This window comes from Myotis daubentonii, chromosome 10 (assembly GCF_963259705.1).
Source record: "Myotis daubentonii chromosome 10, mMyoDau2.1, whole genome shotgun sequence".
NCBI lineage: Eukaryota > Metazoa > Chordata > Mammalia > Chiroptera > Vespertilionidae > Myotis > Myotis daubentonii.
In genome coordinates, this window is record NC_081849.1 from 2115516 (window position 1) to 2253165 (window position 137650).

Consider the following 137650-nt stretch of genomic DNA (forward strand, 5'->3'; position numbering starts at 1 on the left):
AACTGCAATTCTCTGAACTGTAAGCACTACTAGAATGTAGGTATTGTTACAGCATAGCAGGTATTGTTATAGACCTTCCACCACAGTGCAGGCAGTCAGCCTGTCAACATGAAATGCTCTTTGGGTCACCCCCAGTGTTTACCATGTTTCCTGACTTTCTGCTGATCTTGGGACGAAGATGACTCACAAGCCCTTACATAGACAGTATCTTCAAACAAGTCTGTGTTTTGCAAAAAATGCTCTGGGTTCTTAAGGCCAATTTCTAAGTCACCTGAGCACTCCTGGAAGTTTTCACTCTACACACAGTATTTACCATGCCAACTGAACAAGGGGGGTCAACAAGTGAATGAATTCCTTCTCCCATCAGAGTATTCCATTTAGGCTCCTCAGAGACCCAGTGAAGTAGGAAAAAGTTTGCAGGTATGTGAGAGAAGTGTAGAAGAATCCAGACTGAGATTCTGTGACAAATCTTCATCCTTCATCTGAGAAACTTTCCAAAGGATTCAGACATAAAGATCTGTTCAAAAGGTGAGACTCAACCTTCTGGTGGTGGTCTGACTTCAGTAAATACTCCCAATCCCGAGAAGAAGAAACAGATGTTGATTTTTTAAATCATGCCTCCTTGTAATTAGGGGGGTGGGAGTGATCAAGGAGGGGTCGATGGGGGGAAAAGGAGACATATGTAATACTTTAAACCAGTGTTAAACTCAAACTTCCTAATGCTGCGACCCTTTAATATAGTTCCTTATGTTATGTTGACCCCCAATTTCACTGTTACAAATTAAACATAATTAAAGCATAGTGACTAATCACAAAAACAATATGTAATAATATATGTGTTTTCCCATGGTATTAGGCGACCCCTGTGAAAGGATCATTCGACCACTAAAGGGCTCACGATCTACAGGTTGAGAACTGCTGCTTTAAACAATAAGAAAAATTCATTTAAAGCAATTCAAGGGAGCAAATGGAGTGAGCAGCTGAAACTAATAAAACCCACCCCGAATTGGCGAAAATTCTCAGCTGGTGAGACCGTTTGCAGCCGGGAAGGGCAGAACTCGCCTGGAAAGGTAAAAAAAACACAGGGATTTGGGCAGGAAAGTTTGCCAGACCTCTGAGCCCAGAGGGTCGGAGGGAGATAGTGTGGAAGACAGCCGCGTCCCTTGGGACAGGCACAGCCCCTGACTGGGGAAAGGAGATCCGAGGGATTCCTGGCGCAGCCGGGGGATTTGAGAGCTGGGTTCTGTGATCACGGAGGACTGAGCCTAAAGGGGGCAGCCTGAAGAGCTGACCAGACCATGCCATGCCGGTAAGAAAAGAGCTTACAGAAACCAAGCCTTCCCCGTTTCCGCAGCCAGCGTTTGTTTGTTTGTTTTCACTGAATCCTGTTCATAAGATATTTCGGATACAGACACTCACCTGTGCTGAAGAGAGGGAGAGGGTGCGGAGGAGTGGAATCTGGGGAGAGACTGAGGAGAGAAGGGGAGCCGGGAGAGGTGGCAGCGAATTGAGTGCTGAGATACCCCTGAGCCCAGGACTGGGGCAGCCATTCTCTCTGAAGAGTGAGACTCCTCCCCCCAGCCCCCAGGCAAGGAGCACAGCCACACCCAGATTCCACCCTGAATGAGATTAAGGATTAAAATAATCTGATCAGTCCCTGGGAGTTAACAGCGTCTGGCCTATAGAGGGATTTTCAATCCCAGCAAGAACACAGAGCAGATAACTATTAAGGAACCAGCTCTGGATAGTTGACCTATCCAAATCAGTTTTAAATGCGATAGAGAAGCCTTATAGCCTCAGAGGCCAACCCCAGAACACTGCCACCCAGAGGCTAAGCCAAAAACTGAGTCTTTGCTAAACACAAAATAAGGCAGTCTGGGAAACAAATACGGCCTGCTTTAAAATAAGGACTGTGGTTTACAACACAGAGGAACAGTGTATCGCAGGGAAACTCAACACACTCCTGAATACCTGGCAGGACTAAAGGCGAGCCAGACTGAAGAAGAGAAGAACCGAAGGACTTTCACTACTGCAAATTTTTTTTTTCTTTTTTCACCTTTTAACTAAGAAACCATTTTTTCTTTTTTTTCTTCTTTTTCCATCACCTGATTTTACCCTTTTAATTACTACCTTCTCATTTTTAACCAGTATTATTACTGCTACTATTTTACCATTTTTTAAAGTGCCATTTTATTTTTTCTTTATTTTATTTTGGGATTAGTGTCCTCCATTCTATTTTCATCGTTATATTATCAGTTGTTTCTAGTTTGCATCCATCTCCAGGGAGCTGTTGCTGGAATTTGTTGGGATTAGTGGCGGTTCTATAGGAGTATTCTCCTCATATAAAAAGTCTCTTCCCCTCTTCCACTTCATTCTCTCTTTTCGCTCTTTTTTTTTCTATTCTTTTCTCACTTTTATTTTCCCCCCTCCTTTTTCCCAATTTCATTTTTGAACTCCTTTTTTTGGTCCCTACTTTTCTTTTCTTTTTTCTCTTTTATCTTTTTCTCTTCCTTCTTCCTTATCCCCTAATTCTCTTAATTCGGGTGGTCACCTTTATTTGGGGTTATTAATATCGTGAATATATTTGTGTTTAGTGCCTGGTACGTGGTGCCTTGTTGTGTTGTATTTTGTGCCTTTAAATCAACGCAGCAGATCCAAGCAACAGCAGCCTCCTGAGCACCACACAATCTTCTGAGGAACAGCAGCTGTACGTGAAGCCTCCCCCCACCATCCAGAAGAGCCACCACAGCTGTAAACAGCACCCACCAGAGGAGCTGCTGCCAACTGAGGAGCAGCTGCTACCGCAACCGCCCGAAGAGCAACCACAGACCAAGGAGTCACTGCCACACAGGGAGCAGCCACTGAACGACTCAACGTCTAGATATGTCAGTGAGATCAAACATGGGTAGACAAAGGAACCCCCAAAGGAAAGAGAAGGACTCTCCTGAAAAGCAGCTAAGTAATACAGAGGCATGCAACATGACAGAAAAAGAATTCAGAATAAGGGTCCTTGAGTGCATAAACTGGATGGCAGAAAAAATCAACAACTTCTACAAGAAGCAAGAAGAAACAGATGAAAAAGTCAACTACCTATGCAAGAAGCAAGAAGAAACAGATGAAAAAATCAATAACATATGGAAAAAGCTAGAAGAAACAGATGAAAAAATCAACAACTTAAGTAAGACCCAAGAAGAAATGAAGAGCGATATAGCTGCAATAAAAAACACCATTGAAAGTATCAACAGTAGACTAGGAGAAGCGGAGGACCGAATTAGTGAATTAGAAGACAAGGAAGCAAAGCACACCCAAAATGTTTTGCAATTGGAGAAAAAAATTAAAAGACAGGAGGTGAGCCTAAGGGAGCTTTGGGACAACATGAAACGATACAACATACGAATAATAGGAGTACCAGAACAACAGAAAGATGAACAAGGATTAGAAAACCTATTTGAAGAAATAATATCAGAAAACTTCCTTGAGCTGGGGAAGAAAAAAGTCACACAAGCCCATAGAGTCCCAAACAAGGTGAACCCGAAGAGACCCACACCAAGACACATCATAATTACCATGGCAAATGTTCAGGACAAAGAGAGAATCTTACAGGCTGCAAGAGAGAGACAGAAAGTCACATACAAGGGATCTCCCATTAGATTGTCAAATGATTTCTCAACAGAAACACATCAGGCCAAAAAGAATGGACAGAAATTTACAAAGTGATGCAAAGCAAAGGACTGAATCCAAGAATACTCTATCCAGCAAGGCTATCATTCAAACTTGAAGGGGAAATAAGAAGCTTCACAGACAAAATAAGGCTAAGGGAGTTTCTCACCACCAAGCCAGCAATGCAAGGAATGCTAAAGGGACTGGTATAAAAAGAAGAACTAAAAAGCTCAGAAAGAAAACAGCCACCCCAAAAAAGAAATGGCCACAAACAAGTACCTTTCAATAATAAATTTAAATGTAAACGGACTAAATGCTCCAACCAAAAGACATCAAGTGGCTGAATGGATAAAAAAACATGACCCATACATCTGCTGTCTACAAGAAACCCACTTCATTGGAAGAGACTCACACAGACTGAAAGTGAAAGGATGGAAAAATATCTTTCAGGCAAATGGAAAGGAAAAGAAAGCTGGGATAGCAATACTTATATCGGAAAAAAGAGACCTCAAAGTGAAGGCCATAACAAGAGATAAGGAAGGCCACTTCATAATACTAAAGGGATCAATACAACAAGAAGATATTACCCTGCTAAACATATATGCACCCAATGCAGGAGCACCAAAATTCATAAAAAAACTCCTGGAAGATATCAAAGGAGAGATCAACAACAATTCAATCATAGTAGGGGACTTTAATACACCACTGACAGCACTGGATAAGTCCTCTAGACAAACAATCAGCAAAGATACAGCAATCCTAAATGACTCACTAGATCAGATGGACTTAATAGACATCTTCAGAACACTTCACCCCAAAGCCTGGGAATATACATTCTACTCATGTGCTCATAAGACATATTCAAAAATAGACCATATATTGGGTCACAAGCAAAGTATCCCCAAATTCAAGAAGATTGAAATCATAAAAAGCATCTTCGCAGACCACAAAGGCATAATATTAGAAATAAACTACAATAAAAACAACCGAAAATACTCAAACACTTGGAAGCTGAATAGCATGTTATTAAATATTGACTGGGTTACCAATGATATCAAAGAAGAAATTACAAACATCCTGGAAACTAATGACAATGAAAACACAACAATCCAAAACCTATGGGACACAATGAAAGCAGTCCTGAGAGGGAACTTTATAGCTCTACAGGCCTATCTCAAAAAACAAGAAAAAATGGTAGTAAATCATCTAACTCTACACCTCAAAGAATTAGAAAGAGAGCAACAAGAAAACCCCAGAGTGAGCAGAAGGAAGGAGATAATAAAGATTAGAGCATAAGTATATGACATAGAGACCAAAAAAACAATACAGAAAATCAACAAAACCAAGAGCTGGTTCCTTGAAAGGATCAACAAGATTGACAAACCTCTAGCCAGACTCACCAAGAAGCAAAGAGAGAGGACCCAAATAAACAAAATCAGAAACGATAGAGGCGAAATAACAACAGACCCCACAGAAATTCAAATGATTGTTAAAAAATACTATGGACAGCTCTACTCCAACAAACTAGACAACCTGGAGGAAATGGACAAATTCCTAGAAAAATACAACATTCCAAAACTCAATCAGGAGAATCTAAAAATCTCAATAGGCCAATAACTATGGAAGAAATTGAAGCAGTCATCAAAAAGCTTCCAGCAAACAAAAGCCCAGGACCAGACGGCTTCACAGGGGAGTTTTACCAAACATTCAAGGAAGAACTAAAACCTATCCTCCTCAGACTACTACAGAAAAATCAAGAGGAAGGAACACTTCCAAGCTCATTCTATGAAGCCAGCATCACCCTAATACCAAAACCAGGTAAAGACAACACGATGAAAGAGAATTACAGGCCAATATCCCTCATGAACATAGATGCCAAAATCTTAGCGCATCGGATCCAGCAGAACATCAGAAAGATCATACACCAGGACCAAGTAGGATTTATCCCAGGAAAGCAAGGATGGTACAATATCCTCAAATTAATAAACACATAAACAAATTGAAAGAAAAAAAACCACATGGTCATATCAATTGATGCAGAAAAAGCATTTGACAAAATTCAACACCCATTTTTGATAAAAACTCTCAGTAAAGGCGGGAGTAGAAGGATCATTCCTCAACATAATAAAAGCCATATATGACAGGCCCACAGCGAACATCATACTCAATGGACAAAAACTAACACCATTTCCCCTAAGAACAGGAACAAGACAGGGATGCCCCCTCTCTCCACTCCTGTTCAACATAGTACTGGAAGTGTTAGCCATTGTAATTAGGCAAGAAGAAATAAAAGGCATCAAAATTGGTAAAGAGGAAGTAAAACTGTCCTTATTTGCAGACGACATGATATTATACATACAAAACCCTAGAGACTCTATCAAAAAGATACTAGACTTAATACACGAATTTGGCAATGTAGCAGGATACAAAATTAAACCCAAGAAATCTGAGGCATTTCTATACACCAATAGTGAACTTTCAGAAAGAGAGATTATAAAAACAATCCCGTTTACCATCGCACCAAAAAAATTAAGCTACCTAGGAATAAACTTAACTAAAGAGGTAAAAGACCTCTACTCAGAAAACTACAGGACGTTGAAAAAAGATATAGAGGAAGACATAAACAGATGGAAGAACATACCGTGTTCATGGATTGGTAGAATCAACATCATTAAAATGTCCATACTACCCAAAGCAATCTATAAATTCGACGCACTTCCCATTAAAATACCAACGGCATACTTCATAGATCTAGATCGAACTCTCCAAAAATTCACCTGGAACAAAGAAAGACCCTGAATAGCTGCAGCAATCCTGAAAAAGAACAAGTAGGTGGGATCTCAATACCAGACATCAAGATGTATTACAAAGCCACTGTTCGCAAAACTGCCTGGTACTGGCACAAGAATAGGCATATAGATCAATGGAATAGAATAGAGAGCCCAGAAATTGGCCCGTACCAATATGCTCAATTAATATTTGACAAAGGAGGCAAGAACATACAATGGAGCCAAGATAGTCTCTTCAATAAATGGTGTTGGGAAAATTGGACAGATATATGCAAGAAAATGAAACTAGACCACCAACTTACACCATACACAAAAATAAACTCAAAATGGATAAAGGACTTAAATGTACGACAGGAAACCATAAAAATTCTAGAAGAATCCAAAGGCAACAAAATCTCAGACATATGCCGAAGCAATTTCTTCTCTGATACAGCTCCTAAGGCACTTGAAACTAAAGAGAAAATGAACAAATGGGACTACATCAAAATAAAAAGCTTCTGCACAGAAAAAGAAACCATCAACAAAACAATGAGAAAACCCACTGTGTGGGAAAACATATTTGCCAATGTCATATCTGATAAGGGCCTAATCTCCAAAATTTATAGGGAACTCATACAACTTAACAAAAGGAAGGTAAACAATCCAATCAAAAAATGGGCAAATGACCTAAATAGACACCTTTCAAAAGAGGACATTCAGAAAGCCAAGAGACATATGAAAACATGCTCAAGGTCACTAATCATCCGAGAGATGCAAATCAAAAAAACAATGAGGTACCATCTCACACCTGTCAGACTGGCTATCATCAACAAATCAACAAACGACAAGTGCTGGAGAGGATGTGGAGAAAAAGGAACACTTGTGCACTGCTGGTGGGAATGCAGACTGGTGCAGCCACTATGGAAGACACTATGGAGTTTCCTCAAAAAACTGAAAATGGAACTCCCATTTGACCCTGTGATCCCACTTCTAGGAATATATCCCAAGAAACCAGAAACAACAATCAGAAAGGATATATGCACCGCTCTGTTCATAGCAGCACAATTCACCATAGCTAAGATCTGGAAACAGCCTAAGTGCCCATCAGTAGATGAATGGATTAGAAAACTGTGGTACATCTACACAATGGAATACTATGCTGCTGTAAAAAGGAAGTTACTCTTACCATTTGCAACGGCATGGATGGAACTGGAGAGCATTATGCTAAGTGAAATAAGCCAGTCAATGAAGGAAAAATACCACATGATCTCACTCATTCATGGATAATAGAGACCATTATAAACTTTTGAACAATAATAGATACAGAGGCAGAGCTGCCTCAAACAGATTGTCAAACTGCAGCGGGAAGGCCGGGGAGGGTTGGGGGACAGGAGGCAGGGGGGTAAGAGATCAACCAAAGGACTTGTATGCATGCATATAAGCATAATCAATGGACATAAGACACTGGGGGATAGGGGAGGCTAGGGGACTGTCTAGGGCGGGGGGCAAAAAATGGACACATATGTAATACCCTTTGTATTAATTTAAGCAATAAAAAAAAAGGATCAGATATTATGAATGAGAGAGGAAACTTTAAGATCCTCCAGTCCAGAGTCCTCATTTTAACCTGTTATCTTCTCTGAGTCCAGGTATAATGCCCTTTTATTAAAAATACTGCTAAATACTACAAAATAAAAATCATGTCCTACACTGTGGGCTCCTTGACGTCAAGGGCAGTATATAAAAAAAAATAAAGCAATTCAAGTTCCATTTTCACATTAAGTTGATCTAAGAATATGAAAAAAAAAATCACAATGCTGGCCCAGCAGGTGTGGCTAAGTGGTTGAGCATCAATCCATGAACCAAGAGGTCATGGTTCAATTCCTGACCAGGGCACATGCCCAGGTTTCTGGTTTTATTCCCAGGAGGGAGTGTGCAGGAGGCAGCCAACTGATGATTCTCTCTCATCAAGGATATTTCTATCTCTCTCCCTCCCCCTTCCTGTCCCTAAAATCAATTAAAACATTTTAAAAATTAAGTAATCACAATGCTGGAAAATGAAAGGAATATCAAAACACCTAAATGACTTTAGTGATCTTCTAAATCCTCTGTTGTCATTTCCAGTCTCCAAAGCACTTTCTCCATGAGATTTGAGGCTCTTTATTGTCATTTCCACAGTCTCCACAGCACCTTCTCCAGAAAGAGATGTGGGACTCTTCCTTTAATGAATAATATAAAAATGCTTAGACAAAACCACAATTATTCATTTTGTTTTGAATAACAAAAAAAGAGGTATACATTTGGAATCAAAAAGTTCAATAAAATTCCAAAAAGAAACTTATTGTAGGCTTTTTCTCACTTACCCTGTGATATGATAAATGCCTAAAATTAAAACAAAATGCTTATCTAAGAATTGCATCTAAATAATAGCCTATTAACAAATAATATCTAAATAAGAATTGTGGTGAGCTAGAAGGGGACAATAAAAAAGGGGGGACATCTATAATACTTTCGAAAGGAATGATTTTAAAAATAAATAAATAATTATGACATATAGCTATATACTATCTTCTCACCAGCTCAACACATGCACCATGGGAACTAAAAACGGTAAAATAAAATTAAACAAATTAATGATAAATATTATAAGAAAAGAAAAACTATGTGTGTAAATAAATTTTAAGAAAAAAGTAGACAAAAATTTAAAAATCTACTAGGTAGAAGCCTTGCCACAAAAGTGACCTCAAACCGTGGCTCAACCTGTATTGACCTTATGTCCTTTATAAAACTAGAGATTACCAGAAGAGCTATTCATAACCTACAGGTTTCTTAATGATCTTATCATTCTTAGACAGTCAGAAAAAAATCTTTAGAAAAACTAAACTTTCCCTTTCATCTTGCAAAACATAAACTAGGAAATGCCATTCAACTTTCACTAGCATGCCTAACAATCACTTGAAATTATTTAATGGTATTTTATGGGTTTTTTAATTGTGGTTAAATATACATAATATAAAATTTACCATTTTAACCATTTTGTGGTGTACAAATTCAGTACCATTAAATACATTCATTCATAAAGTTGTGTAACCTCAATGCTATGCATTTTCAGAACTTTTCCATTATCCCAAACAGAAACTGCCAATTCAACAACTCCCCCTTTCTCCCTCCCTCAGCTTCTATTATATTTTCTGTCCTTATGAATTTACCTAATCAAAGAAAAGTACCCCATGAAGGTGGAATTATACAGTATTTATGTTATGTTGGGTATAACATCCTCAAGGTTCATCCATGTTGTAGCACATCTCAGAATTTCCTTCATTTTAAAGGCTAAATATTTCATTGTAGGCATATACCACATATTGTATATCCAGTCATCTCTCCATACACACTGGGGTTGTTTCCAAATTCAACTATTGTGAATAATGCTGCTATGAACACTGGTGTTCGACTGAGTCCCTGCTTTCAAATCTTTTCATTTCAACATTTTTTATTAAGCTATTACATATGTCCTTATCCCCCCATTGCCCCCCAACCCACTCCCGTTCATGACCTCACTCCCCTGGGTCTGTGTCCATTGGTTATGCTTATATGCATGTATACAAGTCCTTTGGTTGACCTCTATCCCTTACCCCCACCCTCCCCTATGTTCCCTCTGAGGGTTGAGCATCTGATCGATGCTTCTGTCTTTTGTGTATATATACTCAAAAGGGAAATTGTTGGATCATATGGTAATTCTAGGTTTAACTCCCCCCCCCCGCTAATTTATCTTGAAATTTATTGTTGCAATTATTATAGATGTCCCTTTCTATCCCCCATTGATCCCCTCCACCGTGCCTAGGTTTAATATTTTGAGAAACAGCAAATGGTTTCCCGTAGTGGCATTTTTTTTTACTTTTCCACCAGTAATCACAGGGTTCCAGTTTCAACATCCGCACTTATTTTTTTCATTGTTTAATATATCAGTCATCTCAGTAGGTATGACATGGTATCTCACTGTGGTTTTGATTTGCATTTGCCTAATGATTAAACATGCTGAGCACTGTTTCATGTGCTCATTGGCCATTTAGAGAAATGTCCGTTCAAGCCCTCTGTCCAGTTTTAAATTGAATTGTCTGATCTGTGGTTGTTGAATTTAGGAAAAACCGGCATTAGAGCTGCACTCCCACCTGAAATGTCCCAAATCTACGCTGTACCTATTATTGACTCAGCTTCCTTTTATGAAATCCCATCCTCCTAGTCTCTAAAAGCAGATAGTATTTTATTTTTATTTTTTAAATCTATATTGTTGAAAGTATTACATAGGTCCTCCTTTCCCAGCATTAATCTCTTCCGGGCCACTCCCATCCCCACCCCAATAGTATTTTCATACTCTCCCTTACTCCTGATGTCTCAGGACTTGCACATTCCCTCAGCTCTGTCTCTCATCTCTGTCTTCTCTCTTCAGAGCCAATCTTTTTCCCCTGAACTATCATAGAACAGTATCCTTGACAACATTCTCTCTACTCTCCAGCCAATCCTACACATCCTATACATTGCCACCAAAGTCATATCTTCTCAAAATACAGAACTGAAGATGTACTTTCCATTTTAACATCCTTGACAGGCTCCTTCTGTATACAGTTTAAATTTCAAGTTCCCAGGTACAAACAAGGCCCTTCAGTTTGGATCCACTCAGCACCTGCAAGCATCTCTCCACACCCAAACCCTGTGTACATCCATTCTGAACTTAGAAAATATCATGTTTTTCCATAAATCATTTGGCTGATTCGCTCTGCCTAGAATGCCCTTCTTTTCCCAACTTCCAGTTCAAACAGCACTTCTTTGAGAAATCCTTCCTTCAGAGCCAGTCCCCTGACTCTCACCACACTGTGGACACACAGGTATTATATGGCATTTTAATTTATCTGCATACAGCATTTTAGTTATCTGTTTATTTGTTCAACTAAATCTGAGTTACATACACCTGGTATTGATTCCTAACCAAAATATAAAATATCTTCCCCCATATAGTAGGAAGATTAAAGAACAATATGTTTTCCAGACCAGAAGACTGAAATTAAAAATCTTATCATTCTATTTACAAGCAATCTTAAGATAACGGAGACAAAAGAGACAATTCATCTAATTGCACATCCATGGAATCTAGTAAACATGCAATCATCCTTTGGAGAATTTAAGATGGAAACATAGAAGCAAAGAATTAGTTTGAGCCTGGCCTGCATGGCTCTGTGGTTAAGCATCGACCAATGAACAAGGAGGTCACAGTTTGATTCCAGGTCAGGGCATATGTTTGAGATGCAGCCTCGATCCGCAGGAGGCAGCCAATCAATGATTCTCTCTCATCATTGATGTTTCTATCTCTCTCTCCCTCTCCCTTCCTCTCTGAAATATAAAAATACATATTTTAAAAAAAACAAACACTTGTTGGATATCGTCATGCCACTTTCACAACTACACTAACCATATGGTTACATGGGGTGGGGGTGGGGGGTGGAAATATCATCAAAATGGTCACTGGTGTCCTAGCTGGTTTGGCTCAGTGGATAGAGCCTGAGCTTGTAGACTGAAGGGTCCCAGGTTCGATTCCAGTCCAGGGCACATGCCCGGGTTGCGGGCTCAATCCCCAGTAGGGGGCGTGCAGGAGGCAGCCGATCAATGATTCTCTCTCATCATTGATGTTTCTATCTTTCTATCCCTCTCCCTTCCTCTCTGAAATCAATAAAAATATATTTAAAAAAAATGGTCACTGGCTTCAACACTCCTGGACAGAAATACTTTTACACATGCCCTCAAGTTTAGGAATAATTCAGTTTATCGATCCCAGTATATTGTCAGAAGGATACAATGTTCATCAGGAAACAGTTAATGGGGGAACACACAAAAAAGCAATATCCAGGTACCAAGATTGCAGTGCTTACCACTAAGGAATTTAACATTAGTCAAAAAGTCTTGAAATCTCTTGTCAATAGCCCAACAATTAATTCAACTGCTATAAATATATTCTCCCCCGCCCCAAAACTTTTTATTCTGAAAATATTCAGTAAGAAAAGTTGAAATAATACAGTGAACACCTGTTTCATCTAAATCTAACAGTTGTTAAGGCCTAGCCAGTTTGGCTCAGTGGATAGAGCATCGGCCTGCGGACTGGTCCTGGGTTTGATTCCAGTCAAGGGCACATACCCAGGTTGCGGGCTCAATCCCCAGTAGTGGGCATGCAGGAGGCAGCCGATCAATGCTTCTCTTCTTACCATTGATGTTACTGATGTCTCTCTCTCTCTCTCTCTCTCCCTCTCCCTTCCTCACTAAAATAAATAAAAAATGTTTTAAAAATAAACAAATAAATCTAACAGTGGTTACCATTCTGCCAAATCTGCTTATGTGCATGTGAGGGATTTGAGTGGGGGGTGCTGACTACCTGAAAATCCCCCACATCATGACTTCCTCATGCATTTCCCCATAATAAATATTCTCTCCTATACACCACAAAACCATCATCTTGCCTAAGAAAAAATTTTTCTAACATCACCTAATATTCTGTCCATTTGCGACTTTTTCAAATTTTCCCCAAAATGTTTTTCTAAGACAATTTTCTAGAACCAGGACTCAATCAAACTTCATTCAAAATGGTGCAAAAAACATTGCATTTGGTGATGTCCTTTAGTCTCTTTTAACCTAGAGTAGGCCCCACCTTTTTTCCCCCTCCATGACTTTTTTTTTTTTTTGCTTTTAACTACTTTTCTTTTTTTTCTTTTTTTATTAATTAAATCATTATGTTCAGATTATTACATTTGTTCCTCTTTTTACCCCCCATAACTCCCCTCCACCCAGTTCCCACCCCACCCTCCTCCCTCACTCCCCATCCACTGTCCTCATCCATAGGTGCGCGATTTTTGTCCAGTCTCTTCCTGCATTCCCCTCACCCCTTTGCCCCCCAAGAATAGCTAGTCCACTCCCTTTCTATGCCCCCTGATTCTATTACAATCACCAGTTCATACTGTTCATCAGATTGTTTACTTGATTTTCAGATTCACTTGTTGATAGATGTGTATTTGGTGTTCATAATTTGTATCTTTACCTTTTTCTTCTTCTTCCTCTTCTTAAAGGATACCTTTCAGCATTTCATATAATATTGGTTTGGTGGTGAACTCCTTTAGCTTTTTCTTATCTGTGAAGCTCTTTATCTGACCTTCAATTCTGAATGATAGCTTTGCTGCATAAAGTAATGATGGTTGTAGGTTCTTGGCATTCATCACTTTGAATATTTCTTGCCACTCCCTTCTGGCCTGCAAAGTTTCTGTTGAGAAATCAGCTGACAGTCGTATGGGTACTCCCTTGTAGGTAACTGACTTTCTTTCTCTTGACGCTTTCAAGATTCTCTCTTTGTCTTTTGCTCTTGGCATTTTAATTATGATGTGTCTTGGTGTGGTCCTCTTTGGATTCCTTTTGTTTGGGATTCTCTGCGCTTCCTGGACTGGTAAGTCTATTTCTTTCACCAGGTAGAGGAAGTTTTCTGTCATTATTTATTCAAATAGGTTTTCAATATCTTGCTCTCTCTCTTCTTCTGGCACCCCTATAATTAAGATGTTGGTATGCTTGAAGCTGTTCTAGAGGCTCCTTACAATATCTTCGTATTTTTGGATTCTTTTTTCATTTTGCTTTTCTGGTTGGGTGTTTATTGCTTCTTCGTATTTCAAATCGTTGACTTGATTATTGCAATCCTCTAGTCTGCTGTTGGGAGTCTGTATACTATTCTTTATTTCACTCAGTGTATGCTTAATTTCTAGTTGGCCCTTTATCACAACCTCGAGGGTCTCATTATATTTCTTGTAGATCTCATTAAGTTTATTGGCAGTTTCTGGAAAATTCCTGAAAAACCTTAAAAGTGTGGTTTTGAACTCTATATCCAGTAGTTTGCTTTCCTCCATTTCTGTCATTTGTGTCCTTTTTCTTTGTCTCTGCATTTTTTATGCTTCCCTGTGTTGATAAAGTGGTTTTCTGTGCTGAGTGTCCACTAGGGCCCACTGGTTCAGCCTCCTCAATTACCTGAGGAGGACACTCTTGGTGCACCCCCTTGTGGTCTTTGTGCACAGTCTTGTAGTTAAGCCTTGATTGTTGTAGTTATCACTGGGAGGAATTGACCTCCAGGCCAATTGGCTGTGAGAATCAGCTGTGTCTGCAGAGGGAGAACTTCTGTGCTGGACACACCCCTCTGGGGAAGACTTGCTTCAATGGGGCTTTGGTGCTCACTGAGTCTGCCCCCTGAGTGTGTCTGTTATGGTTCCACGGAGCTGCAAACTGGATGGTCCCATTCTGACCTCTGGGTTTCCTGGCTCCTGGATCTCTAGGGAGGTGCTAATCTAGCCTTTGCCTGAGGCTATCCAGCAAAAGCCTCCCTGCAGGACTTGGGCAGGGTGGGTCCCACAGGATCAACAGGGCGGAGCTAGCAGTTATGGCTACTCTCAGTCCAGCCCTCAGAGGCTCTGCTTCTCAATGTCCCGGTAATCACTGCAAGCCCCTCAGAGAGAAAGCTACCCTCTAGTTCTGACCTATGCCAGACAGTCCCACTTCTCCTGTATGAGTCTGGGTCCCTAGAGACTCGCCTGGAACTGGAGCTCAGAGCCTGAGACTCCCTCCTGATTGAAAACGACAACCGCACCCTCAGCCGCTAGTCCGCTCTGCATGCACCTCCGCACCATAGTATTTTACTGCCATACTGCGTCTCCTCTGAGTCTCGGTATGCTTTTCTCTTTCCTTCTCCCTTCTAGTTGTAGAATTTCCACTCAGCCAACCTTCCTGTGGTTCTGGATGATGTCTGTTCCGTCTTTTAGTTGTATTTTTGAAGTGGTTGTTCGAGGCAGCAAACTCCAGTATTTACCTATGCCGCCATCTTGGTTTCTCTCCATGACTAACTCTTTAAGGAGACCAGAATGTAGACTATCCCATATTCTGGATTTGTCTAATTGTATCTCATAGTGTTTTTTTCTTTAAGTCTTTATGATAGAAAATTTCAAATATATACAAAGTAAACAGAGTAACACAATAAATCTCCAACAGCCAGCTTCAATAATTCTCAATTTCTGGTGGTTCTTGTTTCATCTATACCTCCACCCATTCCTCATCTCATTTTACAAACTGATCCTCTAGCCCCCATACTTCCTATAACTGGAAGTTAGGTCTACATTCATGTCAAATATTTTGGGGAAGAAAACTGAGTAGATGACATCATGTCTCCATGCCTCATTATAGCTGTAGGTATAAAAGAGTCCTCTGTCCCCTATCAGTGATGGTAAACCCACCAGGTTGTGGAGGTGGAGAACAACATGCAGCTTCAAAGTAGAGATGCATTTGTTTTTTCACTTTGGGTGACACCTTGGTGCCATGCTAACACCTTTCACGCAATGGCATTACTATCCCATTTACAATCCTTGTCTGAATCAGAGGTTACACTGGAGTAAGAGTTTACACAGAATAGCGATTTTCAAATTCTACCATTCCTTCTATAATTATTAGCTGGTATTCTTCTTTAAATAAGGGTTTTCCTTTATTAACTGGAGATGAACTGCAAGGCTTCCTAAAAAGGCAGGGCAAATGCTTAATTCTGTCCCTTTAATTACTAATTTTTCTTTGTTTCTATTCTTTTTTTTATAATCAGTTACAAATATATGTAGTTTACATATAAATAAATATACATATAAATTGATATATAAAGTTATTAAATATAAATACATATATAAATGTATTTTCATTGACTTCAGAAAGGAAGAGATAGATAGAAACATCAATGATGAGAAACGCTGATTGGCTGCCTCCTGCATGCCCCCTACTGGGGATCAAGCCAGCAACCCAACCATGTGCAATTACAGCAAATTAGATTTTTTTTTCCTTTCCCTTACTCTCTATTTTTACTATGAACCTGATTTTTATTTATTCAACACTTTGCAACCAAATATAATCATGTGCTAATATATTCTTATACCCTTAAATTTAAGTCTTATAAAATTTTTTGGCAATAACTAATTGAATTACTCAAGTGTTTAAACATTACCATGAAATTGACAAACAACAGTGCAAAAAAATGATGATACAGAAAATAAATGAAATGTTTATTTCCCTACCATTATCTTCAATACATGTTAAAACATATATCTAGCTACTGGGATCATTATATAGTTTTTTATTATTTCTGTTACATTTTAGGATAAAAGCTTTGTTTTTTAAAAAAATTACTCAATAATCAATCAAATACTAAAATTCAAATCAACTCACCTGTTGAACAGGACTATCAATTGTAAAGGCCTTGTAAAGAGCCAATGCCTGGCTTTTACTTCCTTTGTTCCAGATCACCATATTTCCAGCCACACAGAGTTCCTTGTCATAATCCACTTCTCCAATTTCACTTCCGCCTCTCCTTAACTGCCAGCTTTCCTTAAAAATTTACATACGTAAGACATGTTTAAGCGGTTTTTGTTTCTTTTGCAACATTATGGAGCAAGATTTATTAATTAAAATTGAACAGCAATCCAGATACAAGTCTCCTGCTCTGTCTGTGGAGTAAGACTCAGTCCAAGCCCAACTCTGAGGTTTGGTGCCACTGATTAACAGAGGAGGGGGTGTGGGTGTATGTTTCATACTGTATCTTACAGGATTTCAAAAATGGGAATTTACCTCAAGAATTCTCTATATTAAGTATCTTATTATTACATTACCATTGTATGCTGCCAAAAACATAAATAAACAAAAATTAGACCTTATCTATATATCCAAAAATTAAACCAACATTCTTGGGAGACTAAAGACATATTAAGCCTATGGGGGGTGAAGCAGAGGGGGCAGTGAAGTGCACATGGGACACTGGGGGAGCTTACCCGCCATGCAGACTTCCCTGCTTCACAACTGCATATACATTCACCTTCCTGCCCTTGTGCCAACCATCAAAATGAACAGGGCAGAGAAAGGTTTGCATTCCTAACTACAGACCTCCGCTCCTGGAAATTTTGGTATCCCAAAAGGGATACAGAAATGGAATTAAGATGAGAAAGATTGACTGTTTAACATGCACTTACTTCTCATTCCCCTATTTAAAAACTAGTACTGTATCTACTTATGTGGCATTTCTTTTCTCCTCTAAAAACGTGTAAGTTTTTGGCAGCAGGGACCATTGCTAACTCTACTATCTAACCATCAAATAACATGAAATCTGGTCCCACATACTAAGTGAGAAAAAGAGATTTAAATGGACCATAATCATAGTGACTCTCATTATAAATGCTGAGTTATATGTCTAAACAGCCATGACACTATAATACAATTAAGGTCATTATTTTTAGCTTGATAAAAATTACCAAATCTTAACCTATACCCTAGAAGTAGCATCATACTCATTTCTCAGTTGCTTCTGTGTAGCCTTAAATTACAAGTAGATCGAATCTCTCTACATTTCAAAAGAAAACTGAGAATCTTGATAAAACCTTCTGTTTTTCGTGGATTGTAACCTCCTGCAGGGATCCCACCAAGCCAGCAGCACCATCAGACGACCACAACTCAGAGGCTGGCTGCAGCTGCCGAAGCTGAAGGTTCAAAGCATTAGGGTGGTGTCTGCAGTGGTCTCGACCAAAAGGAACAAATTCCTGCAAATCCCCAGCTGCAATCAGTGTTGCCCTTTCTTCAGAGAAGTTCAACATGGCTTTCAGATATCAATATTATTTCTGTATGAATTCAAACACATTCTGGCCAGCTGTTGGAATGAAAATGAGAAGACAATTATCAGAAGTTTACAGAAGAGCCATTAATCCTTAGATGAGTGTCATACAATCCTATCATATTGTAGGTATACCAGTAATCATAACATAAAGGGCATTCCAGATCTGATTCTTCCAGGTAATTAGTTACCATTTCATAGTTACCTTACACTATCAGTACATAATTAACATTACAGCTACATGTTAGTTGCTGACAAAATCAACTGTAGGAAATCACTGGGCTGAGAGATAAGCACTTCTGTCTGACAATATTGATCCTACATTTCCTACGACTACTCACTAATTTCTCCACATTTCACATTTAAGGATTTAGACAAGTTTTACTTTATAGTAAATGGCTCTCAACATTTAAGGGCATTTCTGTTCAAATGCTGGAACAACATTTAAAAAGCACACCTAACAGATCACTGGCATATTGCAATGAAACAAACAAAAACAACATATCATTTCTAATTCATCAAAAGTTGAACCACTTGGTGCTTTAAGAAACTATTAAATGTCATCATTAATTTTGAGCCTCAATCCACCTAAACATATAATTGCAAGCAATTCCAATTTCTGGTGCAAACCCAAAAGACCAAGGCATGAATAAAATTACTGGCAATGGAACATTTATGCTTGTTTGCAGACTTAACAGTTCTAGCTTTGAAAGAACATAATCTACTACAGTTCAGCTTATTACTACAAAGAAGTGGATGAGCTGTGGGTGGAAAGAGCCCTCACCCATTACTTCCAGAACATTTCTACGAACAGTAACTGACAGCCAGTCAAATTTGGCCACTGTATAAGGTGGATGACAGTTCTGTCTCAGACAACTCTTATATGAAAAACGGTTTTGTGGCATAGAAGTTAAGCTGCAATCCTCAAATTTAGGAATCAAAACAAACATTCATGTCAGCACTAGACAACCTTTAAAAACAGTGTTGGAAATGGCTTTCACATCACAAACAGTTTAATTTGACATCGTTTCTCCTCTGAGGTCTTTTTGGCACCCGCAGCTTTCTTGGCTGAAATATCTGAGCCTGTGGTTCCCATGCAGCTCCTCTAGGGTTGCAGTTATGTTTTCTGTGAATTAAGTGTTATTCCTGAGATAACGGTTATGTCACATTCATGACACTTTTTCCTCCTTCTGATAAGTCAGTTTTGAGAACAGTTAAACTTGGGCCATGACTGAGATAGTGCCTGTGGGAGCCTAATCAGAGTACGCCGGATGTTCAAGGCCAATCTGAGCAGAAGAATCCTAATCAGGATGTTCAAGGCCAATCTAAGCAAGGACACAGAGATTGTACTGTACACACTGGGCAGGGGTACCTTACTATAACCCAAATACTGATGTCACTGTTGGCCAGGAAGCCTTTGTGTCTAAGTTAGTATAAACGTGTTACTAACCAGCCGGTGGGTGGCTGCTTGGTATGGCTCCTGTTTGCTACTGTATTAGCAAGGGCTGCTTGGCGCAGCCACTGTGTGAAGCTACTTTGAAGCACTGTTTTGTCTGATGGCTCCTTGTTAGCAATGGCTACATGGCCTGCAAAAGAGACTCTCCTGCCCTAACCGGTTTGGCTCAATGGATAGAGAACAGCCTGCGGACTGAAGGGTCCCAGTCCAGGGCATGTACCTTGGTTGCAGGAACATCCCCAGTAGGGGGTGTGCAGGAGGCAGCTGATTGATGTTTCTCTCTCATGATGTTTCTAACTATCCCTCTCCCTTCCTCTACGTAAAAAAATGAAAATATTTTTTTAAAAAGACTCTCCTATATGCCTCTGTCTTCTCATGTCCTCTTTGTCTACTACCCGGCGTCCACGGGGGGTACAGCCCCTGGCAGAGAAGGACTGTGCACCCCACAGTGCCTTATAAAACTTACACCAAACACCCACAAAATCCAGCCGGCCTTCCTATGTTCTAGTGAAGTCAAGGGTTTAACCAACTTATTAACTCTGAGAGGAAGCCACAGAATCGGTAATTAAAGAATCACCTGCACAGAACAATGACCACTTTGTGCTGATTAGTATTGTTATGCCCAGATTTCAAGATCCCCAAAAAACCACGCCAGGGAGCCAGTCCGATGCAAAAGCGGAGGGTCTCCTATACAAGCTCGCTTGGTCCCCCCCTTGCCTCCATTACTGGGTGCAAGAGAGAGCCCGGACTCCCAAGAGAACAAAGAATTTATAGGGCTTGGGGTCAGGGGGTGGGCACTGATTTGGCCGATTCTGGTTGGTTGAGTGAGGTGGGGGGGCTAGTGAAGCAAGGGCAGGGTGCAGCTAGGGTCTGGTTACACAAAGACAGGGGGGGTGGCCAGCATACTTTTGGCCTTGGGCTAGTTTCCCCCCGCTTTCCCATTGGTCGAGATAAGGGCAGGCCGAGTAACTGATACACCCTGCGGCTTTTTCCTGGAAGAGGGGTTAAGGACACAGCCATCAGTCCTGCTCTGTCCTTTCAGTATATTTAGTTCTTTGCAGCCCCAGCTGTGTGTGCGCTTCCCAGGGCCCTATAACAGCACCGCACTGAACTGATGCGCTGGCAGGGAGACCGCGGCCTCGCTTCCTGGGAACACGGACCTGCGGACCTGCCAAGAGCACGCGAGGCGGCTGGCGGGGACCCGAAGGCACAGGAGGCACCGGCGCCGGGTCTGGGCGGAAGGGCCGCGTCCGGGGCCTCAGGGTCTGCGAGACCCGCGGGCTGAGATGGGCCTCAGCAGCGCCTGCCGCCGGGCGGGCCCGCCCTGAGCTGAGGCCGCAGGGACACCGCGCTCAGCTGGGAAGGAGGCCGGGGCGGCGCGGGGAGGGGCAGCGCGGAGCCCAGGCCAGGCCGCCCGGGGCGGTCGGTGCGGGGTCAGGGACACGCGGCGACCAGCAGCGCCGCCGGCCGGGCCTCGCCTGAGTCACTCGGGAGCGTGAGGCGCGGGCCCCGGCTGCGCCCCCGGGGCCACAGCAGAGTCGGTCACGGGGACTCCGCCGCCGCTGAGCGTTTCCTCCCCCTCCGCCCCCCGCTCCCGAGAACCGGCGAGCGGCAGCCGAGGACCGCGGGCGTTAGCTCCCGATCCAAAACCCAAGGACGGGACCCAGCTGATTTCCCGTCCTGCTTCGCGCGGGGCCCGGGGGCGGGGCCTTGAAGCACCGGGTCTCGCGGGAGGCGCCGCAGCCCGCGGTCCGGCTCTGCTCGCCTCGGGGAGGATGCTGGGTCCGCCCGCCGGTACCGCCTGGTCCCCGGCGCCGCGTGGAGCCCGGAAGCAGGACCCGGTCAGCTGGAGTCTGAGCTGTGACCGGACCGTCCCGGCCTCTCCATCTGCGCCGGGTCCTGTCACTAGGAGCCTGAGCTGCCTCCACCGGAGCTGCCGCACTTCCAGGCCGGTTCTGCTCGCTCCCCCGTGGGACTGGGGCGGTGAGGGGCGCGCTGATTTCCTCTCTGCCGGTGCTCCTTCACCCTGTAGGGCCAGACCCTGTGAAAAGTGCAGGAAAGACACAGAGGTCCTCACAGAAACATGGCGTGCAATTTCTGAGCTTCACAGACACACTGCCAGGTGACCCCTAGACCTGGATGAAGCACCCAAGCTTTACCGGCCCTCCCTCTCCGTGGACTTAGCTGTACAATCTCACACTGATGGAAACTAGAAAACTTTCCTGAGCTCTGCTCTCCCACTGCATAGGATGTCTAGGTTAAAAATGTCAATGGAGCCCTAGCCTGCTTGGCTCAGTGGATACAGAGTCAGCCTGCGGACTGAGGGGTCCCAGGCTCCATCCAGGCCAAGGGCATATGCCTGGGTTGCAGGCTCCATCCCCAGTAGGGGGTGTGCAGAAGGCAGCTGATCAATGATTCTCTCCATCATTGATGTTTCTATCTCTCTCTCCTCCCTTCCTCTCTAAAATCAATAAAGAAATATTTTTAAATATTTTTAAAAAATATCAATGGAGCTCTGACCCGGTTGTTCAATTGGTTGAGCGTCCTCTTGTAACCAAAAAAGGTTGGGAGTTTGATTTCCAATCAGGGCACATACCTAGGTTGCAGTTTGATCCCGGGTGAGGGGCATGCAGGAGGCAATTGATTGAAGTTTCTCTCTCACATAGATGAATAAATAAATCCTCAGGTGAAAACTATATATATTTTTCAATAAACAACTTATGGCATAAGAAATCAAGTTCAAATTCTTTATCCAGAAATATAAAATTGGCTGAAACCTATGTCTGCACTAAGATCATCTCCTGAGCATCCCCAAACACACCTTGCACTTTGTGGTCTTGGGATCTGGGTACACCCTCATTTCTTTATTTGGAATGCCAGCCCTCAGGATTTAGCTCAAATGCCTCTTCTCAGAAGACTTCAATACAAGAAGGAATGTGCTGAGAGGACTGAATACTTGTGCCCCCCCCCCCGCCCCCAAATTCCCATGTGGAAACCATATGCTGTATGTGATGGTGTGTGGAGGAGGTGCTTAGGTCATGAGAGTGGAGCATTCCTGACTGGCATTCGTGCCCCTTCCACAAAGTGAGGACCCAGTGAAAGGAAGGTTGGCAATGAGCGAGAAAGCAGGCCCTCAGCAGACACTGAAACTACCAGCACCATGATCTTGGACTTCCCAGCCTGCAGAACCATGAGAAATAAATTGATGCTTATAAGCCATGCGGTTTATGGTATTTTTGTCATAGCAGCCCAAACACTAAGACAGAGTCACTCTTAGAATTTAGAGTGGCCTGCCGTTCTCTATAGTCATTTCCCTAAAAGCAAACTATCCACGTATTTCCCTGGCCTGAGGATACAGGGGGCAAAGTTTGATCTGTAGGAATAAGGCAGGAAGGAGCCAGTGAAGTCTCATTTCTTCTCTCTCAGGTGCAAGGAGATTGTCCTGTGTGACTGAGTGGGCACCACTGCCACACAGGTTCTCACCCATTGCCTTCCAAGGGCACGGGAACTTCGCTGCGGTGGCCCGCAGGGCCCTGGGCTGGGCTGCATGAACCTGGGCCTGCACCTGTGCATGGGGCAGAGGGTGGAAGTCCCTGAAGGGCCTGGTCAGGGACGGCTAGTTTGGGTGCTAGAGTGGGAGCTGGAGGAAACGCAAACCCGGAACCCACAGCTGCAGGACTCCTGCCCCCAAGAATCACAGATGCAGCCCCAGCTCTCAGGAGAACACGCCTCCTCCCTGGTGGTTCCAGGGACGGTGAAGCTGGGCTTCCAGCCAAGGCCTTTGGGGAAAAGCCCAGTTAATGCTTCCTGTCCTGGGACCCTGCTCCACTTGCTGACCATCAGGGCCTTGGGTCAGGGAATGGTCAGGCTGTGGGACACAGACACACCCAGTCAGATCATTCAATGACAATTCAGCGGCCACTTCTCTCAAGTTTCTAAGTCCACAGGCACCTCGTGCCCACACCCTCCTCACACACACACTGTCACTCAACCCCAATGGTGGCTTTTGGTAAGACACCCTGGCATCCACCCTACTGATTCTGATCCCATCCAGCCCCATCCAGGAACACATCTGAAGACAGCAGGAGAGCACATGTCCACCGTGGTGGCACCGACACATTGACGGATTCCTCACAGACTGCAGTGCCCATTCAGCTGGAGTTGCTGGCCCTTTGCTCTGTGGGCTCTGCAGCAGCAAGTGACCCACGGGTCAAGAAGCTCCCTGCGGCCTCTCGGAGCTGAGGACGCCTGCAGCCGCAGCCACAGGAGATCCACCCTCAGTCCTACACCTGCAGGAAACCGAATTCTGCCCACAACTGGGGTGAGATTGGAAGCATTTCCTTTCCTCCTGGACACTCAGGGGAGACCACAGTCTCAGCCAAAACCCTGGTCTTCTGAGCCCCAAATCAGAGGGACCGCTTACACGAGGGGTGGGCAAACTTTTTGTCTTGAGGGCCACAATGGGTTCTTAAACTGGACCGGAGGGCCGGAACAAAAGCATGGATGGAGTGTTTGTGTGAACTAATATAAATTCAAAGTAAACATCATTACATAAAAGGGTACGGTCTTTTTTGTTTGTTTTATCCATTTCAAATGGGTCGGATCTGGCCCGCGGGCCGTAGTTTGCCCATGGCTGGCTTACGCCATGCGCTGCTCCTGACTGCAGAAGCTGTCAGATAGCCAGGAATGTGTACTAGGTTAGTGATAACAGCAAGGAATATACGCCATGTCCTTTATCAAATCATGTTCTCCGTCCTCAGTTGACTTGTATAGAAGAACCTTCCTATTGGAGAGGGTGCTCATTCATAACACAATTTCCTGAATGTGAAATTACATGTTGCCTTGATGGGAGACAGTTCTCTGGGGCTCCCCCATGGTTCTGCTTGTCTTGCACAGAGCACTGTCTGCCCTTGTTCCTTGGTGTGTAGGGAACAGTTTTGGAAGAGCATGTCAGCCTCTGGAACAAAGGGCAGGCTTGCTTTCAGCCCTAGGAGATGCAGATGAGGTCTCCCTTTGAGATGTGGCTGGTCGAGGAGAATGGGCCCTGTCCATGGTGCTGATGTACACTTTGGTCAGGACACTGAAAGCAGACAAGCTCTGAAGGGGCTGTTGGGTTTTGCTTAGCTTATCCTGGTAGACATCTAACTCATAATTCAAGAAAAGTGGTGTTCTTTCATCTGAACTGGGAGTAAAATAGTTGTATCTCGGCATGGATTTCTTGGGTTTATCCTAGTTGGGGTTTGTGTAGCTTATTAAATCTGTAGCTTATGTCTTTTGCCAGATTTTGGGATTTTTCAGCCATTATTTTCTCTATTACATTCTGGCTCCAAACTCTTCTCTCCTTGGGACCTTAGAATAAATAAAATGCAGTCTCCCTTTAAACACAAGATAATAGTCAGAAGGAGTTTGTACTCCAAGAGTCCAGGTTGATAATACATATTACTTTAGGGAGAGTTTAAATAAATTCATGTGTATTAGGTGTTGAGGGAGAAGGGAACTTTCATATGTGGAAAACCACTAGGATGCCCATGAGATACTGTTAACTGCCTAGCAGTAGGGGCTTGGAGGGCAGTGGATTGAATTTGACCTAAGCTGACATGTTTGGGGTAATTTCTAATTACTTTTAAAGCTTAGTTTTAGAAGTGCTATACTAAAATACACTTGTTGAAAATAAAAATTGATTACTATTCCTTTGAAAGATGTCAATTTTGACCATAAATTTACAGAATTTGAACCCATCTCTACAGTTTTGGCCCCTTTTGTGTTTCATTGTTTTATGTATATTGTGGGGCTAAGTTCTACAGTGGCATTTTAAAAGAAATAAGTTGCAGGAAGACTATAATGTACTAGAGGCCCAGTGCACGAAATTCGTGCACTGGGAGGGGGGAGGGTCCCCTCAGCCCAGCCTGCACCCTTTTGAAGTCCAGGAGCCCTTGGGAGAAGTCAGCAGTTGGACATCCTTAGCTGCCATGGAGGCGAGAGAGGCTCCCACTCCCACCGCCGTGCTCACCAGCTGTGAGGCTGGTTTCTGGGTGAGCAGTGCTCCCCCTGTGGGAGCACACTGACGGCCAGGGGGAAGCTCCTGAATTGAGCTTCTGCCCCCAGGTGGTCAGTGGGCATCATAGCGTCCAGTTGTTCCAACATTTGATCAATTTGCATATTAGACCTTTATTATGTAGGATGGGCCTTGAGATCTTGAAGAAGATGGAAGCATGTATCTGAGCTGTTGCCTTGTCTGTCTGAGGGGCAGGTGAGGGACTACACATGAAATGCTCTGACAAGTTCACGTGTCCTAAAAGGTCATTTGTACCCGAAATTTCACTGACTTTTCTGATCAATATAGTTCAGTTCACATGTATCTCACTTAATGTAATTTATTACTAGTGCAAAGATCTGAGTCTCGGTTCATTTTATTAGTTGCTTTTCTGTTTTATAAATACGTCCTGTAAAATTTGTTTTTGTTAATCTTTTTAAAAGTGATATATGTACTTGATACTAAACGAAAAGGAATCCCAGAATTGCACAAAGAAAGAAGTGAAAGACCCTTCTCCCCTTGCCCCAGACAGCATAGTCCCTGTTAACTGTTTGGGGGTATTGAGGTTTTCTGGTGTTTCAGAGAGCTTCCTACATGCCTTAAATGAGAAAATATCATTTCTGGTTCTGAACATCATTTGTGCAGTGAGAACCACATGGCAGCCTAGAAAGCCCATGGACCTTTCTCCCCAGGTGAGTCATCTGCTGAATGAATGCAATAGAAGGTGAACTTCTCTTATCTGTCAACTGATAGGCAATTAATTTCTAAGGCGAGAATGTAAAGTGTATTTCTGAAATGGCATGGTTATGTTAGAAAATATGGGGTCAGATTCAAATCTTTATTTAATGTTCTTTGAAGATGTACATAAAAATTACTCTCGTTATTGACTCAGCAAAGTCATAATTCCTGAATCATCTCATTCAATGCATTTCAGGGTTCAAATCTAAGAAATCCCCTCTGATGAAAACAGAAAAATGACATTTAGGAGGTGTTTTTCAAAGATGAAAGCTGTGCTTTCTTCAGATAAAATCAAGGTTGACATCTAGGTCCTGGACATCACGCCCAGGGACTGTTAATACAGGGATGAAGGGACTGGAGTGACACCTGGTGGTTTCCAACCCCTGAGTCAGCACTGCGTGGCAGCAATGAAGATGAAGGTGTCGGTGCTCTTTTGATAAGATTAGTTGTCTGTGGTTTATTTCACTTTATTTTCTCTTCCCTCACATTTTCATTGCTTTAGTATTTACTTCCCTGCCACACTAGTTCCCGTGTGTCCCTGCACCCTAAGAACCTTCATTAACTCCCTCTTATGGCATCAAAAGACCTTAAAGCAGGACAGAGGTTCAGTGAGAGGGCACCAGAGGTACCCGCACCCTGTGTGCTGTGTGTGCACACGTGTCTGGAGTACAACTCCTGAAAGGCCCTGTGATCCTCTAAGCTTCCTCCTGCTGGTATTTTGGCACAACACTTCATAGTCCTGCTGTGGTGTGTCTGTGTATGTGAAATGTTTGGAGTAGAGTTTTCTAATGTTTTCTCAGACATAGAGGTGAACTGTTTGGAAGGACAAGTAGCTGGTGCAGTATGTCATAGCATTCATCTAAGGCAGCGGTTTTCAACCTGTGGGTCGCGACCCCTTTGAGAGTCGAACGACCCTTTCACAGGGGTCACCTAAATACATCCTGCATATCAGATATTTACGTTATGATTCATAACAGTAGCAAAATTACAGTTATGAAGTAGCAATGAAGATAATTTTATGGTTGGGGATCACCACAACATGAGGAACTGTATTAAAGGGTCGCGGCATTAGGATAAGTATTTCATTTAATAAAATGAAATTAAGCATCTGTGAGGTACAAGGCACTCTTCCTAGGTATTGAGGGAACTTACATGGTGTTAGGGAAGGAACCTGTGCACACATAATTAAACACCTGTGTTTATGCAGCTCTAACCATGTGCATTATCTCATGGAATCCTTAGAGCACACTACGGGGTGGGTACTGTTAGAACTGTCTCAATGGCAGAATGTAGCAGTTATGGGCCTCCTGTGCTGTAGAAGCACAGAGGAGGGAGAACTAGACCTTGAAGGATGGTGGGGTTTTATTGGCAGGAAAGAGGGATGTGGTTGTCCCAGGAGAGGGAGGAGAATGAGCAAAGGGAAATTCACAGGGCTCACATGCCAATGTGAGTATGAAGTCTTTAATTTTAGCTCTGTTCACAAGGAACTGTGGCCAGTATAAAGATCTTATATGTGCAAATGACATCCACCACACCTCTGGGCACGTAGGTGTAGTACTTGTTTTACTTAGCCTCTCTAAGGAAAGGGTAAGTGAACGTAAAGTTATTTCCCTTTAACACAAAGTTAAAGTTTTACATTTCAAATCATTAGTTCAGATGAGTCCAGTCCATCTGCTTTTTGTTTCCTGTAAGAGACCTTTACTGTGCTACAAGTCACGAAGCATTTACAAGTGAATGGAGCTGAACACTCCCTCCCCCCCACCCCCCGTTTTAATTTTTATTGATGACTTTAATTTTTTCATTATTTCAGGTTACTGGCACCTTGCCATGCTTGCTTGATGGTGATTGTTTCATCAGGCCAAATCCTTCATCTCCAGATCTTGGGATATTATTTGACCTTAGAATGTCTTATATTCCCAATGTATGTCAGTTGAAAGTTAAAGCTTTCTAATGTATTAGTTGAAAGAGAAGGTTTCAAAAAAACCTTGTATCTACCAGTAAAATAATTGATGTTTTTATTGTAGTAGAATTGTAATCCTTGAGGAATGGGGATGGCAGTGGTTTCACTTTTACATATAGTGCTGCCTATTCTGTAGCATTTAAAATCAAATTATAGGAGATGCTCAAGGTCACTAATCACAGGGAAAATGCAAATAAGAACCACAAAATGTCACCTCCCACTGCCAGAAAGACCGTTATCAAAAAGACAAGAAGGGACAAGTGGTGTGAGGAAGTGGGGAAAAGGGAACCCTTGGGCACTGTTGGTAGGATTATACATTGGAGCTCCCCCTGAACAGTGGCGCCCCTTGTGGAAAAGGTGTGGAAGTGGATCTTTCAGTCTCCAGAAGGGGTATAGCTCCCACAGGGCACCTCCCTTCCTGGCCTTAGAGATCAAGCAAACAGGAGGCATCCGAGAAGATGGCCCTGTTCTAACACAAATAGGAAATTCACGTGTTAAAAATGTTTTGCTCCATGCTGAAGTCTTGGTCACTTTATCTGAGTGCTTCTTTTCTTGCCAGCACACCTGAGACTCTCCTGAAGGAAATGAGCAAGTTTGAGGAGCCTGTCTTTGCTCCTTCTCATTGAGCACTCGGCTAAACTCATAACCAGGTTAATCCAGAGACTGTCTATCCCTTGTCCAAGGGTGTAGACGTGCAGTTGTGTTGTATCGGGCAGATTGCCCTCCAGAAATACGGAGCACCGTCCAGTATGTTCCCTGGCCAGGCCCTGCCGTGGGCAGTGGGCATGGAGAGTCAGACGGGGTGGTCCGTGCCTCCTGCAGCTCTGAGCCTGACAGCCTTGGACCTTCCCCTCACTCCTTAGGCCTCCCCACTGCTGCTGCCGGGGCTGTGCCAGGCCCTCTTCTTGGGACAGAAAGGAGTTCGGGGTCTGGCATGCAGGCGGTTGGACCTAAGGTCAGATATGCTTTTTAAAAAAATTCTTTAGGGTAATTATTTATTTTTAAAATATTTTTCAATGTATTTTTATTGATTTTAGAGAGAGAGGAAGGGAGAGATAGAAACATCGAGGAGAGAGAAACATCCATTGCCTGCACGCCTCCTGCTGGGGATGGAGCCTGAAACAGAAACATCATCCTGCACACCCCCTATTGGGGATCAAGCCCGCAACCCAGGCATGTGCCCTGACTGGGAATGGAAAGGTGACCTCCTGGTTCATGGGTTGACCCTCAAACCCTGAGCTACACTGGCCAGGCCAGATATGCTTTTTAAACTCCCCTCCCCCCAACCCTTTTTTTTTTTTTTTTTTTTTTTGTAATCTGGCAACAATGATGAAATTGCCAGGGATGGCACTGGTGCTGAAAAGACTTTGTTGTGTTATAGCAAAATACCTTGTTTTTTAATTAAAATGAAAATACTTGGTTGTGTTTTACTTAAAGTTGTGACATTTGTTAACTTTTTAAGCACATGGCAGTGTTTTCCCTCAGATGATGATGAGGAGGAGGCAGCCAGCAGCTTCTGGGAAAACTGAGGTCTTTGAACAGAGGATCGAGAGACTTGTGAAGCTGGTGCGGCTCCTGCCTGTCTGGGAGCTCAGGTCACTCAGCATGTGGGCCATCTCTGCTCCCAGCTTCCCTGCTTGTCACCTTTTGTTGGTTATTTTTTCCTCATTAACTCGTCTGCCAAAGATCGCTAAGGAAATGGAATGGTAATAAAGTTCAGATTAGCTTACTCTTCTACTTACTACTTCGCACAAAGGATAGATTTGGTCAGAAATAGTGTGGAGAACTTCTAAGTGGGCTTACCGATCCATGAGCCTATCTTCAGAGAACTTTTTTTTCTTTTTTAATCCTCACCTGAGGATATTTTTCACATTGATTTTTAGAAAGAGTGGAATGGAGGGAAGGAAGGCAGGGGAGAGAGAGAGACAGAAACACTGATGTGAGAGACACACATTGATTGGTTGCCTCCCATATATACCCCATCCAGGGCTCTGATTGAACCTCCAACCCAGGTATGTGCCCTTGACCAGGAATCAGACCCATGACCTTGGGTGCGTAGGCTGACACTGAGCACATGGGCGAAGGCAGATTATATATATATAAATTGATTTCAGACAGAAAGGGAGAGGGAAAGAGATATAAAAACTTCAATGACGAGAATCATTGATTAGCTGCCTTCTGCACGTCCCCTACTGGGGATCAAAGCCCGCAATCCAGGCATATGCCCTTGACCGGAATCGTATCCGAGACCCTTCAGTCTGCAGGCCAATGCTCTATCCACTGAGCCAAACCAGCTAGGGCCAGGTAACTTTTTAATTTTAAGTTTGTTGACTTCTGACAAACATATACAGTCATGTAACTGTCCACACAGTCTGATAGAGAATGTGTCCATCACCCAAGCAGCACCTCTGCCTCTTAGTCATCAATGCCCCAGCCCAGCCTCAGCCCCAGGCAATCACTCCTGTTTTCTTTCCCAATACTTTTGCCTTTTCCAGAATGTCTTATACATCAGATCATACAGTACGTGGCCTTGTGAGTCAAGCTTTCACTCAGCCTAATGCTTCCAAGGTTCATCCATGCCGATGCACATATTAGAAGTTTGTTCTTTTTCATTCTAAACAGTACAGGCACACCTTGGGGATACTGTGAGCTCGGTCTTTATGTCTAGGAAACAATATATATACCTTAATTTAAAGTAGGCACCTGGCTGGTGTGGCTCAGTTGGGTGGGTGTCATCCCATGCATCAAAAGGTTGCTGGTTCAATTCCCATTCAGGGCACATTGCCTGGGTTTCAGGCTTGATCCTTGTCAGCAGGAGGCATGCAGGAGGCAGCCAATCGATGTTCTGTTCTCACACCAATGTTTCTCTTTCTCTCTCCCTTTCCCTTCCTCTCTCTCTAAAAATCAATAAAAATATTAATTTAAAAATGCTTACCATTATATGAGCCTGTTGGAAAAGTGGCCAATATAATTTCTCAGTGCAGGGTTGCCACAAATCTTCAATTTTTGTAAAAAATTCAGTATCTGCGATGCACAATAAAGTGAGGTGGGCCTGTGTTCCATTGGCAGGATGCACCATAGAGTGTTTATCCATACATTAGTTGATGGACATCTGGGTTGTTTCTAAGTTTGGGCAATTATGGATAAAACTGTGCTGAGTAGTTGCGTACGAGTTTTTTTTTTTTTTAAGTTGGACATATGTTTGTATTTCTCATGGGTATAGACACCTGGGAGTGGGATTGCTGGGGCATCTGGTGTTTGTTTTTACGAAGTTACCAAACTGTTTTCCAAAATGACCGCACTATTTTACACGCTCACCAGTCGTGTATGAGCGTTCCAGTTATTCTTGACAACACTTGGGATTCTCTGGGGTTTTGGTGTTTGATTTGCATTTTCTGCAGGGAGCCTTTATACTAGAAGAATCCAGGTCTATCCATTTCTAACTCAGGAACCTCTTGGACAAGTGAAAGCACTGCCTCCCTGGGGTCTCAATGTCTATATCTTTAAAACGGGCCCAGCAGAAATATAACCCCATCCGCTATAATGAGCTTTAATGAGAAAATACACATACGACACTTAGCTACTATTTATAGTGCATGGCACCCATTAACACACTGAAAGTGTGAGCTCTAAGTATTGACTGCTGTTGTAATTATATCCTATATAATAAAGAGCTATTACGCTAATTGGAACAAACAGCAGAACAACCGTCCGGACAAACTTCCAGATAAAGCCAGGGCAGAAAGGGCCAGCCGAGGCTATGAGGGGCTGCGAGGGCCAAGCCCCTTGCACAAATTTCATGCATCGGGTCTCTAGTGTGTAAAAAAATGCAAATGTAATGACAGGTAGCTGGTGCAGTATGTCATAGCATTCATCTAAGGCAGCGGTTTTCAACCTGTGGGTCGCGACCCCTTTGAGAGTCGAACAACCCTTTCACAGGGGTCACCTAAATACATCCTGCATATCAGATATTTACGTTATGATTCATAACAGTAGCAAAATTACAGTTATGAAGTAGCAATAAAGATAATTTTATGGTTGGGGATCACCACAACATGAGGAACTGTATTAAAGGGTCGCGGCATTAGGAAGGTTGAGAACCACTGATCTAAGTGAAGATGTGTGAGGTAGCTTGTAAGACAAGGGGCATTTGAAATGGGGTTTGAAGGATTGGAGATGTGCCCTGTGAAGACGTCAGGAAAGGGCCTTTCTACAGAGGTGCACGGTGGACGGGTAGAGGGGGCACACAGCACGGGACATGACTGGGACACCCCCTGACTGTCCAGCAGGACATGCTCGCTGTGGCAGATTGTCCAGAAGTAGGGTGCCCTGGCCGGTGTGGCTCAGTTGGTTGAACGTGATCCTGTGTACCAAAATGTCACCAGTTTGATTTCGGTCAGGGCGCATGCCCGGGTTGCAGACTCCATCCCCAGTAGGGGGAGGGCTTGCACATCCATCAATGTTTCTCTCTCTCTCTCTCTCTCTCTCTCTCTCTTTCTTCCTCTCCCCTCCTCTCTCTCTAAAATCAATAAAAACACATATTTTTTTAAAGTTACAATTTAAAAAAGAAGAAGCAGAGTAATAATGAATGAGAACTTGGCCTACCTCTCTGAGTGGTTGTTTTTGTCATTCTAGAGTCTAGACCATGCTCTGAGTGGAACTTGACCTTGTTCTTAATATCCAATACTGAAATGTGTCTTGTAATTATAGTATTAACAGTTAAATCTTTCAGTCAGTGCAGGTGTTACAGAAGAGTGGAGAAAAACCAAGCAATGCTTAGAGAGATGGAGTTACATTTATTATTGCACGCAGGCCCAGAGAAAAATGACTCTAGAATTCTGGGCGAAGTCACTCAGAAAGTTTCCTGTATTTGTATCTTTTTACCCTCTTAGTCTCCCAAATATGGGGTTTTCTGGTCCCCTTTGTGAGTTCTTAGAAAGCCCCTATGTGCTGGGTCTTTGAGATCTCAACCAAAGGCTTGGCCTGGTGCCAGCACTGAAAACTTTGTCTGGGGAAGATGGATACTTCATTCCCCACTGGTTTTCTATACAGGAGTCAAATCATTGACTCTTTTGGGTCATTGTTGGGGAGGGAGTTATATTGACACCTGAGGACTATAAGCTTAATAGAATTAATTCTCTGCCAAAAAAGTCAGTGGGCTTGCTTATAAGGGCCTGGAATGAGGGCCAGGAATAATCTCTAGAGGGTCCGAAGAGTCCTGGACTCTCTATTTTCCATGGCTGTCTTAAGCCGGATGTGATGAAGACACTTCAGGATCCCGTCGACCTTGATTGCCGTGGGGGTGGTCCTTTTCATGTAGGAGTCAGTCCTTGGGTGGCAGATTTCTTTATCTAAACGGAGTCACCAGGTTGGAAGGGATGGACCAGATCAGAATTTGGTACAGGCAGAGCATCTTGGGCGTGCTTCTGGACTGCTTTCTGGGTGGACTGTAAAGCCTGCAAGAACTCGAGAAAAGATTGGTTATGGATTTCGGCTTTTCTAGATTGGGAAGGTCAGCGTCTGAAAGAGTCACTAGAATCTGTAGAGGCCCCAGTGGTTTTAGGGCAGCCTCCCAGGCCGCTTTGTCTGTGGCCCGGTTCCCTCTTGCTTCTGTGGAGTCTCCTTACCTTGTAAATAGCATTATGTACATGAGCCATTGCAAATGAGTACCTGCTATCATTATAAATTGTTACTGATTTTTCTTTTGCCCGCTGGAGAACCTGAAACTGGGTGACTCGAGCGTTTGACATCCAGCGCTCCAGTGTGTTCTGGGGTAAAGCCTTGACTGCATGTGGGCCATTAGTTCCTGCCCTCTGGTTAACTTATTTGCTTTTTTGATAAGCATCGCTGTGGCTGCTACTGCCCAGAGGCAAGTAGGTCACCCAAATGTAAAGGGGTCAAGTCTTTTGGACAAATAGGTTACTGGCCTTTTCTAGGGGCTGAGACTTTGGGTGAGTACCACTTTGGCTATGCCCCTTGTCTTACATACCCATAATGAAGTATAACATTGGCACTGCGGCCACCTCTGACAGCTAAATCTTTTGCTACTAAACATGACACATGGTAGAGCTATACAAACATCTTAGGGAGGCGACCTTCTATTTTTGACCTTCTCACACAAAGCAAAACTGTCCTTGTCTCTCTGGAGTCATGTCCATGAAGACGCAGGCATTATCAAAGTCTATTATACAGTTTCCTGGAGGCTACTGTCAGGGCTGTGTGTGGTGGCCAGTTCCTTTTTTTTCTAGCCACAAACACAGTCTGTTCAATTTCCCTAAAATGTATTCTGAGTTGTTTTGCTATACACAGGCAGCTTAACCACTATACAACTGGGCTTGGACCTCTGTCTAGAAAACTGTAGTTTATAAGTTCAATATGCAAACTCCGGTTCTCCTAACCCAATGGGGTCTCAGCCAGTCCCTCAGTCAGACTCCTCCTCTCTTGGAGAATCTCAAAGTCCTGAAGTCTCCCCAGTCCAGGGAGAGTGTCTTTCCTTTGCCCTTTGACTTTAAGCTGCCAGTCCAAAACAGCCAGAGTTGAAGTTAGAAACAGCTTTGCATATTGCAAAACACTCCTGTGGCAGTGACTTGGGTATTAGGCCCCTTGTCTTCCTACCAGTCCCCTTTGTGGCATAGCAGCAAACAGGCCTCTCCCAAGGGAGTGCACTGTAAGGGGATATCAGCCCCTCTTCTTCCAGCAGCAACAGGTACTGAACCCTTTCAGTACATTTGCAAACAGGGAGCTTTCACTAGCTGTATCTGCTGCTTTCACAGATCCTGAGCTCACTGCTCTATTCCTGGGGCTGCAGGAAGGCTAGTAACAGTCACTGGCTTCTGGTTTAACTGCTGTAGCCAGCAATCCAAAGGCCTAAGTCTTGTATTGCTTGTTGCAAAACACTCATTACTCACTAGGCGGCAGTGGGGCAGCTCTAGTATCAGGTAAATGTCTGCTGTCCTCCACTTTTCTGCAGGCAGCTCACGAATCCAGCCCCTACCCCCGCTTCTTTCACCTGGCTTTCTGGGGCTGAGTCTGCCTAGCAACCAGTTCTAAATCACCAGGGAAGCTGCGGACTTCAGCTCCATTTCTCCTCCACTTGGCTCTTGGGAATTTAGTGTGTGTGTGTGTGTGTGTGTGTGTGTCTGTGTGTGTGTGTGTGTCTGTGTGTGTTTAATGTATTAGAATTCTTTGTTTTTAGAAATGTCAATCCTTTAATGATTACCAAAAGTGAATTGTCAGCATTTTTATTTATTTTATTTTTTTAATTCTTTAAATTCTTTATTAGTTAAGGAATTACAAATGTGTCATCATCCTAGTCAGCATTTTTAGATTAATATTTATGAACTTAAAGTATATTGTATCGGTCTAATTTAGTATTCGAAGGGTTAAAAAGAATAAACTGGGGCAGAGAAAGATTAATTGTACTTGCAGAAAACTTGTGACCTTGAATCTAGTGAAGTTCTGATAAGACACCTAGTAGGCTACGGACCAGACCCTTACACCAGCAGAGTGGTCTGCAGCCAGTAAAAATCAACAAAAACCTACCTTTCCCTGCTTCATAATTAACAGCCGACACCCCCCTGGTCCCCCAGCCCAGGGCCCGTTGCTTGTCTCCCTCTCCTATTGTGAGTCAGAGGAAGACAATTCCTACAGAGGGGGGAAATAGAAACAGTGGGAGTTGTGGAGAAAACCACAGACTACCACTGTAGTAGTCCTCCCTCCTGGAGGCTGGGGTCCACCCTGTGGAGAAAAATGACTTTTAGTCAGCCTGGAAAGATAGCAGATGAGGATAAGGGTGTGTAGGGAGATCTTGCAACTGAAAGCCTGGAGGGTCTCCTGAAAGAAAAGATCTTTAATCCAGTTACAGATGTTGTCAGAATCAGGATGAAGGAGGAAGGGAAAGACCAGGTTATGTCCTCTATGAGGAGCCTAATAAGTAACTGAAAACAGCAAGTCAAACAAAAAACACAACCACGAAGACAACAGACTGCACAAGACACACAAACAAGGTTAATGGGGTCCATAGACAGTTAATAATAACTTCAGACTTAGTTCCGCCTCAGGTGGCTCATGTTGGACTATGATGTCACAGGCAGGGGCAGGGCCCTTAAATCTCTCTGCCCTGCGGAGCTGTAAGCCCTGCCCCTGGAAGTCTCTGTCCACCAAAAGAGATAAGAAAAGCCATAAATAACAAGTTTTTGTTTTTTGAAGTTTACTACTTTGTTGCAAATAGTTAACTTGAAAACACTTCTCTCTTGCTTTTCTTACAAGCAATCTCAAAACCAAGCAATCTTGGAACCTAGCTGGCCTTTGTTTAAGCCTTTAAATTTACCCCAGAACTTCAAAAATTCCTATTTAATACAGCAAATTCACAACTCAGGGAAGAGCAACCACTAGACAGAAATTTTTATTAGCTAAGTGGGCTGATTCCCTCTGTGATAGAGAGCAAACGTCTCTGAGAAAAATAATTCAGCAGCACTGCTTAAGACTTTTGCAGATTATCATGGGTTCATCCTTTAATAAATCAAACGTTTAGCCAGACGAATCAACAGAAATGTAGAATAAATCAAAGTAGCTTTCTCTTTTACACAGGCTTTCACACTTATATTTATACACCAGACAATCCGAGTTTTTTACTTTACCAGATATTTACTCAGAGTTTAAATAGTCCATCTGATTCCTGATTAATTGCCTAAGGAAGCTGTAGGCAATTAATGGCTTCCGGGGAGGTGATCAAGCTCCCCCTTCCACTCACTTGGAGTGGGCCTGACTGATAGGGGCCCCTACCTTACCAATTCTGTCGACAGGTCCAGAGGTGTCTGTCCACTCTCTCCAGATGCTGGCCAGGTCCTGGGCTGAGGTGCGGGAGTGCTCAGAGTCCCCAGGTTTAATTCTGCTAAGATCAGCAGTGTGCATGCCTCTCAGAGGCCTGTCCGACACCCCTGGGTCCCCAACCTAGTCCAATCAGCGGAGGCCAAAAGGCCAAGCATGGGTTGGTTTTCTTGGTCAGGGAACCAATAATGTTACAGAAGACCGGAGAAGAACCAAGCAATGCTTAGAGAGATGGAGTTACATTTATTATTACGTGCGGGCCCTGAATTCTAGAGACATTTTTCTCTGGGCCCACGCATAATAAAAAATGTAACTCCATCTCTCTCAGCATTGCTTGGTTCTTCTCCGGTCTTCTGTAACAGGTATCTCCTAGGTGGAGGCCACCAGGAGAAGAGGAGAGAGAAGGAGGGCATGTGAAAGGTGAGTCAGGGTTAAGACCCAGGCCACCAGACTGTGTCAGGCAGAATCAGTCTGCGGGATAGCTCAGCATCCTAGGAGACACCTCCACCTACCAACTCCCTGGCCCATGAAGACATCTGGATGCTCAACTGGCCAGAGACACAGCCTGCTGTTTCACATGCCAGTTAGGAGTCATATACCCTGGGAGTTTGTCCAGGAAGACCTGCGGTCACTAATACAATAGGTACCGTGTATCACCTGCTTCCCATGTGCCAGGCACCATGCTAGAAACTATAGGTGCAATTACAAAAGAACAACAAAAAAAAACAACACCCCCCCCCCCACTCATTCAATTATCAAAGCAATCTTGCAAGGTTGTATTAAGGTAACCTTCAACAGTGAGGCCACAGTCCAGCAGGTCTCACATCTAGAGAGTGGCAGATGGGGGTTGAACCCACAGCTGCCCGGCTCTGCAGCCGTCTTTCACACCACCCGGCCCCTCTCTGCACAGTTCTACATCTTTGACACCCACCTTCATGAGTGCACCCTCCCTGGCCACCCAGAGGACCCATCTGTGACACCCTCACCCAGCACCAAGACTCAGGGAGCGGAGGCAGGGGCACGGTTGTGAATTCCACTTCTTCAGGCCTGCTCAGGGGTGTCAGGTTAGTGGGGTGAGCACGCTGGGAAGTGGGAGCGAGGTGGCTCTCAGGAGGGAGTATAAGCTTCCACAACCAGCTCCTACAGCGAGGCTGCTTTGGTCTCACTGAGGCTGAAAAGGACCAGGTGACCTCTGGGCACTTGGTGGTGATGCAGATTCTCAGGGAGCCCCACCCCCGGCCCCTGAGCCAGAAACCCAGGGTCCGTCCTGTGTCCAGGCAGCCCAGGTGAGCGTGAGGCAGGCCGCAGTCTGAGAAGCACGCATCAGACCATGGACTTGAGGGCAGGGCTTTGGTTTCTCTCCAGCCCCGGCGCACAGTGCTTTGTAGACAGAAACAGAAATGATGGGAGGCAGAGACCATGTACATATTGCCTTCAGGACTGCCCACCTGACTAGGCACCTGGTTTACTTTGTTTTATGGGGGGAGCAGGCATCATGCGTGCTGCCTAACACAGAGTACACGCTCAGTACATATCTACTGAACAAATAGTCTGTATTCCGTGTCACCAGGCTCCACTAATGCAGGCCAGAGAATTCGCTATGTGGCCGGAGAGAGTTCCACTGTGTATGCTTAAGGGGAGGGAGACAATTACTAAAATCCTCCAAGGGTCTCAACTGTCAGGCAGTGACCTTCATCTGTGCATGGAGGCAACAGCTCAGTAACAGGTGCATGTGCAGGTTCAGGAAAGCTACATGGAGACTCGAGGGTTTCCTAAATCCGCTGGCGACCAGGGGTCAGAGCTGCAGAGCAGCGCTCAGCAAACTGGTGGTGCAGGCCGACTCCAGCTAGCCACCCTTCTTTTGCTTGTGTTAATCCTGACCCAAGGATATTTCTTTCATTGATTTTTATAGACAGTGGAAGGGGTTAAGGGAGGGGCAGAGAGAGAGAAACATCAATGTGAGAGAGACACCATGACTGGCTGCCTCCTGCACATGCCCTGACCAAGACTGGTGGATCAAGCTTGCAACTGAGGGACATGCCCTTGACTGGAATCGAACTTGAGACCCTACAGTCCACAGGCTGATGCTCTAACCACTGATCCAAGCCGGCTAGGACTTGCCACTTGTTTTTGTATGGCCTGTGAGCTAAGCAGTCTTTACATTTTTTAATGATTAAAACAAAATATTTTTAAAGAACAGACTTTTGTAAAAACTCTATAGAATTCAAAGGACAGTGTCCATAACAAAAGTGTCATTGGAGCACAGCCTTCCCGTTTATTGACAGATGGTCTAGGACCGCCTCCTGCCCAGCGGCAGCGTAGAGTAACTGCACAGAGACTGCATGGCTCGGGCCCTCTATGCTGGCCTTTCTGCCCACTCCCTGCACAGATGGAGAGAACAGCCTCCCAGGTCTGGGTGGGCTGCCAGCACAGTCACTTTCTGGCTAGTGGTTATGTTCCCCATCCAAGCCAGCTCTGCAGCCAGGTGGCGCCAGCCCCACCCCATCCCTCTCTGTGACTTTGCTGTCCAGGTCTCCCCTCTGGTCCAGGTCCATCTGAGGGGAGAGAGGAAAGAGCACTCCCAGGCCTCACACAGCATAGGGGGAGCCCGGTCAGGCTCCTCCAGGAACTCCTCCAGGGTGACGATCCTCTGCTCTGGGGGACCCAGGGCTGCCCCAAGGCCTGGGGCTGGGCCCCACCCCTCTACTGGATGCCTCCTGGTGTAGAGGCCCATCCTGGGTGGCGGGTACTCCTGGAGGCTGAGGGTAGTGTGGCCTGGGGTGCTGGCATCGCGGGGCGGGGCAAAGTGCTGTGTCCCTGCTGGGCATCAGGTCCTCACTGCTCTTGGGTTTGTGGTGGAGCCGGCCGGGTCTGAGGAACCTGGTGTCAGGGCGAGGGGACACAGAGGGACACACGTCAGTCTCTCACTCTCGCTCACCTACCTCCAGTGGGCTCTGTGCTGCCTCCGGCTCACGGAACACAGGGAGCCCCGCTGGGGAACCCAGAGCACACTTCTCCCAGGCTGGCACTGGGATGTCAAGGACATGCTGGGATTCTCTAGAAGTTCACAGTGGGGTTTAAAAGCAAAATAACGTGGGAGGGAAGCACAGGGCTCCTGCTAAAGCTGAAATTAGCAACAGCTGTGAGGCACCACTCTCCTTAGCCCTTGGGACAGCGTAGACAGACCATCTTTTGCACCATTAACAAACTTAAACGCTGTAAAGGAATCACACTCACCTGTGTCCTCTGACCACGATGGACCGGAACTCCCAGCCCTGTCCCCATCTGGAAGCTGCAGGAACCCACACTTGGAGGATGGGTGGCTCGCCCAGGTGCCCAGAGCTGGTCAGTGAGGAGAAGGGATCTGGATCCAAATCCGTGAAAACTCTCAGGTCTGAGCCTGAAACTGCATGATGTGCCCTATGGAGGCAAACGCATCATGCTGTGAAGAACTTGCGAATTGTCTTCTTTAAATCACACAAATAACATAAAGCCCAGAGCCCAGATCCAAGGGCACTGGAAAGTGCCCAGAAGGAAAGCCGACTTACCCTTCAGGCCACGAGGTGAGCTGTCACTGGACGCATCACTAGGGCTCTCCAAGATGCCTGGTCGATACCCTGAGAGGAAAGGACAATTCTTTTATTTATTTATTTATTTATTTATTTATTTATTTATTGCTTACAGTATTACAAAGGGTATTACATATGTGTCCCTTTTTTTCCCCCCGCCCTTGACAATCCCCTGGCCTCCCCTACCCCCCAGTGTCTTATGTCCATTGGTTATGCTTATATGCATGCATACAAGACCTTTGGTTGATCTCTTACCCCCCTCCCTCCTGCCCTCCAACCCTCCCGGCCTTCCCACTGCAGTTTGACAATCTGTTTGAGGCTGCTCTGCCTCTGTATCTATTATTATTCAAAAGTTTATAATGTTCTCTATTATCCATGAATGAGTGAGATCATGTGGTATTTTTCCTTCACTGACTGGCTTATTTCACTTAGCATAATGCTCTCCAGTTCCATCCATGCCGTTGCAAATGGTAAGAGTTCCTTCTTTTTTATAGCAGCATAGTATTCCATCGTGTAGATGTACCACAGTTTTCTAATCCATTCATCTACTGATGGGCACTTAGGCTGTTTCCAGATCCTAGCTATGGTGAATTGTGCTGCTATGAACATATGGGTGCATATATCCTTTCTGATTGGTGTTTCAGGTTTCTTGGGATATATTCCTAGAAGTGGGATCACAGGGACAAATGGGAGTTCCATTTTCAGTTTTTTGAGGAAACTCCATACTGTCTTCCATAGTGGCTGCACCAGTCTGCATTCCCACCAGCAGTGCACGAGTGTTCCTTTTTCTCCACATCCTCTCCAGCACTTGTCGTTTGTTGATTTGTTGATGATAGCCAGTCTGACAGGTGTGAGATGGTACCTCATTGTTGTTTTGATTTGCATCTCTCGGATGATTAGTGACTTTGAGCATGTTTTCATGTGTCTGTTGGCTTTCTGAATGTCCTCTTTTGAAAGGTGTCTATTTAGGTCCTTTGCCCATTTTTTGATTGGATTATCTTCCTTTTGTTAAGTTGTATGAGTTCCCTATAAATTTTGGAGATTAGGCCCTTATCAGATATGACATTGGCAAATATGTTTTCCCACGCAGTGGGTTTTCTTGTTGTTTTGTTGATGGTTTCTTTTTCTGTGCAGAAGCTCTTTATTTTGATGTAGTCCCATTTGTTCATTTTCTCTTTAGTTTCAAGTGCCCTAGGAGCTGTATCTGTGAAGAAATTGCTTCGGCATATGTCTGAGATTTTGTTGCCTTTGGATTCTTCTAGAATTTTTATGGTTTCCTGTCGTACATTTAAGTCCTTTATCCATTTTGAGTTTATTTTTGTGTATGGTGTAAGTTGGTGGTCTAGTTTCATTTTCTTGCATATATCTGTCCAATTTTCCCAATACCATTTATTGAAGAGTCTATCTTGGCTCCATTGTATGTTCTTGCATCCTTTGTCAAATATTAATTGAGCATATTGGTTCGGGCCGATTTCTGGGCTCTCTGTTCTATTCCATTGATCTATATGCCTGTTCTTGTGCCAGTACCAGGCAGTTTTGAGAACAGTGGCTTTGTAATACATCTTGATGTCTGGTATTGAGATCCCACCTACTTGTTCTTTTTCAGGATTGCTGCAGCTATTCAGGGTCTTTGTTCCAGGTGAATTTTTGGAGAGTTCGATCTAGATCTATGAAGTATGCCGTTGGTATTTTAATGGGAAGTGCGTTGAATTTATAGATTGCTTTGGGTAGTATGGACATTTTCATGATGTTGATTCTACCAATCCATGAACACGGTATGTTCTTCCATCTGTTTATGTCTTCCTCTATATCTTTTTTCAACGTCCTGTAGTTTTCTGAGTAGAGGTCTTTTACCTCTTTAGTTAAGTTTATTCCTAGGTAGCTTAATTTTTTTTGGTGCGATGGTAAACGGGATTGTTTTTATAATCTCTCTTTCTGAAATTTCACTATTGGTGTATAGAAATGCCTCAGATTTCTTGGGGTTAATTTTGTATCCTGCTACATTGCCAAATTCATGTATTAAGTCTAGTAGCTTTTTGATGGAGTCTCTAGGGTTTTGTATGTATAATATCATGTCGTCTGCAAATAAGGACAGTTTTACTTCCTCTTTTCCAATTTGGATGCCTTTTATTTCTTCTTCTTGCCTAATTGTGATGGCTAATACTTCCAGTACTATGTTGAACAGGAGTGGTGAGAGTGGGCATCCCTGTCTTGTTCTTGTTCTTAGGGGAAATGCTGTTAGTTTTTGTCCATTGAGTATGATGTTGGCTGTGGGTTTGTCATATATGGCTTTTATTATGTTGAGGTATGATCCTTCAATTCCCACTGTGCTGAGAGTTTTTATCAAAAATGGGTGTTGGATATTGTCAAATGCTTTTTCTGCATCAATTGATATGACCATGTGGTTTTTTTCTTTCAATTTGTTTATGTGATGTATCACGTTTATTGATTTGCGGATATTGTACCATCCTTGCATCCCTGGGGTAAATCCTACTTGGTCATGGTGTATGATCTTTCTGATGTACTGCTGGATCCGATTTGCTAAGATTTTGTTGAGGATTTTGGCATCTATGTTCATGAGGGATATTGGCCTGTAATTCTCTTTCATTCTGTTGTCTTTACCTGGTTTTGGTATTAGGGTGATGCTGGCTTCATAGAATGAGCTTGGAAGTGTTCCTTCCTCTTGAATTTTTTGTAGTAGTCTGAGGAGGATAGGTTTTAGTTCTTCCTTGAATGTTTGGTAAAACTCCCCTGTGAAGCCGTCTGGTCCTGGGCTTTTGTTTGATGGAAGCTTTTTGATGACTGCTTCAATTTCTTCCATAGTTATTGGCCTGTTGAGATTTTTAGATTCTTCCTGATTGAGTTTTGGAATGTTGTATTTTTCTAGGAATTTGTCCATTTCCTCCAGGTTGTCTAGTTTGTTGGAGTAGAGCTGTCCATAGTATTTTTTTAACAATCATTTGTATTTCTGTGGGGTCTGTTGTTATTTCGCCTCTATCGTTTCTTATTTTGTTTATTTGGGTCCTCTCTCTTTGCTTCTTGGTGAGTCTGGCTAGAGGTTTGTCAATCTTGTTTATCCTTTCAAAGAACCAGCTCTTGGTTTCATTGATTTTCTGTATTGTTTTTTTGGTCTCTATGTCATTTATTTCTGCTCTAATCTTTATTATCTCCTTCCTTCTGCTCACTCTGGGTTTTTTTTTGTTGCTGTCTTTCTAATTCTTTGAGTTGTAGAGTTAGATGATTTACTACCATTTTTTCTTGTTTTTTGAGATAGGCCTGTAGAGCTATAAACTTCCCTCTCAGGACTGCTTTTATTGTGTCCCATAGGTTTTGGATTGTTGTGTTTTCATTGTCATTAGTTTCCAGGATATTTTTGATTTCTTCTTTGATCTCATTGGTAACCCAATCAATATTTAATAACATGCTATTCAGCTTCCAAGTGTTTGAGTATTTGGGGTTGTTTTTATTGTAGTTTATTTCTAATATTATGCCATCATGGTCTGAGAAGATGCTTTTTATTATTTCAATCTTCTTGAATTTGGGGAGACTTTGCTTGTGACCCAATATGTGGTCTATGTTTGAATATGTCCCATGAGCATCAGAGTGGAATGTATATTCTGTGGCTTTGGGGTGAAGTGTTCTGAAGATGTCTATTAAGTCCATCTGATCTAGTGAGTCATTTAGGATTCCTGTTTCTTTGCTGATTGTTTGTCTAGCGGACTTATCCAGTGATGTCAGTGGTGTATTTAAGTCCCCTACTATAATTGTATTGTTGTCGATCTCTCCTTTGATATCTTCCAGGAGTTTTTTTTTTATGAATTTGGGTGCTCCTGCATTGAGTGCATATATGTTTACCAGAGTTGTATCTTCTTGTTGTATTGATCCCTTTAGTATGATGAAGTGGCCTTCCTTATCTCTTGTTATGGCCTTCACTTTGAGGTCTATTTTGTCTGATATAAGTATTGCTACCCCAGCTTTCTTTTCCTTTCCATTTGCCTGAAAGACATTTTTTCAACCCTTACTTTCAGTCCGTGTGAGTCCTTTCTAATGAGGTGTGTCTCTTGTAGACAGCAGATGTATCGGTCATGTTTTTGTATCCATTCAGCCACTCGATGTCTTTTGGTTGGAGCATTTAGTCCGTTTACATTTAAAGTTATTATTGAAAGGTACTTGTTTGTAGCCATTTCTTTTTTAGTGTGGCTGTTTTCTTTCTGAGCTTTTTATTTCTTTTTTTACACCAGTCCCTTTAGCATTTCTTGCATTGCTGGCTTGGTGGTGAGAAACTCCCTTAGCCTTTTTTTGTCTGTGAAACTTCTCATTTCCCCTTCAATTTTGAATGATAGCCTTGCTGGATAGAGTATTCTTGGATTCAGTCCTTTGCTTTGCATCACTTTGTAAATTTCAGTCCATTCTTTTCTGGCCTGATGTGTTTCTGTTGAGAAGTCATTTGATAATCTAATGGGAGATCCCTTGTATGTAACTTTCCGTCTCTCTCTTGCAGCTTGTAAGATTCTCTCTTTGTCCTGAACATTTGCCATGGTAATTATGATGTGTCTTGGTGTGGGTCTTTTTGGGTTCACCTTGTTTGGGACTCTCTGGGTTTGTGTGACTTTTTTCTTCCCTACCTCAGGGAAGTTTTCGGATATTATTTCTTCGAGTAGGTTTTCTAATCCTTGTTCCTCTTTCTGTTGTTCTGGCACCCCTATTATTCGTATGTTGTTTCGTTTTATGTTGTCCCAGAGCTCCCTTAGGCTCTCCTCCTGTCTTTTAATTTTTTTCTCCAATTGCAGTACAGTTTGGGTGTGTTTTGCTTCCTTGTCTTCTAATTCACTAATTCGGTCCTCCGCTTCTCCTAGTCTACTGTTGATACTTTCAATGGTGTTTTTTATTGCAGCTATATCGCTCTTCATTTCTTCTTGGGTCTTACTTAAGTTGTTGATTTTTCCATCTGTTTCTTCTAGCTTCTTGCATATGTTATTGATTTTTTCCTCCGTCCAGTTTATGAACTCTAGGACCCTTATTCTGAATTCTTTTTCGGTCATGTTGCATGCCTCTGTATCACTTAGCTGCTTTTCTGGCGAGACCTCTTTTTCTTTCCTTTGGGGGTTCCTTTGTCTACCCATGTTTGATCTCACTGACATATCTAGAAGTTGAGTCGTTCAGTGGCTGCTCCCTGGGTGGCAGTGACTCCTTGGTCTGTGGTTGCTCTTCGGGCAGTTGCGGTAGCAGCTGCTCCTCAGTTGGCAGCAGCTCCTCTGGTGGGTGCTGTTCACAGCTGTGGTAGTTCTTCTGGCTGGTGGGGGTAGGTTTCAGGTACAGCTGCTGTTCCTCAGACAGAGGGTGTGGTGCTCAGGAGGCTGCTGTTGTTTGGATCTGCTGCATTGATTTAAAGGCACAAAATACAACACAACAAGGCACCACGTACCAGGCACCACTCTGTGTTGTTGCTGGGATTGAAAATCCCTCTATAGGCCAGACCCTGTTAACTCCCAGGGACTGATCAGATTATTTTAATCCTTGATCTCGTTCAGGGTGGAATCTGGGTGTGGTTGTGCTCCTTGCCTGGGGGCTAGGTAGGGGAGTCCCACCCTCTGGAAAGGATGGCGGCCCTGATCCTGGGCCCAGGGCTGTCTCAGGACTCAATCCGCTGCCACCTCTCCCGGCCCCCCCTCTCTCCTCAGTCTCTCCCCAGATTGCACTCGTCTGCACCTTCTCCCTCTCTTCAGCACAGGTGAGTGTCTGTATCCGGAATGTCTTACGAACAGGATTCAGTGAAAATAAACAAGTAAACGCCAGCCGCGGAAACAGGGAAGGCTGACTTTCTACAAGCTCTTCTATTACTGGCACTGCATGCTCTGGTCAGCTCTTCAGATTGCTCCCCTGTAGGCTCAGTCCTCCGTGATCACAGAACCCAGTTCTCAAATCCCCCGGCGGCGCCAGGAATCCTGCGGATCTCCTTTCCCCAGTCAGGGGCTGTGCCTGTCCCAAGGGACGTTGCTATCTGCCACGCGGTCTCCCTCTAACCCTCTGGGCTCAGAGGTCTGGCAAATCTTCCTGCCCAGATCCCTGGTTTTTTACCTTTCCAGGGGAGCTCTGCCCTTCCCGGCTGCAAACCGTCTCACCAGCTGAGTAGTTTCGCCAATTTGGCGTGGGTGATATTAGTTTCAGCTGCTCACTCCATTTGCTCCAGGAGACGACCTGGGACCCGTCTGCCTATGTCGCCGCCATCTTGTTGAATCTCTCGGAAAGGACAATTCTTAACTGAAAGGGCCGATGACCCAGTCTAGCCCACACTAAGCCCTCCAGTCTGACAACAAGGACATAACAGAGCGATTCTGTCACAGCTCAGGGGAGCACCCCCAGGAGCACAGCTCGGATTCTGGAGACGCCCCAGGAGGGGTCCTGCCTCCCCTGAGTGCCTGGCCCCGTGCACAGTGGGCATGAGCTGTACGGGATGACAGCCTGTGTTTCTGTGTCTGTGAGGTCTGGGGCTGGGCTCAAACAATTTTGTTAACAAAGGAAATTTCACGCAGAACTCCAGTACAGGCCAAACAGGGCGGCTCTGGGAAAGCGAAGGGTTGGAGGGGTGTGGAGCCCACCATCACTACACATGGAGCTTTCTAGAACACATGGAAACACCCTGCCTAGACCAGGACAGTGGCACCTGGTGAGGGCGGGAGCCAGCACAGGGCAGAGTGTGTGCGCCACGTGTGCACAATGTAGCCTGTGCCTGCTCCAGGGCCCGCTTCCCCTCGGTGGTCCGAGGGGCGGGTGCTGGGGTCTCAGGAGGAAAGAACGTGCTGGCTTTCCATGGCTGTTTGCTGTCCTTCAGCTCCTTCTCTTTTTTGTTTCAAATTGACATCTGCCGCGAAGGGAAAAGAATCGGACCTCCCCTGTGACAAGTGTGGGGCAGCTGCCCTCCTGTCTGCGGTGTGTGCCCGCCTGAGCGTGCCTAGGGCAGCCCTCCCTGCCTCCCTAGGATCACAGGGGGAGCACCTGCTGCAGGGAGGGCGGCACCTCCCGGTCAGGGCAGGTGGTCCCTTCCAGGCCTGCAGACCTCCCCTCCTGGTCCACGCCTCCAGCACACGCAGTCCCACGGCGCAGCCCCTCCCCCCCCCCCACCCCCGCCCCCAGTATCATCAGACTGGTCCTACTGCACAGTCACAGCTGGGGACAGGGACTGTGTGCTCGTCGTCCCTGCACACAGCTGGTGTTGAGCTGAACTGCACTGATAACCAGGGACACACTAGGAGCGGATCTGCTTCCTGCCCCACCAAGCAGTCTGCTCTGGACTCACTGGGGCACAGGGCTCCCAGGTCCCCAGCCCTGGCATGCTCTCCAAATAGCAGGCACCAGAAAAAGCCTCTTAGCAGCGGGGTTTGGGGGTGAGTCAACAAGTACTTGGTTTCGGTGAAGAGCACAGAAGCAGAATGAGCCCCCTCTTTCAGAAGGAAAAACTTGAACAAAAAACCCACCTTCCTCTTGGAAAAGGATGTGTCATTGAAAGGCAACTGTGATACAGATCAGCGGCTCCCAAAGCCTCCGTCCATTCCAGCCCTGCTCTGCCCACCCCTTTGCCTCTTTCTCTTGATGAGAGAAGCTCGAGGAATCAGAACACTTAGGAAGACAATCCCTTTCCTCAGCGGATTCAGCATAAATCTGGCCCCTCGGTGACACTTCCAAGAACAGTGGCCAACTCCTCCTGTCGTGTTACCCTCCACCCAGTGTGAAGAGGGTGGGCTCCACAGTGTCACACTGCCCCCCACAGAGCCTGTCTCTGCCCATAAGTTGCAGGAGCCCATGCCAGCACCATGGAGCTTTCTAGGCAATGGGAGGGTGGGAGATAGTGCTCCTCCTGCACTTATTGTTGATACTTCAGAAGCCGAAGCCAATGTAAACGCTCTCAGTTTTTGTTTTAATTAAAAAGTTAGCTCCCCACCCTCCTAGGATTTTGTTCTTTGGAAATTATAAAGACCCGAAGCGACTGTTAATGGTCGAGAAGGCTGGTCTCATTCCCTGATTCCCTTCTGCCTCCATGAGATGGCAAGAGTTTCCACCAGTTTCTAAGATGAAATTTACCACTGGGAGCTGCTCTGGGCAACTCCAATCCAGGTGAGGAAAGTGAGACCTTCCTGCAATCAGTGCTCTCTGCCTGGGCCACTAGGCCTTCCTTCAGGAAAGGGCAGTCCAAGCCTCCAGAAGAGTGACTCCCCATCACGGAGGGATGGAAGCAGGAGCTGCATGCTTAGGCCCCTCGGGGAGACAGGGAAGGGGTGTTGAGGAACTGCGGGTCCCTATTCCCGCTTCAGCATAACACCTCCACTTTCACCTCCTTTGTGTGTGGGACTTGCACACAGGCCTTAGCTTGAAGGAAAAGCACTGCTGATGGAAACAGGTCTGAGAACACAGGCTGAAGGGCACCACGCACCGCCCACTCCCCGTGCTGCCTGTGGTGGGGAACTGGATCTCCAGGGACCGTTCACAGGGGCTGTCATCTGAATTCTAGCCCGTGGAGAACATAATGCTGGTGAGTCAGCGGACCTGGAACATCCTCGGGAAACCTGGGCCTTTTGCCAGACGGCCACCTCTGACTCTGGCCCAGCCCTGAGTCGTGGTCGTGTCCAGCTCCTGGAGGAGGGAGGGATGGGTGGACCCTGCCCTTAGGGAGTACGTGCCCTGCATGTCCTATATCTCCCCATTTCTCCTGCTGGGACAGCCTCACACTCAGGACTCTCTCTGACTTAACTTTAAATCATTCTTCCGCCTGCGCAATGACTGGGACTCCAAAGGACAGAAGTGTCCTGGCCTAAGGGCCATGCAGCAAAGGCAGCTGATACTTAGTATCCTGGGAGCACCTCCACCTCCAGGGCCAGCTGCACCCAAAGCAGGGCCCTGAGAGCAATCCCCTCCCAGGGGCCTGGGCTCTCCGGCGGGGGGCTGGGGGGGGTGTTGGAGGAAGGTAAAGGAAAGAACCACCACCTGAGGGAGGAGGCGGGTTCCCTAGAGAATGAGCCTGCACCAGCAGCTCCTCACCAGCAACGTCAGGAATCCATGGGCCACCAGTCACTGCTCTTCCCTGAGAAGGACTAGGATGCCCTGTGCCTCAGGCCTGCCAGCTGCTCTCTGACAGCAGCCCTGGGTCCCCTCCAAAGGGACACCAGGGTCTCCATTTTGCGGACAGTTCTAGGTCCCCCTGAGCGTGAGCACTGGGCTGCCAGGAATCGCCGTGGGCAGTGCTGGGCGTGCAGTATGGGGGGCCCTGGGGCAGGCTCCGCAGGCATCTGAACAGGCCTGGGCTCTGGCTCAGGGGGGATCCAGGCTGAGGCAGCCAGAGGGTTCGCCTGGAGGGCCGGGCCTAGAGCCACACAGCCTGCTGGCAGGCCCAGGGGAGGGGGTGCTCCCGGCTCCTGCTGGAGCCCAGGCAGGGCTTCCGCTCTGCAGAGCCTGGGAGACTGGGCCGACTGCTGAGTGGCCACAAGGAACACAGAGCGAGCCCGTCCCAGCTGCACAGGGCACAGCACCCTGACACCCAACAGTCACTGGCTGCCATTTCGGTGTCTGGCCAGGAGCACAGAGGGACTGCCTCCTGCCCTGTGCTCACTCACCTCACCTTCTCCCAGGGGTGCTCCTGATTTGTAAACCAGGGGCCAGGTCCTGAAGCTGAGCCAGGCAGCGTTGAGAGCCGGGGCCCTGTCTGTCTTTGCTGGGCTTGTCAAATTACAGTTATGCTTGTCATAGCTCCCAGGGTCCAGTGGGAGGTAAGATGATGAAAAATCATAACCCCTTCTCTTCTTGTCAGTTTCTAACACCTCCGGGGCGGTCATTTCCAGCTCTTCTGCTGTCCTCAGATGCTGTCATCTCTAGGTCATAAGCAGAATGTCTTTTTAAGTTTTAAGCTGTATTTCTCCCATCTGTTGCACATTTTAAATTTCCCAGTGCTCATCCCCAGATGCTCCTTTTCATAGCATCCTGCCCTGGTTGCACCGTGCAAAGTGGTTTACTCTGCTGTCATGATGAGCATTTTAAAGCTTTTGTCTCTGCCCAATGCCTGCTGACCCTGTTGCTCTCACATTGGTTTGTCTCTGGTGTTGCAGACGCTCCTCAGGTGTCCGGGAACCCTGACCTCTCATGGGCTCCCCCTGGAACATATGACCCGACTACCCTGCTGGGAGAGTCTCCCGCTAATCAGATGCCTTGAAGAGGACCATAATTTCCCATGTAAGGTGCGAGCACGCAAGGCTACTGGCATCTGGGAGGCATCCAACCTGTCAATCCTCCCTGAATCCCCTTGTTTTTCAGTCTAGGACACCTGCCCTCCTCGCCATGGACTGGCCTCCAGGGCAGGGACCCTGTCAAGTCTCCTCCCGGAGAATAAACCTCCAATGTTGCCTGAAGTTAGCCCAAACTCTGGTTCACCTCCGTTCAGGAGCCACTTGTTGCTACCAATTTCTGAGCAGTGGTGTGGGTCCCAGGGCTCAGGCCCAGCCGTCCAGATGGCTGAGTTACCCTCCCAAAGTCGCACAGCTGTAGGCGGAGCTGAGTTCTGAACCTGTGTCTGTGGGATGCCAAACCTGTCCACAGCGTCACCCACCTGCTGATCACCTCTCAGTCTGGGAGGCGCCTCCTGCCCCTGTGAGCCGGGGTCTTTGGGAAGGACCTCAGGCCGAGATGCTCATCCCTCTTGGTTCTGGAGCGACCCGTGACTCACCGTGGGTGCGGCCTGGGTGCCGGGAGGTGGAGGTGGAGCTGGAAGGAGCTGTAGTGATGGCTGAGGATGAACAGGGCCCGGAGCCCAGCTCTGATGGCCGGGGCTTGGTGGCTGGGTCAGCGGAGGCATCTCCTCGAGTGCGGTCAAGGCTGCCTCTGTGTGGGGCCACTCCCTTTGGTATTGGGTCCCCAGGGCCTGGGGCAGAGAAGGACAGTGAGAAATGAGGCTGCAAAATCCCATGCCAAGTTGGGGTGATCACCTGAGGCCTAAAAGCAGAGGCAGCAGGGCCAGGGAGCCCAGGGACAAAAATGGGGCTGTGTGCCTCACGGTCTGTGGTCTAAGGGGGGGCCCTGGCGGCAGCCTGAGTTGGAGGCCCCAGGATGCCGGCCCTGGCTCTAACCATGGCTCACAGTGTGAATCCCCAGCAGCCGGGAGGAAATAAAGGGTGAGCTCAGGAAGCTCAAAACAATGTTGGTAAAAGTCCAACACATTCACTACTGGCCCCCTGCCGTGTCCCTCAATCCCTGATCACTAGTGAGTAGACCTGGCCTGTGGCTGCTCAGGACCACTCCCGACCTGGGGCCAGGCCCTCAAGGTCCGGGATGTGCACCCTGCAAACGGGCTTCCCTTCTGATTTGAGAAAGAAGTTCACTGCCACCCTAATAGTCATCTGTTTAAGAAGTTTTCGTCTCTATGGTGACTGACTGCAAGAATGAGTTTTACCTTGTATGTTTTGCAATCTCTGAGTTTTCTACTGTGAACATATACTCTTGTCCAAGTTAAATAAAACCCCAATGAAAACAGCAACATTGGGAGCAAAAACAAACCTAAAAGACCTTGGACTACCTCGTAGTAGGAAAGGGGATGGCTCTCCAAATACAAATGAAAAACGAATGTGGTTGGAGTTCCTCAGAGCATCAGGACAAGGCTGTTTTGCACAGTGTCCTGCTCCAGGCAGCCAGAGGGCTATGGTCCCGGAGCCACGCCCACTGTGGGGATTCTGGGCTCTCCACTCTCCGAGGACCTGCTGCCCTTGCCCTTCAGCCACCCAGTGTCTGGACTCACGGGGAAGTTTTAAGCACCCAAGCCTTGCAATTGAAACCAAGGGGAGATTTGGATTCTGAAAGATAACCTTGATGAGAAGCAAGATTCAAGTCTGGTGGGATGAATCTGACAGGCGTCCACTGCGTGAAGTCAGAGTGAGCAGTAGCCGGGAGGCGGATGCGCCAGACAGCAGCCAGGGCAGAGAGCGCGCGTTTCCAACAGCATGCTGGGCAGGCAGGCAGGGGACCAGCACACGGCAGCCCAGGAATCAGAGGGATGCATGTGACAAAGTCAGTGCCACATCAACTGACAGGAGCAGTGTGAGAATCACCCGTTTACTTTTACGGTGACCTTGTGTTTATATGATAGTGGTTTTCCATTTACGGTACGGATAACAATCTTTTAAAATAAAGTGGAAACTGCAAGTCGATTCAAGGGGAAGTATGTAAGTATCACTCAGGTGAAATAGACTTTGCAAAATCATGGAGATGGTATGAGGATGGCTGAAGACAGAAAACAATGCAGTAGCTAAAGGCTTCTGTGGACCAGCGCTCCCAGCTGACGGTGACTTTGAGCTGATGTCCTGTTTGTCCACTGCTGCCCTCACAGTAGCATCCAAGACGTCAGAGGACCTCAGCACAGTCCTAAAACGTCGCTTTGGGCTGAACCCCGGCTGAGCAACATCGATCCGATTATTTGAGATGCTGAGTGGAGCAGTAAATTCTTCAAAACACAGAACACATCTAAAAATGGACTGCTCTGCAAAAGCCAAGATTCTGTGCTCTGACTCAGAAGGTGGAGACAAGGGCAGCAGATTTAAAGTTAGCGGCCCAAAAATGAGTCTGAAAAATCTCACTTGACAGGAGGTGCGCAGTTTCGGAAGCATAGCGACCGCTGATGAGTTCTGCGCTGCACAGGGGCATGGTCTACAGGCCTGCAGGTGCGAGAGAGGGGGCGGCACTGGGCCCGGGGCCTCACTTAGCACAGACACCCTGGCCATGGATACCCCAAACCTCCCCTAACACTGCGCTGCGCTGGAGTCAGGTCCAGAGTCTGAGACAACTGGTCTCCTTTAAAGTCAGAATCCAGGTTGGCTACTTTAAGCTTGGCTTGGAATTTGGGTCAGGAGGAGGGGTCCACTATGGGTCATCTGGCCTTTAGCTACTGTTTTTCTGTTTGTTTTTTGAATTTCAGACATGAAGGCAGGTACATTGTGAAGACACTGATGGATTTGAAATCCCCACTGTCTGAGAAATGGAGGGGCTAGTGAGAAGCAGGTTTGATGTCAGAGGAGGTCCAGAACCTCAGGCGTTTACAGAAAGCCGGCCGGGCTGATGAAGACTTGGCCTTGTCCTCACTTCCACTTCTGCAAAAGCGACTCTTTATGTGCCGAGTTGCTAAATTGTGATCCCCCGATAACCCAAGAGAGGAAGGAAAAACAAAACAAAACAGCAAATAAATGAAATGAATAACAAATGACTGCGTTAGCTAAATGTTCTTGGGAAATCAGAGTCCTGTCCTGCCCAGGAGAGTTGGAAACAATACCCACAGCACAATCAGAATCAGGACTCGATGAACCATTACGCTCTGACCCCACTTAATTAATTTAGTGGCATCCTTGTGCCCAGACTTTACCTAGCACGTGAGGAGGATTCTATATTGCTCTAGGAGCCAATGCCTTAGACTATTTTTCAATTTCAACGTGTTAAATTATTAAATAAGAATGTTTATTGGTTTAGGACCCAGTTTTTCTTAGTCCTCCACCCTAGTGACAAGATCCCTGGCAACTTGGCTCTCACACAACTAATTCCTGTTCCTTTTCGAACACCTTGGGACACTTCCTGGTGTGCTTCTGGCTGCTGCAATGGGACAGGCCACCTGAACTGCTCACTAATAGTCCTTGTGCATCTCAAACAGCCTCTTATGGAAGGATGAGTTTGAAATTCATCTTTTTCAGACCAAAATACTGTCAACGTCAAGAATTATTCCCATTTAGATCCCTATGCATCTTCTACTGCAAACCTACACTTCATGACCTTTAAATTATGGAGTCTCATCAGAGCAGACAATTGGCCTAACTTCCTGAACATGTCATGTACATGAGCGTAACTGACTTATCTGATTTCTGACTTAGGATTCAAGTTCATAGCAGGTCCACCGTTATTTCTCTCTCCACAGCACCACCTGGTGGCCACAGCTCACACCACAGGAGAAGGAACCCACTACCAGTGATGGTGAACCTTTTGGGCTCTGCCTGTCAGCATTTTGAAAAACCCTAACTTAACTCTGGTGCTGTGTCACATATAGAAATTTTTTTGATATTTGCAACCATAGTAAAACAAAGACTTATATTTTTGATATTTATTTTATATATTTAAATGCCATTTAACACAGAAAAATCAACCAAAAAAATGAGTTCGCGTGTCATGGTTTCGCCATCACTGCACTATGCAATGCTGGTGCCCCAGGCTTGGTCAGCACCTTCAGGGACCAAAGCAGCCTCAACTGCAGGCAGTGCTCACAGTGTTTAAGAGTTCAGGCTCTGTAATCTGTCAGGCACAGGTTCAGATGCCAGCACCACCCCTTATTCTCTGGGCAAGTGCTTAACCTTGTCAAGCCTCACTTTCCCAGCCCTGGAAAGGGGATAGGAATCGTACCTGCCTCACATGGCAGTTGGAACTAAAGGAGAGATGTAAAGTGTGAAACTAGCTAAAGGGTGCTGAGCCCAGAAAGAGCCCCCATTACATGGCTGCCGTTACTAATATCTACCACTGACCTGCTCATTCATGGATCCAAACAGTTGTTTCTTTATCTTTTTTTTAAAAAAAAATTTATTTTATTGCTTAAAGCCATGGTCGGCAAACCGAGGCTCTCGAGCCACATGCAGCTCCCTGCCCTTCCCCTCCAGCCCCCGAGTGTGCCTCCTCCACAAAACACCACGTGCGGGCATGCACATACAGTGCAATTGAGACTTTGTGGCCCATGCACAGAAGTCGGTTATTTTGTGAAAGAGCCGGTATTTTGTGGAAGAGCCACACCCAAGGGGCCAAAGAGCAACATGTGGCTCGTGAGCTGCGGCCCGCAGATCCGCAGTTTGCCGACCACTGGCTTAAAGTATTACAAAGAGTACTACATGTTTCCTTTTTTCCCCATTGACCTTCCCCTGGCCTACCCTACCCCCCAGTTTCTTGAGTCCATTGTTTATGCTTATATGCATGCATACAAGTCCTTCCGTTGATCCCTTACCTCCCCCACCAACCCTCCCCAGCCTTCCTGCTGTAGTTTGACAGTCTGTTCCATGCTGCTCTGCCTCTGTATCTATTTTTGTTCACCAGTTTATAATGCTCTTTATTATCCATAAATGAGTGAGATCATGTGGTATTTTTCTTTCATTGACTGGCTTATTTCACTTAGCATAATGCTCTCCAGGTCCATCCACACTGTTGCAAATGGTAAGAACTCCTCTTTTTTTTTTTTTTTACAGCAGCATAGTATTCCATTGTGCAGATGTACCACAGTTTTCTAATCCATTCATCTGCTGATGGGAATTTAGGCTGTTTCTAAATCTTAGCTATGGTAAATTGTGCTGCTATGAACACAGGGGTACATGTATCCTTTCTGGTTGGTGGTTTTGGTTTCTTGGGATATATTCCTAGAAGTGGGATCACTGGGTCAAATGGGAGTTCCCTTTTTAACGTTTTGAGGAAACTCCATACTGTTATCCACAGTGGCTGCACCAGTCTGCATTCCCACCAGCAGTGCACGAGTGTTCCTTTTTCTCCACATCCTCGCCAGCATTTGTCCTTTGTTGAACTGTTGATGATAGCCATTCTGACAGGTGTGAGATGATACCTCATTGTCGTTTGAATTTGCATCTCTCTGATGATTAGTGACTTGGAGCATGTTTTCATATGTCTCTTGGTTTCTGAATGTCCCCTTCTGAAAAGTGTCTATTCAGGTACTTTGTCCACTTTTTATTGGATTGTTTATCTTCCTTTTGTTAAGCTGTATGAGTTCCCTGTAGATGTTGGAGATTAAACCATTATCGGTGATAACATTGGCAAATACTTTCTCCCATGCAGTGGGCTTTCATGTTGTTCTATTGATAGTTTTGTGTGTGTGTGTGTGTGTGTGTGTGTGTGTGTGTGTGTGTGTTTGCTATGCAGAAGCTTTTTATTTTGATGTAGTCCCATTTGTTTATTTTCTCTTTAGTTTCTATTGCCCTAGGTGCTGTATCGGTAAAGATATTGCTACCACAAATGTCTGCTATTTTGCTGCCTATTGCTTCTTCTAAGATTTTTATGGTTTCCTATCTTAAAGTCCTTTATCCATTTTGAGTTTACTTTTGTGTATGGTGGAAGTTGGTGGTCTATTTTCATTTTTTTGCAAGTATCTGTCCAGTTTTCCTAACACCATTTATTGAAGGGATTCTCTTGTCTCCATTGTATGCTCTTGCCTCCTTTGTCAAACATTAATTGAGCATGCTGGCTTGTGTTGATTTCTGGGTTCTCTGTTCTGTTCCACTGGTCTTTATGTTTGTTCTGGTGCCAGTACCAGGCAGTTTTGAGAACAGTGGATTTGTAGTATAGCTTGCTATCTGGTATTGTGATCCCTCCTACATTGTTCTCTCTCAAGATCGCTGCAGCTATTTGGGGTCTTTTTTTATTCCAGATGAATTTTTGGAGAGTTTGTTCTAGATCTCTGAAGTGTGCCATTGGTATTTTAATGGTGATTGCATTGAATTTATAGATTGCTTTGGGTAGTAGGGGCATTTTAATGATGTTGATTCTACCAATCCATGAACATGGTATATTCTTCCATTTGTTCATATCTTCCTCTATCTCTTTTTTTCAATGTTGTGTTGTTTTCTGAGTACAGGTCTTTTATGTCCTCAGTTAAGTTTATTCCTAAGTATCTTAATTTTTTTTTTTTTGGTGAAATGGTAAATGGGATTGTTTTTTTTTTTTTCGCTTCTCTTTCTGTGAGTTCATTATTAGTGTATAAAAAGGCCATAGATTTCTGGGTGTTAACTTTATATCCTGCTACTTTATCAACTTCACTTATTAGGTCCAGTAGTTTTTTAATGGAGTCTTTGGGGTTTTTTATATATAGTAATATGTCATCTGCTAATAAGGACAGTTTTACTTCTTCTTTTCCAATTGGATGCCTTTTATTTCCTTTTCTTGTCTGATCACTATGGCTAGCACTTCCAGTACTATTTCAAACAGGAGTGGTGAGAGTGGGCATCCCTGTCTTCTTCCCATTTGTAGGGGAAATGAGTTTAGTTTTTGCCCATTGAGTTTGATGTTGGCTGCAGGTTTGTCATTTAAGGCTTTTATTATGTTGAGGTATGGTCCCTTTATTCCCACTTTGCTGAGAGCTTTTATCAAGAAAGGGTGTTGGATTTTCGCAAATGCTTTTTCTGCATTGATTGATATGATTATGTGATTTTTGTCTCTCAGTTTGTTTATGTGATGTATCACATTTATTTATTTGTGGATATTGTACCATCCTTGCATCCTCGGAATAAATCCAACTTCGTCATGGTGTATGATCTTTATAATGTAATGCTCAATTCGATTTGCTAGAATTTTGTTGAGGATTTTTGCATCTATGTTCATCAAGGATATTGGCCTGTAGTTCTCTTTTTTGTGGTGTCTTTATCAGGTTTTGGAATTAGGGTAATGCTTGCTTCATAGGAAGAGCTTGGAAGTGTGCCTTCCTCTTGAATTTTTTGAAATAGTCTGTGGAAGACAGGTTGAAGTTCTTTGAATGCTTGGTAGAACACCCCTGTAAAGCCATCTTGACCAGGGCTTTTGTTTGCTGGAAGATTTTTGCTCACTGCTTCAATTTATTCAGGAGTCATTGGCCTATTCAGGTTTTTTGATTCTTCTTGATTGAGTTTTGGGAGCTTGTATTTTTCAAAGAATATGTCTATTTCATCTAGGTAGTCCACTTTGTTGGAATAGAGTTGTTCAAAGTACTTTTTCATAATCATTTGTATTTCTGTGGGATTGGTTGTTACCTCATTTCTTTCATTTCTAATTTTATTTGGGCTCTCTCTCTTATCTTCTTGGTGAGCCCGGCTAGAGGTTCATCAATCTTGTTTATCCTTTCAAAGAACTAGCTTTTGGTTTTGTTGAACTTTATTATTGTTTTTTTGGTCTCTATGTCACTTATCTCCATGCTGATCTTTATTATTAGCTTCTTTCTGCTTACACTGGGATTTTCTTGTTGCTCTCCATCTAATTCTTTGAGTTGTAGGGTTAGATAATTTATTACCATTTTTTCTTGTTTTTTTGAGATAGGCCTGCAAAGCTATGAACGTCCCCCTCAAGACTGCTTTCACTGTGTCCTATAGATTTTGGATGTTGTGTTTTCATTGTCATTTGTTGCCATGATGCTTTTTACTTCTTCTTTGATCTCTTTGGTAACCCAATCATTACTAAAAAGCATTCTATTTAGCCTCCAGGTTTTGATTTTTTAATGTTTTTTTTTGAGTTGATTTCTACTTTTTTGCCATTGTGATCTGAGAAGATGCTTGATATGAATTCTATCTTCTTGAATTTGAAAAAAAACTTTACCTGTGCCCCAATATGTGGTCTACCTTTGAAAATGACCCATGTGCACTTGAGAAGAATGTATATTCTGTGGCTTTGGGGTATAATGTTCTGAAGATGTCAATTCCATCTGATCTAGTGAGTCATTTAGGATTGCTGATTCTTTGCTGACTTTTTGTTTAGGGGATTTGTCCAGTGGTGTTAGTGGGGTACTAAAGTCCCCTACTATGACTGTATTCCTGTCAATCTCTCCCTTGATATCCTCCAGAAGTTTTGTTATGTATTTGGGTGCTCCTCTATTGAGAGCCTCTATGATTACGAGAGTTATATCTTCTTGTTGAATTGCTCCCTTTAGTATTATGAAGTGGCCTTCCTTATCTCTTGTTATGGCCTTCACTTTGAGATCTAATTTGTCTGATATAAGTATTGCTACCCCAGCTTTTTTTTTTTCATTTCCATTCGTCTGAAAAAACCTTTTCCAACCTTTCACCATCAGTCTGTGTGAGTTCTTTGTTCTAAGATGAGTTTCCTGTAGACAGGAGATATATGGGTCATGTTTTCTTATCCACTCAGCTACTCTATGTCTTTTGATTGGGGCATTTGATCCATTTACATTTAAAGGTACTTGTTTGTCACCATTTTTATTCTTTATGCCTGTGTTCCTTCTTCCCTTCCTATTTCTTCTTTTTATAGCACACCCTTTAGCATTTCTTGCATTGTTGGTTTGGGGGTAATAAACACCCTTAGTCCTTTTTTTGTCTGTAAAGATCCTGATTTCACCCTCAATTTTAATTGATAGCCTTGCTGGATACAGTATTCTTGGATTCAGACCCTTTCTTTGCATGACTTTGTATATTTCATTCCATTCCCTTCTGGCCGATGTGTTTCTGTTGGGAAATTAGTCAATAGTCTGATGGCAGATCCTTTGTAGGTAACTTTCTGTCTCTCTCTGGCAGCCTTTAAGATTCTTACTTTGTAGTTGGTGTTTGCCAATTTAATTATAATGTGTCTTGTTATCAATCTTTTGGGGTTCATCTTGTTTGGGACTGTGTGAGCTTTTTCTTACTGATATCAGGGAAGTTTTCTGTCATTATTTCTTCAAACAGATTTTCTATTCCTTGTTCAGTTTCCTCTTCTCCTGGCACCCCTATTACGCGAATGTTGTTTCTTTTTGTGTTGTCCCAAAGTTCCCTTAGGCTCTCATCCTGTTTTTTAAGTTTCTTGTATAGATGCTGCTCTGCTTGGGTATTTTTCCTATCTTGTCTTCTAGCACACTGATGTGGTCCTCCGCTTCTTCTAGTGTACTGTTGATGCTTTCTATTGAGTTCTTTATTGCAGCGATGTCATTTTTTCATTTCTTCTTGCTTCTTCTTCATTTCTTCTTGGTTCCTACACATATTGTTGAATGTGTCTTCCATCCTTTTAAGTGACCTTATGACCACTTCTCTGAATTCTTTCTCTGTCATACTGCTTGCCTTCATTTCATTTCCTTCCTTTTCTGGTTAGTCCGCCTTTCTTTTGTATGCGGGCTGTTTCTTTGTCTCCCCATGATCTCTCCTCTCAGTGCTTCTGGTTATGTAGCTCTCTGTCTCCTGCACTGACTTTCTTCAGGCAATGCCAGCTGTGTTTACTTTGCCAGTTCCAGGTGAGTGCTCTTTGATTCAGCTGTTCCTTCTGCTCTGTGACAAGGCACAGGGCTTGTCCGTGAGTTCGCACATTTGTCTCCCTCAGAGAAAACCTGCCAGGTGCCCGTGGTCGGGGAGGTTGGAGTTCTGGCATTCCTAGATTCGCAGCTGAGATAACTGGTCCCTGGAAGTCTTGGTTTTAAAGTCCCAGGAAGCATCCGAGATCTCCCCAGTTGAAGGTAAGACTGGGGTTCTGATCACAGTCCGTCTCTAATCACAGCCATCTCCCCTACAAGATGGCTTGGTCTCTACAGCAGAGCTGGCCACTCCAGAAGAGATTTCAGCTGCTGTAGAGTCTGCCCAATCATGGGCGGCCAGTCCGCCAGTCCCAACAGTCCCTTGGAGTATAGCTGTCCCTCACTCACAAATACTGATACTCCATGCACTCTCCTTTCGTTCTCTCACTCTCACACTATCTAGAAGCCTGCAGTCCTGTCAACAGCCATCTTACTTCTCCTATTTTTTTGTTTTGTTAATCCTCACCTGAGGATATTTTTTTCAGAGAGTGGAAGGGAGGCACAGAGTCGGAGAGAAAAACATCTTTGTGAGAGAGACACATTGATTGGGTGCCACCCACACACCTTGACCGGGCCAGGCATTGAGCTTGAAACCCAGGTACTTGCCCTTGAACAGAATCGAACCCTGGACTCTGTGATATGAGAGATGATGCTCTAACCACTGAGAAAAACCAGCCTGGGCAGTCAAGCATCTTTTCTCTGAAAGGGTTGCTAAGTCAATTCGGCTGATTATCATTAATTAACTCAACTTAGACAATAACACAAGGGGAGGTGTGAGTGTGAAAAAAATTATGTATCCTGTATGAAAACCAGAGGCAACAGATACCTCTAGATAAATGTTAATAAGTTTGTTATCATTTCCCTGCATGTGAGGATTTTACCTAATTCACCTCCTGTAAAGACTTGGAATGCAAGCATTAGTCCCCAAACACTAGTATGGATGCATGTACACATTGTGTTTTTTGAGTTTCGAGGGACACACCAGGTCCCGAAGTGGTGAATGTCACCCAGAAAGGCGTGTGCACAGGTCACACTCAAGAGGCGGCTTGTCAGGGGCCCTGGTGCTGTCACAGCTGCCCCTGAAAGGGCATGAGTCTCAGGCCTGGGTTGGTCTTCAGGAAGTCCTGGTGTCCTTCATAAAATTTAAATGCTCAGGGTGCACGTTTGGCAGGTTTATAGGTAAGTCATGTAGAACATGATATTTAAAAGTAAATTGAAAACTAAGCCATGTTTAAGGCAAGTAAGATGCACTTTCCCCCTCTCCCAAACCTTAACATCTCTGAAATCAGGATGCAGCTTCGAGCCTGTCTCACAGTCACTGTCGACCAGGTGGCAACTGTGACAAAATCGTCACTGCCACAACCCATTTATCTTCTTCTTATGTGAGCACCCTTGTCTGACAGCCTCTTAGATTCGATGAAATACATACAGCACATGCAAGTAGGAATCCACTTCAAAAGCTCTGGAAATTCCACATGACAACCCTGAATGATGAGGTGCAGTGCACACCGTGGTGGCAGGACTCAAGGACAGATCAAGTCAGAGAAGAAAACTGGACCCGCTTGTCACAGTGACAGGAAGATCAGAGCCACAGGAGGCCTCGCTGAAGACCTTGCAGCTGTCCATCACGTGTTAAATGCACCGGGGATCTCCCTACAGAAGTGGCCTGGAGGAAACATCCGCTGTGGAGCTATCTCTGCAGGAACTGTGTGGAGATCAGTTCTGGATATTCGAGTCCCTACCACAGTGTCCATGATTTGTGAGGCTCCTCATGCTGAAGGACCTGAATTGTTCTGGGAGAACATGCAGCCACACTGACAGGGGTTTATATTTCCTACTTGGGTGTTCACATACCAAAGGAGACAGATGTGGTGTGTGTAGCATGCCCCCTTCAGGCTCCTACACACACACACACACACACACACACACACACACACACACACATGCACGCATGTACACACCTAGCACGCAGTCTCCTTGGTTCTCCCATCCCTGAGGGAGACCTGAGATCCTCCCCCCTTCACTTCCCGCCTGCAGCCAGGTAAGCCCTTCCTACCTTTTCCCCTGGGCCCCCTGCAGGTGTCTTGCTCTTCTGTCACCTTTGAGCAGCATGGGGTGGCCTCGAGGGGTTCCAGCTGCGATTGAAGAGGCTGAGAAGTACTGGGCGAGGCCTGGTCTGAGGACCCCAGCGGCCAGGGAGGCCTCTGTGGGGTTGACTTTGGTCGTTCTCTGGATCCCCCTTTCTTTAGTTTGATGAGTTTGACTAAGACTTTGGCTCCAATCCAGTGCTTTTTCCTGTAAGAAGTAGGTTTTTAGGACACAACCAAGCCTCACTGCCCCTCTAGCAGGTGTCTGGGTGCCCTACTCGAGCTGGGATTTCCATCACCAGCCTGAGAAGGTGGCGCTTAATCTGGTTCAGAATGAGGGTGCTCGTTTCCATCACCATGCTCATCCCCCCTGGGCTCAGGAGGTGGCACACAATGTGCAGTTAATCTGCACAGACCCAGGGGTGGTGGAGGCCTTCAAATGGCAGGAACCCACACTAGCCCCTCGGGAAAACAGAACTTCACACCCAGCTCTCAGCTCTTGATTACTGTGCCAAGTGCAGGAAGTGGTGCCGTGCTGACCTAATCATGCTGGTTGGCAAAATTCCACCAAAACGCCATTTTCAGAAAGAGTCAGGGACCTCCTCATTTTCTGCTAGGTGTAATAATACATGAAATTGGCTGGCATTCTCTGCCCATTCTCGTCATTGAGGAATCTGGGTGAGGGGAAGAGGGTAGGAGAGTGGGCCGTTTGAATTAAAAACAGTGAGCCCTGGGTGGTGTTGCCTGGTGGTTGAGCGTCGGCCTGAGCACTGATGGGTGGTGGGTTTGATCCCCCAACAAGGGCACATACCTGGGTTGCAGGTTTGATCCCCGGCCCCGGTCAAGGTGTATGAAGATGGACACCAATTGATGTGTCTCTCTCACATAGATGTCTCTCTCTCTCTCCTTCTCTCTCTCTATCTCTCTCTCTCTCTCTCTCCCTCCCTCCCTCCTACCCTGTCTCCCTCTCTCATTTCCCCTTTCCCTTCCTCCCACCCCTACTCTCTCTAAATCTCAATGGGAAATATATCCTCGGGTGAGGATAGGAAAAATAACTAAATAAATGAAAATAGTGAATGTAAAAGGTAATTCACTGCAGCTAACAGGAAATGAAGCATTCTAATGTAACAAGGACCACAGCTGGGTTCTGGTCCTGGCTCTGCCATGAAACAGCACTGTGCTTACACAAGCCACTCAATTTCCTCATCGGTGCCTCAATTTCCCTGTCGACAGAAGGGTCAGGCGGAGGTTCTGAAATTTTGTGATTTCTACAGAGAGGCCATGCGGGACTCATGGTGATTTGACCTCAAGCCTGGGCTGGGACAGGACAATGGGAAGGCCCTGCTTCTGGGCTCAGGCCCGGGCCCAGGGGGAAGCCCTGCTGGATGGAGGCTGGCAGTCTTGGGGGTCAAATCGGCCCACCACCGGGCTGCTGCTCTCCGGGGAAGGGAATGTGTTTGTGAACCTGCCCTGGGGGGGTCCAGTGAACCCAGAGGAATGGAGGGCAGAACAAAAGGTTCCTGTGCTTGAAGACAGGGGTGCTGGTCCAGGTATCCGCCCCAAGCTTCCTTCCCAAAACAGAAGCATGATTTTCTAGGTCCGGCAATCTTGAGACAAAAGCTGATATGCCTGCTTTAGTGGCTCTAAAAGCACAGACTCTGCCCTTAAACAGGCTCCTGGCCAGCAGCATTCACCATCCCTCATAGGATAACCCTGAGAACTGAGGGCGGGACTGAAAGAAACTCTAAATTCTTTCCATGCTGGGATGGACCTGCACACAGGGACCTGCCATACAGCGGAAGGTACGGGCCCAACAAACTGGCCGCTGCTCTAGGTGCTACAGCTTCCCCCACTCGTGAAAAAGCAAGCTTTCTGTCCTGGGTGTAAGCTACTGACGCTTAAATCAACTCACTTCTTTGGCGCTGGATCATGGAACTTGTGCTGAGCCATGCTTTTTTCTTCCAGTTTTTCATTTTGTCTCTGTAAGGCATTGAATTTGTCTCTAACAGAGGAGAGAGAAAAACAGTCTGTTTTTTAAAATAAAACACATAAATTGACGCATCACCCTGCCTGGGACCTGGCCCAGAAGGAGCCAGTGTGTTTCTGGGACTCAGACATCACGGTGCTCATGACCACCATGACCCCTGAGTTGGGAATACGGGGATGGAAGCATGTGACGTGGGTCCAGGAGCCTAACACGTCGAGGAGACAGCTGAACACCTAGGGTCAGGCTGGACATCACCTCAGGAGAGAGACCCCGAACCATCTGACACTCAAGCTAGGAAACCCCGAGGGTTCCTGCCATGTCAGCTCAGGACGTTGGGCACTCGGGTCAGACCCAGGGCTAGGCTAGCTCCTGCGGGTGCAGCCCAACGATACCTTTAGTGTGGAGAGGCGTCTGCCCTCGGTGACTTAGACGCACATCAGATTAAAAAGGTCAGTTTAGCAAAGTCAGACCTCCGACCTGGGCCCACTCCAATGTTGGGCTTCTGCTAACACTTCTAGTGAAGCAAACTCAAAGCCTTTTGGGAGCCAGACAGAGAAGATCAGGAGCAAAGCGGCCTGGGAGGACCTGAGGGTGGAGTGGGGGCTATGGCGAGGCTGAGCGCTTGGTGCCACCTGGGACCTAACGCGGGGCCTGCAAACGAAGCGCCGCTCTCCATGTGGTGGAGCTTCTGACTGCTTTTCCCGAAGGATCCAGAAGCCCCAGCTCTGAAGCACAATCTCTTAATTCCTAAACGTGGGAAGTCAGTTCACATTTTTAAAAACACAGAAAGGACCAGAGAGACACCTCTTAAACCTTGGGCTGCCAGAGGGCACCCCTGCTCCTGGGAGAGGGAGCCTGGCCTTCCTGAAGCAGAGGGCATGGCATGCTTTCCTGTTGTCTGTCTAGGACAGTGATGGCGAACCTATGACACGCGTGTCAGAGGTGACACGCGAACTCATTTTTTGGTTGATTTTTCTTTGTTAAATGGCATTCAAATATATGAAATAAATATCAAGAATATAAGTCTTTGTTTTACTATGGTTGTAAATATCAAAAAATTTCTACATGTGGGAGAACCAAGATGGCGGCATAGGTTAATGCCGGAGTTTGCTGCTTTGAACAACTACTTCAAAAGTGAAACTAAAAGACGGAACCGACATCACCCAGAACCACAGGAACGCTGGCTGAGTGGAAGTCCTACAACTAGGAGGAAAGAGAAACGCATACGGACACTCAGAGGAGGCGCAGTGCTGAAGTCAAATTCTGAGGTGCGGAGTGCGTGGAGCCCGCTGGTGGTGGAGGGCGCGGTTGTTGTTTTCAATCGGGAGGGAGTCGCAGACTCTGAGCTCCAGATACAGGCGAGTCTTTAGGGACCCAGACTCAAACGGGAGAAGCGGGACTGTCTGGCTTCAGTCAGAGCGAGTGCAGCTTTCTCTCCCAGCTTTGCAGCAGGTGCTGGGACTCAGAGAGGCAGAGCCCCTGGGGACAGGACTGAGAGCCCCCATAATTGCTCTCTCCGGCCCACCCTGTTGATCCTGTGCGACCCGCCCTGCCCAAGCCCTGCACAGAGGCATTTGCCGGATAGCCTCAGGCAAAGGCTAGATTAGCACCTCCCTAGAGGACAGAAGTTCTCTCACTGCTGACACAGCTGATTCTCATAGCCACTTGGCCTGGAGGTCAAACTCTCCCTGGTATTAGCTACAACAATCAAGGTTTAACTATAAGACTGCGAACAAAGACCACTAGGGGGTGCACCAAGGAAGCATAACAAAATGCGGAGACAAAGAAACAGGACAAAATTGTCAATGGAAGAAATAGAGTTCAGAACCACACTTTTAAGGTCTCTCAAGAACTGTTTAGAAGCCGCCGATAAACTTAATGAGATCTACAAGAAAACTAAGGAGACCCTCGATGTTATATTGGGGAATCAACTAGAAATTAAGCATACACGGACTGAAATAACGAATATTATACAGACTCCCGACAGCAGACCAGAGGAGCGCAAGAATCAAGTCAATGATTTGAAATGAGAGGAAGCAAAAAACACCCAACCGGAAAAGCAAAATGAAAAAAGAATCCAAAAATGCGAGGATAGTGTAAGGAGCCTCTGGGACAGCTTCAAGCGTACCAACATCAGAATTATAGGGGTTCCAGAAGATTAGAGAGAGCAAGATATTGAAAACCTATTTGAAGAAATAATGACAGAAAACTTCCCCTACCTGGTGAAAGAAATAGACTTACAGGTCCAAGAAGCGCGGAGAACCCCAAACAAAAGGAATCCAAAGAGACCACACCAAGACACATCATAATTAAAATGCCAAGAGCAAAAGATAAAGAGAGAATCTTAAAAACAGCAAGAGAAAGAAACTCAGTTACCTACAAGGGAATACCCATACGACTGTCAGCTGATTTCTCAACAGAAACTTTGCAGGCCAGAAGGGAGTGGCAAGAAATATTCAAAGTGATGAATACCAAGAACCTACAACCAAGATTACTTTATCCAGCAAAGCTATCATTCAGAATTGAAGGTCAGATAAAGAGCTTCACAGATAAGGAAAAGCTAAAGGAGTTCATCAGCACCAAACCAGGATTATATGAAATGCTGAAAGGTATCCTTTAAGAAGAGGAAGAGGAAGAAAAAGGTAAAGATACAAATTATGAACAACAAATATGCATCTATCAACAAGTGAATCTAAGAATCAAGTGAATAAATAATCTGATGAACAGAATGAACTGGTGATTATAATAGAATCAGGGACATAGAAAGGGAATGGACTGACTATCCTTGGGGGGGAAAGTGGTGTGGGAGATGCGGGAAGAGACTGGACAAAAATCGTGCACCTATGGATGAGGACAGTGGGTGGGGAGTGAGGGCGGAGGGTGGGGCAGGAACTGGGAGGAGGGGAGTTATGGGGGGGAAAAAGAGGAACAAATGTAATAATCTGAACAATAAAGATTTAATTAAAAAAAATTTCTACATGTGACACAGCACCAGAGTAAAGTTAGGGTTTTTCAAAATGCTGACACGCCGAGCTCTAAAGGTACGCCATCACTGGTCCAGGAGCCATGCACGCAGTGCTCGCTATACAGCGCCCCCCACTGGGCCGCCGGCGCCTGTCCAGTTCCTGCCTCTCCTCACCCATGTGGCCTTGACATCTCAGACCCCAGCTTTCCCTGCTTGAAAATGAGTCCTCGGCATCCAGGCAGCTGCTCAGGCTCCTTCAGTCAAGAAGGTGCCCAGGCCCCCTAATCCAAGGGCTTTCCCGCGAGTTCACCGCAAAGTGAGCACCCGCGAGAAGTGATCGCTTGCAAACCACTGGGTCCCTGGCCACAGACCTGCTCTGCTCCCAGCGCCCTCATTTCGGACTCTGCTCTTCTAGTCTGTGTTATTGTGTTCCCACAGCTGTCCCTTAGCCCCACAAACTCATGGCCCAGCTATCTCAGGGCTGGGGAAGACTCCCCTTGGAGCAGGCTCAGGAAGCCTGCCCACTCTCTGACCTCCTACAGACACTTTCTAATGCAAAACCGTCATCAGATCATCCCCCAGGATACCAGGTCCCTACTCTTCTAGTTTGCACCTGCCCAAGCTCTGCTGGTAATTTTTAGCTGCTGCGTTATAGAGAGCCCACTTCAGGGTACAAACTCTCACTTCTACCCCAAAAGTACAGTGAGGTTTTCCATGTCAACCATCCTTGGTAGGTGTTGAGCCCCCTGTAGATGAGCAGACGAATCCGGGAGAACAGTGAGCAGAATCGTCACCCCGGGGAGCTGGGACAGTGCCCCAGTGGTCACTGTGGCCATGTCCCTCTGTCCCACACTGGCCAGCCATTCCCGATCACAAGGAAGGACAGTCCCAGCAGCACAGCCCCGAGGGGTGAAGACCACCCTGGACCCACAAGATGCATCTCAGATGACTTGACTTCCAAACCACAAGGTTTCCAGCACCAAGGCTCTTCCTCCTGCCCTCATTTCTGGCAGCTTCCTAGGCCCTGTACACCAGCATCCCTTAATCACCCAATTCCCAGTGAATCCGACTCATTAGCCAGGCATGGAAGCCTTCCACAGCTGAGCACTGCCTCCCCCAGCCTTCCTTCTTGCCCCACCTTCTTGCCCCTATCCCCCCCACACACACACTGGCCAGCCTTCTTCCCATCCATGTCAGCAGCAGAACCCCAACTCCTACCACTATGCTTCCTTCTACCTCCATGGTGCTCCTCAACGTCTGTGTGCACATAGCTCTGCTCACATCCCATCACTCCTACTGGTTCATGGAGACCAGGTAACTGGTTCTGTGCACTTTGCAGGGCCAGGCCTGTTGTCAAACACAATGTCCGCAGAGGGAGGACAGCCACTGCGCACCAACAACCCACTCTGCAGCCCATTAAGGGAAAAACCGACGCAGAAAGGACTCAGCCTGTGATCTGAAGTCCTTCCCTAGGAGCCTCTCTTCATCACTGTTGTATTTTTCAACGTGAACTTGATCCCAAAAGAAGATTAAGAAGTGTCTGGCATGGGGCAGTGTCTCTGAAAAGCCAACAAAGCCAACCACCCCTATGTGCAGAAATCTAGAACCATTCCCGGGAAAACGAGAGAAGGATGTGCTGGTAGGATGGTCCGTCCCCTTGCCTGGGACACCAATGCACCCAGGGGTTCTCTGCTGCCCAGAATGGTGCGGTCTAGTCGTGGAGCTGGAAGCCACGGCCCCTCTGTTGACGGGCGTCCGTCAGCCCACACCCCTCACACGTACTGCTGCTGCTCCTCCTGGTGCTGGTCCTTGTCCTCCACGTCCTCCTGGAGAAGCCTCTGGTTCTGCTCTTTCAGCCTTTGGATTTGGCTCTGCAGGTGACGGTTTTCTCCCTCCAAGTTGCCCTTGAGGCGGGAGACCAGCTAAAACACAGATGGACAATGTCTCAAACACCACACGCTCCCGTGATTCCACTGCTGGGAATCGACATCCAAAAGGAGAAAAAGGCCACGTGCACAAAGATAGTCATTTTGGTATGATCTACGTCAGCTGGCATGACCAATACGGCCAATGCCATGGGGATGGCCAAGCCTTCTGCCGCTGCACCGTCCAATCAGGCAGCCACTGGCCACGTGTGACTGCTGAGCACTGAAAACGCAGCCAGTCTGAGCTGAGCCATAAGTGCAAAATATATAATAGGTTCTGAGGACTTAATAACAATTAAAAATAATGTAAAGTATCTCATTAATAAGCTGCCCGGTGTGTGTGTTTCTCAGTAGGTTGAGTGTCCCATTCACTAAGAAATCACCAGTGTAATTTCTGATTTGTGGTGAGCCGGCACGGCCATGGCATACTCAGCCCCAGGCTGCCTTATGTGCCAGGCCAGCTCAGCCTGGTTCAGTGACCCTGAGAGGGGTCAGTGAAGGATTAAGAAAAGACAGCAAGAGAATGAAAGCTGGGTCTCAGTGGGATGCTGCTCCTCTGACATAGAGACAGCGCCAGCGTCCACAAGCCGTGTCTTTATTTTATAGCAGATGCCACGAGGCAAAGGAAGGGCGTGATCAAGATGTTGACAACATTCTCGTGGGTTTCAGTCCTACTCAACTACATGCACATGAACTCTATCACTCAGGCATGTGGGGCCACGTGTTCGGACCACAGGTTCAAGCTTACCACTGTAGCTGTTGGCTATAATTGTGCTGGGAAGGCTCTGCCCTCCAAGCTGGGCCTTGCACGTCGCAATGAGAGGACTGTGCCCTTTCATCAGTCCAAGGCTTGAACCTGTCCAAACACTGTAGCTGCGCCCCACACTGATCAAGGCACATGCCTGGGTTACTGGCTCCACTCCCCAGTAGAGGGCATGCAGGAGGCAGCTGATGGATGTTTCTCTCAAAAAATCAATAAAAAATCATATTATTTTAAAAAATCTCATTAATAAGCTTTTGGGGTTACATGTGATATTTTAGATATAAGGGTTAAATAAAACAGACCCCTACATTAATCCCACCTGATTCCTCTTACTTTTTGAATATGGCTACTAGAAAGTTGTCTGTACACAAACAGGCATGAAGCTGGACCTGAATTTTGGGCTGAGGCTGGCCAGCTCCTGCTCTAGAATATCATCGCGGTTGGTGTAGCAGGAAAGTCCCAAGCTTTGGCTTCAGACAAACGGGGTTCCAACTCGCTACTTCAGAGGGACAAGGATGGGAACCCCAGCTCACAAGATCATTGTGAGAATTAAATGAGATGACATAGAGAGCAGAGTGCTCAGTCGAGAGGATGGAGATGAAACGGTACTTGGATGCTTCCATGCACCTCCCCGACAAAAAGCAAAGATCAGGTGAAAGGTGTTCTGTAGCACACCCCTGCCAGTCATGGTGTTCGTCCCAGTCAACTGCCTCTGGCTTCCTCTCTGCCTCTGAGTGACATTCACACACACCCTTTGAGCAGAGATGCCAATGAGGACCCATTCCCACCTGGCTGAGCCCACGGCGTCAGCCCAGGGAACAGGCCCACCCAGGGTCCTGAGGCCCTCCAGCCCCAGGCCTCACCTGGCAGCGGTTGTCCAGCTCGGTCAGCGAGATGTCCGTGCTCTGGAGCTCCTCCCTCAGCCAGTTGCACTGGTTCTGCCAGCAGTTCACCTGCAGCTGCGTGTCGTTCAGGGAGGTTCGCAGCTTCTTGTTGTCTGTGAGCAGCTCGTCCTGCTCCCCCTTCAGCTCCTCATACCGGCCCTGCCAGCTGTTCACTTCCTGCTGCGTGTCATTCAGGGACAGTTGCAGCTCCTTGTTGTCTGTGAGCAGCTCCTTGGTGAGGGCATACAGCACCTTGGTGAGGGTGTACAGCTCCTTGTTGAAGGCGTACAGCTCCTCTTGCTCTGCCTTCAGCCCCTCATACTGGGCCTGCCAGTGGTTCACCTCCAGCTGCGTGTTGTCCAGGGAGGTTTGCAGCTTCTTGCTGTGAGTCTGCAGCTCCTCCTGCTGCCCCTTCAGCTCCTCGTACCGGGCCTGCCAGCTGTTCACTTCCCGCTGCGTGTCATTCAGGGACAGTTGCAGCTCCTTGTTGTCTGTGAGCAGCTCCTTGTATTCTGTGAGCAGCTCATTGGCGTCGGCCTGCAGCTCCTTGTTGAGAGCATACAGCTCCTCTAGCTCCACCTTCAGCCCCTCACACTGGGCCTGCCAGTGGTTCACCTCCAGCTCCCTTTCATGAAGGGAGGTTTGCAGCTCACTGGCGTGGGTCTGCAGCTCCTTGGTGAGTGTGTGCATCTCCTCTTGCTCCCCCTTCAGCCCATCATACCGGGCCTGCCAGTGGTTTACCTCCAGCTCCCCTTCATGAAGGGAGGTTTGCAGCTCACTGGCGTGGGTCTGCAGCTCCTTGGTGAGTGTGTGCATATCCTCTTGCTCCCCCTTCAGCCCATCGTACCGGGCCTGCCAGTGGTTCACCTCCAGCTCCCCTTCATGAAGGGAGGTTTGCAGCTCCTTGTTGTCTGTGAGCAGCTCCTTGTATTCTGTGAGCAGCTCATTGGCGTCGGCCTGCAGCTCCTTGTTGAGAGCATACAGCTCCTCTAGCTCCGCCTTCAGCCCCTCACACTGGGCCTGCCAGTGGTTCACCTCCAGCTCCCTTTCATGAAGGGAGGTTTGCAGCTCACTGGCGTGGGTCTGCAGCTCCTTGGTGAGTGTGTGCATCTCCTCTTGCTCCCCCTTCAGCCCATTGTACCAGGCCTGCCAGTGGTTTACCTCCAGCTGCCTTTCATGAAGGGAGGTTTGCAGCTCCTTGTTGTCTGTGAGCAGCTCTTCCTGCTCCTTCCTCAGGCAGTTGCACTGGGCCTGCCAGCAGTTCACCTGCAGCTGGGTGTTGTTCAGGGAGGTCTGCAGCTTCTTAGTGTGGGTCTGCAGCTCCTCCTGCTCCCCTTTCAGCTGCTGGTGCAGGGAATTGGCCCTAGGGGTAGAGAGACACAAGGCCAAGGGCTGAGGCGCACTCCCAGGCACTGTCCCAGTTGTGCAACCTTAATCAAAACTGCAACCTCTCTGGGCCTCAGTTGTTTTCATGTGTTAATGAAGGGTTGAACAAAATCAGCGGTTTTCAAACTCTGTTCATTGGGGTTCGAGGAGGCTACCCCAGGTGCCCCACTGCCAGCTGGGGTAGAACGACAGGCAGGCTCGGACACCACGGCAACAGAGCATCCCTGTTAAAGTCCTTTCTATCTGAGGCTTTGGCACATCTGCCTACTTGGAAAAAGGGTTCTTTGATTCAAACATTTAAACACTGAATCAGAACATTACTGCTCTAAGACTCTATGTCTATGTCCTGCTCTTCTCCCCAATTCCAAGCCCCTTTCTAATTTCAACTACTGAGATAAATAAAATAGAAGATTCTGGAGTGTTACCTATATCCACTTAAATCATCATCATCATCATCATCATCATCATCATCATTACCTGGGATTCCTTGGGGTAGATTATACTAAAAAAGATCATATGACCAGAGGCTCATGGACTCAATGTGAACACAGGTGTGTGAAGTTTGGCCCACACAACTTTTTAATTTTTTTCTAACATTTACTTATTTTATTCTATTTTATTTCATTTTAAAGTGTGTATGATTTTATTAATTGATGTCTCTCCAATAAAGACAACTAAAAAAAATAAAATAACATAAAGAAGAAACAGAACAAGATAAAAAGATTCGCCATTGTGGTCCTGTGAATACTCGCGGGTTAGGTTTAAGGGTCCCTGGCCTCAAATATGTCTCCAGGTCCTCCCATTCCTCTGTCCTGCCCAAAAAAAGCAGATTTAATAAAAAACACAAACAAAACAAAAAAATAATTACTGTATCAGCATTCCAAACTTTTAAGGTACCCATCAACATTCAGATATCTTTTAAGGTACCCATCAACATTCAGATATCTTCTTCTCAGGGAAAAAAAACTACAAAAAAACAAACAAACGAACAAAAAAAAAACAACAACAAACATACAGAAGGAAGACCTGGCAGCCCCGCCTGCCTCCCAGCTGACAGCCTCTATAGCTGGGCTGTATTCTCCACCAGGGCCTGGTCTATTGCTGACTCTCCTTCCCCACCTGCTGGACCTGCCCGGCCACTGCAGGCAGCTGAGTTTACTCAGGGCTGTAGGAAGGAAGGGTTCATATGGTCACGCCTCTGGGTTGAGGCAAGACTTGGATTCGAATCCTGCCTGTGTCACTAACTAGGAGCATTGACCTTGAACAAGTTGTTTAATCTCCCTGAGCCTGTTTCCTCCTCTGTTGCTGTGGATTTCTTAAAGGATAACAATAGCTCAGTCAATTCTTGTGATTCACAGTATAATGTTCTGCCCAACCACGTGAACCCTGAATTAGTGAGTACTGAAACTATTCCCACCGGTTCCTGGGAATCTCTGGTCACATTTTGTCAGCTCATCAAGACATAAAGACGCCTCGTGTAATACACTCAGAGCCAACAGCACCATACCTGGGCCCGAATGACCCTTGTGTGCCACTCGAATATTCCCCGTGAGGCCCAGCGCAGCCTTGCACTTGGGAACACTAGACAGCACTTCAACACTCCATTTGGGGGCCATTTCAAACAGCAAAATCGCCTCCAAAGCACACAAAATAGAACACCATGGCACTCAGTGGCCCATGAAGAGGACGCTGGTAGGTGAGAGCTGAAACAAGTCTGGGGTCAAAGGCCTTGTTCAACCTCAGCTGCAAATGTGCACATCAGGCAACTCCAGTATCTCCCACTCTGGGCACGTCCATGACAGGCCACGGGCACTATTTGGGGGTCACCAGTACATTTCAGCCAGGAGGTGAATTCACAAATGGGAATGCGTGAATGCTGAGGACCACGCCCCCTCCCTCATGGGATCGCTGGTGTGAGAGGATGCAGGTACCCCTGCCGGACAGTCATCAGCATCATAACTGTGGGAGGGGAGACTGTCCAAACCGAGACAATGCCCCATCCCAGCTGCTGAGTCCTTCCTTCCAGCCACCAGCTGGAGGCCCCTTTACCTTGTTCCCACCAGGGGCTTCCAGGGCAGGGTTGGTAAAAATGCACCATCACCAGGGGTCTCACTGAGCTCAGCTCAGCGGGTGCTGAGTGAGTGGGTCTGAATGACATCCCGGCAGAGGCACTGCAGGGGGCCTGGTGGTTACCTGTCCAGCTCTCGCTGCAGCCTCTGGTTCTCCTCGGCGGCCATGGTGCTCGTCCTCTGCTCCTGCTGCAGAGCCTCCCGCTCGGTGGTCAAGAGCGTCCCCAGCTGCTCCAGCGCCACCTTATGTTGGAGCTGGTCCTTGTATCTGTTGAAGGGAAACACACCCGCTAGGAATGGAAACCCAGGGAGACCTCAAAGCCTGGGTGAGCGGCTTCTCTCTGCAGAGCTGAGGGAGAGGGGGATCCGCGTGGGACAGGGCTGGACAGAGAGAGGGGACAGTCACTGGGCCACCTCCGGGGGTCTCCTCCAGCACAGGAGGCAAGTCCTCCCTCCTCCCACCCGACGTGTCTCCATGGTCCCTTCCAGTCCCTGTCAAAGCAGCCTCCCTCCTTCATCCCACTGGGAACAAAACCACTGTTTTATGAACTCCACGCCCTTCTCAAAGAAACCACTGCAAACACAGCAGAATTCCACCGCCCGTAACAGCTGATCCCCCTCAATGGGCCCTGGGTGAGCCCTCCGCCCCAGCTCAGGAACACGACTCTTCTTGCTCTGATCCAGGCATCTTGGGGGCCAGAGTCTTGCCTGGTGGGGCCCAAGCAGCCATCATGGGCAACTGCACACCCTCATGGCTCCTCAAGGCACCCCCAGTCCAGCCCTTGCCCTTGCTCTCCCACAGCCTCCCCCTCAGCTCGGGCTTTTATTTCCTTCCTGTCTCAGTCTGCAGAGGGTCCCACACAGCCTCTCCGGAGGGCAGCAGAGCACAAGAGGGAGCCCCTGACCAGCCCCAGGCTGTTCCTCCTCCTGCAGGAACCTTCCCTGTTCAGGTGACTCAGGGGCCTCCCCAGGTCCAAGGTGGAGACTGAGTCATCACCTTTCAATCTTCCCCAGGCAGGCAAAACCCTTTCCAGACCCCCTTCCTGAGGTGTCCACACCCAGAGACAGGCTGACAGAGTCCACCCAAGTTCCAGGCTTTCAGCCCCTGCCTGCAGCCCTCCATCCAAGCCCACCCCATATCAGCTGTACTTGTACCATCTGCCTGGAGCCAAGACTTGTGCGGACTCAGACACACACACACCTGCTTGGTCGGCTGTTGGAAGACAAACATTCCTTCCTGTGGCCTTTAGCCACAAGTGGAGGCTGCCCAGACATGGGAAATGGAAGGTGGGGGTGATGGCTCTGCTGGGCACACAGGGCGGCGATCTTTCTCATCCAGGTTTGACAAACAGGGCTATGGACCATTAGGGTCCCCACCTCCTGCTTCCCTGTTGTGTCTTGGAAAAGCACAGGATCAAGCATATCGCAACCATCAATAACCACCCTCCTGCAGGGCAGAAACTGCGAGTGCTTCTCCCCACTGAATCCCGGGTACGAGGCTTGACACCCAGTGCATGTGCACCAGGGGAAGGAAGGAGCGAGTGTCTCAGTCAAGTGTCAGGTGAAATGAATACAGAGCCCCCTGCCTGTGTTCCAGGCACCTCCACCTCTAACCTGCAGCCCTGCTGCAGACACACCAAGGGCCTCCAGGTATCTGTCCAACCAGCAAAAACCACTGAATCACACAGTAGGTCCACCAAGCAAGGAGTCATAGGCAGAGCAATGAACTCCTCCCTCAGACCAGGCAAATGCCACCTGTACAAACCTTCCCATGTTAACAGCCATAAGAATATATCCACACGGTTATCATTGAGGGTAGGGCCCGCAGCACCTGGTGAGGGGTGGGCACCACAGGAGGCTCCCATCAGTAGTCAGCTGGGTGCATTCAAACCATGTTAGACAGCACCAGGCGCCCAGTGGGTGCTCACTAAGCATCTCGTGAACACAGGATGGGTGCGGAGGAGGCAGAGATGGAGATGCCAAGAGGCAGAAGATGCTCATTCTGGCTGGAAGAAATGAGAGTCTGATAGGAGCAGACATCTTGGCACCCCCGAAGGATGGGCATCTGGGTGGAGAAAGGGGTGGAAGGCTCTGGGGAGAGTCCACAGGAAGCACTGGGTGAGTGTGTAAATGTATGTCATCTCCCCCAAGTTCATGCAGCAGCAGGCGCCCTCTGCAGGCTCTGCAGGCTCAGTGCCCTCCTGGTCCCTGTGATGCCAAATCCCTGCACCTCAGCTGCTCCCAGGGAGCCCCGGCCTTTGCCTAGCATCTTGCTGAGGCAGAGGCCTGGGAAGAACTCAGCAGGGACAACTCACAAGCACAGGAAGTGGACAGCTCCCTCCTGGGCTGCTCCAAGTGTGGGAGAGCCTCTCTTTAGCGCATCTCTCCCTCTCTCCCCCACCACATTGGAGTTCTCTGTACATCTCACTTCCCCCAGGCTCTGGGTCCCGGTGCACCTGCTGGGGTCACTGCACTCAGGGATCTGCCTGGCAGGAGCTCAGACGAAGTTGGCTGACAACATGCACACAAAGCCCTGATTTTGAAAAAGTGCAAAGTTAAGATTTATGCATTTAAGGTACATCAATTTTACCTTAAAAAGGTATATGGAGAGTCAGAGGTAAAGGTGACATGAGAATGGCAGGGTATTGGTAATGCTGCTTCAGGTGAGGGGAACACGGGGTTTTCACTATACTAGTCTGTACACATCCATATATTCAAAACTTTCCAAAATTAAAAGTAAAAAAAGAAAATCAGAAGTGCAGACTTTGAGACTTGGACAGGGAAAAGGCCTGGGGAGCTAGATAAGGCACGCCCCTGAAAATTGGCAGCTGTGGTGACTTCTCCTCCTGGTCCTTGGTTTGGAGAGGAAAGGAAGAGGGGGTAGGAATCCCCCAGGAGCTGGGACCCCAATGCTGACACCTGGTTTCCCTGAGCCGGGATTAGTGGGCACACCCTTCTCCCCTGGGGGACCCTCCTGCCCCTCAGTCTCCAGCCGCACCAACTCCACATCGCTGAGGGTGAAGGTGGATTTACTTCTCTTCACTGTGAAGCAGCGGGACCAGAGGAAACTTGAGGGGCCAGAGTGAAGGGGGGACAGGAGCCCGGGGAGCCTGTCCGTCACCCCCAGCCGCAGGCACCCACCTGTCACTGAGAGCCTTGCTCTCCAGCTTCAGGGTCCGACTCAGCAGTGTCTTCTGGCGGCGGTACTTGTCCAGAAGGGCCTCGTGCTCCCTAGTCAGGCGCTCGTGGAGCACGCCCAGGCACGCGTGTTCCTGCTGCAGGGCCTTGTGGGCTGCCGCCAGCTGCTGGTGCTGGAGCTGCGTGTTCTGCTCTGTGAGCGCAGTGAGCGAGGCGCTCTGGGAGCTCAGAGTGGAATTTTCCACCTGCTGGGAGGGAGAAGGGGATGATGCCTCACCAGGTGCAGGCCCAGGGGGACCACAGACTCCGGATCCCCACGTCCCCACACGGAGTGAGGGGCCAAGAGCAGGTCAAGTGTCGACACCAAAATAGCAGCACCCTCAGGAGAGGCAGCACCCAGCCGTGCTGAGGACAGTTCTCCCTGCACTCAAGGAGCTGCTCTGGGAAGGCCCATGGCAGAAACGGAGTGCCCCATGGGCCTCAGCTTAGTCCTGGGCCCCTCTCTGCACATGTGACCTTTCTTGGCAATTTGTGCCCTTTCTCTGGATAAGCTCCTTGGGTACCCTCTCTGGCCACTTTGAAAAGTGCATGGAAAATCACTGAGGACACAGAGAACCTGAACAGCACTACCAACCCATTTCTCCGATATTTACACAACACCCATCCAACCGCATTCAAGCCACCAGAAAGGTGACCGGGAGGAATCCGTCCTAACTCATTCTGAGGCCAGAATTACCCTGGTGTCCAGCTGCTTGTCCTGCTCCAGGCCCTCGGGCTGCAGGGTGTCCAGAGACGTCTGCAGCCTCTGGTTCTCCAGCAACAGGTCCGGGCTCTCCCGCTTGAGGGCGTGGACCTTCTGAGGGGCCGTCGTCAGGGCGCTGACCTCCATGGCCAGCTTCTCGATCTCCTCCTGCAGGCGATGCAGCTCCTGCTCCAGCTTCTGCGCCCGCACCACGTGCTCCTTCACCCGCACCTTCCTGTGCTCCAGCTCCTGTGCCTGCACCGCCTGTGCCTTCACCTGCTCCAGGTCCCGGCACAGCTGCAGCCGCTCCCACTCCATCATGGTCACTTTCCTTTTGGTGTCCGTCACCGTCTGGAGGAGCACTTTTTTCTCAGTCTTCTGGCCCTTCATGCGGGCCTTGCTGCTGGTCTGTGAACTCTCCCGCAGCGAACGCACCAGTTGTTTAAGATCCTTGAACTGCAGGAAAACACAATGGAAATGACACAGGCGTGATTTCGGTCCAAATTGGAGACCTAAAGTGTAGGCCTGGAATGCCCATTTCATCATGGACCCAAAGGACGTCCTAACATTTCCCAAAGGCCTGATATGGACAGAAGGTGAAGGCACGGAGATCCCCACCCAGACAGTTCCAGTCTAAACACTTTCACAGAAGCCAAATGACTTAGAAACAAAAAACACATCTTCTCTTAAAGCAATGAAAGTGATTTCCTTGGTGCTTTTTACCCTGGTTCAGAGTGGCTCGAGAGCTGACCGCCCACCTCTGTGGCCGCCCCTCACGCCACTCTCCCCTGCAGACATTGCACATGATCTTCCCTCTGCTGTGAATGCTCACCTGCCTCCACCCGCGGCCTCCAGCATCACTGGCTCCTTCTCATCCTCCAGGGCTCAGTGTGATTGACAGCTCCTCAGGGAAGCCCTGCACCATGATTCTAAATGTCCTCCACCTAATAAGACTCTCCCTGGACCCACGTATATTCCCTCAATAGCACACGTCTCAAGTCACCTGTCGTTCCACCTCCTAGACTGGAAGCCATATTGGGGGAGGGTAGATGCATGCCTCTTAAGTCTACACAGCACCTCCCCAAGCCCCTTTTCTGCAATACTAGAGAGGCTGAAGAACTCAAGTACCTGATACCCAGCCTCCCTTGCAGCTAGGGTTAGTCATATGTCAGGTGTGGCCAATGAGATGTCCACAGAGGATCCCGGGAGGCCTTCCCTCTGTCTCTTCACACTCCACATTCTTCCTGCCCACTTCTTGGTGAGGTACAACAGCCACTGCCAAGACTGGCAGAGCAGGAAGAGAGAAGCCTGGTTTCTGGGTGGCGTCCCTGAGCCGCTGCCCCAGCACTGGGCTGCCTACCCTAGGACTTCCTGTGGGGTGAGGCGGGTCAACCCTGGAGGTTATCCAGGGCTCTGAGTGTGAAGCTGGACATTTGAAGGGGGACCTTTGTCCTACGGGCTGTCCCATGAGCTGCAGGACATTTAGCAGCATTCTGGCCTCTCCCACCACAGCCTGGAGCACAGCCAGGAGCACCTCCCCTCTCCTCCCCCAAGTCATGACAATCATGAACAAGATGGCCAGTGATCTCCAGCCAGTGTGGGTCAATGCTTGAGCATCAACCTATGAACCAGGAGGTCACGGTTCGATTACCGGTCAGGGCACATGTTCAGGTTGCTGGTTCAATCCCAGTAGGTGGCATGCAGGAGGCAGCCGATCAATGATTCTCTCTCATCATTGATGTTTTTATCCCTCTCTCCTTCTCCCTTCCCCTCTGAAATAAATAAAAAATAGATTGAAAAAACAAAAAGATTGCCAGTGTCCCTGGGAAGCAATATCTGTCCCCCTGCTGTGGCTGGAATTGCTGGTGTGAGCTGCAGCTGAGGGAAGAGACTGGTAACCCGGGAATCACTGCTGGATTCCCAGGACAGCCTATGGTCCTGGACTCTCCCTCTTGCAGGCAGGGGCGCCAGGGGAGGCATGGCGCTGGAGGGCCTACCTCCTGGGCTTCCTCAGCCTTCAGGGTCTCGATGTCACGGAGCAGCTGTTCTCTCTCCTCCACCAGCTCCTCACAGAGAGTCGCCAGATCCCGGCTGGTCTGCTTTTCTCTTTCCATCTGGACTTGCCAGTCTTCAATCTGTGGAGCCAAAGACCCAGCCCATGTAAAAGTCCGTTTCAGGGAGTGAACTGTGTTTTAAAGCAAACCCGAAACCTGTCAGCCCCACGGAACACTTTATCAGGCCTTTTCTTAAGGGAAACCTTCTTGCCCACTTCCTGGGGAGGTACATCAGCCACTGCCAAGGCTGCAGAGCAGGAAGGGAGAAGCCTGGCTCCTGGGTGGCGTCCCTGAGCCGCTGCCCAGGTCAGGCCTAGTTGTGCAGTGAGCTCCCCATACGCTGGACCATCACCTCTCAGCCCATGGTGTACACTTCCAGCTCATGGTAGAGAAAAAGGCCATGGACACCCATCGGTCAGCTTCCCTCCCAGCTTTCCACTGCTCACTCTCAATGCTTCCGTCTTAGGCCGTGTCCACTACTGTCCTGAGGGTCAGGCCACATTCCTGGGGCCAGCAGCCACCACTGGATGTCCTACAGGGACTTCACCCAGTTGGTGACATTCCTATTCATCCAGATGCTCTGAGGGGTCCTCTGCTATCTCTCTCCCTCCTCTCCCCTCCAAGTAAATGGACCACCAAGGCCTGTCCTCATTCCCCATGTGGCTCCCCCTCCACACCCCACTGCTGCCCAGGCCAGACCAGCTCCGTCCTGCCTGGACGACTGCCCAATCAGCGGCCTGACACGAGGTCTTCTGCGGGAACCACCAGTGCCCACTCCCTGAACATGAACTGCCTGGACCCGCACGTCTCACACTCTGTGCCTGACACCTGAACACCGTGATGGATGCAGATTCAGACTCAGGGTGGGCCCTGAGGTGCGACTCCAAGGCGAGGCCCGTGCTACTGTCCCTTCCCACTGACAACAAACTCATGACCACAGGGGACGGGAAGAGGGTCATTCCCTGCTAACGATGTGACTGTGAGCAGGTGTCCTTAACTGACAGTGCCAGCAAGCAGCAGGCATTGGCGCCAGCTTCTGTCAGGGTGACATGCTCAGCTCACACCTGGCAGGGAGCAGGTACAACAAGAGCTGACCCCTCCTGAGAGCGCCAGGCCCCTCCCACCCTCAGAGCTTCTGACATGGTCATTCTAGGCTGGGGCCCAAGAGCCTGCATTTGACTTTTGACCCTGATGCTGGTTTGGGATGATGGCTCTAAAGCTAAAACAGAGGAGCCCCACGATCCAGATCAGGTGGCTCTCAGAGCTTTTAGACACCTGAGACCTCAGGCCACTGACTAGAACCTCTGGAGGCAGGACCTTCAGACACCCTGCAACCCAGTGAGCAGCAGGACCGAGAGCCGGCTCCATTCACCGGGCTGGGGGTGGCCTGGTACAGGCAGGTTGACAAACTCCTGGAAGGATCGCTGCTCTAATGCCAGCTTTGCCTACTTTTCCTGGGCCGAGGCCGCCCTGCCTTTATCTCACAGGTCTGGGCACCGTCTCCAGACTCCTAGGAAGTAGCAGGCAGGCAGCTTCTTCCCCATGAGGGGGAGGGCCAGGTACAGTGGGGCTCATATCCGTGCCCTCACAGCACCCTGTGGGCACACCCAGCTCCCTGCCCCAACATGGGGACCCGAGGACGGGGCAGCCCCACCCAGCCAGGGTCAACAGCAAAAGGCGCTGCAAGGAGCTATGTGTCTGAGTCTTTCTCACAAGTGAGAACACCTTTCTTCTCCTTCCTGATCACTGCCTCACTTCTTAGCACCAGGTCTGGGCTCAGCAGGAAGCAGGCATCTGCCCTGATGGCAGCGCCTGCTCTGGAGCTGGCCCTAAGGGGGAAGGCCCTGCACAGCTGTCAATCCCCCTCATTCAGAGAAGGACACCAGCCCAGGGAGTCCAGTGATCTGCCCAGAGCCCCACAGTGAGGATGCGGCAGAGCCGAATGCACCGCAGTGGGCCGACCCCAGGCCTGCTCTCTCAGACGGGGCCTGGGGTGTGTGCCCCCCAACCTCCTGCCTTGTTCACCCCCCTCCCTGTCTTACTGTTAATCCTTCTCCCTGCTGCCCCCCATCTGTCCCAGTGAAAGGAATGTTATGTCCAACCTTTGCATATCTGGCATGGCTGCTTCTTGTCTAAAGCTGTGATTGCCCCATGCCCCCCCCAGCACCCCCCACCCGCTGGACACCCCCATCTTTCTCTGCTTCTGTTTGCCGTGGAACTGGAACTCTCACTCCTGTCCTTCCCTGAAGGCCCTCCCTTCCCCTAGGGCAGCGGTTCTCAACCTGTGGGTCGCGCACAATGAAAATACATCCTGCATATCAGATATTTACATTACGATTCATAACAGTAGAAGAACTACAGTTATGAAGTAGCAATGAACATGATTTTATGGTTGGGGGTCACCACAACATGAGGAGCTGTATTAAAGGGTCGCGGCATTAGGAAAGTTGAGAACCACTCTGAGAGCTCACTGGGCTGAGATGATTTCCTGTCTTCCTCAAAGCACCAGGCTTGGGCCGCGGGCTCCTGTGTGGAGGCTCCAGGTCCCCAGAGCACGCGGGTGCCAGGGGCCTGCCATCAGCCTCTGTGCTGCGCTTGTGTTCCCACGATAGGCCCCAAAGGGCTGCCCTCTTCCTAAGAGGAATGCAGTCTGAGGATGTCAGTGCCAAGTGAGGGTGGGGGGCGCACCCTCTCTAAGGTCCACAGAAAGGTCATGAGTTACAGGGAAGGACGTGAACTTCGGGAACTAAGGTTTACACAGACCGAAGGGAGCCTACATCCTGGGCGACACTGGGTGGTGGGAGAGCCGAGCTGGCACCGGGGGGCCTGGGACTCCAAGCCGCCTGTCCTGGCTGAGCCTGGTCCCTTCTTCTCAGACACCTCCCAGAGGGCCACGTTGTCTGGACGTGTCCAAGATGGGCCTGTCCTGGCTCCAGGGAGGTCAATGTCAGGCCACGTCCCCTGTGGTTTTTAGCTGATGGCCCAGATGCACCATCGATCCAACATTCGGGAGGACCCATGATGCAGCCAGGCCCCAGCGGGCTGAGTAGGACAGGGAGGAGAGCAGAAGGGCCGCCTTCGCAGGGCTCCTGGCAGCAAACAAGGGACAGTGCTAGTCTGGGAACTGTGGCCCCTCCCTCCCACCAGGGGCTCAGAGCCAAGACAGGTCTCTGAGGGCTGTGGCAGGACTGCCCTGGGGTCCTACAGGGATCTGATCAGGAGAGGAAGTGGGGATGGGACCCGAGAGACAGGGCTAAGGAGTCACGTGGGGAGGCGGCAGCCACCACCTGTCCTGTGTGTGTGGAGGAGGGACCGGAGTGGACGCCGAGGGCAGGAGAAGCATCAGAGATCATTTGTCAGCCCTGCCGGGAGCTGGGCCAGAGGCTACAGTGCAGGCCTCTGCAGCTCACCCCTGAGGACCCGCCCCGTTGGAGGTTCTCATCTTTCTAAAGGTCAAGCCTTTCTATGTCGGCAGAGGTTGAGCTGCCATTTACAGAGACATTCACTGTGCCCGCCCACATGAATCTAAAACCCAGGCTGTCTGGTGGCTTTCCCTGAGCTGCGCTGCACAGAGTGACGCGGTACGAGGAGGGCCTTCCTCCGGGCCCCCAGGGAGAGGACACGCTGCTTGGCCGCTGCTCTGCTGCGAGGCGCACGGAGCCTCAAAGGACGAGAAGCGTGAGTCACGGAACCTCGGAAGCCCCACGAGAGGCCTGGAGAAACCACTGCACAGGAGGAGGGGCGGTCCCAGCCTCACCCAGAGATGAAGTTCCAGCAGAGCTGTGACCAGCGGCACCCAGGTCTCCGGTCTGCAGCCCACGTCCCTTCCATTGCCAGGGCAGCCTCAGCAAATGACGCTGGCAGGACCCCTGGGCCGGTCGGGACAGACACCAGACACCTGAAAGCACCAGTCCTGCCAGGTGGTCAGCAAGCAAGAGTGACCTTGCGCCTTCCTCACCCGGAATCCGGGCACCCGTCAAGGTGTGCTCAGAGCCCGTGACGCAGCTGTGTCACCCGTGTTGGCTACATGGACTGAGGCCCTCTGACCCAGAATGACCAGCACAGGGAGGCTGTTGCTAGCCTCTCAGGGCCCTTCTTGCCATGTGAATGGGGTCCTGGTAACTGTAGGATGAACCTGGCTGGTAAGCCTGTCTGTCCTCCCAGATGTCTGTTCTACTGTGCTACTGGGAAGACCTGGTTTGTCCAGAAAGGCAATGCAGTCCAGCCATCTCCTCTTCCTCATCCCCTCGACCGAAAGGAGAGAGTGGGCACTGTGCTCCTGTCACCAGCAGCCAAGCCCTGAAACGGCCCATCCATGGTCTCCACACGGGAGCGAGTCTTCCATCGCTGCTTCTCTCCCGGGCCCGCCTGATGGTTTCTAACAGGGCGCTGCTCTCCTTCGATGAGGCACTCACCACGGGCTGGACCCTCTGCCTGCACTAACTCACACCATCCTCACCACACCTACTGGTGGGTGCATCGCTAACCCCATTTCACAGATGAGGGCAACGAGGCACACAGAGGTCCATCGTGTGCGGTCTCACTGCTGCAGGGACTCCTCATGCTGCCTCGTGACGCCTCTCCAGGAGGCCTCCTGTCCCCCTACCATAACAGTGGCTGCACTGGACTTTGCCTGTCCCCCAACTGTGCATGCTCACCGACACCTGGGTGCTCCCCCTGGCCACTTTCATGCCTGTATGTTCTGGACACCACCCACGGGTACCTGCTTTCTGAGCTGCTGGTTCTCCTTCTTCAGCTCCCGGCGCTGGAGGCTGCTCTCCTGCATGGCCAGGGAGGCGTCGCGCAGCCCCTGGATGGTGTCCTGGAGGCTCTGCTTCTCCTTGTCCAGCTTCAGGAAGCAGCTGGAGGCTGAAGAGCAAAGTGGAGTCAGAGCCCATATTCCAGGGGCCTCAGCTTCTGCTCTCTGCCCCCAGCCCTGAGATGGCCATCACCCTGAGCCCTAGGCTTGAGGGTCTGGGATGGTCAGCTGGGTGCCCTTCCTTTTTCCCAGGGTGCTGTTGCTGTCTGCACCTGAGGGTTCCTCGGGCGGTTATGGCCCCTCTGCTGGCTCAGCTGGGTTTGTTAGGGGAGCAAGCAGAGCTTAAGAAGAAAGCAGGTGATGGTAGAGAGAAGCCAATGCAAACGTTCAAGACAGTGGAATTGCTGGCACCACTTTCTGCCACATTTTAACCTGACCGTCAAGCCAAGGATTTCAGAGACTAACGGAGATGGCAAAGAGAGTGAGCTCTCTGTGCCAGACTCAGAGTGGTGGGAATCCAGGTGGCTCAGCCGAAGGTGTAGCGGGGACACGATCATTGACCGCATGTCTGTGGGTGGAAGAGGCTATGGGGCGCATATGCCCAGTACTCGCCATCTCTGGGTAAGGTCCTTCAGTCAGAGATTTCATTTTGTACTTTCACAGTTGCATTGAAAGAGAATGAGACAGTGTATCCAAATTGCTTTTAAAATTCTAAGTGAGATGAAAACATAAGGTAGAAAAAGGCAATGTCCTCCTTTGCTTTTAAACAGCTTCAATGCGGAACAGAAAGGGAGCACAGACCTGAGAAGAATGGGAGTTCGCGGCCCCTCCCTGCCGCAGGCAGGTGCGTGACTTTGGGAACGTCCCGGGGCTTGTTCAGGAGGAAACCATGACTGTCCGAGGGGTCAGGGTTGTTCCCTCGCCTGTCTCTCCAGGCCACACACTCAGCTCTGGGAGCCTTATCACACTGTACTGCTAGTAGGGCTGCTCACGAGCACCCCAAGAAGCAGAGCAATGGGTATCTTTGGATAAGACAAGGGCGAGGAGAACATCGATCCTTTGTTGGCGCCCCGTGGGCCAGGCACAGCCTAATGCTTCACTGCCTCCTCTCACAAGATACCCATAGCAATCCTGTGAGGCAGCTTCATTACCCCCATTTTTCAGATAAGAAAACTGAGGTGCAGAAGAGGTCACCTGGCTAACACGTATAGGAGCCAGGACTTTAAACCAGGCCTTTCTGACTCAAGAAGCCACCACCCCAACCACACAAAGTACGTTCACGCTTTGTTCGTGAGCTGCCAGCTGAGCAGTAGGAGTTGGGAACACGAAGAAGAAGTCAGTCACTGACCCTAAAGGCCTCACGAGCTGCACTGAGCATCTGGATCAGGGAGGCTTTCCAACCCCATCAGCCACCTTGGTCTCTAACAAGCACATCTGGTCTGAGCCAGGCCCTGCCAGCTGGCACCACTTCTGTGTCCCACCAGGGGGCAGTGTGCTCCCCAGGAACCTGAACTCCCAGAGCCTGGGTTCCCAGGACTGGGGAGACACCAAACCACGGAAAGAACTAACTTCTCACACAGACTCGCAGTTCAGTGAACTGATTTTAGGTTTGCAGTGGATGGGACGCCTTGAAGAGAAGGAATACCCAGCTGCTTTCAACAGCCTTTCCATGACGCTGAGGAATGTTGCTCAGAATTGAAATAGCAGCCCCTCCCCAAACCAACCTAAGGCCCTCCTGGCTCTGCAGAGCTCTAAGCAAACCCTAACCTGCACTCTCAGGTGCACGTGTGCTATTATTGGACACAGGAACTGGCTTGTTGTTTGCCAGGTGCTGAGGCTCCTGCTGCACCGCCGGCCACCACACCCAGTTTCCTGGCCACCCCTCACCTCCTCTGGGGGCTGGGAGGGGGCCAACACCAGAGGGCGTGGAAGAGGCCTGGGTCCCCTGAACAGCAGCCACTGAGCAGCCCCAGCCCAGGAAGACGGAGAGCAGACCATACCCATCTGTCCGATGATGAAATCGACGGAGGAAACCATGCCCCGGGTACAACTATCATGGAGGCGAGTGACCACTGGGGACGCCTCCTGCATCCCGAGCTTCCACTCCTCCCCCGACAGATCGAAGACCCCCCTGGGCATCAGCGTGCTGTCACCTGGAAGCTCCTGGCACTGGCTGAATGGAAGCTGAGAAAACTGGCAGCACTTCCTTCGCATTTCGCGGCCTGACTCAAGGTGGCCAGGCCCTTCATGTTCTTGGGGAGAATTGCAATGACACAGTTCCAAATGGCCCTTCAATAAAACCCTATTTACTTGGGTAGAGGAAGGGCTGACACATGAGTTTCAGAGCCAAGGGCTCAGCTCCCTGGGTAAGAGAGGATCCACAGCCAGGCTGGCTCTCAGCCACCAGGGGCTGCTGCTTACCCTCTGACAGCTGCTCCAGCTCCCAGTGCAGGTGGGCGGGCTCCTCCACACTCTGCCCTTGTGCAGTCTTGAGGGCCATGATCTCTTCCCGCAGCTCCTCAAGGCATTTCTGGTCTGTGTCCCGGGCCTAGTGCAGGAAGTGGGGGTGGGGGTGAGGATGTGGACTGGGGCACGCTCTGGAAAAGCCCCGGCCCCCGTGCATCTGTCCTCATTCCCTCAGGATGAAGGGCCTCCATGCCCCTGCTCAATTCCAAAAACACAGCTGCACAGAAATGACTCCAGCACATGGCCCAGCGGTGAGACTTACAGCCACTAAAAGGTATGCTGACCCAGTGACCTAGGGGATGAAGACACCCGAGGTCTCTGAGGGGTGTCTGAACAAAGTGACGTACAGCGCAGGGCTTTAGAGCAAGTGCTATGGTGACGGCAGCTCTGTGGCCCCTTAGCAGGCCTAATGCCTTGGAAAGGCCGTAGGGACTCACATCACAGCTCAACCCACATCATAAACGCCAGGGAGACCCTTTTTTGCAACAGAGGCCCAACCCCTCCATCCTCACAGGAAAGCAACACAGCATCAGGCCTCTCTGTGTTGGAGGCTTCAGTGGTGCCCACTCAAGCCACTGAGCTTAGCAAGCGACTCTCTGCCCTCAGAGCGTCACTGTGTTGGCAGCAGCACCGACCCAGTAGCTGAACCTCAGAGAAGGGCACAACATGAACCTAAAACTGCCCCCATCTCTGCTACACGTGGTGACCACAGCTTGTCCTACCAATTGGAGGTGGTGCAGCCTCGATTTCAGCTGCACATTCTCCTCCTCCCGCTCGAATAGCTTATCAATCCAATACCAAATCCAATGGTCCTGGAGATGACTCTCAGTGTCCATGGAAAAATAATCGTCTCCAGTCGGCACCTGGTCAGCAAGAACACACATGAGAGCCATCAGGTTAAGGCCCCTGATCATGACAACAGCTCTTCCAGTCACTGGGCCCAAACCAACAACCTAGGGATGACCCTGCTGCCGCGGGAAGCTCTGTCTCCACTTTTGAGCCCCTGCCCTTCTCCATTAGGCCAGGCCAGATGGAAAAATCCCCGCAGCAAGACACTATTTAAATTCGGGAAGGGAACACTGTGAGAGTGTCTGACATGTACAGCCTCCGTGGTTGGACGCGTGCACCTCCTGACAGGTGTGGGATGTGGCTGAGCCACTTTCTTAAACAAGGAAGGGGTGGGGCTGAGAGTCTGTCCTGGCTTTGAGGGCCGAGTCTAGGCCTCTCTCAGTCACTCCACTGATCTGGGTCATGCAACAAAATTCAGAGGAGCTTTTGTTCAATAGCAGGTCCTATTTGAACATGTCACACACCTACTCTTAGAGAAACAACAGCTCTGGGCAGTTTCCCGGCAATGAGGGTCTGTAAGACACAACAAGCAAACCAGTACTATGGCCTCTGTGTGCCAGGCACATGCTGGGGGTGGAACACAATGGTGGGGCCCCTACAGGCAACCTCACGGGAGGCGTCCACTGCACTCACTCCTGTCCCAGTGCCCAGCACACACCGGGGAGCTGTTCAGCTCATCCCCCTCATCTCTGGTCCTGCCCCACCCCCACAAGCCCTCCCAGCGCCACTCAGTCTCAGGGGGACTGAGTCTCCCCTGAATGCACTCAGAGTCTGCAAGCACGCATCCACGGGGACATGCCCATTTCTCTTGGCGGGCTGTTTTCCAAGGCTTGCCCCACTCACGGGTTCTAACACCTGGGAGCGGGCCAGTAGCTCCTGCTTATCCATCACGTGTTCATTTCCCCGCACGGGCCAGAACCCCGGATTCTCGGTAGAGGGGAAACCGTGCACCTACCGTCAGTGGACACGGTTCTGGTCAAAGCCTGGCAGCTGGAAGGGTTTGGTCAGTGACTCTGGCTTAACCTCGCAGCCCCCTTCCTGCCTGTTTCTGGCCCTGCACTAGGTGCTCTCTGTCTCTGCCACATTCACTCTTCACAACAGCCCCCAGAGGGAGGCAGGGACAGTCCCTTCCTACACACGAAGAGGCTGACTTGGGTCAATTAAGGAATGAACCCCAAGTCACAAAGCCAGCCAGGGGTTAAGCTGGGCTTGTATTCAGGCAGGAGAGGTCCAGTCCTGTTTCTTCACTGCCCTCAGCAGCCTTGCACCTTATCCTTAAGGAGTCCGCGTGGGTAAGGAGCCCCAACCACTATCAGAGCTGTGAGCCAGAGCTCATGGAGGGGCTTCTACAGGAAGGAGGCCCATCTCTCACCCCTTGGCCACTGCCCCCAGAATTCTCATCTTGTGTCTACCCACCAGTACTTACCAGTCTCACCATATTCTCAGGCCCTGAAGGATCCCATAGCACAGCCTCTCAGTCATCCTTACAACCAACTCCTACTCAGCCTTCAAAACCCAGCCGGAATTGCCCACTCTGAGGACTTCAACTCCACTCTATCCCACCCACTGAGTCAGATGCTGGGCACCCAGAGTGCCCACTATGAGGCAACACTGAACTGGCCTGTGAGCCCGCCCCCCGCAAGGCTATTCCTGCAGGGCAGGACTATGCCACTCCTCTTCGCATGGGGCCCCCAGAAGTGTTCAAAGACACTTGTCAGCTGAATCATACCATGAGGGGGAGTCAGAGGTGCCATGTGAGTTGGGCCCTGAAGGACCTGGGGAAAGGCAGGATGGACAAGTGTCCAGAAGCAGAGTACAGCATGGAACGAAATGATTTACAGCTATTCTTCCAATGGGCCTCAGTTTTCTGGGGGTGTCAGCCTTCCCCATGTATCAGGCAGCAGAAACATCTAAACCTGCTTTGCACACCCCACCACCGCAGAAGTGAGAGACCAGACCCCGAGAAGCTGTGCCCAAGTCCTAAAGTGGCAAAGGCTGGGCCTGGAGGAGGCAGAGAGTGTGAGACCACCTGCCCCGGGGCCCGATCTTAAACCCAGCTCCTACCTGCCTTGCTACCACCCGCCCTGCCCCTCCCTGCACGATCGGATCCAAGGGCCCCATCTGTGGACAGAACGTCACGTTATAAGCTCACTAGAAACGTGTTCCTATCGACGCCACCCGGTGCCAGGGCACGAGGGGCTCAGAGGTGCCTCGACCACCTCTTCTGTGATGGATGGGGACAAGACTTGCTCCACACCCAGCAAGTGGAGTGAGAGCTGGGACTCCCCTGCGGAGCCTCCGCCGCCTCTGGGAGCAAGACCTGCCCAGGAAGCTCAGTGCCCATCCCTCTCTGAGGGGCAGAGACAGGCCCAGCTGGCCCTCAGCTGCTCAGGACCCTCAAGGCACCCGCACGTCTGCGCTCTGGAAGCGGGAATTTCAGCCAAGGACAAAGCATGGGACCAGCGGGACCTTCCAGGCACTCTCTCTCTGCCTCTGTCCTCCACCCCGGGCCCTGGCAGCAGAGGTGGGATGAGCGTTTGCAGACGGAAGTCAAGGATCCCCTGGTGCACCCCCACTTCCCAGCTGTGCCTAGGGGCGCCCAGGCCTGTCTCCTCAGGTTGTGGCACTGACACCCTCCCCTTTTATGTTTCTCAGTGGCGACACTGGACGGCCACCCGGGCCGTCTGTGGCTCCCCCTACACCCATAGGAGGGCCCCGAGTGGTGGGTGTCCACGTGACAGTCGTGTTTGGCTCTCTGCTCTGCTGCCCATCACACCCGACACTGTCACCGTCCGAAGGAGACAACACCTCTGATTCCTCCGTCCTTCTCCCCAGGTTGCAAGTCTTTTCATGCTGAGATGTGTTTTTACTTGGCCTGTGAGGTCACTACCAAGTGACTTGTGTGTGCCAGGCCCAGGCATGCAGTCAGACAGGCCCTGCCCCTGCCCTCAGGGGCTCGAGCTGCACACAGGAAACCTGGCCCAGCAGGGCTGACGGGAGGCTCTGCACAGCCTGCAGGGCTGTTGGCACCACTGTGATGTAAGCATGTGGGCGCAAGCTCTGTCTTCGCTGCTCCCTGGGCCCTGGAACACGGGCCTTGGAGAACAGTGTGACTCATCCTCTATGTGGCCTGGTCTCCATGGACCTCTCTATTTCTCTTGTAATTCATTTACTAATGGAAAGTGTAAGGCATTACTAGTTTCACAGCAAAATGATTAATTGACTAGAGGCCCGGTGCATGAAATTCCTGCTGGGTTGGTCCCTAGGCCTGGCTGGAGATCGAAGTGTGAGCGCCTGGTGTGGAAGGGCAGGTCACAGCTGACCTCTGGGCCCCTGGCCCCTATGCACCCCCCTCCCCCCCATACCTGAGTCATGGTGCCCAAGTCTCCATACGGAGATGTGGTGAGCAAGGCCAGACACTGTGGGCCGGAGAGCAGTGTAGGCCTCTCCCGGAGAGCAGGGAGGGCAGCACGCTCTCTCCTGGCCGGCCTTGCAGACCAGCTCCTGTTCGAACCCACCAGGAGCCCCACAGGCCCCTGTGGTCCCAGCTGCTGTGGCCTGGCTCACCTTAAAGAGGTTGTGCGGGTGCAGGGTGGGCTCCTCCTGGGCACCCAGCACCTGAGCTCAGGGGCTTCCCTGGCGGGCGAGCCCTGGCGTCCTGGGGGAGGGTTGCAGGGGGAGTGAGAACGAGCTCGCATTCTTACAGCACTTCCATCCCTGTCACCCCCGCTCCCGGTTAGCCAGCAAGAGGTCGCAGCGCATTGCCAATGCCAGCAATGTTCCACGCCGTCCCCTGGTGGTCAGCGCATGTCATAGCAAGCAGTCGGACTCCTGGCCTCCCTGTGGAACTCCCATCCAAGGGGACAATTTGCATATTAGGCTCTTATTAAATAGGATATTAAAAATTAAAAATGTTGCTGCTGTTATCCAGAGGCACGCACCTTGAGAACACGGAACAGGGGTTCCCACAGGAAACCCTGCAAAAGCCCAGAAGCTCCCCAGTGCCAGGAGTGAGTCTCGCTTTGTGTTAGATCCCCTGCTCCTGGCGCAGGGCTTAGCGCCACACAGGCCTTCAGTCACTGCGTCTGCATGACTGAGCGAGGCTGCTTGGACAGGCCCGGAAAAGACACGGAGACAGAGGCTGAGCCCTGAAACCTACCCCCATCCACAGGGCAGAGTGTTGGCTGAGATGTGGGCCTGCCTTAGGTTCCCCGTGTGCAGGAGGCTGCGGAGGCGGCAGCCTGGGGAAGCTTGCACATGACCTTCCGCAACCCTCCTACCTGTGAGTGAGGGTGCCCGTGCCCCACACCTGTCTGTGCTGCAGATTGATGCCCTTCATCACCAGTAGGGCCAGGGGACCATTTCCAGGACAAAGCCGAGAGCTGGCCTCCCACCCCCACCCGTCCTGGGCCGGGCTGCTTGGGCACAGCACCCAGGGTGCCTTCTCCCCAGGGGGCAGAGCAGTGAGCCACCAACATTCCTGCGGGAACAACCATTCCCTGAGTAGGTGGGAGGAGCAAACAAGACTGGAAGAGAGGGTCCTGAACCCACTGCTCACATGAGGCAGCTGGGTGCATGGTCAGAGCATCAGTAACCCTGCCTGGGTCTTGGTCTCCATCCCCCCTCAGCCCTGACACCCTCCCCTGAACAGGCCCATAACCTCGGGATCTGAGTAGGCTACACCACGGAGAGCTTCATATGGGACTTGCCCAAATACCAGGTATTTTACCTCTTTCATTGTATAAACCTCACAGACTAGTACAGTTATCTCTGTTTTATAGATGAGGAAATAGTCCTGGTAAGATTTAGCCATAGAGATTACAAGGAGTCTTAAAGAAAAAGATCAGTGAATAGAAAGTCATCACTATAGCATGAAGGAGGAGAAGGGAAAGTCCTAGAAGAATCAGGGCCTTTCAGCCACAATCCCAATCCTATTCCTTCCACTACCAGAGGGAGCCCAGGGGACTGGCAGACAGTCTGGGGTGCAGGGAGAGGGCCAACTGGGGAGGCATCACAGCCCCTCTCCCCTCTACCAGGAAACAAGTGCCCGCGGGCCGCCTGACCCTGCTGGGGTCACTTCCATGCGGCTGCATAGAAGTCTATGTCTTTCTCCTTCTGCCTGAGGCCCATCGCCTCCATCTCCAGCCTCTCCACGCGCCTCACCTTCTCCCTCAGGGAGTCCAGCTCAGGGAGGGGGCAGGAACAGCCTGGGCGCTGGCTGCCAACTCCATGTTCTGGGAGGTGGGCAAAGGCAGGGGACCTGGCTCAGGGCACCCTCGGGGCTGGGGAAAGGCCCAAGTCCCTGCAGCCCCAGGAGAAGCCAGGGGCGGCCAAGCTGGTCCATGTGCAGGCCCCTGTGTGGGGGCCCCACATGCTGTCACTGCAGCATGTCACCCCCCAGAGGCTCCCAGGATAGCTGGCTCTCAGGCAGCGCTGCTTTGAGCGGGAGGGAGAGGTGTCCCAGGTCACGTTCCTGGACCTGGGGTCCCGGTGACTGGGGCGTCCCAGCCCCTCACCCCCGGCCCACAGGATAGGCCTCCTGCTCACATTGCGGCGGGCCTCCTGCAGCTCCAGCACCAGCTGGTACAACTGATGCCTGGCGTCCGCCAGCTGCTTCGTCTTCTCCTCCCTGCGGGCGATGAGAACACGTGGTGAGGGCTCCTCAGAAGCACCCGGAAAGCCCACCACCTGGGAGACCACAATGGGGAAGGAGGGGGTCCTGGCTTCTAGGAGTGAGGAGGGCGTCTGCACGTGGGGCTGCAATAACGCTCTGGAGTCCAAGGTGAGCTTTAAGTTGTCACTGCAGCGCTCAGACTACACCACAGACCTGAGCTTTCCTCTGAGGTGCAGACAGGGAAGGAGCCCCCAGAGCCACTGCTCCCTCCACAGTCAGGCAGGCAGGGAGGCCCCCTGGCAGGGAGGTGAAGGGGGCAGCTTCCCAGGAAGTGGGCATGGTGCCATCACCAGCTGCAGGAAAGGGGGAGCAGGCCCACCGGACCGGATGGGAGAGACACATCCTCCCTCCAGCCAAGAGCACCCACACTGGGCCCGAGGCTGAGCGGCAGGCTGCTGCTCTGAGTCTGACAGGTCTGGACTGGCCGGAACCCTACAGGCCCAGCAGAACCCTGCTGTGCAGGCCCCGGGAGGGGAGGGAGCGGGATAGCCCAGGGCCCAACAGGGACCCAGCTCACAGCAGAGCCCCGTCACCCCAGGGCACTGTGAGAGCTGCCCCTTTTGCTGCACCGCATGGCAGTGAACCACATGTGTGAGCAACGCGGGTGACACAGGGCACAAGAGCAGAAAGACCGGGTCACTGGAGGACTCACAGCTCCTGCCTGACGCCGCGCAGCGTGGCCTTGGTGTCCGCCAGCTCCACGGCCAGGGGCTGCGTGTCCTCGCTGGGGCGGCTGCTGGTGTTCCACTCCTGGGTCAGGGTCACGACCAGCTACAGCAGGGCAGACAGAGGGGTCTCACCGGCGTGCTCCTGTGCCCGGCACAGTGCCCGCACTAGAACGTGGTGAAGAATGACCAAAAGACAGAAGAAAGTGAAAGAGAAGATGGCAGCCGAGACTGCAAAGCCAGGAGGGAGGCAGGAGAAAGTGGGGAGTTTTTAAGAAGCGAGGATATATTTAGTGAGAAAGAAGGGCCAAGGGAATAGAGCAGGCTCCCCAAGCTCAACCTCTGAGCTCACACAGTTGTCTCAGGGGACTGTGCCCTGCAGGGAAAGTGCCCACACCCTGCCCCCTCGGAAATGGGCCAGGAGGACAGACAGTGCGCAAGCTTGAGGGGAAGTCAGGATGAGGAGCGCGACCATAACTAGGGCCCCAGACCCAGGCCCCTCCCCACCGTCCCCCAGGCTGTTGAGCCACCCGCAAACGCAAACACACCTCCCTGTAACTGTCTTGCTCAATTAAGAGCCTCCTGAGGCGACAGGTCATGTTGCTGGAGAGAAACTCCAGCTCCTCCAGGGCCATGTCTGGGGCCTCCAACCTCTGCAGGTTAAGCAGGGTCTCCTGGTGGCGGGTCACCTGAGGGCACACAAGGGTAAGGTGCTGCGGAGGCCGGGCAGGGACCAGCGCTGGGGTCCCCGAGAGCACCCACCTCCCAAGGCCACGCCCCCTGGGACCTAGGCCCACTCTCCCACAGCTGACCCACCTCACTGACATTATTAACCCTCAGCCACCAAGTTCCTGTGGGGGCGGGCAGGCTCCTCAGCAAGTGCAGCCACACTCTGCAGCCCAGCTCTTTCCTCACACACCACTGCTGCTGTCACACTAGCTCGAGGAGGACACTGACTTCCCACAGACAGCACTCCTCCCAGTGTGGGAGCTCCCTCAACTGTCCCAGGGATTTCAGTCGCACACCATCCATGTGTCACACAAAGAGGGTAAGCCTGGGAGGGAGGGTCAGGAGGGATGGCATCTTATTCTGCAAATAAAATCTAACGCGAAGATGGCAAAATATCAGAGCGCTTATGTCAGAAGGTTGGGTCCATGACAATCTTATATTTTGAGGAAACCATTCATAACCTGAAATAATTCTGAGGAGAGCCTGTATCTCATCCCCACTGGCCACACAGGACCACCTGGTTCCCCTTTCTGCCGGGTGTGAGCGCAGGCCCATGGCCTCATCCTCACTGGGCAGCCTCTCCTCCACCTGCCGACATCACCTCCTTCAACCCAGGGACATGCCCTTGACGGGGAATCAAACCTGTGACCCTTTGGTCGGCAGTCCAACACTCTAAACCACTGAGCGAAACCATCTAGAGCCTGGACCCGCAGCCTAGCCCGCTGGCAGGAGCAGTGAACTCATCTCAGTCCAGGGCTGGAAGCGCCAGGGGGTCCTGCACCTGGTGCATGGGCTCCAGAGTAGGAAACCCCTCAGGTTCCCAGGCCAGGACCCCCGCCCCCAGTTTGGAAACCTGTGAAGACCCCTGAGTCCCAGGACTGCTAGGGTCCAGGAGGGTGGGGTCTGTGGAGACCCCAGGGGGGCGGGAGAGGAGCCAGGGCACCCGCAATGGGACAGGGAGGCAGGTGCACTCACCCCCGCCACCAGCGTGCTCTGCAGAAAGAGCTCCATGAGCTCTCGTACAGTAACGTCCATCCTGAGGCTGTGTCCACCGTCCATCGCTATGCACACAGGCTCTGGGCCCACCGTCTCTGAGCCCACCAGCTCTGCGCCAAGCAGTGCCAACGGCTACTCGCCCCACATTCCAAATGGCTCATCACCCCACATTCTAAACTGCTGTTTGCACCACATTCTAAACTGCTATTTGCTCCACATTCGAAAAAGGCTCTTTTCCCCAAATTCCTAACTGCTCTAGGACCCATATTCCAAAGGGCTCTAGCAGGGAACACAGCTGGGTCAGAGGCTGTGGCAGCTCCCGGCCAATGCTAAGTGCTTTGGAATACACAAAAATTATGACACACTCCCTGTGAAATTTAAAATCATTCTGGGCACATAAAATATGAGGAAATATAGAAGGTCTATGTCTACATCCTATGTACTTATAAATGTAAATTAACCACTTCAACATAATTTTGCCAATCTCCATTTTTAATTATTTTTTCCATCAGCCAAATTGCAGAAATTTGATCAGTTCCTTTGAAGTAACCATTCGTTTTATTTTGTTAAGTCTGACCTAGTAGCTCAGCTTGGGAGTTCTCTTTCCCATCACAGTGAACGGAGACCCTCCAGTTAGTAGTTCATACATTACAACACCTAAACCCACCAATTAGCTGCCTACAAAACGATTTGATAGAATATTAACTAGTAAGTAATTTAGAGGAAAGAAAAATGAACAAAATAAAGCTGCGTATTTGGGAAATATTTTAACAAAAAGAGCCTGTGCATAGCTTTCTGTGCAAGGAGCATTAAACTAGCACATGCAAGAAAGACATTTAGAGAACAGATATGCAGGTATGTCAGAACAAATTTAAACATCTAGGTTGTCAATCAATGAACTAGAAGTGTTTTAATTACTTTCTAAACTAGTAATCGTTTTATTTTGGTTAACTAAAAAATTTATTTTGATTTAAAATAAATTTAATTTTTTAAGTAAATGAAATCTTTGGACTTATGATAGAGGGGGGACAAAGTACCAGTTAGCATTTTTAGTAACTACCCAGCTCCAATAAATATTACAAATTCCCTAAAGTCAAAGAACAAAAATGAAAAAAAAAGCCCACCTACAGGTGTTATTTTTTCATACTCACCTAAATCAATTCCTCTTATAAAACCTACCAAAAGTCTAACAGCCTTCATTTGTGAGAAGCATGATGAGATTTAAAATAATGCAAAACAAAATGTGACCGAAATGGGAAACAAATTTATAAATGTAGTTACCTGAACTGAGAACACAGCACATTACATATAACTTAGAGATTCTTGATAAATTTCTTTAATGATTATGCAAATAAGGATTTGAATAACGGTTGATTATATGAGCTTATGCCAATGAGATATTAACTAAATACTAAAATTTTAAACTCTCTGCTTCCAAACTTCAGGGCCAAGGTTTCAGAGAAATGCAGCACAATTTATGGGACAAGAACTGTTTTAAAGAAAACACATAACAGTGACATAGAAAACAGGGTCAGGCAGACTGAAACCACAAGAGTGAGTGCAAGCCAGGCACAGTGATGAGCACGTTGCACACATTATAGCTCATTCAATCAACTCAACGGCCTCCAGGTGTTCCATCAGCTCCCACTGACTTAGCTGAACGTTGGACCTCAGGTATGCAAAAATTCTAGGAGTAATATAAGGTTTTCTATCCTGAAAACCGGTTCCATGCCATGGCTGCTATGGCTCAGTTGGCTGGAGCAGCATTCCATACACTGAAAGGTTGTGGGTTTGATTCCAGTCAGGCCATATACCTAGGTTGTGGGTTCAATCCCCAGTCAGGGTGTATATGGGAGGCAACCGATCAATGTTGCTCTCTTACCTAAATGATTCTCTCTCTCTCTCTCTCTCTCTCTCTCTCTGTCTCTCTCTCTCTCTCTCTCTTCCCCCTCCCCTCTAAAATCAATAAGCATATCCTCGGGTGAGGATGAAAAGAAAATGGTTCTATTAAATCTTAGAAAACTTAGAAAGTAATTTCCAAATTTTAATAGTTATAAATTCCTATCAAAATTCCCAATAGTTTCAGAGAATACCTTGACTCGAACTAAACCAACAATTCAATTATTTTATTATACAAGCAGTTTTACTGCCATCTGAGTCAGACCCTCAGAACGTTCTGCCGTTGGATTGGAAATCAATAGATACAGCTCTACAATCAGATTCCTAGTTGGGAAAAGTTGAATAATAGTCTTTAAACATACGATGAGACATTAGCAAACACCTCTACACTTAAGATATGTGGACTGTACATGTGGGATTTTGCAAGGGAATGAGGAAGAGGGGAGGTGAGAAACAAAAAAGTCAGAATCCCTTACTTGGAGAAAGTTATTAATAAAGCAAAAGTGTTAACAGCTGGACAGCCCTAACTGGTTTGGCTCAGTGGATGGAAGTCGGCCTGCGGACTAAAGGATCCCTCTCTGGTTAGTTTCCAGTCAAGGGCATATATCTTGGCCGCAGGCTCGATCCCCAGTAGGGGACGTGCAGGAGGCAGCTGGTTGATGTTTTTCTCTCGTTGATGTTTCTAACTCTCTGTCCCTTTCCCTTCCTCTTTGTAATATCCATAAAATATATACTTTTTTAAAAAGATAAAGAACTGGACAGGTGTGTACCCTTTCATTCATGAAATAAAAATATGTGACCTAGATTTTATAACATAATTACTTAGAAAGCCTCTTCCCAGCCTTCATTTTGCAAATACAAAGAAAGTGGGAAGGAAAAAATTGAGCTCTTTAGAGCAGCGGTCGCCAACCTTTTGGACCTCACGGACCACCAGTGGTCTGCGGGCCACTGGTTGGTGACTGTTGCTTTAGAGGGCTTAGGAGAACAGAGACTATCTTGGATTTTCTTTCTCCAAGGAGTGTTCCAATGATTATTTCTGTGGGAGAGATAATCAACAAAGTCTCCAGTATGTCTACAAAGTTAAAAGCACAATTGGAAATGAAAAATAGGAAAGATTCCTTTTTCAATGCCCTCTTACAAAGCAAATATCAACCTAAGGTGACACAGCCAACTATATGTCCCGTGTATTTTTCTAACAAAAATCAATAATGCCAAAAAGCGCTGTCCAAAATCATCACGCGCGACTCAGACAGGAGCAGTGGACAGTCTGCACATTCAGTGACTCCTCTGCCCTGTGCTGTGGCTCAGCTGAGTCCTAAAAGAGCAGGCCCCATGCAACAGAAAATGAATGATTTTGGTTTTATATAGAGTTACCACTGGTGCTTTGCTCAAGATACAGTTTCTTTTCATGGAGATAACGTAAAAATTACTATATGAAGAATTAGTTGCTTTTGAAGTTTCCTTTAACAAAGTGTTACTCTATAAAACAAAAGATGATCCTCAGCAGTAATCCTTGAAAAAAGGGAAATCCAGAATGTCCTAACCTTTCTATTATCTTTTCCCTCACAACCCTAGATACCATAATGTGTTCATGTATACAAAGCAAAGGAGAGAAAAGGTAAAGACAAGGCAACACCCGAAAGAGGACTCTGTTAAAAACTCTACCTAAGTTATTAGCTACGATTCTTATTATACAGTTTATAGCGATATATAAAGATGTGTCAAAAACAGAACATACCTTGTCATGTCCTGAATCTCCGCCTCTGACAGTATCTGGTGCCATGTGTTCAATAGTGCCACAGAACAAACACAACAAATCGAAAAGGTATGACAGGCAACAGTTTCTGGTGGGAGACAGGAAATTTTGTAGGTCATATTTTATGAACTACTAGAGGCCTGAGCCAGGCCTGCACCCTCTCACAGTCTGGGGCTCCCTGTGGGCAGCTGGACAGCCTTAGCTTTGCTGCAAAGGCAGGCTCCTGCCACTGCCACTGCCCCTGCACTCGCCAGCTGTGAGCCAGGCTTCTGGCTGAGCTGCTCCCCCTGTGGGAGCCCACTGACCACCAGAGAGCAGCTCCTGTGCTGAGCATTTGCCCCCTGGTGGTCAGTGCGTGTCACAGCATCATAGCTTGGTCTTTCTGCCATTAGGTCGATTTGCATATTAGCCTTTTATTAGATAGGATGATATAATAGACTAGGATAACATAGCTAAATTCTATTGTGATTACTGTTTATTGTAGCACCTAAAAAGAAATAAATGAAACACAGACCATATTTTATTTTTATTTATATATGTATATATCATAATTAAGTAGTTTTAATATACTTATTAGCATCTACCTATGACACCAGGAGGTCTCAGTTTGATTACAGTCAGGGCACATCTAAATATCCTTTTTTTTTTTTAGGAAAATCTTTATTGCTGAGAGCATTACAGATGCCTCCCTTTGCTCTCCAGGGCCCCCATCCACCCAGATCCCACCCCACGCCAGACCTTCACCACCCTATTGTCTGTGTCCTTAGGTAATGCATATATGCATATAAGATTTTTCCTGAATATCTTCCCATACCCCTCTCACTCCTTTCCTCTGAGATTTGTCAGTCTGTTCTGTTTTCATGCCTCTGATGCTATTTTATTCATCAGTTTATTTTGTTCGTAAGATTTCTTGTTCATTTATTTTGATTTTTAAATTCAGTTGCTGATAGATATGTATTTATTGCCATTTTGTTGTTCATATTTTTTCTTTTTTTCTTCTGCCTCTTCTTCTTCTTCTTTAAGAATACCCTTCAACATTTCATGTAATACTGGCTTGGTGGGGATGAATACCTTTAGCTTCTTCTTGTCTGTGAAGCTGTTTATCTGATGTTCAATTTTAAATGATAGCTTTGCTGGGTAGAGTAATCTTGGCTATAGGTTCTTGCTATTCATCTCTTTCGTTATTTCTTGCCACTCCCTTCTGGCCTGCAAAGTTTCTGTTGAGAAATCAGCTGACAGTCATATGAGTGCTCCCTTGTAGGTAACTAATTGCTTTTCTCTTGCTGCTTTTAAAACCCTCTGTTTTTCTTTAACAGTTGCCACTTTAATTATGATGTGGACCTCTTTGGATTCATCTTGTTTGGGACTTACTGAGATTCCTGAACTTGTAAGACGATTTCTTTTACCATGTGGGGGAAGTTTTCTGTCATTATTTATTCAAATAAGTTTTCAAGATCTTGCTCTCTCTTTCTTCTCCTTCTAGAAGCCCCATAATGGGAATGTTGGTACACTGGAAGTTGTCCCAGAGGCTCCTTACATTATCTCCATACCTTTTTATTCTTTTCCCTTTTGTTCTTCTTATTAGGTGCCTTTTGCTTCCTCATGTTCCAAATCATTTATTTGATTCTCAGAATCCTCTACTCTACTGTTGAATTCCTGTAAATTATTCTTTATTTCAGTTAGTATATGCTTAATTTCTCACTGGTCCTATTTTTATGTCTTTGGCATTCTCACCAAGATCCTTGAACATCTTAATAAGTCCCTTGAATCTCTCATTAATTCCCTTGAAGCTCTCATTAAGTCCCTTGAAACTCTCATTAAGATCCTTGAGTGACCTTAGAACCATTGTTTTGAACACTGTCTCCAGGAGTTTGCTTACTTCCATTTCTTTCATTTGTGACATGTTTCATTGTCTCTGTATTTTGGCAGCTTCCCTGTATCTGTATTTGTTTCTATGTATTAGGTAGAACTACTATGTCTCCTGGAATTGGTAGAGAGAACTTGTATATTAGGTTTCCTGTAGGGCCTAGTCACGGTTCAGACTCCCCAGTCACCTGAGCAGGGCACTCTGTGTGTGCTCCTGTGTGGGCTGTGTGCACAGTCTTGTTGTAGTTGATAATTGACTGCTGTTGGCATCACTGGGAGGAATTGATTTCCAGGCTGATGGGCTGTGAGGACCAGCTGCATCCCAAATGGAAGAGCTTCTGTGCAGGAGACACCCATATGGAACAGGACTTGTTTCAGTGGGGCTTTGGTGCTCACTGAGTCAGCTCCTTGAGTGTGTTGCTTGTGGATGTGCAGAGCTGTAATCTGTTATGATATGAAGCGGTCCACCAGATTCATTGGCTTTGGGGCCTCCAGGAGGTGCAAAGTCAGCCACTGCCTGGGGCCACCTAGCAGGAGCTACAGAGGGATCTGCAGATGGCTGCTATTTGTTTTGGGCTAGGAAGTGCCCAGGCAAGACCCAGCTGTAAAGCCAAACAGGCTGGTGATAGTACAGAGTCTTCGGCCTTTTATTGATAGGTTCGATGCCAGCTGTTGCTTGTTTGAGATTCTAGCAAAGTCTGAAGCCTGAGCCAGGATAGGCCACTCATATGGAAAATTGGCTACAAACAGCTTGGGTAGGGCTGCAAATTGGATGGGGTGAGGTCTCAGGGAATAACCAGGGTGGAGAAAACAGTGAGAGCCACGCTGATGGAAACTCAGATATGGCTGCCAGTCAGCTTTGTGACTGGGGAGGTCCCAGCACAGGAACAATGAACCTTGCAAGCACACACTTGACAATCATGCTGGCAAGTTACTCTCAGGGATCCTTCTTTTCAACAAAATTAGATGTTTATGTTGAAAGAGTCAGTACTTTAAAAATTAATGCATAAGTCGGGCCAGTGTTGCTCAGTGGTTGAACACTCAACTATAAACCAGGAGGTCACAGTTCAATTCCAGTCAGGGCACATGCCCAGGGTTTCTGGCTCAATTGCCAATAGGGGGCATGCAGGAGGCAACCCATCATGTATTATTTCTCATCATTGATGTTTCTTTCTCTCTCTCTCTCTCTCTCTCTCTCTCTCTCTCTCTCTCTCCCTCTCCCTTTCTCTCTGAAGTCAACAAAAATATATTAAAATTAACACATAGGTATACATATGATAGGATGTACACTACCACAGGGCATAATCTTTGCAAACCAGTCTGAGTGTACAGTATTGATGCACAACAGCATGGACTGGTGAATGAAGCATAGAGCAATCTGCCACAGCTCTCAAATCTCCCCTGTAAGTACACCCCCTCGTCTCCTACAAGGTGGTGTGCTTTGGCCAGCAGCCATCTGGTCCCCTGGCAAAATAGCACTGTTAGAGGTGTTCAAACGCATCTCTGTCTGTAACGCTGCACAACAATGCATATCTAACAGCACTCATTCTGAATTGCAGGCTGAGACTAGAGGAGGAGGAGGTAGAAGTAGGATGACTTGGATGGATGTCAACGGTCCATTCAGGAAGTGAGACCCAGACCTGGAGGAACACAGCTGTGCCGGACAACTAGCAGGTGTGACCAGCCACTCAGACACTTGATGGGAAGGTTTAAACGTTGGGGAACAAAAGCCGGAAAAAGAAAATGGGGGGAGAGCAGATTAGTGGGGGCTAGTTAAAGTGTGGGTGCAGGTGAGCTCAACAGGATATACACGTGTCACTGACAAAATGCAAACACTAAATGCTAGAAGACCCCAGAGAAAGGCACCGATGGGCAGGATGGTACGATGACTTCACAGAGGCCAGCTCCTATAGACTTGGAATATTCTTTAGTTAATAAACAAATGTAACCTGTAAACTCCCCATTTGAGCCCCTTCACTAAAGATAAACCTGAAGTGCCACTATATTATGTTCAAACATAACTTAAAAAAGGGAAATTAGAATTCTTTAGATATCAAGAAAAAATCATGCATAAAAGCCACTCAGGTTGGACGTTTTGAACACATGAATGGGATTATTTTATTATATCAAATTTTATCAAATTTTAAATTCATTTGATGTCTTCAAAATAAATATAACTTAATATAGCATTTAAAAATAGCAATGCCATTTATGTTAGTGAAGTTATTTAAGCACATACATTCATTCGATGGGATTTTAACCCAAATCAGCAGAGACCTGGTTTTACTTTTAAGTGACTCAAGGGCCACTCAGTGACTGGCGCCAAGGGCTTCGTGCCCCTCTCATCCCGGGAGGCCCTTCCTGGCCCCACAGAACTGGAGTTCCATGGGCGCAGCGTCGGGAGAGCTCCTCGCTGGGCACAGGCTTCAGGGGCTGCCCTGGGCTGAGGCGCCGCAATGGCTTCCCTGGAACCGTCATTGCTGGTGCCCTTCACGCCACGAGTGAAGGTGAAGTGAGGAGCGGCCATCACCTCCCGTGTTCCCGTCAGAGAACTGACCTGCTCGGTGGTCAGGCCCATGGCTGTCCCCGCATCTCCCTGCCATCCTGTCCTGGTCAGAACCGTGTGGCTGTGGGGGGTCCCAGTCTGACACAGGAGGGGGGGAGGGGGGCGCTGGGAAACTGGATCCACAGGGGCTCGAGGAAGGCCCGGGCTCCATCACACTCTGCAGGGATCAGCGGGCCTGGCGAGGTGAGGAGGGAGGGAACCCCGACCTCAGAAGGCGGCTCCCTACGCAGCTGGTGCCCACAGAGCGGGGCCCCGTCGGGAGGACCAAGCCCGGCCTGCCCTGCCCTGCCCGGCCCTGACCACCTTCTGGGGGAGGGAACGGACCACCTGCAATGGGCGCTGCTCCCCCGCGGGCTGGCTTCTGAGGCCCCAGCACAGACTCCTCACCAAGGGCTTAGCTGCTCCAGGGTCCCGCCCGCTGCCCTCTGTGCTCCAGCCCATGCCTGCCTGAGGCCATGAGCACTGGAAAGCCACCATCTTCCAGAGGCAGGAACTCCAACTTCCAGCAGGGGCGGGACTTCCTGGGGAGAGCAGGCAGCAGGGAGGGGCGGAGCTTCCTGGGGAGAGCAGGGATCAGGGAGGGGCGGGACTTCCTGGGGAGAGCAGGCAGCAGGGAGGGGCGGAGCTTCCTGGGGAGAGCAAGCAGCAGGGAGGGGCGGAGCTTCCTGGGGAGAGCAGGCAGCAGGGAGGGGCGGAGCTTCCTGGGGAGAGCAGGCAGCAGGGAGGGGCGGAGCTTCCTGGGGAGAGCAGGCAGCAGGGAGGGGCGGGACTTCCTGGGGAGAGCAGGCAGCAGGGAGGGGCGGAGCTTCCTGGGGAGAGCAGGCAGCAGGGAGGGGCGGAGCTTCCTGGGGAGAGCAGGCAGCAGGGAGGGGCGGGACTTCCTGGGGAGAGCAGGCAGCAGGGAGGGGCGGGACTTCCTGGGGAGAGCAGGCAGCAGGGAGGGGCGGGACTTCCTGGGGAGAGCAGGCAGCAGGGAGGGGCGGAGCTTCCTGGGGAGAGCAGGCAGCAGGGAGGGGCGGAGCTTCCTGGGGAGAGCAGGCAGCAGGGAGGGGCGGAGCTTCCTGGGGAGAGCAGGCAGCAGGGAGGGGCGGGACTTCCTGGGGAGAGCAGGCAGCAGGGAGGGGCGGAGCTTCCTGGGGAGAGCAGGCAGCAGGGAGGGGCGGAGCTTCCTGGAGAGAGCAGGGATCAGGGAGGGGCGGGACTTCCTGGGGAGAGCAGGGTGCAGGGAGGGCCGGGGTGACGCCCCCTGCTGGCCGGAGGGCCGCAGCCCCGGAAACGAGGCCACAGTGTGTCCACTCTCAGAAGCCTGGTCCCCTGATGGCAGTGAATTCAGAGCTAGGCTCTCACTTCAAGTCAGGCGGGTCTGGCTTCTCCTATGGTGACTGGCACTTAGGGAATGTCTACTTCACATCTTAATAAGGTATGACTTTCAAAATACTGTCTTGTTAATTCTGTGTTAGCACTCAAAAGCTGAATTCCAAATGTGTTTCCTTCTTTTCTGCTCTCAGAGTCCTAACCGCACACATTCCTCTGCCCAGGTAAGAAAACCACCCCCTTCCTTGCCATGAGATGGGTGCCTGTGGATGGTGAGGGTCGGTCACATACACAGCAATGAAAAGATAAAGGCACCTGGGCATCAAAAATACCACCCCCATTCTGGTAATGTCTCCAGGAAAAGGGTTACATTTCACTTTCTCTGTGTACTTTCTCACGCTGCCTAGCACATAGTAGGGGCACTTGGGGGTGACCAATGTCCCACCGTCGGGCACTTTGGTCTTTGGCCGGAACAACTATTGGATTTCAGAAGGCTAGAGAAATGGCTGACTGTGGTACAAAGGTGAAAGAAAGATCTGCTCTTTAACAAAATCTTGTATTCATAGTTTCAAACTGTAAGTCATTGCTCCGTGTGAGAAACGCCAGGACAGAGGACTGAGGGAGGGGTTATCTTCTAATAATGTGCAATGAAGGACATCTGTGCCATGGTGCTGGGCTCAAAGTGGTGGCGGGCGCGCGATGGGGATGTGCTTCAGGAGACAAGGGGTTGTGCCCTCGACCTCTGTCAGCACCACACCGCAGTGACTTGCTCAGATGGCCCCACCACTTGGCTGGGGCCCTCAGAGTTGGGGGCTGTGTCACCGGCACCTGCCTCATAACATAACTTCCGTCCTGGCAGTCCTCTGGGAGTGACACCCTTTTCTGTGTCCTTCACAACCAGAGCCGAACTCCTCACTGACCTCTCTATACCATTTTGGGGGGACACCTTATATTTACATTCCATCGGTATCATTGTCCATCACGTGTCTGACCTCTTTGGATCTGTTTTGGGGGACAAACTATATTTACATTCAATGGGGACTCATTGTCCATCAACAGCCTGCCCTCTCTATATCTTTTTGGGAAACAGCCTATATTGACATCAATTGACATCAATCTTTCTCCTGGGGTCTCACCTATAGTGTGAATTTGGCCGGTTTCCTGACACATCGTTTCGTGTTTACTAAGGTGCTCTCCTGGGATGGGCTAAGCCTGGGGACTGGGGTTCTATAAAGAGGTTTTCCTTTGGAGTTAATGTGCTGAGTAAGAACTGGGTGTGCTAATGTGTTCTGTGTCTGAGTGTTTTGACACATATATTAAATACCTATTGATTCTGGAACACAAGGAAGGGTTTTTAATAAAATGAGTTGGAGTAGAATTGAGTCCTGGATTTCCTCACCGCTCGTCACTGGCAGCAATGCCCGGGCTCTGGGCTCCCCGCGTCCGCCCCCGGGGCCTGGGCCCCTGGAATGCAGACCTCCCTCGGCCAGGAGGCCAGAGAAGGGGAAGCCAGGTTTCCTGTTTCCCAGGCAGCTGATCTTCCCAGGCCTTGGTGTATTTTAAGTCCCTCTAAGTGGAATCCCATTTTGATTTGGGATTTCTATCACAGCAGGAGCTCAGCTTAAAATGATCCTTGGGTTTTCCAAGGCCACTCAACTAGGAAGAGGCTGAGGAGGGAGGAGGGTGGCAGGTGAAGATCCCCCCTGACCTGACCTCATGGCGGCCCATCCAGCTGCCGCCTGCGTGTCCCTGCTCCCTCACCAGCCTCTTCTGTAAGGTGCCTCCTGTGGCCTCCTTTCCCCTTCTTTCCAAGGCCCTGCCCCTGGGGGAGCTGCCCCCTCCGCGAGCTGCCTTCCCCAAAGCTGGGAGCCAGACTGAGCGTGTGGACCCCTGCAGGCCGCCTCCCCTGCGCCATTGCCTGTTGCAGGGTCTGAACCTGACCGGTCACCCCTGGGAGCTCTCAGCCTCTGTCCCCTGATTCTCTCCCGTCTGGGACATCTCTTCAGGGCGCAACTGGCCAGTCCCTGGGTCGCCCCTCATCCTTTCCACAAACACTCATTGAAGCTCCCTGTGTGCTCGCTCCTGGGTTCCATCGTGGAGGCAGCCCCCTCCCTGCCCCTCTGCAGGGCTGAGCCACCTGCTCACCAGCACTGACTGCTCCTGAGCTTCAGGCCTGAGGTCGCTGCCTTAGACCCCCTGCCCGGGCTGCAGGCTTCTCCACTGTCCCTGACTCCTCTGGGCTGCCTTCTTATTCAAGGCCACCAGCTGTCAATCACAGAAGCCAAAACCTGGGGTGCAGGCTGGACCCCTCCTCTCTCCACTTCCCACAGGTGGTCGCTCCCCTGAACCTGGGTCTGGATCTGGAATGTGCCAGCCCCTCTTAGCTGACTGTCCTCATCCCAGGTCCCCCCAACACCCTTGTCCCTGGGTCTTGGCAGGGCCTGGCCAACTGGTCTGCCTGCCTCCCACAAGTTGTCAGCTCCCTGGCACCTCTGGCATCCACCCCGCTCACCTACCTTTGTGAACCTGTTATGGGTTGACTTAGCGAGATAGACCACAGACTCAGAATTTAAATTTAGGAAGCTTTATTAAGCTGGCCAGCTGTCTGCAGTCCCAGCACTCCGCCAAAGCAAAGGCTGAACTGCAGCAATGACTGCAAGTGTTACAGCCTATTTATTTGCAAAAACTACAAAGTTACAAAGCCTTATTTATGCAATTTGTTTCCGATACAGTATAGCATTATCACCTTCCTATTTATGTTCTCTGGGAACAGAGAGCACAGTATATTGAGGAGGGACCATGAGACCATATCTCAAGACCTGACCTGATGTCAGTACCTTCCTATCTGTCTGTTCCAGAAACAGACAGTACAGCGCGCCCCGATATGCAGCCCAGTACAGGGCCACTCCGTTTGAGTTATTTGTTACGGCAGGAATAGGAGCCCATGTAGTCCCTGTCACCCCCTCTTCATATCACCAAGCCTGTGTTCTCCATGGCTTTGGGTATCTTCTGAAATAAAATGTGGCTCTTGTTCTCCTGTCTGTCTCCCAGCCCCTTTCAGCTCCTGAAAGGTAAACTGTGAAGGCCCTCCCCCCAAAGACCCAGGTCCACGGAGGAACATGAAGGGGCACACATGTGTTCAATGAGTTCGGGAGTGAGGGGCTCTTTTCAGATTTTATAAAATGTTATTTTTGTAATAAACCTGATTGATTTACATATAAATACATATGATTTTTATTTTTTAAGAAATATTTTTATTGATTTCAAAGAGGAAGGGGGGGAGAGAGAGAGAGAGAGAGAGAGAGAGAGAGAGAGAGAGAGAGAGAGAGAGAGAAACATCAATGATGAAAGAGAATCATTGATTGGCGGCCTTTTGCACACGCCCTGCTGGGCATGGAGCCTGCAACCCAGGCATGTGCTCTTGGCCAGAATCGAACCTGGGTCCTTTTGGTCCACAGGCTGACGCTCTATCCACTGAGCCAAACCAGCTAGGGCTACATATGATTTTTAAAATCTCTTTAGGACATCCCAAATATATAAATTCACAAATGACAAAAAAATATTTTTGTCAAAACCTGTGTGTTAATTTTTGGTTCAGAAATGCAGTAGTTGCTCTGTGAGCTGCCTCAGAGGGGGAGAGGATCCTGACAGCAGACCCGGTTCACACTAGGATGTGCCTCCTGTCCACCTTTCCCCACTAGCCTGCCCTCAGGCCTCTGGTGGCCAGTTGACTGGCAGTGGTCCTGACACCTCATCTCATGTTCACCCACCTGGTACTACTTCCGGTGGTGCCAGGGGACCCCATCTCAGGGCTGTGCAAGCTCTGATGATCCTAATCCTTGAGCTCTGGTTCATTTCTTACTTGGGGACCAGGAATTGTGACCATTGAATGTGGGGCAGCCCCATGCTCTTTGCTCCTGGCTTCAAGCCTGCAGGGAGAGGGGGTCAGGTAGTGTGGGTCAACCCCTCCCAAAGCCCCCAACTAACTGGCCTGCTGCCCGGCTACCCCTCCTGGATGGCAGCTCCCCTCCTGGCTGCCTTTGAGGTTCAGGGAGAGGCTGATGTCAGGTGTCTGGATGGTCCCCCTGGAATTAAGAAAGCAGATGCTTTGGAAATAGAAGAGGCAGACATGCTGTCCATAGGGAAGGGCTGTTTCTTGGTCAGGAAACTCCAGCAAATCAAACAGCAAATCTGCAAAGAGATGAGTTGTGTCTTCCAAACAGTGTGAGCTGTGTTGAGAAAATCCAAATACAACTGTTCTGCAGATGGGTCTGTTTGATGAGTCCTGCATCATGTGACCCTGAATGGGAAGTGTATGACAGGCCTGGGCGGACGTTAGGCACAACGTGTCCATGTGCTTGCTGGCAGTTCCGGTGGTGCTACCTAGGACTCTGTGACCCCAGGCCGGAGGGCTGGTGGCCCAGGAAAGCTGGAGAGGATGTCCTTCCCGCCCGGCCCGGTGTTGGTTTCTTTTGTGTGGCTGGGCCTGGTTTAGCGGAGCCCAGGTGCCCTCAGCTGTCCCCGTGTCACTGAGAACTGAGGTGCTGAGCTCAGACAAGAGCAGGGCCCAGGGCCCCCTTCAGACTCTGTTATCAGCAAAGGGTCAAACTTTGTTTCAAATAAATCACTTCCCAGTCAGCAACCCAGGGATTGGGCCCTCATTTCCTCCCCTAGGTTGATAAAAACAGTCTCTGGTTTACTGTACAAAGCAAATAACTCCAGCAAAATTAAAGGAGTCATATCTCTAGGAAAATAATATTGTATTCTCACTCAGCCTCACCTCCAGCATGAATCACACATTTTATGTTTCTGCGTCTCTCCCACCTGGAGCAGCTTTCCATTTCCTCTCTGCCTGTTTCTGTCCCTTCACGCCATAAAGCAGGTTGTGATCCTCACAAGTCCCGGGTATGACCTGCACAACCCCTCCTACCTGCACAACCTCCCTCTCAGATGCACAACTTCATTGGGAAGAGACATCAGTAGCAATGTCGGCCCATTTTACAGATGAAGTGTTATAATAAATTTAGATACTTTGGCCCAGCTAGGGTCATTAGATGGCAATGAAAGAGCCCAGAGGGAACCTTGTTCCTCTTGTACAAATCCTTTGACTCCAGGACATTTAACTTTCCCTCTTTCTCCTCCTGCCTTCCCCTAGAATTGACACCATGTCCAGTCGGGGCCTCGCCTGTCTTGTGCCATGGGACAGTGCTGCCCTCCCCGGGCCCTGTCTGGTCCTTGCTGAGAGGATGGTCTGAAGGACTGAATTTGTCATTCACCCTCATTTCTCAGCCCTGATGGTCCCTAATCTACATACAATAGGTTCCTGATGGAAGAGGGAGAGAAGAGTCATGTTTGGGTGGGGCCAAGTCCAGAGCAGGGTTGCAGGGGCAGAGACAGAAGAGAGAAGGTGCTGTCAGCATGGGTGAGGCTGGAGGTCATGACAGTGGTGAGCTCTGGGACATGTGTCTCCTTCCTGGCATCACCATGATGGAAGGCTGGGATGAACTCTGTGTGACCCTCTGATTCCTGGGCAGGTTGAGAGAAACGTATGGGCAAACTGCTTTTTTGTTTTTGCTTTTTAGTTTAAATAAACTTTAATTTTTAAAGTTATAATAAATATAAACTGAATGAAGCTAAAACACAACACTTTTTTTTTAACCACATTTGGAAAACTAACTTTCAGGTCTCTATAGTCTTTAAGATTTGCTCACTTTGGGGGAGAACCAAGATGGCGGCATAGGTTAATGCCGGAGTTTGCTGCTTTGAACAACTACTTCAAAAGTGAAACCAAAAAACGGAAGGGACATCACCCAGAACCACAGGAACGCTGACTGAGTGGAAGTCCTACAACTAGGAGGAAAGAGAAACGCATACAGACACTCAGAGGAGGCGCAGTGCTGAAGTCAAATTCTGAGGTGCGGAGTGCGCGGAGCGGGCTGGCGGCGGAGGGCCCGATTGTTGTTTTCAATCGGGAGGGAGTCGCAGACTCTGAGCACCAGATCCGGGCGAGCCTTTAGGGACCCAGACTCAAACGGGAGAAGCGGGACTGTCTGGCTTCGGTCAGAGCGAATGCAGCTTTCTCTCCCAGCTTTGCAGCGGGTGCTGGGACTCAGAGAGGCAGAGCCCCTTGGGACAGGACTGAGAGCCCCCATAACTGCTCTCTCCGGCCCACCCTGTTGATCCTGTGCGACCCGCCCCGCCCAAGCCCTGCACAGAGGCATTTGCCGGATAGCCTCAGGCAAAGGCTAGATTAGCACCTCCCTAGAGGACAGAAGTTCTCTCACTGCTGACACAGCTGATTCTCATAGCCACTTGGCCTGGAGGTCAAACCCTCCCTGGAATTAGCTACAACAATCAAGATTTATCTATAAGACTGCGAACAAAGACCACTAGGGGGTGCAGCAAGGAAGCATAACAAAATGCGGAGACAAAGAAACAGGACAAAATTGTCAATGGAAGAAATAGAGTTCAGAACCACACTTTTAAGGTCTCTCAAGAACTGTTTAGAAGCTGCCGATAAACTTAATGAGATCTACACGAAAACTAATAAGACCCTCGATCTTATATTGGGGAACCAAGTAGAAATTAAGCACACACGGACTGAAATAACGAATATTATACAGACTCCCGACAGCAGACCAGAGGAGCGCAAGAATCAAGTCAATGATTTGAAATGCGAGGAAGCAAAAAACATCCAACCGGAAAAGCAAATTGAAAAAAGAATCCAAAAATGCGAGGATAGTGTAAGGAGCCTCTGGGACAGCTTCAAGCGTACCAACATCAGAATTATAGGGGTGCCAGAAGATGAGAGAGAGCAAGATATTGAAAACCTATTTGAAGAAATAATGACAGAAAACTTCCCCCACCTGGTGAAAGAAATGGACTTACAGGTCCAAGAAGCGCGGAGAACCCCAAACAAAAGGAATCCAAAGAGGACCACACCAAGACACATCATAATTAAAATGCCAAGAGCAAAAGATAAAGAGAGAATCTTAAAAACAGCAAGAGAAAGAAACTCAGTTACCTACAAGGGAATACCCATACGACTGTCAGCTGATTTCTCAACAGAAACTTTGCAGGCCAGAAGGGAGTGGCAAGAAATATTCAAAGTGATGAATACCAAGAACCTACAACCAAGATTACTTTATCCAGCAAAGCTATCATTCAGAATTGAAGGTCAGATAAAGAGCTTCACAGATAAGGAAAAGCTAAAGGAGTTCATCAGCACCAAACCAGGATTATATGAAATGCTGAAAGGTATCCTTTAAGAAGAGGAAGAGGAAGAAAAAGGTAAAGATACAAATTATGAACAACAAATATGCATCTATCAACAAGTGAATCTAAGAATCAAGTGAATAAATAATCTGATGAACAGAATGAACTGTTGATTATAATAGAATCAGGGACATAGAAAGGGAATGGACTGACTATTCTTGGGGGGGAAAGGGGTGTGGGGGATGTGGGAATAGACTGGACAAAAATCGTGCACCTATGGATGAGGACAGTGGGTGGGGAGTGAGGGAGGAGGGTGGGGCGGGAACTGGGAGGAGGGGAGTTATGGGGGGAAAAAAAAGGAACAAATGTAATAATCTGAACAATAAAGATTTAATAAAAAAAAAAAAGATTTGCTCACTTTGATCTCTGATGAAATATGTTATGGCTGCTATATGACATTTCATGGCTTTTCAAGTGTGAATCCCAGTGTTTTAAATGTATTAGTAAATTGTGAACTTAAATACATTTCAAAATCAAATATTTAACTTTCTAGAGAGTTTAATTTAAATTAAGAACTAATCTAATTAGATAAATTTAACTGAAACCACCGGAGTCATCTCATGAAGTTGACAGTGGGCATCAAGTCCCTTTCAGGTGTTTTTCCCCCGTTCAGATGCAATTTCTTGTCTCCATTGATCATACCTCTTGAATGCAGTTTCCTTTGAATTCTTTGATTCCACCTCGGGAACTGCTTGACAGGAAGTAGTTAGTTTCAGTTAAGCCTATTTCCACATAAGAGCCTCTTGTTACTACCATCCTTGAAGATATGCAGGGATGATAACTCCATTCTGTAATAGGACGTCAGTAGACACAACTGACCTCTCTCTGAAGAAAACCACTTATAACACCTATGTAACCCAAAAGGGGCTCCTGCCTCACACCATTCTCTACTGTACCTATACAGGATATAGTTATATTATAAACCCAGGGTTAGCTGTTCTTCCTTCTGAACCTCGGTAGGACTCTGGTCTATTCCATAGACTTCATTTTTGCCATTGGTCCTTATTTTGGTATTCATTGTTTTATGTAAATGAAGTCACTTTTCAGTTGACTAAGACTATTCAAAATAAACCTTAGTATCATCACTAGCATAGTAGGTTCTTGTATAGATTTTATGTTTAAGAAATATCTAGACATGAAGGCAATTATAAAACCTCTGAGTGCTTACCTAGGGCAGTACCGGAAGCTCAAAAAGTGTGTAATAGCAGCTTTATAGCTTTCAAAGCTTCATTAAGAAAACAAAATCCTAATCATCATCTATATTCATAATTTTATAATCTATTGCAATGAAATGCATTTGAATAGGTAACATTCAGTAGCTACTTTTTCTTGATCTTATATTTAGTTTTAAAATAATTTGTATTTTAGTGAGATCTAATAGTCACAGGTTTCCAAATGTAATAAAAAATATAGTATGGGTTTTAGCTTCCATTCAGTTTACACTCTTATTTGAATCATGTATTCATGATTATCTTTAGCTGACAAATATTTCTACTTCCTTGTGACCCATCTTCACAATCTACACTCAGCTATTCATTTTTTTTTTTTTTTGCCTCAGGCCAGGACCAGAGAAATTAGTGATATTTACTGAGGACCTGAAGAATTTTCTATTGATTAGTTTAAATGTATTTTTAGCCATAGGTGCTTTCATTGTTAGGCATTTACATAGTGATGGGGAGACACTCATGGGCTCTAATGTATTCTTCTTGCTGTCTACTTTCCCTTCTTACTCTGGGGGTAATAGCAAGAAAATCATTTCTATTTTTAAAGTTTAATGCATCAGAAATCACAAGAACTACATTACACATATCACAAAATAGCTTAAGAAAAAATCCAAAGGCTTAAATGTCTCTTCAAATGTTATTTTCCAAAGTGTTTATTTAGAGAAGATAGAAAGAGGTCATTACTCATGAATAACATTCTTTAAAATATTGGAAAATTTTATTCATTGTTTTTGAAAAAATTAGTAGTTAATATCAGATTTATGTAAATAGCACATTTTAAAAAAGGGTGTATTTAACAATAAAATAAAATATAATGTAAATAAAAATTAAAGAAAATAAGTATTTGACAAAAAAAAACACACACAACAATTTGATTGTCCATCATGCCCCTGCACACACCACACACACACACACACACACACACACACACACACACACACAAAACCTATGTGCAGGAAGCCACTGCTTGCTGATACTGTCATGAGAGTGCACCAAGGAACATGGAAGGCCGATGGACCTTGGGCGTTAGCAGGGCTGATGCTAAGCATGATTGTTCTTGTTGAGATAGTGTTGGCTCAAGCCAATCCCTAACCTGATAATCCTTTTACTATTTACCAAACTTTACCTTTGATATGCCTGTAGGCATTGCTAAAGGGCAAATGTGTATTCAAGTAAATAAAAGGCGAACTAGGCCAGAAGTAGGTGTGGCCCCCAATGCCTTCTAAATTCATATTTCTTGTGTAACATTTTCATTTGTGCGTCAGCCCCTCCTTCAGATTCTGAACCCCGCCACGAAGGTCATGGCACCTATGTCTATCTTTGTTAACAAGCTAACAAAAATAGAATGGAATAGAATCAAATATTGCCCAATGATTATATGTGGCAAATAGGAAGATCAGAGGGTATAGGTAGTAGATCCATTTCCTCAGTATAATTAAATATAGACAAGTCATTTCACATATTAGTCCCCATAGTTTCTTCCCTGTAAAATGAGGGAAATGCATGGTCTAGGTTGAGCTTTCTATAATTTCACAGTCAATAGATATGATGAAATTGATATAGCAACATCTACATCAACACCTACCTTTCTACTGTCCCTTATAGTATGATTTCTTTAGTGGAATGTCTTTGTTAACACAATTTTCTAAAAGATACAATACAGTAAACCTCCCAAGACAATTCATATATATATATTTTTAATATTAGAGGCCCAGTGCACAAAAATTCGTTAATTTGGGGGGTCATTCAGCCTGGCCTGCACCCTCTAAACCAGTGGTTCTCAACCTTCCTAACGCCGTGACCCTTTAATACAGTTCCTCATGTTGAGGTGATCCCCAACCATAAAATTATTTTCGTTGCTACTTCATAACTGTAATTTTGCTACTGTTATGAATCATAATGTAAATATCTGATATGCAGGATGTATTTTCATTGTTACAAATTGAACATAATTAAAGCAGAGTGATTAATCACAAAAATATATGTGTACTCCTATGGTCTTAGGCGACCCCTGTGAAAGGGTCATTCGACCCCCAAAGGGGTCACGACCCACAGTTTGAGAACCACTGCTCTAAACCCTTGGGTAGAGTCCATAGGCCTGGCCTGAGATCAGGGCCTATTGGGGTTATCCTTCCTCCGGCTGCAGGCAGCTGGCCCCATCCCCACTGCTGCCACTGCTTGCCACCTGTGCAGCCCTGCCCCATCTCCGGTGGCCACCCTCTGCTGGGGACAGGTGTGGGGTGCAATGTCTTGGCTGGCCTAGGCCCCCCTCTGCGGGGCAATTGCTGGCTGGCTGCCCACCTGCCACTGAGTTGCCGCCGGTGGCCAGAGCCTCCCTCTTTCTTTGCTGGGGGATGGGGCCATCCCTGCAAGGGGCCATCTGCCTACTTGATCACCCCTAACCACTTGCATGCCTGCCTGATCACCCCTAACTGCTTGCTGGGGGGCAGGGCCAGCTCTGTGAGGAACCATCTGCCTACCTGATTGCCCCTGTCTGCTGGCCTGCCTACCTGATCACCCTTAACCACGCTGCCTGCCTGCCTGATCACCCCCAACTGCTTGCTTGGGGGCGGAGCCAGCCGGGTGAAGGCTATGGTGGTTGTGATCTCTGGTTGTTCCAGTCCTTATGCTTATGGTGGCTGGCCTTTTATTATATAGGACTAGAGTCCCGGTGCACAAAAATTTGTGTACTCAGCGAGGGGGGGGGTCCCCTCAGCCCAGCCTATGCCCTCTTGCAGTCTGGAACCCCCTGGAGGATGTCCACCTGCTGGCTTATGCCTGCTCCCTGGGGAATCGGGCCTAAACTGGTGGTCAGACATCCCTCTGGCAGCCCGGGTGCCCTCAGGGGATGTCCACTTGCCAGCAGGGAGCAGACCTAAGCTGCAGTTGGACATCCTTAGTGCTGCTGAGTAGGCGGGAGAGGCTCCCTTCACCACCGCTGTGCTGGCAGGCATCACCCTGGCTTGTGGCTGAGCAGAGCTCCCCCTGTGGGTGCACACTGACCACCAAGGGATAGCTCCTGCATTGAGCATCTGCCCCCTGGTGGTCAGTGTGTGTCATAGTGACCAGTCATTCCCAGTCATCTGCTGTTAGGGTCAATTTGCCTATTACCCTTTTATTATATAGGATGATTCTATTTTATCTCCTCTGTTAGCATAGTAATTGCAGTTCTTTCAAAAATTAATTTTGTGGTTATCCTAGAGTTTATCATATATATTAACAACTAATCTAAATTCACTTTCTAAAAACTCTACATCACTTCAAGAGTAGTGCAGGTTCCTTATAGCAGGGAATTCCCAATTCCTCCATCCAGTTCCTTATTACATTGCTGTCATTCATTTCACATATCCATAGGCTACTAGTATAAGCACCTAGTAAGTTTTCACTATTACTACTTTAAACAGTTACATTTTACATCAATCCTCCCTAATAAAAGAGAAACATGGTAATTAGTGTACGACCGCTACCCTTCCCATTGGCTAATCAGGGTGATATGCAAATTAACTGCCAGCCAAGATGGCAGCAGGCAGCCAGGCAGCTGGAAGCTAACATGAGGCTTGCTTGCTTCAGTGACGGAGGACTCCAACATTCCCTGCCTGCCTTGACGGCCTCAGAGCTTGCAGTTTAAGAAACATTGTAACAAATATAGAAGCTAAACAAAACCCCAGAAACCAGATTTCAGCTGGCCGGGATCTCAGAGCTGGAGTTGATACAGAGTCTCGTTATAGAACCTAAACAAACCAGATAACTGCTTTCAGAAGCGGAGGCCTAAGAGCTGGAGCCAGAGCTAAAGCTAGCCCAGAATATAAAAAAGAAAAAGAAAAAAAGGAGCGGTTGGGAGCTTCAGTCACCCGCCAGCCTGAAAACAGCCCTCAGCCCCTCACCCAGATTTGCCAGGAACCCCAGTGGGGACCCCCACCCTGAAGGGTGTGTGACCAGCTGCAAACAGCCATCATCCCCTCACCCAGGCTGGCCAGGCACCCAAGCAGGACCCCTCACCCTGATCCAGGACACCCTTCAGGGAAAACCAGCTGGCCCCCACCCATGCACCAGGCCAATATCCTATATAGTAAAAGGGTAATATGCCTCCCATCACCGGGATCAGCGGAGCTGAGAGGCCTCCCGGCATCAGTGTGACAGGGGGCAGCGCCCAAACCCCCTGATCGCCCTGCGGCTCTGTGTGTGACAGGGTGCAGCTCCCCACCCCCCATGGGCCCTGCTCTGTGTGTGACAGGGTAGAGCCATAACCTTCCCATCGGCCCTGCCCTGAGTGTGACAGTGGTGGCGCGCCAACCCCCTGATCCGCCCTGCTCTGTGCGTGACAGGGGGCAGCACCCCAAACCCCTGACTGGCCCTGCTCTGTGCGTGACAGGGTAAGGAGCCCCAACCCCCTGATTGGCCCTGCTCTGTGTGTGACAGGGGGTGGCATCGCAACCTCCCAGTCAGCCCTGCTCTGAGCCCGACCAGGGGCTGCACCTAGGGATTTGGCCTGCCCTCTGCCACCTGGGAGCAAGCCTAAGCCAGCAGGTCGTTATCTCCCAAGTGGTCCCAGACTGCAAGAGGGCACAGGCCGGGCTGAGGGACCCCCCCGCCCCCCCGAGTGCACAAATTTTTGTGCACCGGGCCTCTAGTTAAGAATAAGAAAAAAAATTAAAAAGTGACTTTATTGCCCTAGTTAGTTTGGTTAGAGCATTTGCCTGCGGACTCAAGGGTCACGATTTCATTCTGGTCAAGGGCACATACCTCAGTTATAGCCTCAAACTCTGGCCCCACCAGGGTGTGTTCTGGAGGCAAATAATTGATGTATCTCTCTCACATTGATGTTTCTCTCTCTCTCTCTCTCTCTCTCTCTCTCTCTCTCTCTCTCTCTCTCTCTCTCTCTCTCTCTCTCCCCTCTCTCTCTCTCCCCCTCTCCCTAAAAAACTCAATAGAAAAATATATCCTTGGGTGAGGATTGATGAAAACAAACAAACAAAAAAACTTTACTTTCATCTATTCCTTCTCTGACATCCTTCCTTTCTTTATGTAGGTCTGAGTTTCTGATGTATATAATTTTCCTTCCCCCTGAAGAAATTATTTTAACACAACTTGCAAGATCTACTTTCTTATGGTGAGTTTTCTCACTTTTTGTTTGAGAAAGTTTTTATTTCTCCTTCATTCTTCAAGGATAATTTCACTGGATATAGAATTTTAGAAGAATGGTTTTATTCTTTCAGCACTTTAACTTTTTTATTCAATTCTCTTCTTGCTTGCATAGTTTCTGATAAATCAAATGAAATTTTTATCCTTATTCCTGTATTGTTATGGTGTTTCACCCATCTCTGACTCTTTTTAAGGTTTTCTCTTTGCCTTTAATTTTTCTTTTTTCACTTTGAAATATGTCTTGGTATAGACTTTTTGGTATTTATCTTGTCTGATGTTCTCTGAGCCTCTGGACCTGTGGTTTGGTGTCTGTCATTAGAAAAATTGTTGGTGATTATTAATTCAAATATTTCTTCTGCTCTGTTATTTATTTCTTCTTCTTCTGGTATTCCAAAATGTATTATACCTTTTAAAATTGTTCACAGTTCTTGAATGATCTGTTCTTTTACATTTTTTTCTACTATTTTTGAAGGTTTTTAGTGACCTATGCTAATTTCACAGATTTTATTTTTTCTTGGCCATATCCAGTCTACCCAAGGGCCCATCAAAGCATTCTTCATTTCTATTACAGTGTTGTTGTTTTTTTCTATCATTTTCTCTTGCTTCTTTCTCAGAGTCCCTATATCTCTGTTTAAATTGGCCATCACTTTAAAAATATATATATTTTTATTGATTTCAGAGAGTAAGGGAGGGGGAGAGAGAGATAGAAACATCAATGATGAGAAAGAATCATTGATTGGCTCCTTCCTGAATGCCCCACACTGGAGGTTGAGCCCACAACAGGCATGTGCCCTGATCAGGAATCTAATCATGACCTCCTGGTTCATAGGTCAATGCTCAAACACTGAGCCATGCCAGCCAGGCTATTCTTTCATATTGTCTACTCTTTCTCAGAATCCTTCTTTAGTTATAGTTATTTTAAGTTTACTGTGTTGTGATTTAAAAATCTGTGTCATCTTATTCTGGTTTTATGCTGCTCTGTTTCTTCAGGTTGTGATTTTTCTTGCATTTCAGTAGGCTTTCTTATTTTTTGTTGAAAGCCAGACATATTTAATTGCATAATTGGATCTGAGATAAATAGACCTGTTGTGTGAGATTTTGTTCATATGTCTAAAAGTTGGGCTGTGTTTCATGTTTGGTGTAGGTGGGTGCCAGAGAGTTCAAATTTCTTCAGTGCCCTTGTTTTTGTCTGTCCTCTTGACTTCTAGCTGCCCTAAGAGCTCTCTCTTAGATGGAACCTGCATCTTGTACCTTGTTTGGCAGTAATCCACGTTACTATCCTGGAGCCATTAGTGTGGTGCTAAGGTGTGGGAGAGGAGAAACATTATGTAATCTTATGCTTAAATCTCAATGTTTTAGTGAGCCTATATTCCTGGGCTGTGACCTTCCTGTGTGTTTCATGGCTCCCCACTCCTTAGGTGAGACAGGAAGACTAGAGGGTAATGGATACATGCCCTTCCTTTTAGATGGGGTGATGTGCTGATAAAGACTTTTTCCATGGAGAGTAGGCCTCTGTGTGGAGAATCCTCTTAAATCTAATAATCCTCTTAATCCTAATAAATCTGGCATTGTGGGAACATACAAATGTGTGAGGGACTCCTTTGGGGGATGCACCTTTGCTCATGACAAAAAAAATTACCTACATTATACACGCACGTATATACATACAAACATATTCAGATAGATACATGCATACATACATACATGCATGCACATCCATATGTGGGAGTACATGTATTCTGTGTATGAAAGACACAGTGTATATGTCCTGTGCATGAAAGACACACTGCAGAGGATAAAGAGCAAAACTATTATAAGCCTTGATTTTAGGAAGGCAATGATCGATTAAGGGGCACATGCAACTAACCTACAATTACAATAAAATGCCTAATAGAAGACCTGCAAACTAGGTTCAAGAGTAGCACTGAATGAGGAAATTTTGCCTAAGGTTCAGGAGGGTATCATTAAAAGAAGAGAAATACTTTGGGTAGAATAGGAATAAAAGTTTTTAAAGGGGGTGTATAGTGGAACAGTCGTGTTGCGGGAATAGAGTTCTGTGCATCATTCTGGTAAATCGTCATAGCTGAGGGGTTTCATGGAAACCCTGGTAATGTTTCTCTCCCTCCCTCTCCCTTCATCTCTCTCTAAAATCAATTGAAAATCATATTTATAACAAACAAATTTAACATGTTTAACAAAAACACACTGACAGCCTTGAACAATGTTCCCATCGATTCTAATGTGTGTCCCCAAGTAATAGCATCACCAGCACAGTCCTAGGAGTTATTACTTTGGAAAGTAATAGTAGCACAATTACTACATGGAATCAATGTTTTCCAGATTAAAACATTTATTAATGTGAACATTAAAAACGGGTCACCATTTGAGTCCTGTCTGACACTTCTCAGCGGGCCCCTGCGCAGGTCTCTGTGGCACTGCTGGTGGACGGGGTCGCCATGCGGGTTCCATACATCAGCTGCGGGTGGCTGTGCATCAGGCAGGGCTGCTCAGCTGTCCTCAAAGGTGTGAGAAAGCAGCACTTTGCCTGTGGGGACACCTTTCTGCGCCTGCGCACACAGTGGCGACTCCCCCAACAAGGCATCCTTTCCTTCCCTAAGAGGCCTGTAAGGTAAACAGGAGGGAGCGAGGCTTGTCCAAGGTTGCTCAAGGGACCTCGGACCCCAAGTTCTTCTCATCACTGTGTGCCCAGCGGCCTCGTGGGAGCAAGAGATCAGGTAGCCTGAGCACGTCCCACCACGGTTCTGTGTGTAAGACCTGGCCTGTTTTTTTGTTGTTGTTGTTGTTGTTGCTGTTTATTTTTTGAATATTTTTATCACAGTAAAATATACACAATAAAATTTACCATTTTAACTATTTTTGATGCACAATTCAGTGCTGTTGAGCTCACAGTGTTGTGTGGTTGTCACCACCATCATCTCCATCACTGCTCTCATCTTCTCCAACTGAAACTCTGTCCCCACTAAATAATGCCCCATCCTCCTCCCCCACCCCTGGTGCCCCCCATCTTACCTCTGTCTCTATGACTGACAGCTCCAGAGGCCTCATGTGAGTGGGATCACACAGTATTTGTCTTTCTGTGACTGGATTGTTTCACTGAGCATCATGTCTTCAGGTTGCAGCATGTATCACAATGTCCTTCCTTTTTTTTTTAAATTGAATTTATTGGGGTGAGATTGGTTAATAAATTTATATAGCTTCCAGGTACACAATTCTATAATACATCATCTGTATATTGTACTGTGTTCACCACCCCAAGTCATGTCTCCTTCCATCACCATTATCTTTTCTATACCCTCTTCTACCAACACCTTTCCCTGTGGTAATCTCCATACTGCTGTCTGTGTCTATGAGATATTTTTTTATTAATATATTTTATTGATTTTTTTCAGAGAGGAAGGGAGAGGGAAAGAGAGTTAGAAACATTGATGAGAGAGAAACATCGATCAGCTGCCTCCTGCACACCCCTGGCCTTGGGATGTGCCCGCAACCAAGGTACATGCCCTTGACCAAAATCAAACATGGGACTCTTCAGTCCCCAGGCCGATGCTCTATCCTCTGAGCCAAACCGGTTAGGGCTCTCTGAGATTTTTTTTTCTTAGCATAATCCCTTTACTTTTCACCCAGTTCCCAGCCCCCTTCTCCTCTGACAGCTGTCAGTCTGTTGTCTGTATCTATGAGTCTGTTTCTATTTTTTTGTTATTTTATTTTTGTGCATTAGATTCCACATATAAGTGAAATCATAAGTTACTTGTGTTTCTCTGACTAATTTCACTTCACATAGCATAATACTCACCAGGTCCATCCATGCTGTTGCAAAGAGTAAGATTTCCTTCATTTCCTTCCTTTTTACGGCTCAGTAGTATTCCATTGTGTTCATGTACCACAGCTTTTTCAGCCACTCCTCTACTGATGGGCATATAATCCTATTGAATCAGTGTTTCAGGTTTCTTCAGATATATTCTCAGAAGTGAAACTGAAGGGTCATAAGGCAGTTCCATCCTGCTTTCCACAGTGGCTACACCAATCTGCATTCCCACCAACAGTGCACAAGGGTTCCCTCTTCTCCACTTCCCACCAGCACTGGTTGATTTATTGATGATTGCCATTCTGACAGGTACAAGGTGATAGCTCATTGCAGTTTTCCTTTCCATTTCTGTAATGATTAGCGATGCTGAGCATCTCTTTATATGTCTGTGGGTCACCTATGTGTCCCTCTTGGAGAAGTGTCTACGCACGTCCTTTGCTCATTTTTAAATTAGATTGTTTGTTTTGTGTGAGTTTTGTAAGTTCTTTAGAAATTTTAGATATTAACCCTTTATCAGATATATCATTAGCGAACATGTTTTCTCATTCAGTGGGTTGTCTTTTCATTTTGTTGATGGTTTCCTTTGCTGTGTAAAAAAAAAATTAGTTTGATGTAGTCCCATTTGTTTATTATTTTTTGTTGTTTCCTTTGCCTGAGGATATATATCAGAAAAAATATATATTGCTATAAGAAATGTTCAAGATCTTACTGCTTATGTTTTCTTCAAAGATTTTTATGGTTTTAAATCTTACATTTAAGTATTTAATCCATTTTTAGTTTAGTATTTTGTGTGGTGTGAGAAGGTGGTCTAATTTCTTTCTTTTCTTCTCTTTTCTTTCTTTTTTTTTTGCATAGATCTGTCAAATTTCCCCATCATTTATTGAATAGACTATGTTTACTCCATTGTATGTGCTTGTGTCCTTTGTCAAATATTAACCAAAAAGACATTGGTTTATTTGGGGCTTCCTATTCTTTTCCATTGGTCTATATGTCTATTGTTATCCCAGTACCAGGCTGTTTTGATTATTATGGCCTGTAGTTAATTTGATATCATGTAGCGTGATTCCTCCAAGTCTGTTCTTCTTTTTCCAGATTGCTGTGGCTATTCAGGATCTTTTGTAGTTCCATATCAATTTTTGGAATATTTGTTATAGTTCTAGGAAATATGCCATTGGAATCTTGGTAGGGATTGGATTGAGACTGTAGATTCCTTTAGGTAGGATGAACATTTTAATGATGTTAATTCTTTCTATCCATGAACTCATTATGTGCATCAGCTTATTTGTATCTTCATCAATTTATTTATTCAGGGTCTTATAATTTTCTGAGTACAGGTCTTTTTTTTTTTTTTGAATATAGATCTTTTGAGTCCTGGCTTACAGTTATTCCTAGGTGTTTTGCTTTATTTCATTTTTATAGGAGAGACAATGTCTCTCTTCTCCTTTTTTTAAATCATCTCTTGAGAATATCCTTTTATTTATTTGAGAGAGAGAGGAGAGAGAGAGAGAGAGAGAGAGAGAGAGAGAGAGAGAGAGAGAGAGAGAGGTGTCAATCGGTTGCCTTCCAAATGCCCTGACAAGGAATGGAACCCACAACCTAGGTATGTACCCTGGCCAGGAACTGATCCTGTGACCATTAGGCATACAGGATGATGCTCCAGTCAATTGAGCCACACACTCAGGGCCTTAGGTGTTTGTTTTGTTTTGTTTTTGAGGCAATTTTAACTGGGATTGCCCTCTGAGTTTCCCTTGAAACAAGTAGTTTATTATTGGTGTATAGAACTGCAACTGCTTTCTCAATATTTACCTTGCATCCTGCTACTTTACTGAATTAATTGATCAATTCTAGTAGTTTTTTGGTGGAATCTTTAGGGTTCTTTATATACAGTAAAATGTCATCCACAAATAATGAGTTTTTCTTCCTCCTTTCAGTTTGGGTTGTTTTTTATTTCTTCTTCTTGTCTGATTGCTGTGGCTAGGACTTCCAGTACTATGTTGAATAAGAGTGGTGAAAACAGACATCCCTATATTATTTCTGATCAGAAGAGAAATGCTTTTAGTTTTTCTGGTTGAGAATGATGCTGGCTGTGGGTTTGTTATATTTGGCTTTTGTTATGTTGAGGTATGTTCGCTCTATTCCTACTCTGCTGAGAACTTTTATCATAAATGGGTGCTGGATTTATCAAATGCTTTTTCTGCACCTGTTGATAGGTTCAGATGGTTTTTATCCTTCCTTTTGCGTATATGGTGCGTCATGTTTATTGATCTGCGGATATTGTACCAATCTTGCATCTCTGGAATAAAGCCCACTTGATCATAGTGTATGGGTTTTTTAATGTACTGCTGGATTCAGTTTGCTAATATTTTTGATGATTTTAGCATCTATGTTCATCAAGATATTGGCATGAACTTTTTTTTTTTTGAACTTCGTTTTTAATGTCTTTATTCTGTTTTGGAATGACAATAATGCGGACCTTATACATGAGTTTGAGAGTCTTCTCTAGTAATGAATTTTTTGGAATAATTTGAGAAAGTTTGGTAAAATTCACCTGTAATTCCTTCTGGTCCAGCACTTTTGTTTGTTGGGAGTTTTTGTATTACTGCTTCGGTTTCATGAGTTGTAATAGGTCTATTCAGATCTTCTTCTTCCTGATTGAGTTTTGAAAGATTGTATATTTCTAGGAATTCATCCATTTTGTTCAGATTGTCCAATGTGTTGGCATATAGTTGTTTGTAATGTTTTCTTACAATCATTGTATTTCTGTCGAGTCAGTTGTTATTTTTCCTCTTTGATTTCTGATTTTATTAACAGGGTTACTCACTTTTTTTTTTTTTGATGAGTCTGGATAAAGGTTTGTCAATCATGTATTTTTGTTTTTTGATTTTTTTTTATTGCTGTTAATCATCACCAGAGGGTATCGTTTTCCATTTGAATTTTTTAGAGTGAATGGAAGGGAGGAGAGAAAGGAGGAGGAAGTGGAGAAGAGATGAACAGAGAGAGAGATATATATTAATTGGTTTCCTCCCTCCTGTGAGAGAGACTCTTCATTTGGTTTCTGCTTGCACATGCCCAACTAGGGTCAGGGATTGAACCTGCAAGCCAGGTACGTGCCCTTGGCCAGGAATTGAACCCATAACCATTTGGTGTGTGGACGCACTAACCACTGTGAACAACTATAGCTTCATTGATCTTTTGTATTTTTTTAGACTCTTTTTTATTTCTGCTCTCCTCTTAATTATTTCCTTTGTTCTCATTTTGAGCTGTTTGTTTTTCTCTTTTCTAGTTCCTCTAAGTGTAAAGTTAGATTATTTATCTGAGATTTTTCTTGTTTTTGAGGTAGGCCTGTAATGTTTTGAAATTTCCTCCTTAGAACTACTTTTGCTGTGTCCAATAGATTTTGGATCGTTTGGTTCCCATTTTCATTTGTTTCAAGTTATCTTTTGATTTCTTTTTTGATCTAATTTTTTTTTTTTTGTTCTTTGTTTTTTTTTTGGGGGGGGGGGTTTATTTTTTATTTTTTTATTTTTTTATTTTTTTTTTAGTCTTTTTTTTTATTGCTTAAAGTATTACAAAGGGTATTACATATGTATCCATTTTATCCCCCCGCCCTAGACAGTCCCCTAGCCTCCCCTATCACCCAGTGTCTTATGTCCATTGGTTATGCTTATATGCATGCATACAAGTCCTTTAGTTGATCTCTTACCCCCCTACCTCCTGCCCCCCAACCCTCCCCGGCCTTCCCGCTGCAGCTCGACAATCTGTTTGAGGCAGCTCTGCCTCTGTATCTATTATTGTTCAAAAGTTTATAATGGTCTCTATTGTCCACGAATGAGTGAGATCATGTGGTATTTTTCCTTTATTGACTGGCTTATTTCACTTAGCATAATGCTCTCCAGTTCCATCCATGACGTTGCGAATGGTAAGAGTTCCTTCCTTTTTACAGCAGCATAGTATTCCATCGTGTAGATGTACCACAGTTTTCTAATCCATTCATCTACTGATGGGCACTTAGGCTGTTTCCAGATCTTAGCTATGGTGAATTGTGCTGCTATGAACATAGGAGTGCATATATCCTTTCTGATTGGTGTTTCTGGTTTCTTGGGATATATTCCTAGAAGTGGGATCACAGGGTCAAATGGGAGTTCCATTTTCAGTTTTTTAAGGAAACTCCATACTGTCTTCCATAGTGGCTGCACCAGTCTGCATTCCCACCAGCAGTGCACAAGTGTTCCTTTTTCTCCACATCCTCTCCAGCACTTGTCGTTTGTTGATTTGTTGATGATAGCCAGTCTGACAGGTGTGAGATGGTACCTCATTGCTGTTTTGATTTGCATCTCTCGGATGATTAGTGACTTTGAGCATGTTTTCATATGTCTCTTGGCTTTCTGAATGTCCTCTTTTGAAAGGTGTCTATTTAGGTCCTTTGCCCATTTTTTGATTGGATTGTTTATCTTTCTTTTGTTAAGTTGTATGAGTTCCCTATAAATTTTGGAGATTAGGCCCTTATCAGATATGTCATTGGCAAATATGTTTTCCCACACAGTGGGTTTTCTCGTTGTTTTGTTGATGGTTTCTTTTGCTGTGCAGAAGCTTTTTATTTTGATGTAGTCCCATTTGTTCATTTTTTCTTTAGTTTCAAGTGCCCTAGGAGCTGTATCAGTGAAGAAATTGCTTCGGCATATGTCTGAGATTTTCTTGCCTTTGGATTCTTCTAGAATTTTTATGGTATCCTGTCGTACATTTAAGTCCTTTATCCATTTTGAGTTTATTTTTGTGTATGGTGTAAGTTGGTGGTCTAGTTTCATTTTCTTGCATATATCTGTCCAATTTTCCCAACACCATTTATTGAAGAGACTATCTTGGCTCCATTGTATGTTCTTGCCTCCTTTGTCAAATATTAATTGAGCATATTGGTTCGGGCCGATTTCTGGGCTCTCTATTCTATTCCATTGATCTATATGCCTATTCTTGTGCCAGTACCAGGCAGTTTTGAGAACAGTGGCTTTGTAATACATATTGATGTCTGGTATTGAGATCCCACCTACTTGTTCTTTTTCAGGATTGCTGCAGCTATTCGGGGTCTTTTTTTATTCCAGATGAATTTTTGGAAAGTTCGTTCTAGATCTCTGAAGTATGCTGTTGGTACTTTAATGGGAAGTGCGTTGAATTTATAGATTGCTTTGGGTAGTATGGACATTTTGATGATGTTGATTCTACCAATCCATGAACACGGTATGTTCTTCCATCTGTTTATGTCTTCCTCTATGTCTTTTTTCAACATCCTGTAGTTTTTTGAGTAGAGGTAGCAGCTGCTCTTCAGTTGTCAGCAGCTCCTCTGGTGGGTGCTGTTCACAGCTGTGGTGGCTCTTCCGGCTGGTGGGGCGAGGTTTCACGTACAGCTGCTGTTCCTCAGCAGAGGATGAGGTGCTCAGGAGGTTGCTGTTGCTTGGATCTGCTGCGTTGATTTAAAGGCACAAAATACAACACAACAAGGCACCACGTACCAGGCACTATACACAAATATATTCACGATATTAATAACCCCAATTAAAGGTGACCACCTGAATTAAGAGAATTAGGGGATAAGGAAGAAGGAAGAGAAAAAGATAAAAGAGAAAAAGGAAAAGAAAAGTAGGGACCAAAAAAAGGGAGTGCAAAAATGAAATTGGGAAAAAGGGAGGGGGAAAATAAAAGCGAGAAAAGAAAAGAAAAAAAAAGCGAAAAGAGAGAATGAAGTGGAAGAGGGAAGAGACTTTTTATATGAGGAGAATACTCCTATAGAACAGCCATTAATCCCAACAAATTCCAGCAACAGCTCCCTGGATATGAATGCAAACTAGAAACAACCAATAATATAACGATGAAAATAGAATGGTGAACACTAATCCCAAAATAAAATAAAGAAAAAATAAAATGGCACTTTAAAAAATGGTAAAATGGTAGCAGTAATAATACTGGTTAAAAATAAGAAGGTAGTAATTAAAAGGGTAAAATCAGGTGATGGAAAAAGAAGAAAAGAAAGAAAAAAAAAGAAAGAAAGAAAAAAAAAGAACAGAAAAAAAAAGAATGAAAAAAAAATTGGTTTCTTAGTTAAAAAGTGAAAAAAGAAAAAAAATTGCAGTAGTGAAGGTCCTTCGTTTCTTCTATTCTTCAGTGTGGCTCGCCTTAGACCTTCCAGGTATTCAGGAGAGTGTTGAGTTTCCCTGCGATATACTGTTCCTCTGTGTTGTAAACCACAGTCCTTATTTTAAAGCATGCCGCATTTATTTCCCAGACTGCCTTATTTTGTGTTTAGCAAAGAGTCAGTTTGTGGGTCAGCCTCTGGGTGGCAGTGTTCTGGGGTTGGCCTCTGAGGCTATAGGGCCTCTGTCCAGTGGAAGTTCACTGCCCAGAGCTGACTGCGTAATAGTTAGTTACCGGCGCTATGTTGTTGCTGGGATTGAAAATCCCCCTATAGGCCAGACCCTGTTAACTCCCAGGGACTGATCAGGTTATCTTAATCCTTGATCTCGTACAGGGTGGAATCTGGGTGTGGCTGTGCTCCTTGCCTGGGGACTGGGGGGAGGAGACTCCCTCTCAGGAGCGGGTGGCTGCCCCAGTCCTGGGCTCAGGGGTGTCTCAGCACTCAATTCACTACCACCTCTCCCGGCTCCCCCTCTTTCCCCAGTCTCTCCCCAGATTCCACTCCTCCGCACACTCTCCCTCTCTTCAGCACAGGTGAGTGTCTGTCCGAAATGTCCCATGAACAGGATTCAGTGAAAACAAACAAACAAATGCCGGCCGAGGAAACGGGGAAGGCTTGGTTTCTGTAAGCTTCTTCTCTTACCGGGACTGCATGGTCAGGTCAGCTCTTCAGGCTGCCCCCTTGAGGCTCAGTCCTCCGTGATCACAGAACCCAGCTCTCAATTTCCCTGGCGGCGCCAGGAATCCTGCGGTTCTCCTTTCCCCCGTCAGGGGCTGTGCCTGTCCCAAGGGACGCGGCTGTCTGCCACGCGGTCTCCCTCCAACTCTCTGGGCTCAGAGGTCTGGCAAACTTTCCTGCCCAAATCCCTGGTTTTTTTTTTTTACCTTACCAGGGGAGTTCTGCTCTTCCCGGCTGTAAACCCTCTCACCAGCTGAGCAATTTCGCCAATTCGGTGTGAGTGTTACTAGCTTCAGCTGCTCGCTCCATTTGCTCCGGGACACGACCTGGGACACGTCTGCCTATATCGCCGCCATCTTGGTTCTCCCTTTGATCTAATTTTTAATCCATTCATCAGTTACATGTTATTTCGTCTTTATGTCTTTGTGTGCTTTACATTTTCTTCTTTTTTTATCTTATAAATAATAACTTTTATTATGGCAAAATGCATAGAATGTAAGATATACAATTTTAACCACATTTAAATATACAATTCAGCTGTATTAAATACATTGATGTTGTGGAACGATCACCACTATCCATCTCCGGAATTGTTTGTTTGTTTGTTTGTTTGTTTTGCTTCTCATTGTTTTTTTCTTCTTTGTTGAATTTATTGGGATGACAAGTTTTAGGTGTGTACAATTCTATAATATATCACTTGTATACCAGTTTTTTTTCTTCTGATTGATTTCTAGTTTTATGTCATTATGGTTAGAGAACATTTATGATATAATTTCAATCTTCTTAAATTTATTGAGACATGTTTTGTGTTCTAACATGTGGTCTATCCTAGAAAATATTCCATGTGCATTTGAAAAGAATGTATATTCTGCTGCTTTGCAGTGAAATGCTCTGCAGATACCAATTAAATCTACCTGATCTAGTATGTCATTTCAGGTCGCTATTTCCTTTTAGATTTTCTGTCTGGCATGTACATATCCATTGATGTCAGTGGGGTATTATGATCCCCTACTATGCCCGTATTGCTGTCAATCTCTCCCTTTACATCCATCAAGATTTTCTTTATATATTTAGGTGCTCCTATGTCGGGGGCATAAATGTTTAAAGGGGTATATCCTCTTCTTGGATTGCTCCCTTTATCATTATGTAGGGTCCTTCTTTGTCTCTTAAGACAGTCTTTGTTTTAAGTCTGTTTTGTCACATATAGGTATTGCTACCCCAGTATTTTTTTTCATTCTCATTTGCATGAAATATATTTTCCCTCCCCTTTACTTTTAGTTTGTATATTCCATTCTGAGGTAGGTCTTGTTTTCTTAGCCATTCAGTTACCATGTGTTTTTTTTTAATATATTTTATTGATTTTTTACAGAGAGGAAGGGAGAGAGATAGAGAGTCAGAAACATCGATGAGAGAGAAACACCGATCAGCTGCCTCCTGCACATCTCCCACTGGGGATATGCCCGCAACCCAGGTACATGCCCTTGACCGGAATCGAACCCGGGACCCTTCAGTCCGCAGGCGGACGCTCTATCCACTGAGCCAAACCGGTTTCGGCAAGTTACCGTGTTTTTTAATTGGAACATGGGAGCCATTTACATTTAAAGTGATTATTGATAGGTAAGTATATTTTGCCATTCTATTCTTTTAACTCTGTTCCTATTTTTTTCCCTTCTTCTTGATGCTTTAACAATTCTTGAAATGCTGGTTTGGTGATAATGAGCTTCGTTAGCTATTGGTTGTCTGGGAAGCTCTTTATTTCTCTGTCAGTTTTCAATGATAGCCTTGCTAGGCAGAGTAGTTTTAATTGCAGTTCCTTGCTTTCCATCACTTTGAATATTTCATGCCAATCCCCTCTGGCCTGCAATATTTCTGTTGAGAAATTAGTTGACACTCTTATGGGAGCTCCCTTGTACGTAACTAAGTACCTTTCTCTTTCTGCTTTTAAGATTTTCTCTTTGTTTTTAATCTTTGCCATTTTAATTATGGTGTGTTTTGGTGTGAGCCTTTTTGAGTTCATCTTGTTTGGGACTCTCTGTGCTTCTTGGACTTGTCTTTTTCCTTCACCAGGTTAGGGAACTTTCTGTCCTTATTTATTTCCATAGGGTCTCCATCTGCTGCTCTTTATTTTCTCTTTCTTGTACTTCTTTGATGCAATTCATGTTCTTAGGATTCATGTTGTCCCAAAGATCCCTTAAACAGTCCTCATTTAATATTTTTTTTCTTTTTGCTGCTCTCATTGTCTTCTGCTCCCCTGTCTGCAAAATTACTGATCTGATCTTCTGCTTCATCCAATTGCCTATTTCTTTTAGTGTATTCTTCATTTCAGACATTGTATCCTTTACTTCTAACTTGTTTTTTTATGGCTTATATGTTCATTTTCATGCTTACCATCTCTTTATTGAAGTTCACACTGATTTCATCCATTCTTAAGTTCCTTCAGAACCCTTATAACCATTTTCTTCTTTAATGCTTTGTATCTTGTTGCTTGCCTCTACTTCATTTAGCTTTTATTTTTTTTCAAGGTGTCTTCTGTGCTTTAATTTGGGGCATGTTTCTTTGTCTACCCATTTTGGATGTCTCTGTGTGTTTGTTTCTATGTATTGCACTATTAGACGCCCAATCTTGGCAGTGTGGGCTTATGTAGTAGGTGTCCTGTGAGACCTAGTGGCACTGTCTTCTTTTTTCCAGAGCTGAGTGTTATCGGAATCTCCCTTGTGTGTATTATGTGGGTCCTCCTGTTGTCGTTGAGTCCACAATGCTATTGGCCTATTCATGGTTGACCTTCAGGCTGACTGACTGAGGATCAACCCTGACGTCACATTGTATGAGCTGCTGTTCAGGTGCTGACCACATGGAGCTGAAGTGTTCTCATCCTGTTCTGGTGCCTGCCAAGCTCTCTCTTTGAACATGCTGCATATGAAGCTAATTGGATCATGCTCTGATGTCATCTAAAGTTGGCCACTGTGTGTTTGTCCTGGGAGGGATTCTGGTGCCGGCCAATTTCAGATGCTTTCTGTGACTGGCCCTGGGCATTCTATTTGGAGCTGCAAAGCAATTTGCAGTTTGTGGCTGCCTCTGCTGGGTCAGAGTGAGTTCAGGAAGTCCAAGCAGTGCACCAAGGCTGACTTTTACCTGCAGTGGGACTGGGGGAAGTTCATCAAAAGTCCCAAAACACCCCTGATATCTGCCTCTGCCTGCCTGCATCTGCCATGTGCCTGTTAAGCTCAGTCACTGAAAGAGTCTCTGGAGGTATTCAAGTAGCATGAGGTAACTTCTCAGTGAGTTCTCAGGTAGAGTGAGCGGTGTTCACCAGATTGATGCAGGTTCAAACTTGTTGTCTGTGCTGGGTTTGAGGGCACTCAGCAAATGTTCCAAGGTATACCAGGTCTAGCTTCCACCTACTGAGTCTCACACACCTCTGAGAAGGCTACAAAAGACCCAGGCCTGGCTTTCTTTGTAGGAGTAGAACTAAAATGTCAAAACAGGCTACTTCGTAGGGTTTAAGATTTCTGGGATTCATAAGATTTCTGAGATCAGCCATGTGAGTTCAAGTGCTTTGCAGAGGGTCAGTGGGTGGTCCGAGGCCATGGAGCTGCTTCTTGCTGTGGGTGGTTCATGGTCCCCTGGGATGCAGTGGGAGAGTGAGATGGTGGTGATGTCCTGCAGCTCTGATCCCATCACTGTGTCACAAAAAGTTTAGTCCTCTGGTGTGTACCTGATCCTCACAGATGCGTCCCCTCCATTTCCATCCTAAGGTAACTGCAGTTCTCTTCAGATGTCTGGCCAGATGCATGTTCACTGGCTGCATGGGCAGAACCATTCCTGCCTTCTTTCCTCAAGCTGGGTGAGCCAGGTTGGCTGGGTGCAGGAAAGGGCAGATAAATGGCCCTTGGGTGGGTTGAAATGCTATTAGAACCATTAAGATTTTTTAAAATGTTTTTTCTGTGTCTGCACCTTCACTAGAACAAAGCAACCAAAGTGATGCTTAGCTCACTCTCATGGAAGCACAGTTCTGCCCTGTACCAGAGCCACATGTCACCAGAACAGTGAAGGGGGCAACTGGAGGAAGAAGACAGGGCAGTCCTCTCCCAGCAGTGTCACACCCTCACAGGCATGATGCTGTCTGGAGAGCTGACCCCTGCTGGAGCGCTTAAGGCTTTTAGGCACCGACTGTACTGATCTGATTTATATTTTTTAAAGATCACTCTGATTTGCATTTTTATTTTTATTAAAAATTATTTTACTAATTTAATTTTTTTCAATTAGAGATGACATTCAATATTAGTTTCAAGTGTATATAATAGTGGTTTGACATTAATATAACATATAGAGTGATCCCCTGATAAGTATAGCATGGGGGATCTTTTAAAAGGGTAATAATGAAATTCATGAGGGCTCCACTCTCATAACCTAATCACCCTCAATAGACCCACTTTTTATTTATTTTAATCAAACTTATTTGGGTGACATTCATTAATAAAATTGCATAGGTCAGCTGTGCCATTCTATAATGCATCGTTTGTATATCGCATTGTGTGCTCACTGCCTTCAAGTCAAGTCTCCTTCCATCACCATTAATCGCCCCTATGCCCTCTTCTTCCTCCCCCCACCCTTCACCCGCCAACCCTATCACCACTCCAAACACGCCACCCCCAGCTGCCATCCCACACCCACCAGCACCTCCTGCTACCCACACGCCACACTCCCAGTCCTCACCCGCAACCTCCCACCAGCCTGACCCTACACCCCAATACTACCCCTCACCCCCCATACCCCTCTTACCCCCTACTCCCACCTGCCACCCCACATCCCACACTCTATATCACACAGCCCCCACCCACCACCCACCAGCCCCCAACCCCCACCCCCTACCACCCACCATTTACCCCCCACCCCCCACCCCCCACCCCCCACCCCCCTTCCCCTGCTTGTGATTTGACATTTGAAATGATATTTGAGATGTGTCCTGAGGGCTCAGGTAGGATTTAGACAGATGAAGAGGGTGAGAATGTGCTTCAGGTACAGACAGTAGCCACAGCCTGGAGGCAGGAGAGATGAACACTGGACAGACCAGAGCATATGCCCCTCAGATGCCTGTGAGTGAGGGGTCAGGACAGGGAAACAGAAGACCCTGCATGGAGGGAAAAGGCAGAGGGGAAAGGGGACCAACCACAGAGTGGTCAGAGCAGGGGAGACAGGGGCCCCTCCATGGAAAGGCAGTGCAGGGGGACAGGGCACCATGAGAGGGGGTGGGCAGTGGGGACAGGAGACCTTGGGAAGGGGCAGGGATGCAGAAGAGTGGATAGGGGACTTTCCACTGAAGCAACAGTACAGGGAAAAGGAAAACCTTCACCCTAACCGGTTTGGCTCAGTGGATTGAGCGTCAGCCTGTGGCCTCACAGGTCCCAGGTCAGATTCCAGTCAAGGGCATGTACCTTTGTTGAGGCCACATCCCCAGTAGGGAGTGTGCAGGAGGCAGCTGATCAATGTTTCTCTCTCATCGATGTTTCTAACTCTCTATCCCTCTCCCTTCCTCTCTGTAAAAAATCAATAGAATATATTCAAAAAAAATCATCATTCTCCCCTTAAAAAAAAAAAAAAAAGGAAGACCCTTCTTGGCTGTGACAGGGCATGGGGGACAGTAGACCCTTTTTGGTAAGGACAGGGGATCATCGATGGAGGGGTCAGTGTCCCCACCTCCTGTCCCTTTTGCCCTGGCCCTCCTGCCCTATCCCATCCATGGATGGCGCCCTGTCCTTACCAAGCAGGGTCCACTGTCCTCCCTGCCCAGACACAGCCATGAAGGGTCTTCTTTTCCCTGCCCTGTTGCTTCAGTGGAGAGTCCCTTATCCACACTGCCCTGTGGGGACAGAGCCGGGAGAGAGGGACCCCTCCATGGAGTGGGGAGAGCAGACTTTCTGTGGAGGGACATGGCAGAGGGATAGGGGTCCCCCCTTTGAGGGGGCAAGGAAAGGGTGAAATGGACTGTCCATGGCAGGAGCAAGACATGGAGGACAGGGAACCATCCATGGAGGGGAAAGTGCAGGGGGACAGGACACCCCTGTCATGGTCCCCCTGGCACCCCTTCTCTGCCCCTTCAAATGGGGGTTCTTTGTCCCCTGCCCGTTCTCCATGGATGGTCCCCTGTTTCCTCTACTCTGTTCCCTGCATGGAGGGTCCCTGTGCTCCCTGCACTGCTCCATCCCTGGAGAATCCCTTGTTCACCCTTTCCTGACCCCTCAAAAGGTGGGGTGCCCTACCCCTCTGCTCATTTTCCTCCACAGACAGAGGGGAGGGGAACCCTCCATGAAGGGAGCAGGACATTGTTTTTCTTGCCCATCTTCCTCCAAGGAGGGTGCCCTCCCCTCTCTGCCCTGTCCCCACTCCATGGAGGGTGCCTCTTTCCCTGTCCTGTCCCCTAAAAGGGGGTTTCTTTGTACCCCTGCCAATTCCCCTCCATGTAGAATGCCCTGTTCCCCCTGTACTGGCCCCTCCATGGAGAGTTCCCTGTAACTAATCCATGGAAGGTGCTTTCTTCCTCTGCTCTGTCCCTTCCAAGAGGGATCCCTATACCCCTGCTCATTCCCCTCCATGAAGACTCCCCTTTCTCCCTTGCCCTAACTCTCCATGGAGGGTGCCTTCCTCCTCTGCCTGCCCTCAGTTTGGGGGGTCCCTCCTATGCCCATTTTCCTCCATGGAGGGTGTCCTCTCAACCCTTCCCTTTCCTCTCCATTGAGATGAATGGGTAGGGGTACCAGGAACCTCCCCTTTTATGGGCAGGACAGGGATGAACGGGGCACCCTACATGAAATGAGGACAGGAGGACCCACCTTGAAAGGACAGGGCTAGAGGGAAAGGAGACCCTCCATGGCAGTGAGTGGGCAGGGATACAAAGAACCCCTCTTTGAGGAGCCAGGGGAGGGGAGGGGAAACCCTCCATGGAGTGGAGACAGAACACCCTCAATGGAGAGGACTGGAGGAGGGAAAGATGATCCTCCATGAAGGAGAATGGGCAGGGGAGTAGGGATCCCCCCCTTTGAGGAGACAGGGCAGG

The 137650-nt window shown here is 47.3% G+C and overlaps 1 protein-coding gene and 1 non-coding gene across 2 annotated transcripts; both read right to left on the bottom strand.

The window, feature by feature from the left end:
- Window positions 1–21490: 21490 nt before the first annotated feature.
- Window positions 21491–96930, bottom strand: LOC132211298 (protein Daple-like). The gene is given in 24 exon segments (XM_059656041.1): window positions 21491–21626; window positions 40384–40510; window positions 51424–51618; window positions 62786–63024; window positions 64729–64818; window positions 69545–69690; window positions 71320–71409; window positions 72607–72703; window positions 74920–75063; window positions 77937–78181; window positions 78670–78861; window positions 78907–79131; window positions 80673–80810; window positions 85453–85598; window positions 87489–87661; window positions 87918–88036; window positions 88677–88817; window positions 92169–92222; window positions 93889–93998; window positions 94001–94037; window positions 94351–94432; window positions 95130–95248; window positions 95691–95831; window positions 96847–96930. Coding segments are annotated over 24 exon segments (3270 nt in total).
- Window positions 96931–134539: 37609 nt separating this feature from the next.
- On the bottom strand, window positions 134540–134742 carry LOC132211592 (small nucleolar RNA SNORA74). Its single transcript, XR_009447500.1, has one exon. It is a non-coding gene; the product is annotated as a small nucleolar RNA SNORA74 (small nucleolar RNA).
- Between the last annotated feature and the right edge of the window lie 2908 nt (window positions 134743–137650).